The 142000-nt window shown below is 41.6% G+C and overlaps 3 protein-coding genes across 6 annotated transcripts in view; 1 reads left to right on the top strand and 2 right to left on the bottom strand.

Annotated features, from left to right (window-relative positions):
* The window catches only part of STOML3 (stomatin like 3), a 26690-nt gene extending 7482 nt beyond the window's left edge, over positions 1–19208 (bottom strand). Inside the window, exons 1-3 of the mRNA XM_027557359.1 lie at positions 19003–19208; positions 4889–4992; positions 4735–4807 (exon numbers count right to left, since the gene is read on the bottom strand). Of these exons, the coding sequence (XP_027413160.1) occupies positions 4735–4807; positions 4889–4992; positions 19003–19054 (229 nt within the window). The 5' untranslated portion in view covers positions 19055–19208. The remainder of the gene's footprint in view (positions 1–4734; positions 4808–4888; positions 4993–19002) is intronic.
* Positions 19209–26479: 7271 nt separating this feature from the next.
* On the bottom strand, positions 26480–58188 carry PROSER1 (proline and serine rich 1). 2 transcript variants are annotated; one of them, XM_027557356.1, is made up of 13 exons: positions 57304–58187; positions 54194–54259; positions 51864–51932; positions 47022–47116; positions 45922–46015; positions 44724–44834; positions 43136–43219; positions 39500–39578; positions 38777–38872; positions 34395–34439; positions 29296–30985; positions 28472–28622; positions 26480–27871 (listed from the first exon to the last, which is right to left on the bottom strand). In XM_027557356.1, exons 1-13 carry the CDS (start codon positions 57346–57348, stop codon positions 27749–27751), a joined length of 2748 nt encoding a protein of 915 aa, XP_027413157.1. In that variant the 5' UTR covers positions 57349–58187; the 3' UTR covers positions 26480–27748. The 2 variants fall into 2 exon arrangements, with proteins under 2 accessions (XP_027413157.1, XP_027413158.1); XM_027557357.1 differs by lacking the exon at positions 54194–54259 and having other exon boundaries at positions 57304–58188.
* A 277-nt stretch (positions 58189–58465) lies between these two features.
* NHLRC3 (NHL repeat containing 3) lies at positions 58466–99625 on the top strand. Of its 3 annotated transcripts, none has more exons than XM_027557353.1 (8): positions 58466–58780; positions 59136–59294; positions 59587–59734; positions 62159–62359; positions 63059–63150; positions 64277–64389; positions 65342–65569; positions 98795–99625. In XM_027557353.1, the coding sequence occupies exons 1-8, from the start codon at positions 58697–58699 to the stop codon at positions 98946–98948; spliced, it is 1179 nt and encodes a 392-aa protein (XP_027413154.1). In that variant the 5' UTR covers positions 58466–58696; the 3' UTR covers positions 98949–99625. The 3 variants fall into 3 exon arrangements, with proteins under 3 accessions (XP_027413154.1, XP_027413156.1, XP_027413155.1); XM_027557354.1 differs by lacking the exon at positions 98795–99625 and adding an exon at positions 66281–68150 and having other exon boundaries at positions 58467–58780; XM_027557355.1 differs by lacking the exon at positions 65342–65569.
* Positions 99626–142000: the final 42375 nt, after the last annotated feature.

Genomic DNA, 142000 nt, shown 5'->3' with positions numbered 1-142000 from the left:
TTCCAGAATGGACTGGTTGGATCTCCTTGCAGTCCAAGGGATTCTCAAAAGTCTTCTCCAATACCACAGTTCAAAAGCATCAATTCTTCAGTGCTCAGTTTTCTTCACAGTCCAACTCTCACATCCAAATGTGACCACTGGAAAAACCATAGCCTTGACTAGACAGACCTCTGTTGGCAAAGTAATGTCTCTGCTTTTCAATATGCTATCTAGGTTGGTCATAACTTTCCTTCCAAGGAGTAAGCGTCTTTTAATGCAGTCACCATCTGCAGTGATTTTGGAGCCCAAAAAAATAAAGTCTGACACTGAATGCTCAAACTACCACACAATTGCACTCATCTCACACGCTAGTTAAGCAATGCTCAAAATTCTCCAAGCCAGGCTTCAGCAATACGTGAACTGTGAACTTCCAGATGTTCAAGCTGGTTTTAGAAAAGGCAGAGGAACCAGAGATCAAATTGCCAACATCCGCTGGATCATGGAAAAAGCAAGAGAGATCCAGAAAAACATCTATTTCTGCTTTATTGACTATGCCAAAGCCTTTGACTGTGTGGATCACAATAAACTGTGGAAAATTCTGAAAGAGATGGGAATACCAGACCATCTGACCTGCCTCTTGAGAAACCTATATGCAGGTCAGGAAGCAACAGTTTTAGAACTGGACATGGAACAACAGACTGGTTCCAAATAGGAAAAGGAGTACGTCAAGGTTGTATATTGTCACTCTGCTTGTTTAACTTCTATGCAGAGTACACCATGACAAATGCTGGGCTGGAAGAAGCACAAGCTGGAATCAAGATTGCTGGCAGAAATATCAATAGCCTCAGATATGCAGATGACACCACCCTTATGGCAGAAAGTGAAGAGGAACTAAAAAGCCTCTTGATGAAAGTGAAAGAGGAGAGCGAAAAAGTTGGCTTAAAGCTCAACATTCAGAAAACGAAGATCATGGCATCCGGTCCCGCCACTTCATGGCAAATAGATGGGGAAAGAGTGGAAACAGTGTCAGACTTTATTTTTGGGGGCTCCAAAATCACTGCAGATGTTGACTGCAGCCGTGAAATTAAAAGACACTTACTCCTTGGAAGGAAAGTTATGACCAACCTAGATAGCATATTAAAAAACAGAGATGTTATTTTGCCAGCACAGGTTCATCTAGTCAAGGCTATAGTTTTTCCTGTGGTCATGTATGGATGTGAGAGTTGGACTGTGAAGAAAGCTGAGTGCAGAAGAATTGATGCTTTTGAACTGTGGTATTGGAGAAGACTCTTGAGAGTCCCTTGGACTGCAAGGAGATCCAACCAGTCCATCCTAAAGAAGATCAGTCCTGGGTGTTTATTGGAAGGACTGATGCTAAAGCTGAAACTCCAGTACTTTGGCCACCTCATGCGAAGAGTTGACTCATTGGAAAAGACCCTGATGCTGGGAGGGATTGGGGGCAGGAGGAGAAGGGGACGACAGAGGATGAGATGGCTGGATGGCATCACCGACTCGATGGACATGAGTTTGAGTGAACTCCGGGAGTTGGTGATGGATAGGGAGGCCTGGCGTGCTGGGATTCATGGGGTCGCAAAGAGTCAGACATGACTGAGCGACTGAATTGAACTGACCTGATGAGTTAAGGACTAAAGGAAAGTGATTCCCTAGAAATTAAAATCTTTTGTTAAGAAGCTAAAAATTCTTGGCGTATAATTTTGATTTATTTCAATATTTTTTCTATGGACCATTTTTTAAAGTCCTTCTTGAATTTGTTACAATATAGCTTCTGTTTTATGTTTTGGTTTTTCTTGGCTGAGAGGCCTGTGGGATCTTAACTCCCCAACCGGGGATCAAACCCACACCCCTGCAGTGAAAGTACAGAGTCTTAACCACTGGACCACCAGGGAAGCCCTAACATTTAATTATTAGATATTCTTCAAGAGGGACGGGACTTATGTATACCTGTGGCTGATTCACGCTGATGGCAGAAAGCAATACAATATTATAAACCAATTATCCTCCAATTGAAATTAAAAATTAAAAAACATTGGACCTACTTCTATTCAAGTATTGAGTTAGACATTTATTTATAAGAATATTTTGGAAATTGGTTTTTCCCTGGGTTAAAGGTATCTGTACAAAGATTCAAGCATAGACTTTAGGCCTTGAATATCAATGTCTGTCCACATTCTCATTTATATTCTTCAGGACTGAAGGAATGTTAGCATTAAAATCTTCCCAGGATTTCAGTGTCCCTAAAACTAATGTATTACAACATTTACAGTTTCTCTGTAACTGTGTTCTAGCTTATATACAACAACTTTCCTCAATTGTGAATACTCTTACTTCTCTCTGAGCTGTCAAGTATTAGACTGGGGAGCAGGGAGGGCTGAGGACACTGCTTTGAGGATTCCATGATGCCTTAACTTTGCTCTGGTGAAGCTTCTCTACAGCAAGAGTGACCAAGACTAGAACCACAAGCATGTCAGCACGATGGGGACGCCCATCCTTTTCCATTTACCGAAAAGATTCTGTTTTTGTTTTCAAAGAAGAAACAAGTTTTTGCATTGAGTACCTTGCAAAGGGCTAGTAGCATCAACAGAAAACACTGCTAAGGTGCTTTCTTTCTTTTGGTCTCTAAGCCTTTCTGAGGTAAGGATTACTTCCTAATTTACTCCTTTTTTGGGTGCTAGGTCACTGGTTAAAATCATGGCCCTTAGAACTAGTCAGAGGTAAGTCCCAGCCCTATTGGTTACTAGCTTGTGACCTAGAAACATTCATCTAATTTTTCTGAGCTTCAGTCACCCAATTCCTATAAGATGATAGTGAAGATTAAGCATGATCAGGGCTTCCCTGGTGGCTCAGATGGCAAAAGAATCTGCCTGCAATATGGGAGACCTGGGTTCAACCCTTGGGTCAGGAAGATCCCCCAGAGAAGGGAATGGCAACCCTTTCCAGTATTCATGCCTGAGAAATCCCATGGACCGAGGAGCCTTGCCGGCTACCGTCCATGGGATGGAAAAGAGTCAGATACAAATGAGCGACCAGTACACACACAACATGATAACGCAATAAAATGCTAAACATAGTGCCCTGGTAGCTCAGTGGTAAAGAATCCACCTGTCAATGAAGGAGACACAGATGTGATCCCTGGTCCAGGAAGATCCCACAGGCCACGGGGCAACTAAGCCCATGCACCACAACTCTTGAGCCTGTGCTCTGGAGCCCGGGAGCTGCAACTCCTGAAGCCTGCATGCCCTAGAGCCCTGCTCCACCATGAGAAGCCACTGAAATGAGAAATCCGCACACCGCAATTAGAGAGTAGCCCCCGCTCACCACAGCTAAAGAAAAGCCCACACAGCAAGGAGGATGCAGAAGAAACACAAATAAAAATAAATAAATAAAATTATTAAAAAAAATCATAGTGCCAGGCATGTATTAAGTTCTCAAGAAGTAGTAACTCCTGTTATGAATACTTTTATTATTAAAGAATAGTTTACGATTTACAGAAGTGGAGAGGTTCTCTGTTAGCAATTTGGCCTGTTTCCCTCTGGCTCTTGTGACATTCTGAGGTAACTCCTCAGCCCCAGAGACGTGTATGACGAGATTTGTTACCCTGGGACATTTAGTGGTGAACTCTTCTGGGAAAATTCATTTAGAAGAGACTTTTCTCCAGAGTCCTTCAAGCTGTGGTTATTCCACCTATTTCAAATCCAATTTTTTTTCTAAGTTATAACCTTGGCTCCACCAGGTGAAACATGACTAGAAAGGGTTTACCTTTGTTCTGTAATTCCTCAGTTGGATAATCCCATCACCACTATTTGGATGAACTCATAAAAATACCCATTAACAAGCATTTCTTGCTTTCTTTCCTTTAGGTTCCTTATTAGACAATGCACAGGGTCTTCACTGAAGCATGTAATTTAAGCATGTGAGATCTAGCTCCCTGACCAGGGATTGAACTCAGGTCCTCTGCACTGGGAGCTCGGAGACTTAGCCACTGGACCACCAGTGTGAAAGTGTTAGTCACTCAGTCATGCCTGACTCTTTGCGACCCCATAGATGCAGCCCACCAGGCTCCTCTGTCCATGGGATTTTCCGGGCAAGGTTACTGGAGTGTTTTGCCATTTCCTTCTCCAGGGGATCGTCCCGACCCAGGGATCAAACCTGAGCCTCCTGCACTGCAGGTAGATTCTTTACAGACTGAGCTACCAGGGAAGCCCTAGTATTCTGGCCTAGAGAATTCCATGGACTGTATAGTCCATGGGGGTCACAGAGTCAGACACGACTGTGTGACTTTCACTTCACTAGACCACAAGGGAAGTCTATATTAGACAAGTAGGATCATACTACTTGAAATGGCCAAGTCTCTGTAACAAGCTTCTCCTTTTGAAGTTTCTCATATGTTTAAAAATGTAACAGACACCTGAGTGCCTGCTTTAGTACATGGCCAAGTGCAGAGCACACAGAATGAATAAGGAAGTTCCCCAGAGACTCCACAATATAGTTGAACAGAGAATGGTTTTACTTAAACACATCTTATTAGGGGGCAGACAACAGACATTACTAGAGAGGTGTAGCAAATAACCATTTTCCTCCATATGCCTTTTAAGTTACTGTTTGAATAGACTCTTCTTTCAAGAATATTAGAATCTGTCCTATGAAATTGCCATTTCGGTGAGTTGAAAACAAACATTAGCAATGTCACAGAGTTCAAGTAAACCTGATGATAGTTCAACAAAACCAGTGTTATACCTGGCCCCTTGGCTTTGTCAGCTTGGATGCGTCCCAGTCGGAATACAACAGCACGTTCATACTCCTTAATGATCTAAGAGATGAAGGGAGAGCATTTAGTGTTAATGGTTCATCAACTCACACAGAGAGACCAATCTGTTTCCCAGGGTATTACCTTCAAGCACATCCATATGGAGATCGGGAAGGTAATGACCATCAGCAGGAAAGAAAGGAAAAGCAGGATCCAGCCACATACACCAAGCCCTTTATTCTTGATGCCTAGGTAACGGGAAGGAGGCAAGCCTGTAACTGACATGGTTCTTAGGAAAGCGATTCAGTGGCATGCATGAAGAAACCATCCAGGGAGCTGGCCAAGCTGGAATGGGGCTGAGGAAGCAACCTGAATCCACACACACTCTTGATGGCAGTAATACCACACACACACACACACACACACACACACACACACACACAGAAAATATTCCTTCAGGTTTTTAGATGAAGATGGACCTGTCCCTTCCAAGACACATCTCATAGCAATCAGTAATAATAATAACCATAGCATTTACATAGGGCTGCCATGGTTTATTACTCTCAACACATGAAAATCACCAGGGTGCCATCTTAAAAGACAGATTCCTGAGGACTTCCCCGGTGGTCCAGGGTACAGGTCCAGCCTGCATGTCTCATGGTGCAGTCAAAAGTAATAAAAATGGAATAAATAAATAAAAGACAGATTCCCAGGGCCTCAGAATTCCCCAGGTGAAATCAAGACAACCTCTGAGGCAGATAGGTAGGTACTATTATCCCAAAGGAGACCTTGTAGCACAAGGAAAAACATTTTCAAGAGTGCTTACATTTGAGTTTCTATGAGAGTCTTTAACTCCCTAGGGCTGTGGTCTCAGAAAAACCACTCAATCTTTCTGAGCCTCAATTTCTTCATCTGTAGGGTGGGGGCAGATATTACCTACCTTGAAGAACTTGATGAGGACTAAATGGGATTGTTTACATAAGGCATCTAACCCATACATTAGTATCTACCTTCATGTTTGTGCATAGTTGCTCAGTCATGTCCAACTCTTCATGACCTTTTGAACTATAGCCCACCAGGCTCCTCTGCCCGTGGGATTTTTCAGGCAAGAACACTGGAGTAGGTTGCCATTTTTCTCCTCCAGGGGATCTTTCCGACCCAGGGACTGAACCTGTGTCACCTGTATTTCAAGCTGATTTACCTGCTGAGCCATCAGGAAAGGCCCTATATCTATCTTAGTAAATGTCTATTACTACCATTGTCCCTACGTTACAGATTGATGAATATTACAGAGACTTGTCAGGCACTGATATTTGATAATTTTGTTTTTTCATAGAATTTTGTTACATCAGCTCACTACATTCAGTGTCTTTTTGCTAATCACATACTACCACAGCAGGGGCATTTTAGCTTAATATCACCTAGGAAGAGATAGAACTAAATTCAAATCATATTTCAGCCACTTAAAGCTTTATAGCTTTAATCACATCAATTACATAATTTCTCAAGTACTATGATTCTTGTTTGTAAAGCATCCAGGTCTGGTAGATCCCTGTACTTTAGAATTATTTATATTCACTATTTCACCTTGTTTTAAATCCTTACTGCTTCTTGTTCTCTTCTCCTTGACAAACAACCACACCCTCACCCCTAACTTCCTCTGATTAATTCCACATTCCACACAGGCACTGGAACTAATAATACTTGCTGGTATCTCCACTCAGATGATCCACATACACCTTATGCTACCTTTGTCTCAATGATTGCCTTAACCATCCATACTGTTGTCCAGGCCAACCACAGAAGACACTAAGCCTCACTGATACCATCTCAAATTCATCCTCACTTATCCATTTTACTGCTACCAGTGCTTTGACAAACACGCATTTATGAATATTTACAAGGATCCTTAAAAGCTGGCTTAAAACTCAACATTCAAAAAACGAAGATCATGGCATTCAATCCCATTACCTCACGGCAAATAGACGGCGAAACAATGGAAACAGTGAGAGACTTTATTTTCTTGGGCTCCATAATCACTGCAGATGATAACTGCAGCCATGAAATTAAAAGATGCTTGCTCCTTGGAAGAAAAGCTATGACCAACCTGGACAACACATTAAAAAACAGAGACATTACCAACAAAGGTCCGTCTAGTCAGAGCTATGGTTTTTCCCAGTAGTCATACATGCATGTGAGAGTTGAACTATAAAGAAAGCTAAGGACTGAAGAATTGATGCTTTTGAACTGTGGTGTTGGAGAAAACTCTTGAGTGTACCTTGGACTTCAAGAAGGTCAAACCAGTCCATCCTAAAGGAAATCAGTCCTAAATATTCATTGGAAGGACTGATGCTGAAGCTGAAGCTCCAATGCTTTGGCTACCTGATGGGAAGAACTGACTCACTGGAAAAAACCCTGATGCTGGGAAAGATTGAAGGCGGGAGGAGAAGGGGACAACAGAGGATGAGATGGTTGGATGGCATCATTGACTCGATGGACATGAGTTTGAGCTAGCTTCAGGAGTTGGTGGTGGACAGGGAGGCCTGGTGTGTTGTAGTCCATGGGGTCGCAAAGAGTCGGACATGACTGAGCAACTGAACTGAGACAAGATCCTAGGATTTTGCTCTTAGAGATAATGCTGTGAGGAGTCCTAATGTGTATTTTTGTGGACTTGTGTAGGAGAATTCCCAGCAGTGGAAGTGTTAGGTCAAGGGGATTAGTATTTACAATTTTGATAGATGGTAAGTGCCCTTGAAAGAGTTTGTACCCTGTGCCTATTCCCACACACCCTGTCCTCACCATTTATTTTCAGTCTTTTCAGTTGCTGCATTCTAATAAATGAAAAGCATCTAAGTTTCAGATACATATTTCATGTGAAAAACTTCTGAGTGCAAATATTCTTTAATAGGCTTTAAATGCACATAAAGATCTACTCCATAACAATAAGGGTTTACCTGCGTATATCAAAGTTTAAATTTCCAATATATCACCTTCCGAAACTTTGGACCACATCGGGTAGATCATACTATTATGTATGATCTACTATTATGTATGGTAGATCATACTATTATGTATCTGATCTACATACATACTATTATGTATGGTAGATCATACTATTATGTATCTGATCATACAATAGTAGATCAGACTATTATTATGCAGGATAAAATGCCATTTTGTGCCTTCTCATAGAATCTTTGTTGTTTTATTTATTAGCATTTTAAAGTTATTACTAATGACAGACCTTGTATATGTACATTCTCATTAATAAAAAATCCAAGAAATATGAATAAAACTGGAGTCCCCCAACCATCCTCTCCTCAGTCCACTTAGTTTGGTATATGTCCTTAGAGACCGATTGCTGTGTATTTACATACTTGTATCTACAGTTAGAAAACCCTGGTTTTGATTTGTAGATTTTGTGAGAAATGGCATCACACTGTTTCTACTTCTTTTTTTAAACTGAATATTGTTGTTCAATTTTTAAGTCATGTCTGACCCCATGGACTGTAGCATGCCAGGCTTCCCTGTCCTTCACTATATCCCGGAGTTTGCTCAAATTCATGTCCGTTGGTTGGTGAAGCTATCTAACCATCTCATCCTCTGCCCTCCTCTTCTCTGTTTGCCTTCAAAATATATTCACTGAATACATTTTGGAGATATTTCCATGGCACTACATCTGGATCTACCTTATTCTTCTTCATTGTTGCCTCATATATTAAATGTGTGACTCAAAAAAAAAAAGTTTTATTTAGCTGTTCTCCTATTGATGGATATTATGGTTACTGGCAATTTTGCTTTTACAAACAAGGCTGCAATAACCTTGCTTGGACACGACTCTCCCAGATGATTCGCACTTTGCTGGCATCTTGAGGAAAGCTTTGAGAACGCAGCACAGTCCTTGCCCCTTTGGTGTGTTTTCGCCCTGCTGACACTGTCACAGTTGGTGCTCAGAAACCTAGGGGTGTTGGGGGCTGTGACTTTACACTACCACACGCACAGGGAGCTGGGACTCCAACAAGGACCTCAGCTACACTTTATGCCGTGAGCAAGCCCTTTGCTGTGCTTAGTCGTTCAGTTGTATCCAACTCTTTGCGATCCCATGGGTTGTAGCCCGCCAGGCTTCTCTGTCCATGGGATTTCCCAGGCAAGAATACTGGAGTGGGTTGCCATGCCCTCCTCCAGGGTATTTTCCTAACCCAGGGATCTAACCCAGGTCTCCCACATTGCAGGCTAATTCTTTACCGTCTGAGCCACCAGGGAAGCCCAAGCAAGCCCTAGACACGTCCAGACTCTACAGCCTTAACACCAAGCTGCAATAGAAAGTGCTGGTCACGGAGAAAACTGCCCTGACCTCCATGAGCTCCGCCGCAGTCCCTAGCATCATTACCTGCGAGCGTGGCTCTGTTAAGTACTAAATGTGCCGAGAGAGAGGCCAGAGATGAGGACATGATTAGGACATGATTAATCTTCCAAGATTTACACCTGAGCATTAGAATTACCCAGGCCGCTGCCCCAGGAGGATCAGTGGAGCCTGGGGTGTCATTAGCTGCTGTTAAAGTGGGGCTGTCGCCGTCCCCTCAAGGCTGTGCAGCTCAGCGTTGTGAGCACAGCAACTCTGGGGGAGCACCAAGCTGCTTTTGCAGCCTCCTGCAGAACCAGCCTTCTTCCTCCCCACCTCCCCCACAGCTAAAACCAGGACGCTGTGCTGAGAAGTGGATTTGAGGATTACAATTCCAATTCAAAGGAATACTGAGATTGTATTATAAAGGCTCTTCATACATCTCCCATACCCACCCTTTACCTTATCCTACACAAGGATCCTTCCAGAGCCATTCCCTTGAGGGGGTGGTGGAAAGAAAAGGGGCCATATCCTCTCTGATCATCTCCTGCTTTAGCCATCTGTTCATCTCCTGCTTTATCCTAATATGTGGAGGGGTGTTTCCTCTGGGTAATTGTCAGTTCAGTTCAGTCACTCAGCCATGTCCTACTCTTTGCGACCCCATGAACCGCAGCATGCCAGGCCTCCCTGTCCATCACAAACTCCCAGAGTTTACCCAAACTTATGTCCATTGAGTCAGTGATGCCATCCAACTGCGTAATTGTCCCCATACCATGAAGTTGCCATCGTATTACTCCCTGGTGGAGAACTGGACTTTGCTGGGGGCAGCAAATTGACCCGGATTTCTCCTTCATCCGTCTAACAGATATTTTACCAGCTTGGGGTTTCCATGATGGCTCAGACGGTAAAGAAGTTGCCTGCAAGGCAGGAGACCTGGGTTCAATCCCTGGGTCAGAAAGATCCCCTGGAGAAGGGAATGGCAACCCACTCCAGTGTTCTTGCCTGGGAAATTCTTTGGACAGACGAGCCTGGCTACAGTCCATGGGGTTGCAAAGAATCAGACATGACTGACTAACTCTTCACTTTTTTCACTTTTTAGCAGTTATATGTCAGGTACGCGGTGCTAGAGCTGCAGATGCAAGAGAATAAAATGGGGAACTTTCCAATAAGAGTTCACATCTAACAGGAAAATCGACAACAGGACAGTGTGATAACAGGGTCCTGGCTCTGCTGCACTTCCCTCTCAGATACGCACAGCTGGTGAAGTAAGTGGGGATGAAGCACAGCACAGTGTCTGGTGAACATCTTCCCCTCGATTGGCGAAACAAAAGATGAGCCATACGGCACAGACACCAGAGTCCCAGCACTGCTGACTCTGGGGAGAAGGACTCTGGGACTTTAGTTGGAAGGGATTTAGGGATAACTGAGGCCAACTCTTCATTTTGCAGCCAGAAAGCATCCTGGTTAGCACTGTCACCATCACCTTAATCTCTGTTTAAGTAAAATGGTACCCGCAAGTTCTACAATCTTTGGCAGTGAGGCAAAACCAAGCTTCAAGTTGTAGGTGCATGCCTCTGGGGCTTTGTTCCTGGAGCTTAGATGCAGCCCATAGCACCAGAGGAGACTTAAATACTCTCCAGGACTAAGTGTAAACACTCAGGGCAAGATGTTAACTCCTATGAGGTTAGGAAGTAGGGAAGGAACATTCTAGATCACTAACCCCACTTAGATGGCATTATAAGTAGAAACAAATTTTAGGAAATCAAATAGTTTAGATGACTTGCTTGCTTATTTCCCAATTTTGTCTTGATCTGCTGCTGCTGCTACTGTTAAGTCACTTCAGTCGAGATCAGTACTATATACAATTCAAGCCCACAGATATGTGTTACTATACATAGTCAATTCCTCTCTAAGCAGAAATAGCCATTTAGGTAATGACATTGTTTAAAAACACCAAAACAATGATGTACAGTATACATCAGGGAAATGAAAACCACAATTAGATAATAATACACAGTTTCCAGAATGGCAAACAATTAAAGACTGATAATGCCACATTTTCAGAGAAGGCGATGGCACCCCACTCCAGTACTCTTGCCTGGAAAATCCCATGGATGGAGGAGCCTGGTGGGCTTTAGTCCACAGGGTCGCGAAGAGTCAGACACGACTGAGCGACTTCACTTTCGCGTTTTACTTTCCCGCATTGGAGAAGGAAATGGCAACCCACTCCAATGTTCTTGCCTGGAGAATCCCAGGGACAGGGAAGCCTGGTGGGCTGCCGTCTATGGGGTCGCACAGAGTCGGACACGACTGAAGCGACTTAGCAGCAGCAGCAGCAGCAACACCACATTTTATCAAGGTTGTGGGGCAATTGGAGGTTTCATAGATGCAAATTGATAAAATCACCTTGAAAAACTATTTGAAAGTATCTATTAAAGCCAAATACACACTTACTTTATGACTTAGTATTCAACTTTTAAGTAATATCTCAGAGAAATGAAGGCTGATTATGGAGAAAAGCATATTCATGAATGTTGATTGCAATTTTATTCATAAAATCCAAGAAACAAAGAACCATCCAGACCCATCAACAGTAGAATGAACAAAGTTGTTTTATGTTCATATAAAAGATTACTCAGGAAAAAAGACAAAAGCTATACTCCTATAGCATTCAAAATATGAATTCAAAATATTCAAAATATGAATGAATCTCATAGACAAAACATTGGGCAAAATAAGCTAGACATAAGAGTACATACTTTCTGATTCCATGTATAAGAATACATGAGCTTCCCTGGTGGTTTGGCGGTAAAGAATCTGCCTGCCAGGGCAGGATGTACAGGTTTGATCCCTGGGTCAGGAAGATCCCCTAGAGAAGGAAATGGCAACCCACTCCAGTATTCTTACCTGGGAAATCCCACGGACAGAGGAGCCTGGCGGGCTACAATCCATGGGGTCTCAAAAGAGTCAGACTCAACTTAGCAATTAAACAACAACAACATAAGAATACATACTGCATGATCTCGTATTGTATCATTTAATTCAAGAAAAGGCAAAACTAATCTATTATGTTTGAAGTCAGAGTAGACTGTCTCTGGGTAGTGGAGTTTGGGCAGTTGAGTATTATCTGGGAAGAGATGAGAGAGCTTTTCAGGGTGCTGGAAATGTTCCGTATCTTGATCTGGGTGGTGATTACATAGACTTACACATATTGAGCCTGTGAGAATGAAAACCAGCCAGCAAAGAGAAAAGCAAAGGCTATTTATTCAGAATTTGCTATCACAAGCAGAGACTAAAAGGTAGGCAGAGGAGTGGGAAAGCTTTATAGTGGGGAAAAATGGAAGGCTCCAGGTGTGCCTTGATTGGAGGCTGTCACCCTGGTGAAGTTATGCGTGGACAAACTAGAGGCAGAGCATCCTATGTGATGGTCTAGGAGAACCATCACAGAGGAGTGCCGTGTGGTTTTCTTCCGTTGATCCTAAGTTGCAATCAGAGAGCAGGAGAGCTGTCAGTTATTAATCAAGCCCTGGCCACTGGGGGTTGATTGTTACAGAAGTAATTGTTCAGCTTCCTGAACTGTTGTCAGAGATAACAATCTGACTCCCTGCAAATCTGCCATCTAGCAGGCTGGCTTCCTGGGCTGGTTATTATAGATGAAGGGTTGGTTTTCTGGGCTGGTTGCTGCAGGTTGGTGGTCAGAGTCCTATTTTTAGATACGCTCCAGCCTTTTGTCTGTTTGTGTATTCAGTCTCTCAAGCCAAGGGTTTAAGACTTATGCACTGTACCCATGGGCAGGATAGTACTGAGGATGGAAAGCTCACTGCTTGCTCTGCAAACTCAGAAAAAAAAGAGGATGGAGAAAATGGAAGAGCTTTAGCACAACCAGCCTGTGGGCAGTGCTTACAGGGATGGAAACTGTAGGTCCCAGGTCCCGTGACCCTGCGTTCTAAATGAGACACTGCACATGAAAGCTAGATGACGCCTTCCAAGTTACTCAGCCTGTTGGGGTCTTAGTTTCCTTCTCTGTTAGCACAATTATAGCTAGCCTTGAGGATTAAATAAATTACATGTAAAGGAATTAATAGTACTTCCCCAGTGGCTTAGTGGTAAACGATCTGCCTGGAGTGAAAGAGACACAGGAGATGTGGGTTCGATCCCTGGGTTGGGAAGATGCCTTGGAGGAGGACCTAGCAACCCACTCTGGTATTCTTGCCTGAAAAATCCCATGGACAGAGGAGCCTGGCAGGCTCCAGTCCATGGGGTTGCAGAGTCGGACACCACTGAAGTGACTGAGCACACAACACACACAAAGAAATCATTGATCTCATTAGGAAGCCCCCTAGTGAGCTAGGCCACTGCCTAGGAATTTCCTCAAGTTTTGAACATTTCCTTCAGCTTGATGAACCTTTAAAGAGATTCTTCTTGACTCAAGGCCCCTGATTTCCCTTTTCCATGAGCACTTCCTTTAGAACATTTATCCTTGTAAATTCTTTCTCTGCCCCTTTGAGATGTAAGCCTTTTTCAAAACCTCTTGCCGGTTTTTGCAATCTGGGACTATCTATCTCAAGGACCTGGGAGACCTTCTCTTGAAACGCAACTGCTAAGAAGACAGCACCCGTCACTCCCAGTCTCTGTGGGCGGTAGGAGACTGACTTCAGTAGACACTGCGCTGCAAGTTGTAAAATATACTGCCCGTCATAAAGATGTGGGAAATTTATTAGCAAACCAAACCCAGATGGTCTATGACCACCCTGCAAAGTCATTCATACTTTTCCACTAGTGCACTGCAGCCTTTAAAAACCCCACACCCTGGGGAATTTCCCAGTGGTCTAATGGATAAGACTGGGCAATTTCACTTCCCGGGCCTGAGTTCCATCTGTGGTTGGGGAACTAAGATCCCGCAAGCCAAACAACAACCAAAATTGTATAAAAACAAACAAGAAACACCCTACACCTCTTCGTTTCGGTGGTGCTGGTTCAGACTGAGTTTTGACCTCCTCTCTCCTCGACGGCAATAGGCTTGAGTAAGGTTTTCCTTTTTTGCCTATTTAATTTTGTCCAGGTCAGTGCGTGCTTTGACAACTGACATTTGTTTTCTTTTTCTTCCCCCAAACTTTAAACTTTTATTTTGTATTGGGGTATAGTCATCTAACAATGTTGTGGTAGTTTCAGGCAAACAGTGAAGGGACTCAGCCATCCATATACGTGTATCCATATTTTTCTTAATTTATTTATTTTTACCATACAATTCTAAATATCAGCTGTGGATATTCTGGCCCATCCAGTGGATGGCTCCTCTCCATGTGCAAAAACTATATTTTAAAAGAGGACATACAATAAAACCCTAACTCCTACAGGTTTCTACCTCCTAAAAAGTGGCTTGGTCACTGACTCTGTAAGTTCTTTCAGACCACTTTTAGAACCTTAAGAAAGAGAAGGAGAGAGAGAGACAGAGAGACACTGAGAAAGACAACCAGATCTTTGCTGTAAAACTGCCAAATCAGTGTAGGTGATGATTTAATCATCATCGCTAGTCCTTAGGGCTATAAAATTCCATAACCCCAAGAGTTTTCTAAACTGAGATTTACATCTCAACTACAGACAGGAACTTCATGACACATTTATATTAATACTAAGTTTCTTTTTAACCATTTGGTCTTTTAAAGAAAGAGTTAAGATGTATTTTGAAATGGAATATTAAAAAAGGTGTAAAAATAATGTTTTTAGTACTGTGCACACTCCCTTTCAGCCCAAGAACGTAAGTGTTGCCAACACAAAGCCCCACTCGCGTGCCCCTCTTTATATAACCTTCTCCCACCCCAGGCAGCCTGGCCCACAGCCTCCTACGGGACTCCATCCATCGCCATCGGTCAAACGCAGTAGCCACTCCCACGCCTGGCATTCAGAGACCAGGCTTGACACATGGGCTCTTAGAGCATCTTCGATCTAGTTTTTCAAGTAGCAGTGCCTTCTCTTCTCACTTCTGTTTTTTTTCTTTTGGGGGATGGAGTTGGTTGTTTATCGGTTTTTGTTTGTTTTAGTTTTGTGACCTTGCTGCGCAACACGTGGGCTTTCAGTTCCTGGATGAGGGATCGAACCCACACCCCCTGCATTAGAAGTGCAGAGTCTTAACCACTGGATCTCCAGGGAGCTCCCAGTCTCTCTTACTTCTGGATCTAGGTGACTAGATCACACGCTAACAGCACATAAACATCCCCTTTGGTAGAGAAAACACCAAAGTCCTCACTTGTTCTTGTGCTTTATGTGGGCTTCTGTGTTCCCTAGACCCCCTGCACACCCTACCTTCTCCTTTCTCTCATTTTCTTTTCTAGGAAGACTTTCCAATCGTACCTTCACCTCCAGGGGCTCCTCTTCTGAGTTTCTACAACACCGCCTACCATCACTTTTCATAGTACATTGTAATTTTTAGTTAACTTTCCTGTGAATTTTTACTGCTCTGAGAGTAGGCATTTTATTTTGACATCTCCATCTCCTGAAACACAGTGGTTTCTGGATTCATTCATTGAATGAATGAAGTTGGCGGTGCTCTCAACACTTTGGACTATCAAAAATGATGTTCAGCAACAGGATGGATAGATGTATTGATATGTTTGAAGTTTCTTGTTTGGAAATAATGATCCATCAGAGAAGATTCTGTTTGCTCTCAAGAGAGTCAATTAACCTGAGAACAACAGGTCCTCAAGTTTTCGCCTTCATAGGTGTTATCTCTCAACTCCCACCATTATAGGAAGAAAATAAAGAGAAAACATTTTCCTTAAAATCATTCTCATCTCTCCCTTTCCTTTTCTGTCTGAAATAACTACCCATAATAAATACAATTACTTTGTCCTTAAGATTTATGCCCAAACATTCTCATGATAGTGTTATTTATAAGAGCAGTAAATCAAAACACCCTGAAAAAAAAAGAAAAACACCCTGAAAGTACAATGGAGGGATAATTAAGTGAACCATGACATCTCGCCAAAAAACCATAAAAAATTTTTAAGTTACAAAAACATGAAAAAATTGCTATGTGTGTAAGTCACTCAGTCATGTCCGACTCTGCGACCCCATGGACTTAGTCTGCCAGACTCCTCTGTCCATGGAATTCTCCAGGCAAGAATACTGGAGTGGGTTGCCATTCCCTTCTCCAGGGGATCTTCACAACCCCGGGATCGAACCTGGGTCTCCGGCATTGCAGGCGGATTCTTTACCATCTGAGCCACCAGGGAAGCTGAAAATTGCTGTGGTATATTGTTAAAAGAAAAAAATCGTAAGATGTAAAATTATATGGACAGTATAATCCTTGTTAGTAAAATAGTATGATTAGAAAAAATATTGGATGAGGACTTCCTGGTGGTCCAGTGGTTAAGACTTCACCTTCCAATGCTGGGAGCAGGGAGAGCTAAAATCCCACATGCCTTGTGGGCAAAAAAACCAAAACATAAAACAGAAGCAGTATTGTAACAAAATCAATAAAAGCTTTAAAAATGGTCCACATTAAAAAAACAACAATAACTATATTGGATGAAAATTAACCAAAATATTAACAGTGGTTAATTCTGAGTGTTGGAAGTATGACTGGTTTATACTGCTCAGAATTTTCTTATTTTTTGCTACCATTATAATTTTAAAAAGCACTTTAAAAATAAAAATCTACCCATCTGCATGGTAAGTCTCTTCAGTCATGTCTGACTATGTGCAACCCTATGGACTGTAGCCTGCCAGGCTCCTCTGTCCATGGGACTCTCTATGCAAAAAAACTACTCAAGTCAAGTGAAAAAAAGTCTTGTGTATTTTTAGAACAGGAAAGACCAGATGCTTCTTGCTGGGTGGGGAATAAAATGTATGTGGAATAAAAACAATCACTTTCTCTGGGCCTGGCAAAGAGTGTTACAAATTCTTTCCCCTTTTCTGTTTGCTTCTGATCCTGAGGAGATATAGCCAGTAAAACAGAGTCTCAGCAACTTCCTGGCCCTTTCTCTAGTGAAACAAGGATTTTAAGTGCCGAACATAAAATCTAAAGTGAAACCCAACAGGTAAACACTATCTTTTCATCACCTGCAATTTGTCTGTCCTCCTCCCTTTTTCTCTCAAATATCCACACAGATTGCTGTATCAAGAACTTTTTTTCCTTAAGGAAAAATGCAGAATTGCTAAATTTAAGAAACCAAATTTAAATTAAATCACTCAAAATGTGATCTTAATCTGGCAACCTCACTAGTTTAGGAATTTACTTGGAGGCAAACTTCTAATTCCATCTCAGACTCAGAAGGTCTGAGAAGGATGAAAACTTCTAGAGGTGAGGACCAGATCTGTGTTTTAAAAACAATGCCCAGAAAGATTCTTTTGCATGTTGACGTTGAGAAGAATTTCTAAGATGGAGATGACCGAGATGCCAATTAACTTCACTTTACCTCTTAAAGAAAAACAAGAAAGAAAAAAAGGAAGGGGTAGGGTTTTCTGTCCAAGGCTAATGAGAAGTGCTAATGAGGTCCCTGGGTGGGGAGGGAAAGCCCTAGTTTATAGCATTCTGTACATTCTGATTTATCCTTGTGACGTCACGGAACTTGGAGTCAGGAAGAAATGTACCCTTGGGGCTTTCGAAATTTGGTCCAAGCCTGAGGCACATTCTGCAGAGGGCTCCTACTGGGGGTGATAACTAGGACTCAGTTATTCATTTAATTCTCCTAACACTGTGTGTGGAATTTCCTATACAGCTTGAAAGACCAAATGGTGTTGTTTTCTCAATGTGTCCAAGATGGAGGAGGGCAAGGGCAAACACATGCCACACGTCTCAGAGAAGGACCGACATCGCACCTCATAAACTGCCTAGAGCACGTGAAGTCAGAAGTTGTGTATAAGCCCTACTTCTGTTTGTTCTGTGATAGGGCAGGTTGTTCCTTGTAGTCAAAAATCAAAACCAAGTAGACCCACGAACGCTTTAAAATATTTCACTGGTGATACAGCTTCAGCCGTGCCCTTTATCCAGTTGATGTCTTAACCTGTTAAGTGGAAGCTAAAAAGTCTCATGAAACTTCTTAAAAAAATAATCCAGGTTCACTGGAAGAGTGGTCCCACATGCACCTTCCAAATGATGTCCATGGTCTTCAATCTATCTGTGTTGTTAGATCTACTTCAAGAGAAAAGTCTCTTTTCCAATTCAGGTAGGTATCTCTAAATGTATATTTTCTTTTTTACAAAATGATCATACCGAATGTGTCCCGCATTTCTAACTGGTGTCATGAAGCACAGGTTACTTGTATAGAGCACAGGTTAGGACTTACACACACACACACACACACATACACACACATACACCAACATCATCACCATCATCACCATAACCATTTTCTGAACCTCCAAGTTTTCAAACTCTCGAAGGCTCAGTTTTCTCCACCATAAAATGAAGTTATAAAAGAATCTACTTTAGAAATATCCTAAGATTTAAAATAATGCAAGCAATATGCTCTGCAATACAGAAGAACATTAGTATTCAAGCTACACTTCATATTTACAGGCTGTTCTATTTTCCTCAACTTGAGAGATCAGTATATCAGACATGGTGCAGCTCAAACCAACTTTTCTATTTAATCAAACCATCATCAAATGATATTTAAGAATGAATAAATTTTAGCCTGCTCAACATAACTTTGCTAGCTAATGCCAAAAAATGAATATAAAGATAAACACAAATTCTCTCTAACACTTAAGAAAAAGGGCAAGTCATAGACTGGTCTTCAAGAAGCAAATAAAAACCACAATATGCCATGACTTCAAAATTCTGGGCTCTAAATGAAATTGAAGCCAATTTCAATATGCATTAATCCACCTCGTGCTTACTCTCTGCAATGATACAACTCCCATTTTGTGTAATATACATAAAATAAACTTAAGGCAGGAAAAATGAACTTACCCACTAAGTTCTCTTTATCCAGCTTCTCTGGAGAGGACGCCCCGGGATCCATCTCATTCTTGAGAAGCTTTTATTCTTGGCAAATTTTCATGGGTTTGGAGCCAGACCTAGGCTCCAGGAAGCACCCAGATGTGCTTGAGAGAAGAAAGAGCAGAGAGGCAGAGTGAGAGAGTGAAAGAAGTTCCTCTTCTTTCGTGAGCACCCTAAGGATTAGTTACCCTGGTGAAGGAAGTCTGTTCACATAAACAAAACAATCTCCTTCCTGAGTTCAGACTGCCACTGTTCATAGAGAAAATTCAAAGGTATGTGTAGGACCTTCTGATTGTGCTGCTTCTTGTAGATTATCCCCATGTAGTTGTCTGTATCATTGATATAAAACCCATCTATACCACATGTAATTTGCTTATCATAATGAACTGTCCAATCCACAGGGCACGCATCTCCACCCTTAAGTTTCCGATGAGGAAATTTCATCCAATGCCTTGTACACACTGCAGTGAGTGATCTTCTGACACTCGAATCTGATATCTCCATCCTGCTTAAAATAATCCATTGATTGCCAATGGTTAATACGTAAAGATGAAAATTGTATGTGCCCTAAAAGAACTGCTGGTCTGTTTCTCCCTCCTTTTCTAGCCGCACTCACATGATCTGTCATTTAGCAATAGCCCCATTGGCCTCGATCAACCGTACTAAACTAAACCCTACTAAACCCCTACTAAACTACTAAACCCATGTGTCCTCTGTGCCACAGGGCCTTTGCACATGTTACCATACATATTATTATTTGGTTAATGTTTGTTTCTTCCTCTAGATCAGGGGTTGGCTAATTGCATTCAGCTGGGCAAATTTGCCCTACCACTGAGTTTTTGTAAATAAACTGTTACTGGAACATGGCCATGTCTTTTTGTTTCTATGTTGCTTTTGGTCACTTCTGGGCTTCCCTGGTGGCTCAGTGGTAAAGAATCCACCTATCAATGCAGGAGACATGGGTTCAAGCCCCACGTCAGGAAGATACCCTGGAGAAGGAACCATAACCTACTCTAGAATTCTAGCCTGGGAAATTCCATGGACAGAGGAGGCTGGTGGGCTACAATCCATGGGGTTGCAAAAGAGTTGGACATGACTTAGCGACTAAACAGCCATAACATAGTTGAGTGGTTGCTTTTTAGAGACTGTATAGCCTGCACAATCTAACATATTTACTGTTTATCCCTTTACAGAAAATGGTGACTCCTGACCTGTACACTGTAACTTCTATGAGGGAATAACTGAGTCTATTTTTTTTTTTTTCTGCCATGGCACCTCTAGCATTTAGAACAATGCAGACACATAGCTATCATCCAACAGACACTTGTTGTATGAATGAATAAGTACTTTATTAAAGACGGTGGTGGTGGTAGTTTAGTTGCTAAGACATGTCCGACTCTTGCAACCCTATGGACTGTAGCCTGCCACGTTCCTCTGTCTGTGGGATTTCCCAAGCAAGAATACTAGAGTTGGTTGCCATTTCCTTCTCCAGGGGATCTTCCTTAACCAGGGATTGAACCCATCTCTCCTACATTGCAGGTGGATTCTCTACCACTGAGCCATCAGGGAGCCCTTATCAAAGATAACAGCTCCCAAATTGTAAAGCTCTTTCTTGAATCCAGATTCCCAGGCTCCTACCCCAGGAGTCCTTCTTTCATCATATGACTTGGAAACAAGGGCAATTTTGCACTCATTCCAATACCCAAAACACTAATCTTCTAATTTTCTGATGTTCATCTTTCTCATACCAATATTCCAAATGATATTTTGTTTGTGGAAACAAAACAATACAAAACAACTTCTGAGATTTCCCAGCTCATCTCAACTTTCCTGGTCTTTTTTCTTCCCAAACATGTAGTTATTTTCTTCTTAGCAACTTCATCTGAAAAAACCTCCCAGATTGTGGGTTACTTTTGCCAACTGCTTGATAATCATAATTGCCTTCTCCACAAACTCAAATTACAGTAATAACCATGCAGGGCTGTCATCCACAGATTGTAATTATAAGAATTAATATGGAATATTAGAACTTAAGAAAAGGCGGCTGGGGACCAGAAACAGATTAAAACAGACACACAAGCACACGCACAGTCAGAGACATTCTGCTTTAGACTCCTGTCCTCTGCATGCTCCTCATACATCCTGGGTTATGACTTGGTGTGGAAATGATGTTACAGTCATAGTAGGTTAAGAAACAGGCTCTGCGCTCATGTTGCCTGGATTTAAAGAAATCCTGGTTCTACCATGAACTAACTGTGTGACACTGGGTAACTTAACCCCTTTGTGTTTTTCTCCCCCATCTGTAAAATGGGCATGTGGATTGTCTTTACCAGGGTCATCTGTGTGAGAAATATATGAAATAGTACATGGAGAATACTCACAATAGGGATTTCCCTGGCAGTCCACTGGTTAGGATTCCATGCTTCCACTGCAGGGACATGGGTTCGATCCCTGGTGGGGGAACTGGTTGGGGAACTAAGATCCCACATGATTCACAGACCAAAAAAAAAAAAAATTTCAGAATAATAACTGGCATTAATACATGATAACCATTATTCCCATGAGTGGGAACTAAGCTGTATTTCTCAGGACTCAGCTGTCTTCATTCTAAAATGAGAATTTTGGGTTAATTTTCACAGCATCGTCTGGATAGAAGATTGCTGAGTCATTGATTGCTATGCTGTGTGTTCACCTTTCTGCGGCCCCAGGGACTGTAGCCCTCCAGGCTCCTCTGTCCATGGGATTTCCCAGGCAAGAATTCTGGAGCGGGTTGCCATTTCCTACTTCCTTCCTCACCCAAGGACAGAACCGCTTTGCTTCTCCTGCATTGCCTGGTGGATTCTTTACCACTAGCGCCACCTGGGAAGCCTTTGACTGATAGGTGTGTCCAAACATTTATCACCTCTCTTCTTGCCTTTGTCTAATGCTTTTCCAGTTTGCTGCACATTTGAAAACTCAAAGTCCATTCCTCCTATACCATCCATCTGTAGATTCCACTGTTTCCTCTTGGCCTCTACTTGATCACTATGTCACTTCCACTTTGGGACTAACCTCTGATGTTAAGAGCAACAGGAAAACTTCTGTTTCCATCATTTCTTGGGACTAGGTCATAGACAGTCTTTGTCTCCAATAGGAAGCCACTTTCCCTCCAAATGGGATGCCCCATCACAGTCATGAAAACAATGTGTTTTGCAAGTGCCGGGTTAGCTATTTCTAAATTGATTTTCCCTTCAGTTCAGTTCAGCTCAGTCTCTCAGTCACGTCCGACTCTTTGCGGCCCCATGAATCGCAGCACGCCAGGCCTCCCTGTCCATCACCAACTCCCGGAGTTCACTCAGACTCACGTCCATCGAGTCAGTGATGCTATCCAGCCATCTCATCCTCTGTCGTCCCCTTCTCCTCCTGCCCCCAATCCCTCCCAGCATCAGAGTCAACTCAGTTCCAATGAGTCGACTCTTCTCATGAGGTGGCCAAAGTACTGGAGTTTCAGCTTTAGCATCATTCCTTCCAAAGAAATCCCAGGGCTGATCTCCTTCAGAATGGACTGGTTGGATCTCCTTAAGAGTATTCTCCCACACCACAGTTCAAAAACATCAATTCTTCGGCACTCAGCTTTCTTCACAGTCCAACTCTCACATCCATACATGACCACAGGAAAAACCATAGCCTTGACTAGACGGACCTTTGTTGGCAAAGTAATGTCTCTGCTTTTGAATATGCTATCTAGGTTGGTCATAACTTTCCTTCCAAGGAGTAAGCGTCTTTTAATTTCATGGCTACAGTCACCATCTGCAGTGATTTTAGAGCCCCCCAAAATAAAGTCTGACACTGTTTCCACTGTTTCCCATCTACTTGCCATGAAGTGATGGGACCAGATGCCATGATCTTCGTTTTCTGAATGTTGAGCTTTAAGCCAACTTTTTCAACTTTTTAGATTTTCCCTTAATATTGGCCAAATAGCACTTACGCCAGCACCGCCAGTCACTAAGGGGCAAGATTCCAAACAACTGTAACAATAATTATTCCCTGGTGGGAGCTGTAGAGAGCCTCCCGAGTATTTAGGGCAAACACATTGCCCTTGGAAGATAACTAAGCAACTGTTTTTCTTCTTCCTGCAAAATGTTTCCAATATCTCAGCCTCGAAAGCAAGAATGATTTTAACAACTAAGAAACATTTAGGACAAGCTGAGTCCCTAACCAAGAGTCTCAGGAAACGAAAGAAACAGCCCATTTGCAATGTTTCCTCTCCCTTTGCTTAAAATAGAAACCATTGTGCTCCAGTTCATGGAATTTTCTCTCCTTCAGATTGAGAATTGCAGTAACATGCTTCTGATGAAGATTTTTCTGTGGTTCTAAACTTTCATTCTGTCAATTCCTTGGCTAGGGAAAGTCCTGAAATGAGAACAGCTATTTTTTTTTTTTTAATTAAAGAAATTTTGATTGCTAATACAATTTTTTAAAGTTACTTCCTATTTATAATTATTATAAAAATTGGCACTATTTTACATGTAGCACAGCCATATACTTCACTTTTTTAATTAAAAATTTTTTATTTTTATACAATCTTTAAAGGCTACTTTCTCATTTACAGTTATTTCAAAATATTGGCAATATTCCCCACGTAGGACAGCTAAGTTTTTATAAATCTTATTTCTATTCCTACTCTTGACAGACAGGATGATGTACCCTGAAGCACTAAATTTTATTTTCCTTGAACATTCATCTTGGAGCACAAAAGGGATCTACCTGAACACCCAGCCCACAGATTAGTCTACCCCTTAGAAACTATTCTATTGGATAGACATTTTAATTATGCAAATTTTATGATGCATGTGAAATAATACATACAATATTATAACAATAATATATGCAATTATATATCATGCTGCTGCTGCTAAGTTGCTTCAGTCGTGTCCGACTCTGTGCAACCCCATAGACGGCAGCCCACGAGCCCACGAGGTTCCCCCGTCCCTGGGATTCTCCAGGCAAGAACACTGGAGTGGGTTGCCATTTCCTTCTCCAATGCATGAAAGTGAAAAGTGAAAGTGAAGTTGCTCAGTCGTGTCCGACTCTTAGCGACCCCATGGACTGCGGCCCACCAGGCTCCTCCATCCATGGGATTTTCCAGGCAAGAGTGCTGGAATGGGGTGCCATTGCCTTCTCCATATATCATGCATGTATGTGTATATTTATTGAATAAAATGAACAATGAATATACTATCCAACCTTAGAACGAGAACATTGCCAACACCACAAGCTATTTGAATATTCTTTCCTAAGTCTCACCCCACCTCCCTATAACCACAATCCATAATTGTGTTCTCTCGCTTTTACAGTTTTTAAAATAATATACATATAGGACTTCTTTGGAGATCCAGTGATTTTCTGCTGTTGCTCATATTTGAAACTGGGATTGACTTTTGAATATAACAATCTGTAAATCTCACGAAGCATATATTTCTTTCCAATAATTATACCATTTACTTCTTTTTCTGTACCTTTCTATGCAAGCTAGGATGCTAGTAAAATGAGGAAATGCATTTTACTTGATCAGTCTCTGATTGTAAAAGGATATTTCTAAATTGTATAATTAAAAACTGTGTGTTATGCTTTTATAATTCCTTTACCTGATAGTCTCCTCCTTTTCCTAGTTTGCTGTGTGTATGTGAAACATTATGGTGATTAAGTTTTATCAGATTTTTTTTTTTACAGAGACTGAGAAAATTTTTTCTCTACTTGCTGATGTGTTGAATTGCACTTTAAGATTTCTTTTTAAAAATATTTATTTGGCTGCCCCAGGTCTTAGTTGTAGCCCTTGGGGTTGTCAGTCTTCACTGAGACACGCCAGATCTTTAGTTGTGGCATCTGGGATCTAGTTCCCTGACCAGGGATCAAACCTGCTCCTGCATTGGGAGTGTGGGAGCCACGAACCACCAGGAAGTCTCACACTTTTAGCTCTATGTTACTTTATCCTTGCTCTCCTCATGTAAATGCAACTTGATCGTGGTGTATCATATTGTTTAAGAATAATGCTCTGTATATGTAGCTCATGGGGCTTCCCTGCTGGTTCAGACGGTAAAGAGTCTGCCTGCAATGTGGGAGACTTGGGTTCAATTCCTGGGTCCAGAAGATCCCCTGGAGAAGGAAATGGCAACCCACTCCAGATTCTTGCCTGGGAAATCCCACGGACGGAGGAGCCTGGCAGGCAGTCCACGGGATCACAGAGTTGTACACGACTGAGCGACTTCACTTTCTTCTTCATTATGTAGCACGTATTTCGTTTTGATGTTTTACTCTCTTCTTGAAAAAGGTTGACTTACATTTTTCTTTCACACTATTCCAGCCTCAGTTTTTGTTTCAAGGTTATAATGTCTATAAGAATGTGTTGAGGGGTGTTTTTCTATTTTCTTGCAAGAGTCTGTTCAGTTGAACCTGCCTGAAAAATCATCTGAGCCTGCTTCTTTCTTTCTGTCTTCACTGTTGTGAAACCAACAGACAGGCAATCAGAGCTAACTAACACCTTGCTGTGTGCTTATTTCTTCCACTTTGCTGTGCTTTCTTTCTGGATGATTTTTTCTTATTCTATTTTCTCCTCCTCACCAATTAGGAGTTAAAAACACAACTTTTAACCCTTATCATAAAATTTTATTGGGCCTAATGTTTAAAAGTTAAACATTTATCATAAAGTCCCTCCTGAGTACAAGGACCCTGGGGATATGTTAACTTTGATCATTTTTCTCAACTTACTTTATATTGTCTATTATTTCATATGTTAATTGAACCAAATTTGACATTGTTTACTACTATTGTGTTACCTTTAAAAACAAAAAAGGCTCATTAAACTTGATTTGATGTTAAGTCTTCTCTAAAATTCTGGGACACTACTTTATAAAGGCAGATGAGACCCATCTAGCAAGCCAAGTGTAAAGCTTAAGATTAAACTTATGAGGGTTTCCCAGTGGTGCTGTGGTAAAGAATCTGCTTGCCAATGCAGGACACACATTATGATCAAACTTCCCAACCCAAGTTTGATCCTTGGGTTGGGAAGACCCCCTGGAGGAAGAAATGGCAATCTACTCCAGTACTCTTGTCTGGAAATATCCATGGACAGAGGAGCCTGGTGGGCTACAGTCCATGGGGTTACCAAGAGTCAGACACTACTGAGTGACTGAGCGCGCGCGCACACACACACACACACACACACACACACACACAGTGTAGACTCAAAAAGAACAAATAACAACTTCTAGTCTGTGCTGGAAGATAATTACAGCCATAAATAGTCCGTGTCAAGTGTTAGTTGTGTTTCAACATTCACGTGAGGTGTTAAGTGAGCATCAGTAGTAGACGCTGACTTCCAACTAAATTCAGACAAAAATGTCCTATATGTTAGCTCCAAGACAAAAACTTAAAATACTTATCCAAGCGCTGAATAAAACACATAAAATCTGTTGTATCCATAAAGTTTATTTTAAAAAACTGTTAAAAACTGACCATACAGGAATATTTATTAATATACTTAAAAAGTTTGTTCCCCATGTTGAAGGAAAATACATTAGCAACATCTTCTAGACACCGTCTTTATAAAAGTAAAACTTCTAGATGCTGAAATGTACCACAGTAGATTCTATAGTTCATACTTTTAATCACAGGATTGGAAATCATTCTTGCTACTCCCCCGATCCCCCTGAATGTGGCAGTTATTTTACTTAAATTAATGACATTCAATCATGTTATACTACCACAGGTCCTTAAGTAGAGTACACACTGCATATTTACTAACAGAGCCAAGTCTTCTCTATCTGTTGTCACATCATTATTTTAGATAAGCATTTGATTCTAAGTACAAATAGAAATACTACATCCCATGATTGTAAACATTCACCAAGAGCTTCCAGAGTACAATGAGTAATAGAGGTGGCCCAAGGGTCAGTCCAATGTTCCTCACTCACATTTGGATACTGCTGAGATTAAGAAATATGTTTTGAAGGCAAATTATCACAGGCCTTACTTGTATTTCTGTAAGAAAGTAGTTCTGGATATATATATTTATGTTTTTAGTTGAAAACACCTGAAAGTCATTCTAAGGACTATATGAAGCACCATTTTCACTTACCTGAAATACACTGGGTTAAATTCAGCAGTACATGTATGTTTGTTAATGTCAGGGGTTAAAAATAATGGTGGGTCTCAAGTTCCCTTTTGTGGATATATCTGGAATATGGATACTGAGTTCCAGCGATGCTAATAGGAACCACTTAAGCGTATCAAGGGTGGTAACTCCCCCAGGGCCACATGCAACCTGTAAGTCTGAGGCACGACCATTACGTCTGTCAGTGGATGCTGCACAGGCAGAGTTAAGGCTGTATTCGGCTAGAAAGAGTTCAACATCCTCTCTAGTAGTCCCCTACACCGCTCACGTACACCGTTCGAAATGTCATAGGGTGCAGGTGAAAAGTCCCCAAACACTTTTTAAAATACTATTCTCTGTACAATTTGTCATCAGTATATTTACATAGGGGAGTGTTCACACTTAAAAACATTTTTAAAGAATGCAACTGTGTTTTTTTTTTTTTAACTCTTATCACAGTTTCCCCAGGATCATCCTTAGCCCCATTTCCTGACTTCTGGCCAACTTCACATTTGTCAGACGGTTCACTGCGGTCCTCGGGCAATTCTCACGTTGCTCTGCAGGAGGATATGCGTTAAAATGTATTCACTGCCACCCACTCTGGGACAGGCCTGGCTGCAGAGAAAATGGTGTTCCTGGTGCTGAAGGGTAACTAGGAAACCCATCTGGCTGAGCTGGGTAGCTTTCCAGAGCTGACGCTGAGTGGACCTGACAGAAAGAAGAACACACAGGTGAGCAGAGTGCCAAATTCCATCAGGCCTGTGCTTGCTTTGGCCAGTCCCACTTTTTTCTTTCTTTAAAAGAAAAAAAAAAAAAAAAATGCTGGGGCAAGGTAAGTCTGTTCAGTCTCCTGAAATTTTTAAGAAACATTCAGACTTCTTCAGATGGTAGAGGTGCATAGAAATGCCTTTAAAGTGTTTAACATTCTTTAAAAAAAGAACAGGTTTTCTGGAGAAAATTTGCCTCAATGGTCCACTACTTTAGCTTTAACTAAAGAAGACAAGCTAAAATTTAACTGTTACATCTAAAGATTCTGTATGTAAAAATCTCCAGACTGAGATTTAAAAGTCTCTAAGCAGAAAAAACACACAGATGAATATATTCTACCACCTCTGTTACTCTCCTGAAGGAAAACAAGGATAATTTGTAGATTTGGGAGAGGGAATTCATCATCAAATCTCCAGACATTCTGCTAAGAGCCATTCTGGGTCAGTGCTGGAATACCACTACCTGTATGGCAAGGTTATCACTACAGAAGCTATGTTATACCTATTACCATCCTTATTTGCTCCAGGCAGGGCTGCTCACCTGCTGTAACAATGCTGACTGTGCAGCTGCATTATGCTGCAATTCCTGCAGGGATGACTGTGAGGGGTTCTGGGAAAATCCCGGGATGCCTGGGAGGGACAAGAGGCCTGGAAAACCTGAACTGCCTGCAGCTTGAAGTCCAGATGATAAGCTGAAACAGAGAGAATGGGTCAACATGCAAGACAGACATAAAAGCTATTGTTTCTACATCTGTCAAATACTATCTTAAGATGTTAAAAAACATCCTAGAAATTCTCTATTGTAAGGAATTAAAAATGTTTCACATAAGTCTTACGCACTGACGTAAAACTTACTTTCCATTATCAAGTCTATTATTCTGAATTCAGTGAGTTTATGTTTTGCTGTTTTGTCAACATAAATCACCAAATGCAAATCTTAAAAGTTATCTGAAAGTGAAAGTGAAGTCACTCAGTCGTGTCCGACTCTTTGTGACCCATGTACTGTACTGGGCCAGACTCCTCTGTCCATGAGATTCTCTAGGCAAGAATACTGGAGGGGGTTGCCATTTCCTTCTCCAGGGTATCTGCCTGACCCAGGGATCGAACCTGGGTCTCCCGCATTACACTCTTTACCATCTGAGCCACCAGGGAATCCCTGCTGATTATCTGAGCAGGCATTGATAGTTTATACATTTATCTCAAAAAGAAACAGGTTAAGATAAACATTTTAAGCCCTTTTAAGTGTCGGCCCAGAAAAAGATAATTTTGGGCCAACAATTCGCTTCTGACTCATTTTAACTTCGAGATCACGCACGATCAGTCGTGCGAAGAACCATCTCCCCTCTCTCCAGACCATGCACGTACCCGGCCTGCGCAACCAGAGCCGAGTTGAAATTGGAACTAAAGGCAGAGGCGAAGCCCGGGAGGACGGGCGCTGGAGACGGAGCAGTGGCGGCACCGGTGGCGGGCGGCTGCAGCCCCGGGAAGGCAGGCAGTGCGGGGGCCCCAGGGGCGCTGGAGACGCAGAAGCCGGGGTAGGAGGGTGCCGAGGCCGGCAGTGGGCCCTGTGCCACGGAGAAGAGTGAGGGCACGGCGGCTGGCAGGCTGAGGGGGAAGGCCGCGGCCGCCGAAGCAGGTGTCGGGGCCGAGAGTCCGGGGAGCGCAGGCGCTGCGGAGCCGGGGCCAGGGTGCGGAGGCGCCGCCGAGGTGGAGGCGGGGGCGGCGGGCGCGGAGACCGGGGGGTTGAGGGCTGGGGTGGCGGCCAGGGGGAAGCTGCTGGTCAGAGACGTGAATGGAGGCAGGGCGGTGAAGACTGGGGTGATGGGTGTGGAGGAGCCGTGCGGGGCCAGGGGCAGGGCGGGCAGGGCACTCGAGCCCGTCAGGGGCGCGCTCAGCCCCGGGAGGCCCGGCAGCGCGGGGTTAAGGCAGGATGGCAGGCTGATGGGCACCGAGGCCGCGGGGTATGCCCGGCCCAGGGCCCCGGAAAGGCCCAGCGCGCCCACGGCGGCGGCGGGGGCCGGGCCCTTGAAGGCTGAGGGCGTGGGGCTGGGGCTGGTGGGCTCCGTCTTGACCACCACCGGCAGGGTGGTGACGGCGGGAGTCGCGGGGCCGTGCGGGTGGGCGGCGGAGGAGCCGCAGCCCGCCGCGGCCAGCCCCGAGGAGGCCGAGGAGGGGGCGGCGGGTGTGGGCAGGGCGGGTGGCGTGGAGGCCGCCGCGCTGGCCACGGGCGAGGGCAGCCCGGGGAACAGCGCCAGGCCCGGCGTGGGCACCTGCGGTGGCCCGTAGCCCTTGTTAGGGGCTGAGCCCGGGAGGTCGGCGCCCTGGTTGGCCAGGGAGGAGAGCGAGGCCAGCCCACTGGTCACCGCGGAAGGCAGGGCGGAGGAGCTGATGAGGCTGGTATCGCTGGACGTCAGGAGGCCTTTCAGGGCGGACAGGAGGGGGCTGTTCACAGCCAGGGGACAGGCGACACCGGGAGCCGAGCCCCCGGCGATGACGGAGGGTGTCGGGTTGGACACGCCTTGGGACGCCGGCGTCAGGGTCAAGGGGAGCCCTGCGAAAACCGACGACAGTGAAGCGGAGTTGAGGTTGTTGGTGGCGGCAGCGGTAGAGGGGGCGGGGAAGGGGAGGCTGGTGAACGTTTCACTGGAAGCCGGAGTGGCCCGAGGCGGAGTGGCCCGAGGCGCAGCCGTGGCCTGAGGGGCCGGGGCTGGGAGGGTGGGAGGACCTGGCAGGGGAACGAGGCCAGAAAACACGGAAGGAACGGGCGTGGCCGTGGTGCTGTGGACAGAGGTCACTGCGGTGGCCGGCAGCGAAGGCGTCCTGATCACCGTGGGATTCGGCGTCATGGGCTGAGGCGGGTGAATGGCGGAGACCTGCCCCGGGAACACAGGAAGGACGGTATTCGCCAAGTTCATCCCTGGGAGGCTGGCGGTGGCCGATGCTGATGGATGAGTTCCTGCCTTGATGGGGGAAGCCGTAGGAACCGGAGTTGCAGCGGGTGTCGAGGGATTGGAGCCATGCGGGGGAAAGAGTTGACTGGCTGGGGTGGAGAATGCTGCGTTGGAAGAGGAGGAGAGGCAAGAGGTTATCATCACGGCTGAGAGTTCAAATGTTAACTCAAAAGAAAATGGATAAAAGTTTATGTAATATTTAACAGATGTCAAAGAAAAACCAATGACAGGTTTAAGAGGCTACTGCAGTGTACACATTGCTGGATTCCATTTTCACCAGGCAGCCTCGGTTAGATCCTGCAGAGTTCTGGACTCTGATCAGCACAGCCTTCCCGTTCACAGTGAGGAAGCCTTGACAAGTGAGCAAATAAAACTTTCCTTTCCTAGCTTCCCAATTTTAAAAAAATTCAAAGAATTTATTTTGTGATTAGTGTTGGTGTACTTTCTCTCAGGCTACTTGTCTAGAGCAGTATTACAAGTCATTTCCTCTCTGAAGAGCTGTCAGGACATCATCCCCTCTAGAGGCACACAAGGTGATCGAGTATACTCAGGCCATCTCTGCAGTATTCTTGGTTGCCACTGTGGGAGTTGATTACCAAAATCTCTACAGATTTTCCCCCAAGCACTTTCTCATACTGACTCCTCTTAACCTCTAACTTTACTTGGTTTGTCCTAGGCTTTAGGGGCAAAAGCCATATCAAGTTCATCTTTAGTCTTCACACCTAGCCCAGGGCCTGGCATTTACGTGTTTAGTTAAGTGTTTGCTGCGCTGGATACCTCACGATTACTTCAGCTACAGTTCTCAAACCCACCCAAAGACTTATTCTCAAAACTTCTATAGTACTTCTATTCTGATAAACTCTACAAATAATACAAGCATTTTGGGAATGCCTGGGATTCCCTCCTGAATCAATAAATGAAAACCTTAGCTTCTGATCTTGTTGGTGCCAAATGGAATGCAAGACTTAGGTAGTTAATGTCATAATGACACCTACCGTCCATGCTATATTCACACTGAAGTCTGTTTCAGTTGTAAATAGAGAATGTTCCCTTTGCAGTGATAATCAACTGAAAGACCTTTTCATGGACTAAGACTTCACTTTTTAAATCTACGCATAATAAAGACTCTGGACATAAGGAAGCTGACATGGTCCATAAAGTGATGCACTGTGTTAATTACAGATGGAGAAAGGACCACAGGACAAGAATGGAGGAAGCCCACATCCACGTAATGCATTTGTACTAAGTGATGGCCAAAGGGTGCTGCACTGGGCTGAACAAATTTTACAGCTGTTTTAGACAATCAATATGGGAGGAGAATCGACAAATAGTAAAACATAAATATATAAACATTAAACTCAAAAGATCTGTGAGTAAGTGAAGTCGCTCAGTTGTGTCCGACTCTTTGGGACCCCATGGACTGTAGCCTACCAGGCTTCTCCGTCCATGGGATTTTCCAGGCAAGGGTACTGGAGTGGGGTGCCATTTCCTTCTCCACAAAAGATCTGTAGTTCATACCATATTCATATCATGAGCCGTAATCTAGTTTCAAGAAAATCACTATCATTTTAAATTGAGAGTACATATGAAAATAGGTTTGTAGCTCTGTATTCCATTTGTTTTATAAAAACTAGAAGCACAAGGAATATATGCCTAGTTTCGTGTTTGTAAATAATGTACCAAAAAATGATTTAGGTTAACATTGGGTGGGAAACATCTGGTGGGGAAAACATTTGAGAATTCCCTGTCTTATTTAACTTCATGCTGAGGACCATGTAGTTAATGACAGATGGCAAGGGAAAGCCAAGCTTCCCACAGTGTTCTTTATAGCAACCTCTGCTGGAGAGCTTTACGTATAATGACACAAAAGCCACGCACTATTAATCACAGTGCCTGCAGTCAAAGTGGAACAAAACAAAAATGAACCCCCCCACCCCTCAAAACCATACCATGGGAAATAACACTTTCCTTTTGTGGGAAATACCACAAAACACGATGTGTTAGATCCTGTGCTAAGTACTTTACACCCATCATTTTATTTGTCCTCATATAACCCTGACAGGCACTGATATCCCCATTTTAGAGATGGGCAATCCCAGGCTTAGTGTGATTAAGTCATTTGTTAAAAGATCATGCAGCTATTGAGCGGTGTTCAAAGGACATAAAGTTTCAGTTATGAAAGATGAGTGAATTCTAGAAATTAGCTGTACAACACCATGCCTCCAGTTAACAATACTATACTGTGTACTTAAAAATTGGTTACAAGGGTAGATCTCAATAAGAGATCTTACCACAGTGATATCAATAATGATGATGATAAAAAGGTCATGCAGCTATGAAGTGACAGAACCAAGGTCTGTCATACTTGTGTTCTTAAGCACTATACTTGTTTTGTAATATGGTTCAAAAAGGAAAAACAATCTTAAGTATGCTAACATAACACAGCAAAGGAAAAGCAAAGTGTGCTCTTCCAATAAAGGTGCTGATGATACTTAATCTGTTTATTCTCTTTAAAAACAGATCTATTAACAAAGCTGAGCATAAAGGCTGAAGTTTCCTTAATCTCCCTTTGCTAGAAGCTAAATCAGCTGCTCAAGGTTACAAAACCAGGTGGTACCAGAGCCAGGATCAAATACTATTATGTCCTGACGTCTCACTTAGGGTCTTTTCCTCCCTGCTATGCTACTGCCTTAGAAATTACCAGCTAAAAAGCACTGTTGCCACACATTCTCGGGGAATGGAATTCTCCCAAGATTCCTACCTGTGCACTGCGATGCTCAGATTCATGTGCTACTCTGCTACGTGAGAACTGGTCCCAGGTTTTGTCTCAAAGCAGACAGCATCTCTTTACTGAGCACACATATCCTCCACTATGGGGAGGGGAAAACATCACAGAGCCGCTGCCACGTGGAGGCCTTGCCTCACCTTCACCTGCTGGTTGCGCTTCCTGCTCTGCTGCCCCTTCGTCAACTCTTTCTTCTTTCCTTACGTTAAATTACACTACTCTGAATACTTATTGAAATAACTAAGTCTAAAAGATCTATTTGACACAGCATTTGTCAAAAAAGGGTTTTTATCAAAAAGAAATGTTGTTTATATATTTAAGAAAATGAGGCTTCGAATATCATACAATGTGAAGTGAATGCAGATATAATGCCACATAGCACTGAGACGGCTTCAAAGTTTTACAAACTGCAACAGAGACATATAATTATTTTTAAATCCAGTTAATATGGATTTCAAAGCTTTCTTAGATGATTCTGTAAGATAGACATTTTATAGATTATATTTTATATATTGCATGCAATGTCCTTAAAATGTACCACCATCAAAATTTCACTTTCTAATAAAATGTATCACTCTTAAAGTCACTTTTAGCAAGCATTGATTAATTAAATTTTTTAACCAGGAACTTTCCCTAAAGCATAAAGATTTCAAATACACTCAAACTCAAATTGATCTCAGTGGAAAACAGAGCAGGCAGCCAGGACAGACATCAAATTTGGTGCTTACCTTGATTCTGTGTAGGTTTTGACTGACTGGAGAGGTCTTCATTCTCTATGAGAAAATAAATAAATAAATAAAACTTGATTTCCAGCTTTAATCAAATTATTCACCATCATAATAATCAGAGACTGGGGTAAAAGAAAAAAAATCCAGAATATGTTATGTATACTGTGTTAGGAAAAACAATATATGCCTATTAAAAAAAAAGGAAATAAACAAAAATCATAGTAGTAACTATAGGAAGACTGCAAGGATTATGAGCAATTGTCCCCACCACTTCTCCATATCGGGCTTTAAGCAAACACTGTTGTTTTATAGATTCATTTAAGAAGGCTTTTCGGAAAGATGGTGGAAGGCCTGGTGTGCGTCTAGGAGGGAGTGCAGTAGGAGTGCAGACAGGAGCCACTGTCACCGGCTAAGCTGACAAGCACTGCTGGGCACCATGCCTACAGTGCAGGGGAGGCCTGGAAGGGGAGGTGGGCGCTGAGGGCAGGATCCACTGCCGCCCGAGGGGCCAATCTCACAAGGTGGGTGCGTCACCAAGCAAACAGCGAGAAAGTGGCTCTGTCCACTGCTGTACTCAGTTCTAGAAAAGGCCCCACGCTAGGAGATGTCAGGGGGAACTGCCCGAGCTGAAGCCATGAGACCAACAGCCTAAAGCACACCCTCTCCAGCCCCATGGGAAAGGACCCATCTTACCAAGCCATTATTCAGAGATACAGTGGCAAACAAATGACCTCTCGTGGCTTGTCAGTAACTGCCCAAGAAAGCATCAGTGTGACAGGCGTAAAGTGCAAAAAGGGAACCCACAAGCCCTGACACAGAGAGTAAAAAAGATCAAGCTTGTTTAAGGGACTTGAGTACAAATAAACTTAGACAGTGTCTATCCAGAGATTTAATGGAAGAAAAAGAACTTTAAAATCCTGTAATGCAAATGAAGAATATATACACACATAATATTGTAAGAAAACAAGCAGAGAAGCTGAAGATTTTAGATATAAAAATCTACTCCAAGTTAATAAGTGCAAAGAATGGTGAAGATCAGAAATAACACTACTGAAAGCTAAATTACATAGTTGAAATTAAAAGTTCCATTTAAGATGACAAAAAAAATTTTTTTTAAGTACTGAATGACTAGCTAAGAGACTTAGAACAAATACACTGAAAAATAAGAGTACTAGAAGGAGAAAAAAGAGATAAAATATCATTAATTAAAGGAATATAAAGACAAAATTTTCCAAAGCTTTAAAGACTTGAGTTTTCACATCTAAAGGGCTTACAGAGTTCTAGAAAGGATTAACCATAAGATCCACACCTAAATATCCTGGTGAAATATCTGAACTCCAAGACTAAAGACATTTGTGAACTCTAAAGATAAGGAATGTCTTCTTTGTAAGTTTATAGAAAGAGACTAAGGGTCTCATAAAGAAAATTAGTGAGAATTGGGTTTCTCATCTATAATCCTACAGCTCTACCCTTTTTGAAAAAGCTAATTAGAGAAATTTTCTACTAAAAGAAAATTAGAGTGAGTATATGAGGACAGGGCATCAAAGAGAAGTCACAAAGTTAAGAAGCCATGAGTTCAGAGGCACAGAAGGAAAAATGTATTCCATCAAGAGACACAAATTGATGATTAAGGAGAGGCTGTATGGAAGTCAACGGTGGGATGCAGGACAGCTGTTTTTACTTTCTGTACACTGACAACCACTAAGAATATGAAGATGGTCACTAGTGATATTTAAAGATAGAAATTCTAAGTTTGAGTAGGAGCAAGGAAAGAAAAGTTTTTAAAAAATTTTAAAGCAATGTGAATGAATTCAAGTAAACAAAAATAAGAAAAATGAAAAACTTGGATAAAAGAATAATAATGAGCATAAAAATAAAATGGAAGGACTAAGAACAAATATGCAATTTTTATGAATATCTGAAACCCCTATTAAGTCTCTTCCCCACTGGTTTACAAAAATCAGATTCTAGTATATATCATAATATTAAAAATAAAGATACAGGCAAAAGACTTCTGAAAAATGAAAACAAAAAAGAAGTGTGGACCCAATAAGGGTCAATTCCCAATAAGGCTGGGGTGGGTGGGGCGGGGAGGGCAGGCAGCTTACTTATACTCAGTAAAGTATAAGTCAGCTGACATTTTATACCCAGAAGAGACTTTCAAAGAAAAAACTAAAATAGGAAATCAGTAACAAGCAGCTACAAATAAAATATCCATTTATAATTGTAACAAAAAAATTCCTCTAAAATTCCTAGATACAAACCTAAGGCAAAAAAACCTATATGAAGAAAACTACAAAATCTTCTTGAAAGCAGCAGAAATTAACACATTGTAAATCAGCTATAACTCAAATAAACCTCCCCCACCCCAAAAAACACTTACTGCAAGCAATAACATAAGGCCTGGAAAAACACTACCACTTGCCATGATTTAAAGACACACACACATATATATATAATTAAATGGTAAAATTTAATATCATAAAAAAGTCATCTCTCCAAATTACTATATAACTACAAATACATAAATTCAACTCTTTTCTAATTGCATAAGGTGATCTTAAAAGTTCACATGGAAGAATCAATTTCCAAAAGTGGGTAAGAAAGATACGAAAATACAGTGAGAGAAAGCTAGCTTTATTAGATGTCAGAATACACTGTAAATCTGCTAATTAAATCAATATAGTATCATCGCAACATAAAGTAACTAGATTGGAACAGAATAAAGAGCCCAGAATTAGAGCCATGTGTGTAAATGAAAACTTAAGATAAATGTATTATTTCAAAGCAGCAGGGAAAACAGATTAGTTAATAAACAGTGCTGGCATGGACGGACCGACTACTGTCTGGAAAAAAAAATTAAGATAACCCTCTACTTCACCCGACATGAAAATGAATTCCAGATGGAGTAGGAATCTTAGAAGACCCAGACTACCTGGCCTACCTACTTAGGGTTAAAAATACCTGACTAAGGTAACATGGTTCCAGCTCTTCTTCCACAACCTCTGTCTGTCTGTCTGTCTACACAAAAATGTAAAACCCTAAGGTTAAAACATACTGTGAATAAGGGCAAGAAATAAAATGACAGATTTTAGAAAAAAGATTTTGCAACTTTAATCAGAGTACTCTTGGCAAACACCAAAACCATTCTGACTAGAAAAAAAGAATTTATTAAACTTTAGTAAGTAACTCTGAATCCTGGGGAAGGGCAAAAGTAAATTAAGACAGAACTTAATTTCAGTTCTAGCCCTACCCTACACACATACAGAAATAAATGGCAAGTAAATGAAAAGCTATACACTTAAAAACAATCATTACAACAGTAATTAGAGAATATAGATGTTGCTGCACTTCTGGGTTGGGGAAGGGTTTCCTAAACAAGACAAAATTCAGGAGAGTCAAATCAAATAGCTGAATGAAATAAACTTTTGTAAAAGACAGACAAAAGAAGGCATCAGCTGAATCAGTCTATCAGATTGGCAAAAGTAAAACAAAAAACCTGTTATCATTCCATTTCAAAAGGGTGTGAGAAATGGTATGCTCATATACCCTCACTGGCTGGTATAAACAGGTGCAGTCTTTTGGGGGAACAATTTGACAAGATAGAAAAAAACATTTACACTTCATATCCTGAGTTCCCAATGGGCCCAAAGGAAAGGCTGGCCTGGAAAGCGTGTGGGCAGGCTCAGCGCTTCTGAGCACCTTCTAACAAGCCTTTCCTCCCCACGGCAGACACAAGGTGCCCTAAGAGCGACGCTCGCCAGGTCAGTGATGCTCTTCCACTGCCTGTCAGCGTCCGACTCAGGAGAAATGGTTCCTGTTTCTACGGCCTGGTCATGTTCACACTTACCTCAACATAATAAAGGCCATATGCTACAAACCTACAGCTAACCTCATACTCCATGGTGAAAAGTTGAAACCATTTCCTCTAAGATCGGGAACAAGACAAGGATGTCCACTCTCTCCACTTTTATTCAATATAGTTTCGGAAGTCCTAGCCATGGCAATCAGAGAAGAAAAAGAAGTAAAGGGAATCCCAGTTGGAAAAGAAGCTGTTAAACTGTCACTGATTGCAGATGACATGATACTTACTATACACACAAGACCCTACATAGATGCTGATCCTAAAGATGCTACCAGAAGACGACCAGAACTCATCAGTGGATTTGGTAAAGCTGCAGGCTACAAAATTAACACACAGAAATCTGTTGCATGTGGACCGAGACCACTCTAATGGAGCCTGGATGTCACACACTCGGCTCCATCAGCAGGCTTGGGGGCTGTGCTCCCTGTTAGGACAATAACACACCACACATCTGTCCCCCCGAATGTAAGGTGAGAAAGTTATTGCCTTTTAACACCCCATAACAACCTGATTTTACCTGCTGCTACTGGATTAGGAGTATATGGAGGTGGCGGGGGCACTCCTGGAGCTATGACGTTGGCTAACGGTACCAGACCTGCATTGTTATAAGCACCTAAAATAAAAATATAATAGAAAAAAAAAGTACAATTTAGCATCATTCCGAGTTCAAGCTGTATTGACACAGCCACCGACTTTATTTCTAAAACTGTGTCATCTAGTACAGTTGTGTTTTACATGGAGGCTTGGGTGAAGAGTGAGCTCGAATTAGACAAGCAGAGACTTCTATTTCCAGTGCAGGCTCTCTCCAGGCCTAACTCACTGAAGGGCACGGTGGGCAGAACCTGCCAGATGTGTATGATTTGCCTTTTATGTCAAGCACACACACTTGGCCCTTTCAAGTTAAATGCACTAATGATGTCTTTGAATACCAACTATCAAAAAAGGGATTCAAGATGATTTACCCATAAGCAAAAGCTTATATAAATAAGTAACAATGAAAAAAAAATCTACAATTAATTTATCAAAAGGAAAATATCCTAAATGAGATATTAATCCTCTTAGTCCTCTGCACTGTTGTAGACCAATACCCTAGAGTAACCAACTATGGGCAAAGGAAAGCTCAGCATAGCATATTTCATGAGTGCTCCAGATTTCCAGAGTATATATACCAACCTTTACTTTCAAATTAATAAATAAAGATCAAAAAGGAAAAAAAGTGAACTCTGAAAGAGCTCCTTACTTGGTGCAATAGTTGCGTGTGGTCGGCATGGAGGTATCGGGTAAGGGACAGGTTTATGTGGATTGTATGTTGAAGGAGGCTAGAATGAGAGGGGAAAGTACAGCAGTTAGCAGAACATCAAGGAAGCCGTCTCCTGCCAAAACAAAATACAACTTGTCTTTCAAAACATTTAGGTCTAAGACGACAAAAATGCTCCAGTATATCAAATGCCACTGCACTAACAAATAGCACAAAGGAGAGAAATTTCTTTGCTTAATACATGTGGCTCCTATTAAAGTCCAAAGAGAGATCCTGCCAAAGACTGCTGCTGCTGTTGCTGTCGTTCAGTCGCTCAGTCACGTGCGTCTCATTGCGACCCCATGGACTGCGACCCGCTAGGCTTCCCTGTCCTTCACCATCTCCTGGAGTTTGCTCAAACTCAACTCCATTTGGTCTGGTGTAGAGGTGTTAATTTTTTATTTCAGTTGCAGATCATCTCCAACAAAAGGCCAACCTCAGCCTGAACAGCAAATTCTTCTCTGACCCAGTTTAGGTTAATCCAAGGATTCCTGTCTCCTCCCATGGAACACAAAAAACCCACCAAGTTTTGGAGTCTCAGCTACTCAAGGACTTCCCACATCCTCCTGGAAAGTCATCTTGATCGTAACCGCTTTTCTCTTTTTGAAAGAAACAAGCACTGTTTCCTTTGGCATTTGGCATTCTGACAACTCTAGTAGAATGCAGACTGGAATTATGAATTCAGTAGCTTAGTCTTTTTACGTTTGAATCCACAAATCTTCCATTTTAGAGTGTACAGGACTTAGGTATGAAAGAACATTCAAAGAGCTGGTCTCCAGAGGACCAGAGGTAAGCAAAGCTAGGCCACATGCTGCAACTGTAACTACAGAGATGCAGAGGATGAGAGAGCACACACACCCCCTCGAAGGGGCTGGCACCTACATCTTGGAGCAGACGGGATGCCCTGGAGTGAGGAACCTAGACTCTCTTCAGCACTCTTAATGGCAGCCCTGGATAATGTGCTGGTTCCGTGCAAGGACTATGATCTGTGACTATTTTACTGTAAACAACAGCCACCCAAGTTCTTGTCAGGTGGGCAGCCAGGACTGCAAGGCGGCTGTGTGTTGGCCTCTCATAGTACAATCCTTCAACTCACGAGGTTGTCTTCTCCTGCTCAGTTTATATTCCAATCACTCCCTTGAAAATACGCTCTACCTCCTGGCTCCATTCTCACTTCACTAACACTAATCCAGCCATCATACCTCAGCCTTCAGCTCAGTTCAGTTCAGTTCAGTTGCTCAGTCGTGTCTGACTCTTTGCGACCCCATGAATTGCAGCACACCAGGCCATCCTATCCATCACCAACTCCTGGAGTTTACTCAAATTCATGTCTATCAAGTCGGTGATGCCATCCAGCCATCTCATCCTCTGTCGTCCCCTTCTCCTCCTGCCCTCAATCCCTCCCGGCATCAAGGTCTTTTCCAATGAGTCAACTCTTCACATGAGGTGGCCAAAGTACTGGAGTTTCAGCTTTAGCATCAGCCCTTCCAATGATCACCCAGGACTGGTCTCCTTTAGGATGGACTGGTTGGACCTCCTTGCAGTCCAAGGGACTCTCAAGAGTCTTCTCTAATACCATAGTTCAAAAGCATCAATTCTTCGTTGCTCAGCTTTCTTCACAGTCCAACTCTCACATCCATACATGACGACTGGAAAAACCATAGCCTTGACTAGACGGACCTTTGTTGGCAAAGTAATGTCTCTGCTTTTGAATATGCTATCTAGGTTGGTCATAACTTTCCTTCCAAGGAGTAAGCGTCTTTTAATTTCATGGCTGCAATCACCATCTGCAGTGATTTTGGAGCCCCAAAAAATAAAGTCTGACACTGTTTCCCCATCTATTTGCCATGAAGTGGTGGGACCAGATGCCATGATCTTCGTTTTCTTTTTTTTTGATCTTCGTTTTCTGAATGTTGAACTTTAAGCCAACTTTTTCACTCTCCTCTTTCACTTTCATCAAGAGGCTTTTGAGTTCCTCTTCACTTTCTGCCATAAGGGTGGTGTCATCTGCATATCTGAGGTTACTGATATTTCTCCCAGCAATTTTAATTCTAGCTTGTGCTTCTTCCAGCCCAGCATTTCTCATGATGTACTCTGCATATAAGTTAAATAAGCAGGGTGACAATATACAGCCTTGACGTACTCCTTTTCCTATTTGGAACCAGTCTGTTGTTCCATGTCCAGTTCTGTTGCTTCCTAACCTGCATATAGGTTTCTCAAGAGGCAGGTCAGGTGGTCTGGAATTCCCATCTTTTTCACCTCCACTAGCTTTCTTCCTAGTGATGCTTTCTAAGGCCCACTTGACTTCACATTCCAGGATGTCTGGCTCTAGGTGAGTGATCACACCATAGTGATTATCTGGGTCATGAAGATCTTTTTTGTACAGTTCTTCTGTGTATTCTTGCCACCTCTTCTTAATATCTTCTGCTTCTGTTAGGTCCCTACCATTTCTGTCCTTTATCGAGCCCATCTTTGCATGAAATTTTCCCTTGGTATCTCTAATTTTCTTGAAGAGATCTCTAGTCTTTCCCATTCTGTTGTTTTCCTCTATTTCTTTGCATTGATCGCTGAGGAAGGCTTTCTTATCTCTCTTTGCTATTCTTTGGAACTCTGCATTCAGATGCTTATATCTTTCCTTTTCTCCTTTGCTTTTCGCTTCTCTTCTTTTCACAGCTATTTGTAAGGCCTCCTCAGACAGCCATTTTGCTTTTTTGCATTTCTTTTCCATGGGGATGGTCTTGATCCCTGTCTCCTGTACAATGTCACAAACCTCCGTCCATAGTTCATCAGGCACTCTGTCTATCAGATCTAGTCCCTTAAATCTATTTCTCACTTCCACTGTATAATCATAAGGGATTTGATTTAGGTCATACCTGAATGGGCTAGGGTTTTCCCTACTTACTTCAATTTAAGTCTGAATTTGGCAATAAGGAGTTCATGATCTGAGCCACAGTCAGTTCCCGGTCTTGTTTTTGCTGACTGTATAGAGCTTCTCCATCTTTGGCTGTAAAGAATATAATCAATCTGATTTTGGTGTTGACCATCTGGTGATGTCCATGTGTAGAGTCTTCTCTTGTGTTGTTGGAAGAGGGTGTTTGCTATGACCAGTGCGTTCTCTTGGCAAAACTCTATTAGCCTTTGTCTTGCTTCAATCTGTATTTCAAGGCCAAATTTGCCTGTTACTCCAGGTGTTTCTTGACTTCCTACTTTTGCATTCCAGTCCCCTATAATGAAAAGGACATCTCATTTGGGTGTTCTAAAAGGTCTTGTAGGTCAACCTTAGTTAAAGTGAACTCTCTACTCTCCACGTCTCCAAGCGAACTGCTGAATATGGCTGCAGAAAAAAAAAACACTAATAGCAGTTCAACTGGTCTACCTTTACAATATGCCATTAATCCTCAAAGGGGCCTTTAACACGGCTAACCAATTGTAGTGTATTTCCCTAGGAACCCGTTTACTTTCCTAGAGTTTCTATTGCACTTTAGACTGCCCAACAAAAAATGAAATTTATGCTTTGAATAGACAGAAAACCAGATATAAGCATCAAGACTTGTTCTGTCACTTCTTTTCTAAACATACTGGTTTGGATGGTCCAAGAATCCGTGCGGCTATTCCTTTGCCTTCATTGGAACAGTCCTCACCATCTTTCTTCAAAGGGGTTCCCTATTTCAAAAAAAAGAAAAAGAAGGAAAGATAATTGAGATTAAAAACAAAACAAACCCATACAAACCCCAAAGCAAAAATAAAACAAATCCAGACCCTTGCTGTGCTACCCTGGAGAAAGAACATAACTTGGCAGGAGCGTAAGGATGGAGCACAGCCCCAGTCTTGCTCTGGCTCATGATCCTGATGCAGCCCTCACAACACGTACAGAGGTTCAAGGAAATACACAATACACATGGGGAGACAGAGGAGGAGAAGTATGTTCTAATTTTTTCACTGCACAGTAGGAGCAGCCAGAGACAGCTCCAGTGCTACAGTGTCTGATGCTCAAAGAATCAAAAACAGTACTTATATTACAGTTGAAAATAAGTAATAAGAAATGGTGTTCTCTGTACCTATTAAGTATGATCGCTTATACTGACCTCACACGAGACTGCTCTAATTAACAGACGAAAATAAGCTGACACCCTATTACAATGTGTCCCCCAACAGTTTGTGTTCTAAGTGGTACATACTAGTTTGGAGCTAGTTTCCAAGGCGGCTCCCAGTGATCCTCAGCTCCTACGTGTCCCTGTGCAGCCCCCTACATGAACAGGACTGACCCATGTAACAAACAGGATGTTCCAGAACTGAGGGCATTTGACTCCCAAGACTGAGCCATAACAGACAACATGGCCTCTGCCGGCCGTCTCCAGGACTACCTGCTCTGATGGAAGTCAGCTGCCGTGTCTAGAGGTATTCGAGCAGCACTATGGAAATGTCCTTATGCTGAGGAACAAAGACCCCCCCCTGCCTGCTAACCTCAACACTAATTTGCTAGGTTCGTGACTCACCTTGGAAGCTCAGGCTCACGCTCCAATCAAGCGATCAGATGACTGCAGCCTCATGAGAAACCCTGAGCCAGAACCAAACAAACTAAGCTATTCCTAGATTCCTGGTCCAGAGAAACTGCATGAGACACTAAACGTTTATTGTTTCAATCCACTAAGTTTTAAGGCTATTTGTCACATTGCCATTAAAAATACACCATTCTTTGAAAAAATTATTTCATAAAGAAATCTGAGGAACACTGGGTGACATAAAAATAAGTGTCTTTCTTGTGGGACTTCTCAGAGATTATGCAATGTGATTCTCCAAAAAGGAGACACTGCATGCAGGATTTCCCAAACACACAAGTGTGAAACTGTTTGAAGAATACTGAGAATCTGAGAAATAGTCCTTTATTACATGTAAATCAGTGCTTCTAAAATACTTGCCAAAACAAGTCAAAACCAAATCACTCTCTTTTCTGTCTAGCTTGTTGTTCTGTATATTTTACAGAAATATTTTAATATAGCTTATGTATGAGCTTTCTTTCAGTGGTAAATCTATGAATTATGTTGCTGACATAGTAAAATTCCTTTACTTCGTAGAAGCATCAACAACTGGCATTTTCTTTAAATACCATAACTGTGTTCAATTTTATACAAAGAAGTTGCACATGGAGCCACACAAGTATGCTTACTGGGAAAATTCCATTGATGCGACTAGGTTTTCCTTTGGGATACGGATTTCCTGGGATTGTTCCACAAGAAGATATCATCGCATGAGGAGCTTTGCAGCCCCCTTTGAAAGCCTGTAACATAACAAAGAGGAGGATTGTTAAAAAACATAAAATAAACTCACAAAATTTAGCATTCTGGATATTGGGAAGCCCTGCTAAATAGGATGGATTAAGGAAGAGCATCACATTCAATCTGTTCATACATCAGTCAGCACTTCCACTGGTGAACATGACTAAAATTAGTAAGTAAAATCACTTCACTTAAATGGAATTATTTAAATGGTAACCGAATGTTTTTATTGTTGCAACTAGTAGACTCCTACCCAAAGACCTCTTCACGATGGATTCTATAAATTGTGTGCAAGGACTAAATACGACTGGGCTGCAGCTCCTGGGGGAACAGTCCATGCCCTCCTCGAGCAGGTTTCTAACCTCTAATCCAGTTTCCACCTGTCAAAATCCTAAGAAATAACTACCTTGAATGACGAATCAAGTTTTCTAGACTTGGATAAGTACGACTTCTCCCACTATTAGAGACTTTAAATGAACAAACTGGAATTTAGCCTTATAATTATTCATCTTTTCTAAGTTTGATGAAAATAAGCCCGATGACAAATAAGTCAAGTTCCTGGTGGTGGTTTAGTTGCTAAGTGGTGTCTGACTCTTGTGACCCCATGGACGGTAGCCCGCCAGGCTCCTCTGTCCATTGGATTTTTCCAGGCAAGAATACTGGAATGGGTTTGCCATTTCCTTCTCCAGGGGATCTTCCAGACCCAGGGATCGAACCCAGGTCTCCTGCACTGCAGGCAGATTCTTTATCATCTGAGTCAGTTCCTCCTAAACACATAAAATTAAAGACAAAAGCTTGGAGACATGGCAGAGCTACCAAGGGATTGAGAAAAACACCCCATGAGGCTCATACTGAGGCGCCACTGGCTTCTCACTCTCAAACCATCTCTTCACACCCCAGTGTTCCCCTCTCACCCCTAAAGGCTCTAGTTCCCCACCACAGACTGCAGGGCTGTCATTATTAACCCATCACAGAACAGCAGTCAGGTTATTCATCAAAAGTTAGCACAGTAATAAGATCGGTACTGTTTTTTTCATCAGCATTCAGGAAAACCACGTGCCACTTACATAGCAATCTTGAGGAAATTACCTGTTCAAGCACCCTCTTACACCGTTTCTTCTCAGACATATTTATCCTGAACAAATCTTCAATGGGACGAGAATTCTGTGCATCAACAATGTTTCTACCAAGGAAATACAATTTAGCTTTTCATTTAAGAACCTGGACACACACATTTATACACAGATATATGTGAGTAAGCTTTTTTCCATGATGTAACAAGAAGAGTATGGTTATTCAGTTTTGATTGATGAGTGTAATTAACATGTTTATATAAATATGGTACATATAGTAACTGAATGATGTTTATCTGGCTACTTGAAAGTAACAAAGCAATATTTCAAATTAAAAACAAAAAAAATCACTATTTTGAGATTCTTGCAAATCTACCCTGTCTGTGTCAGGAGAACTAATGGCAATAAAACAAACCCCTGTGGTAAATGCATAAAAATCAAGGTTGATCTAAAAATGAAGTTTTATCTTATGTTTTATTTTAAATTTGTGTTTTTGTGGTCATTTATAAATATATTAGGGACTTAAAAACTGCATGTGCTGGAAATACATAGCAATTTGTAGACTCTCATAAATACATTATAGGAGAGTAGGTTCCTTTTCTCTAACATTCATTTCTCAAATTTATTTCACAATCATTTCTCAAATGCTGTGCTGGGTGTTTTAAATTTTGTAGTATTAAAAATCTGCATCCCTACCACATAGATAAGATCCTTATTTTCACAATTGAGGAAAACAAGATCCGGAGAGAATAAGTGTATAGGAAGCAAAAAAATACATACACTGTCAGAGCGTGGAAAACCCATCCAGCCATACGTCCTCTGGATTTACCAACAAGCCTCTCAAGTTATTCCCAGTGGGAAGGCAAAGCAAGTCACCGATACGCAGCCAAATCACAATAACTAAACTCAATAAGCACCACTAATTTTACAAGTTTATAATCATGTGTAATGAGCACACTAGCTACTTAGATATAAGAATTCAGCTCTATGCTTTCATACATTTCATTAGTTCCATTTACCAATATAATTCTGACACATTAACATACACTAATGAGTTAAAAGACGTTTGAAAAGTTTTCCAAATTTTTCTGAGTAAAAAGAAGAAGAAATACTTACGAAGCTAACAGTTCAAGAGCAACTAGTTTGTCTTTACTGAAGGTGAAACAGTTGAGTATATTGACCACTTCTCCTGGGTGAACAGCCACCATTTTCTATTAATAAAAAATAATAATTCTACTTTCAACATGAGAAATTTTCATGCCAGAATCTGCCTTTTGGGGGTGGGGGGTACTGTAATTAAATGTTCTTAATATAAATATTAGATGAAATCTGCTTAATCAAAAGTAAGTCCTAACAACTATGTGGATTAAAACTAGGCTTTTTCAATGTAATTACTTTAATTGAAGAACTAAGTTCTCCTATGTGCTCTTTCTTATCCACATCTCTCAATATGTTCATCTATTAAAAAATATATATATTCTACTTTCCTCAGAAAGGCTATATAAAAAGAGGCTATTTACAAATAAGGGAGACACACTGCTTGAAAAGTTAGAAAACAATCGTAATTTCTCAGTTGGAGTGCTAGGTTATGTCACAATCAGCACTTCTAGTGAAGTCCATGGTACTGAATAGTGTTATTAAAAAAAGGTACTCCAATCACACGATTAGGGGATCAGATCAGATCAGTCGCTCAGTAGTGTCCAACTCTTCGTGACCCCATGAATCGCAGCATGCCAGGCCTCCCTGTCCATCACCAACTCCCGGAGTTCACTCAGACTCATGTCCATCGAGTCAGTGATGCCATCTAGCCATCTCATCCTCTGTCGTCCCCTTCTCCTCCTGCCCCCAATCCCTCCCAGCATCAGAGTCTTTTCCAATGAGTCAACTCTTTGCATCAGGTGGCCAAAGTACTGGAGTTTCAGCTTTAGCATCATTTCTTCCAAAGAAATCCCAGGGCTGATCTCCTTCAGAATGGACTGGTTGGATCTCCTTGCAGTCCAAGGGACTCTCAAGAGTCTTCTCCAACACCACAGTTCAAAAGCATCAATTCTTCGGCGCTCAGCCTTCTTCACAGTCCAACTCTCACATCCATACATGACCACAGGAAAAACGATAGCCTTGACTAGACAAACCTTTGTTGGCAAAGTAATGTCTCTGCTTTTGAATATGCTATCTAGGTTGGTCATAACTTTCCTTCCAAGGAGTAAGCGTCTTTTAATTTCATGGCTGCAGTCACCATCTGCAGTGATTTTGGAGCCCAGAAAAATAAAAGTCTGACACTGTTTCCACTGTTTCCCCATCTATTTCCCATGAAATGGTGGGTCCGGATGCCATGATCTTCATTTTCTGAATGTTGAGCTTTAAGCCAACTTTTTCACTCTCCACTTTCACTTTCATCAAGAGGCTTTTGAGTTCCTCTTCACTTTCTGCCATAAGGGTGGTGTCATCTGCATATCTGAGATTATTGATATTTCTCCCAGCAATCTTGATTCCAGTTTGTGTTTCTTCCAGTCCAGCGTTTCTCATGATGTACTCTGCATATAAGTTAAATAAACACAGTGACAATATACAGCCTTGACGAACTCCTTTTCCTATTTGGAACCAGCCTGTTGTTCCATGTCCAGTTCTAACTGTTGCTTCCTGACCTGCATACAGATTTCTCAAGAGGCAGATCAGGTGGTCTGGTATTCCCATCTCTTTCAGAATTTTCCACAGTTTATTTTGATCCACACAGTCAAAGGCTTTGGCATAGTCAATAAAGCAGAAATAGATGTTTTTCTGGAACTCTCTTGCTTTTTCTATGATCCAGCGGATGTTGGCATGGGTTAAATATTAACAGGTTCTTTTACTGCAGGACTTCTAAGAAAGTTAATGTGCATTGTGACACTTGAGGATTATATAGACTGTTACGTAATTTAATATTTGTCTAGGATACCTATGTTTCTGAAAAGCAGGTCAATTTATATATTGATGTTAGCAGTGGAGGAAATTCGAAATCAAAGTCAACATAAGGAGATTCAGTTCAGTTCAGTCGCTCAGTCGTGTCCAACTCTTTGCGACCCCATGAATCATAGCACGCCAGGCCTCCCTGTTCATCACCAACTCCCGGAGTTGACCCAAACTCATGTGCATCAAGTCAGTGATGCCATCCAGCCATCTCATCCTCTGTCATCCCCTTCTCCTCCTGCCCCCAATCCCTCCCAGCATTAGGGTCTTTTCCAATGAGTCAACTCTTTGCATGAGGTGGTCAAAGTACTGGAGTTTCAGCCTCAGCATCAGTCCTTGCAATGAACGCCTAGGACTGGTCTCCTTTAGGATGGACTGGTTGGACCTCTTTGCAGTCCAAGGGACTCTCAAGAGTCTTCTCCAACACCACTTACATAAGCATCAATTCTTATTGATGTTCAAAGTTCAAAAGCATCAATTCTTTGGCGCTCAGCTTTCTTCACAGTCCAACTCTCACATCCATACATGACTACTGGAAAAACCATAGCCTAGACTAGACGGACCTTTGTTAGCAAAGTAATATCTCTGCTTTTCAATATGCTATCTAGGTTGGTCATAACTTTCCTTCCAAGGAGGAAGCGTCTTTTAATTTCATGGCTGCAATCACCATCTGCAGTGATTTTGGAGCCCCAAAAAATAAAGTCTGACACTGTTTCCCCATCTATTTCCCATGAAGTAATGGGACCAGACGCCATGATCTTAGTTTTCGAGCTTTAAGCCAACTTTTTCACTCTCCTCTTTCACTTTCATCAAGAGGCTTTTGAGTTCCTCTTCACTTTCTGCCATAAGGGTGGTGTCATTGAATCAACTGAAGTTGTTTTTAAACACTATTGAAGACTCTTGAGAGTCCCTTGGACTGCAAGGAGATCCAACCAGTCCATTCTGAAGGAGATCAGCCCTGGGATTTCTTTGGAGGGAATGATGCTGAAGCTGAAACTCCAGTACTTTGGCCACCTCATTTGAAGAGTTGACTCACTGGAAAAGACTCTGATGCTGGGAGGGATTGGGGGCAAGAGGAGAAGGGGACGACAGAGGATGAGATGGCTGGATGGCATCACTGACTCGATGGACATGAGTCTGAGTGAACTCCGGGAGTTGGTGATGGACAGGGAGGCCTGGCGTGCTGCGATCCATGGGGTCTCGAAGAGTCGGACACTACTGAGCGACTGAACTGAACTGAACTGAACCTGTTATCACCAAAAGAATTAGTAAAACTGCATGCTCCCTTACGTGTTTGTAAACAGACATCTAAAAGTTTTATCGGACGGTTACGTATCTGCAAAAGATTGATTTCCTTATATGTAAGTTTATTATATATTTCTGAAGACCTTGGATCTACTGCTTTAGCTCATTTATGAAAATGTCCAGAACGTAACCTAATTGTCAAAGTCAGTCTTCAGTATGAACACAGTGAAATCAGACTGATTTTGTCTCTAAGTGCATGAAGGTGTGCCTGTGAAGCATTCCCACTTCTGAGTTTTAATTCTAAGGTGGGTGGATAGGCAAGGTGGCTTCAGAGCTTTGTCATGAGTTTGCTGTTCTGATAAAATAAGCCAAGGTCCCCAACAGTATTTTTTACAGAAGCTCTCTGCTTTGCTCTCCTTTTCTTTGGTCCTTAGAGAAAGATTTTTCAACCCTTGCTGATAGGTGAATGAGTGAGACAATCTTTTCTTTTTTTAAATAAAGCAGAAAAAAAGCAATTGTTAAAGAGAAGAAGCACTAACAGACCCAGACACTTCCTTAAGCAAATTCGTTTAGGAAGATAAGGATCTGTATGTGCCTGTGTGCTCGCTCAGTTGTACCAACTCTTTGCAACCTCATGGACTGTAGCCCTCCAGGCCCTTCTGTCCATGGGATTTTCCAGGCAAAAATACTGGAGTGGGTTGCCATGCCCTCCTCCAGGGGATTTTTCAACCCAGGAATCAAACCAGCTTCTCCTGCACCGGCACGTGGATTCTTTACCACTAAGCCACTGGGAAGCCCTCAAGATCAGCAGATTTCTTTAAAGCTAGCAGTGCCTGATACTCCCAGGGAAATCCTCTATACATCCAGACCCCATTTGACTTCAGAGCCTCTGAAAATCTAGGCTTTAGCACTGTGCCATCCATATGGTAGCCACTAGACATGTTGCTTGCTTACATGAAAATCAAAGACCTTAAAAATACCATTCCTCAGACAGATGACACATTTTAAGTGCACAAAAAACATATGTGGCCAGTTACCATATTGGATAGAGCAGATACAAAACATTTGTATTGTCACTGAAAGGTCATTTGGACAGCATTGGTCTAAAAAAATGCAGGCATAGATCAGTCTGACTATTCTTCTAAGACTAAATACAGGAAGGTGAAGACACACAAAAACGGAAGTAAATAAAAATGCTGCTGCTGCTGCTGCTGCTAAGTCGCTTCAGTCGTGTCCGACTCTGTGTGACCCCATAGACGGCAGCCCACCGGGCTCCCCCGTCCCTGGGATTCTCCAGGCAAGAACACTGGAGTGGGTTGCCATTTCCTTCTCCAATGGATGAAAGTGAAAAGTGAAAGTGAAGTCACTCAGTCATGTCCGACTCTTCGAGACCCCATGGACTGCAGCCTTCCAGGTTCCTCCATCCATGGGATTTTCCAGGCAAGAGCACTGGAGTGGGGTGCCATTGCCTTCTCCAAAATAAAAATACTTATGAATTTGAATCTTATGTTTTGCTTGCCTAGAAATATTTTCTACTCCAATCTGCCAATTAGAACTCTACAATTTAACAGTATAGTACATGTGATTGAATTTTACAATTTGGGAAGCTTTAATGTTTTTAACATAGTTATTTTTGAATAAAGTATAATGGAATTTAGTGCCTGCAACTAAAGCAAACAAACTGCAACTTGAGATGAATTACAGAATACGAGGAGAGAATTCAAAATACTTAAAATCCTACATTCTAAGGAAAAATAAATTACTTACATGCTGTAATGCTTTCATTGCCTTCAACTGAGGCTCCGCCCAGGAGAAATATCTCAGTAAATCAACCACCTGAAAAGCAAAGAACTAATTTAGCTCTACCGACAACGTGTTTGCAAACATTTCTACAAGATTTATTTCTGTACTCTGAATCGTTATTCAAAGTGTGCTGCTGGGCCCAGATGACGAGGCATAAGCACGACACCAGAGTTTAGACTGTGAGACGGAGTAGCCACGTGCAGCTACTTACATTTAAATCAAGTGAAACCAAATCAAAGAGAAAACTCAGTTCCTTACTGGCATAAGCCACATGGTGAGGGAGGGCTCAACAGCCGTGTGAAGCTGGTAGCTACCATCGTGGTTAGTGCAGAGAGAGAGCATTCCCACTGCCGCACACAGTCTTGGACTAGAAATAAAGGAATGTATAAGGCAGGGAAAGAAGAAAGTACCTGGAGAAAAAGAAAGTTGGAAAAGTACTAGATGGACATAAAATGTTCGCTTAGGAATATAAAGATACAGTATGAATGGAAAGCTTTAAAACATTTAGTGGAGAAGGACAGTTTTAACCATAGAAAAAGGTCTTCAGTAGTGTGGGTTAGTGGTGGTCCACTAACTTCTACTCTCTAACTCAGATGTGGAGAGCATACTATTCTGATTTAGACCACAGATGTATTCTCTAAAAGGGTGAGAATTACCCTGAATCACGCCAGCAGCTTCTAAATAGTAAGTCACTTTGAGAGCACAGCCAGCCAGGCTCTCTCATACTACCACCAGCCAAGTTCAAGTGAATGAGGGAGACACTGTGCCATGGCCAGGGAGAGGTGTGCAGAAACCACAGCACTGCAGTCTCCGAGTTCACCGCCTCCAAGGACACCCCAAAAGGAACAACAACAAAGACTCAGGATGAGAGGATAATGAAATCTGGGTTAATGAATTCTTTTACTCTGAGTTCCTCAAAATGTTACGGGTTCAATTATTCCACAAAGCAAAGTTAACACTAGAAAATGGGGTGGTATGTAAAGAAGAGTAAAAACACTTCTCACTCCTCACTGAGAGATACGTAAGTAGCAAACAAGTTACTGTGTGTACTTTCTATACAACTTGCTAAGAGAGCATGTCCTTCCTTTTATGGGAATAATGTTTTTACTACACACAGTGAATGCTACCCGGGACTACACCAACCATAGAACTTTATAAACTATCATGTCTGATACAGGATGGGAGATATGCTTTATAGTAAGTAGGCTTATAAGACCACACTTGGGAAATAGCTTGATAAAATTTTTAAATGACTGTAGCAAAGTCATTAAATTTCTACTATGGGAAGTTTTCTACAAAATTTCACACGTATACACAGAAACACATACAAGAGAAGGAAAGAAAAGCTATCAGCTATGTAAAATTACAAATCTTCCTGAAACATTTACGTTTCAAAAAAAAGCACTGTGAAAAGTTATGGGACATCTGGAAACCACTCATTAAACAGGTAGCAACATGTGCAAATCACAGAGTAGCTCTCAGGAATTTAAGAGGCAGAACTAGTCTTAATGTTATTCCAGTTTTGAAAGTCTTGAGAAAGAGATGAAAAGTTGGGGCATTTACTTACTAACTCAATCTACAGTTTCATCCACTGTCTACCTTACTCATGTTCCCACCATTTCCCAGAACTGTTCTCCAGATGTACATTTCTATTTCTGCTTCGTATCTCTATCAAGTATTTTCCAAGTATTCCTTGGAAATCCAGCTGTCTCCGCATGTGTGTACATACACGCAAACTTATTTTTCAAAATCAGCAAACTCCTAAAGTTGGGTGAAAGTTTCCACTAAACAATCCCACTTGATAATATTAGTCTTCTGGAAGATACAGAAACTACTTATTAGACACTATTTCTTTTTCTTATTCGTGGCTTCACATAAGAACATATATTACCATTTGTTCCAAGTTGTATAAATTGCAGTGAATTCTGCAATTACTGACTCATAAACACTGTACAAATTTGGGTATGTTAACTGTTAGAAGTTTACAGACATGATACTGTGCTCAGAATATAAACAATTTGAACTGTGTTTTTCAGACACTGCATTTTAAAATCATTTTAGCATATGATATCGTGATGAAAGTGGGTATGCTTATAAAATATGCCAACTATAAATTATGTAAAGTTTTCTGTTAAAACCAAAAGCTTCTAAAGTTCCTGAATAAACAGAGCAACAAAGTAAAAGCAATTCTGAACTTGATCAGTAGGTAAATAAGTAAAGGCACTAATCAGAACATCACTGTTAAAAAAATACATTAAAAAAAAAAGCTTTTGCTTAAATAAACAAAAGAATACCTGTTCACTAGAGAAATATCCGTGTACATATTCAATCGCTTTTAATTTGTACTCTGTCAAAACAGCCTAAAAACACAGAAAAACAGAATAAATATATGTAAGCAGAACAGCAATATGCATACATGAAAGTTGCCTATGCAACTCAAACAGCGGCAGACCTTCTGTAGCCCTGAGACAAGGAGGCTGATAAAGTCACCATGGTGATGTGACATTCTACCTTTGGGGTTCCATGCTGTTAGGGATACAATTAGACACCAGGAAAACCCCTGGCCTCCCTACTCACTCCTACAAAGGAAAGGAGTAGAATTTTAACAGATAAGCTTCTACATTAATAGAAATTAAGTATTCCTGTAAAAGTGATTGCAGTTTTAAATCACCCCAAACTCAACCAAACCATCATTTTTAAAGTTAAATGTACTAGCCATTACTCATTCAGCAGATAATTATTTACTGCACACCTATATGCACTAACTGATAGAGAAACATGCGTAAAACAAGGTCTAGTCCAGGCTCTCAGTGTTTCTACTGAGATAGGAACCTAGACGCCAACCCGTGTGCCTGCCACCAACTGGCAGTGTGGTCTCTGGGAGGTATTTTAATTGCCCTGAGAGCCTCTTCACCCACAGAAGGGAACACCAATCACTACCCACCTCAGGATTAAAAGAGTCAAGAGTAAATGTGACACAAGTTCAGAGAGAAGTTTGTGGCCTTGACGCAGCACCATCTAGAGCCACAGGAAATCATGTATGATTCTCCTGGCAACTACATGCTAAGCTTAGAGATGGAAATAGCAGACTGTCGCAATCTGGTAACAACCACTCATTAAAAACCCACTAAATCCCCTTTGTATGGTGCCAGATCATAACTAGATTTACTGTAGGGGTCACTTTCTAGTATATAGAAATATGGACAGTACTAGTATATAGTACTTTCTAGCATATAAAAATATGGTCAATCATACCCCACCGCCCAAATGAACTAATCCCTTTGCATTCATTCCAGAGCAATCATAATTGTACTTTCTACATGCATCATGCTGCTAGAACACCATGACCAGTCAACAAAGAAACATGCAGGGAGCTCAGTAGTTGAATTTTCATGAAAAAGGGAAAGGAATGGGATTCTGGATAATGTACTCTTGGGAGTTTATTATTGCCATTACTGGACACAATGAAGAGCAAGTTTCTGGCCCAAATCCTGGACCGTGTTGATGCCAAGTCATGTCTTAATTCTTTTATCAGCACTGGAGAGGCCCAGCTGTATCCCCAAGCACAACACCATAGCTGGAGTCAGAACCCCTGACCTTGAACACTGAACCCCCTCCCTTATCAGTTGGGTAACTTTGAGCTGGCTAGTTAACCTCCAGAGACTAGAAGTGCCATCTGTAAAAATGAGGGGTATAGAACTCACATCTCCAGAGCTATTCGGCAGATTAAATCAAATAACGCATGGAGGAAGTACTTGGAACAAGCACCCTCTAAGTGCTCAATAATGAATATTATTATTAGCCTCTTCTTAGAAAGCAGATTACATATTGCTTTCCCCCCTCCTTTCTTCTTCCTATTTCTTTTTCTAGTGTCTTCTTACATGCCTTTGTTTTTAAATGACAATAGTGACAGCTAGTATTACCTACAGACATAATGCTAACACTCAGGAAGAGATTACCTGGTTTAAACTGACTTACAAAGTCTGAGAGCAATTTTGAAAAGCCAACAGTAAATCTCATACTTAGATACACTATATTTTTATCCTATTTTAATAACCTAGTACTATGTTGATGTATCTAATTATTTGGCACAGGCAGAAAAAGATACATCTTGATTTCAGACCAGAAATAAGGGACTTATGTTATGAATTTGACTTTAATCTCTAGAAAAGTTCCTATTCCTTTCATTAGTATTTACCATGTCATCTTTCCACAATTTAGCAGGGAGAGAATATACAAACCGACACCCTAGAGCTTCCAAAAGAAATCGACTCCTCTCCCTGAACAAATTGTTTTCTCATAGACAGTAGTTTAACATCAGCTCATTAACAAATTGTGGCAAATTCTAAGTATGTACTCAGCAGGCTGACCTTTTATTGCAGATTTTTATTGGGCAAATTGGATTTGCAAAAGCAGAAATTTTATTTTGATTCAAAAAAAGAATACTCAATAGCATTACAAATGTAGCCTAACATGCAAATTTGAAAAAAAAAAACATTAACAAAGGATGAAGGAAAACAGCATTTTGCCTTATACAGAATGAAGAAAAACAGGCAATTTTATTAATAATTTCATATGCCGAAATAAATAATAATCACCAGTGCACAAGGTAACAAGTCTTTCCGCCTCAATCAAGGGTCTTGAAAATATGAAAATGGCGAGGAAACAGCCCTGACATTCTAAGCAAAGGACCCTGTATTAACATACGAATGGTCTGTCAGTATTTTCAGGTTTAATTTTGTAAAGGCTTAACTTTTTGCGCTTAAAATACTGTTAAAGCCTCAAGGCTACATTCCAATTTTTTTTAATTTTTTGCTGTCTGGTGGGATGTAGGCTACAATAGTCTCAAAACGAAGCAAAAACCTGGCAAGCAGAAGGAAAAAAGTTTTGAAATGCGAGTTATTTAAGTCCATTCCTAAGAATCTGCCTTTAAGCTTAATGCCACACTTTTTATTAGGATACTAATTTTGTCCTGCCGAGGCAACAGTCTGCTTACACTCAAACTTAAAAATCCTGTCATCATAACCACCGTTAAATAAACTTTCTACGTATTTTTAGTTTTCAGTCAATCTTACTGAAAGATGAGGAAATCGGTTCAGAAATACGAAATCACTTATCCAAAAATACAGTGATTCAAGATTTGTAGGGCGGGCTTGGGAACCGAGGGCTCTAAATATAAGCTCCGCAATACCGGTCTGATTCTCGAGCAGTTTGGAGTTAGCAAAAATCTCCGTTTCGTATCGTGAAACGTATCAAGATATAAACTCCTACCACTAGACGTTAAAATTCCAACCAGTTTTGCAACCCTTATATCCGTATTTTACACAATCTGCTCGCAGTTCCCCAAAAAGGACAAATCATGAGAATTCGTGACTCAGAGATTGAAGGAATTAAGTGTAATTACCTTTCTAATTTCATCCAGCACCATTTCAAAGGACTTTTTGTCCATCTTGACTACTATCTCGACGAGGTTTTAACAGTTACAGTTTCAATTACAAAACGATCATCCCCGGTCCGCTCCGAGAGTAAAAAATGTTTCCAGCTAAGGAAAAAGACTCGAGGAGCAGGAGGAAGGATGCGCAAGAGGTAGAGGACTTCAAAGTCTGCAAAAATTTCTAAAAATGGGGACTTATAAAAACTTTTTATTAAAAACAAAACAAAACAAAACCCGTCAGGCTTCCCCGGCTTCTTTACACAAAGCTTCAGGACCGCTCGGGGAGGAGCCGGGTGCTCTGAGTCCCGCAGAGAAAACCCGGCGTTCGGCGGCCCGAGGCAGAGCGTCTGTCCCCGCAGCGCAAGGCCAGGCGCCGCCGGAAGAAGATCGGGGAAGCAGCCTTCCCGGGGGTAGCGGCCCGAGAAGCAGAGGCACCCGCGCCCCGAATCCTGCGGCCGGCGAGGAGGGAGGCACCAGCTTCTCGGCCCGCACCAGCGCCTCGGCTGCCCCTCACCGCGGCGAAGCTGGCCTCATGGCCCAGCTCTCGCTCACTCCCCGTAGCTACCGCCGGACTCCTGGGTCCCGCAGCCAGGGCAGTGGCGGCCTGGCCGGCTCTTTGTTACCAGCTGCCACCGCTTCCGGGAGCGGGCCGGCGGCCGGCGAGCACCGGGAGCCGAGCGATGGGGGTCACGGTCTCGGGTAGGGGGGCTCCCGAACACCGCAGCGCCAACAGCGCCGGGAGCGCTTCCTGGTTACCCCCACGGCTTCCCCCGGCTCGTAGGGGACCTTCGATGGAGCCCGTCGCGCCCGAGTCAACTCAACTCTGCGCCGCCAGATTAGGCCCCTCTATCCTGAGAGCCCAAGAAGGGGTCCTGGTGTGGGAATGCAGGTGTCCCTGTCAGATGCCTGTACATCTCGGAATTGGATGCCGTAGAAGTCCTTCCCAAAGCCTGAAACTTATTTTTGGAGGGTCACGCCCTTAATTCTAGAGTTTGATTGTGCTCGGTTTTGATTGGTAAGTCCGAATGTAAAAGAATGTACGTCTAGTGGTTAAGGCATATCCACCAGCACCCTGACTTGGTGGCTTGGAAAGGTCCACAGCTAGGATGGGCGGAAGGGCGGTCACGTGGTAAGCCCGGGGCTTGTGACGCGTAAGCGGGGAGGGAACGCGCCGGGAATGCGGAGTCCCAGTGGGGACTGTGTTTCGCTCTGGTGTCCGGTGCTTTTTGGTTCTGAAACCTCGGGCATCCAGGGTAGGCGCTTTGGAGCTAAGAGCTCACTGCGGCGACGAACTGCCTGAGGCTGTCCTTCGGCCCCCAGCCGCTTGCCAGTCCTTCTCCCTCGCCAGTCTTCCCGTCCGGTCATGACGAGATTCTGGGTCTGCATAGCCGGCGCTGGCTTCTTCCTAGCGCTTCTGGTTTTGCATTCGCGGTTCTGTGCCTCTCGGGTGAGCTGGATGGTTAGGGAATGGCTTCTCGGGTAGCAGCATTCTTGGGAGGTGGTCTTGGGATGGAGATGGAGCTGGTTCTCTCACTGGCTCGTCTCAAAACTGCATCTGCGGCCGAACCGCCGACGTGTTGCCCCTTAGCGTTAAAAAGTTTGTAATGTGGTGTGTGTGTTCGGTCGTGTCTGACTCTTTGCGACCTCGTGGACTGTAGCCAGCTGGGCTCCTCCGTCCATGGGATTCTCCAGGCCCCATCCAGGGAGAGAACCTTGGTCTCCTGCATTGCAGACAGATTCTTTACCGTCTGAGCCACCAGGTAAGTACACTCTCAGTTTCCTTATTTTCTTTTCCTCCCCAGCTCCCACCACATCTGCACTTGGCTTTTAAAATTTCCTGGAGAGCTGAGGAGATTCTTTACCGGCTGGATGTGGATTGGCCGAAGTATTCAGAATACTTCACTGGAGCAACATTTTGTGTTGCAGTTGACTCCCTCAACGGATTGGTTTATGTAGGCCAGGTAAGTAAAACTGGGATTTTTGTTTTTGAAGTTATGAACGCAAAGAAAACAGCTTTCCTATGTTACTGTACTAAGTATCTATGTACGTTTATGTTACTCCAATTGTGGAGTTTGTTTTTTTAAGTTAAAGTTAGTGTTTTGGTTTTGAGCTTGATAGAGGTTAATATTGTTTGGTTTTGTAAACATTACGTCATTTCTTGGTTAATCTTTGACTTCTGTTTCTCGTTGTGAAAATAATGATTGCTTCCTTAAAACTGATCCTATCTAAGCAGTTATTTTTGTATACCTTCAGAGAGGGGATAACATCCCAAAGGTATTAGTGTTCACAGAGGATGGATATTTCCTACGATCCTGGAATTATACAGTTGACACACCTCATGGTATATTTGCGGCCAGTACACCACAGGAAAAATCCGTCTGGATCACGGATGTAGGAAGTGGTATGTGTAGTAATATCTCTTAAATTATCTTGCTAGAAACCTCCTCTTTGCCCATCTTCTTACTTGTCCATTTTAAAATCAGAGTGGCCGAATCTATTTGTAATTTATTCAGTGATTTGTGAAATCGCCTTTTGAAATTTTTATATCGTTGTTATGTATAATTGAGACATTTAACAAGGAGGCTATCATTATTGTGATCTTTCCTTTAATTTGTCATGGGACTTTTGCATGTTAAAATATCAGTTGCTCTTCTTAGACTACTTCTGTGAAGCCAAATAAAATGGTAGTCTCTAAAAGCTAATAAATGGGGTCTTTGCCTGTTTTTTTCCTTTACCACTTGTCTGAGAGATTCTGCTGAGAAACCAGAACTGCTTTCTTGCCCAGAGTGCAAGATTTGCAGAAACTGCTGGTGGTGTGAATGCTTCTGAAGTCCTGCTGACTTCAGCATGTCTGAAACCTTTCCATTAAATAATTTTAGTAGAGTGTGCAGGCGGTGCTAGTGGTAAAGAACCCACCTGTCGATGCAGGAAACATAAGAGACTCAGGTTTGATCCGTAAGGTAGGAAGATCCCCTGGGGGAGGGCATGGCAACCCACTCCAGTATTCTTGTCTGGAGAATCCCATGGACCAGGGAGCCTGGCGAGCTATAGTCCATAAAGTTGCAGAGAGTCAGACATGACTGAAGTGACCTAGGACACACACATGCTGCCAAAGTAAGCACAGTTGAAGTTACAGCTGTGAGATAAGTGTTCAGAGATAGCTGTTGCCTGTGCTTGTGATTTAAGATAAGATGATTCAAGAGATAAGCTGGTATTATCATTTCAGGAAAGAAAGAGATCTTAAAGAAAATATTTCTAGTCTTGTGCCAGATAAGTTCATGGCTTGAAGGTCATTCTGTTTCCCCACTTTGGGTTAATTCAGATACCATTCTGGAATTAAAGAGGTCTCAGGTTTTGACAACAGTGCACTAACCATATCTGTTCTCAGTACCCAGATTTCTGAGCCTTAGTCCGTGAGTCCTTTATTTCAAGCTATATTTTGGATGGTAAGATTTTGATTAAATCAGAAAATCTTGGTTACTTCTGAGCTCATTGTTAGACCTTACTGAAGTTTGACTATTTTTGCTTCTTTTTTTTTCCCCTTTTTGGGATTCACAGTTAAAAGGAGGCCTTTACTTTTTACTTCCTTCCATTCATGTGATCCTTTTTTTATAAAATACTTCACTGGTTCCCAGAAATAAAAAGAACACACAGTTTGCTTTCATTCTTTCCATTATAGCTTGTTTTTCATGCACAGATCTGAAGACAGTTTTTCTATTTCTTCCTATATTTCAAAGAATAAATGCTCTTTAGTTAAAACATGGCTGCATGTTAGCCATTTAAAAAAAAAAACACTATTTACGGGTATCCTTTTTCCAATTCCTTAGAGACTTTGAAGTTTGTTTTCTTTACTGTTTTGCTCTCAATTACTGCTACAAAGTTTAGCTCAAGTCTCCAAAAGAAGTATAATAATAAGTCAAGATAGGATGTAATGCAAGCTGATTCACATTGTTTCCAGTTTATCATTTGAATGCGTACCAATTTAGTTGGTCTTGATATGCCTTCAAGTTGGTTTCTGTTAACCGCTTTATGGTTTTTTCTTGTTTATTAATATTCCAGCTTATGCTTTGCTTGTAAGATAATTTTAACTCTATGGAAAGATTTATTCCTTATTTAGGAAAGAAAAGCTAATGGATTAAATGTTGTATTTGTTTCCACTTGGAGAAAATGTGGCTTAAAAAAAGTCAGTATTGTTATAAGCCAATGTTACTTCAATTTAAAAAGAAGCTTTAAAAATTAGCATGAAAATAGATATATGTGTCTGTATTATAAAGAACTTTTTCATTGAGCTACTGAAACTGGAGATGTGCCCATGAGTAACTGAAATAACAGTTTTCAGATATAAGTTGTTCAAGTTCTTCTTGATTTTCTTTTCTTATGATTCCTTTTTCTTTTTAAATTTTACACCTGAGTATAGTTGATGAACAATGTTCTGTTCGTATCAGGTGTGCAGCAAAGTGATTCAGTTATATGTATAGATGTAGCTTGATTGTGTTGTCCAAATCATGTTTATTGAAAGTCATAAGATTAAAAAAGTCATGTACCAGTACTTTTACATCATGAGCCTTCTGTTTTAGGAGTCAGTTCACTTTCGTTGTATTTATTTTATTTAGAATCTACTTAATTTTGGAGTACATGAGATTCTAATCTGTGAATAGAACCAATGAAGCTTTGTTGCTTGTCAAATATAATATATTTAATTATTAGCATTTAAACTTTTTATTGCTGTTTAATTTTGTCAATTTTTTTGCCCTCAGCTTACTTGAAAAATGTAAATGTTTGTGCAGTGGTTATATTTGTGAAATATGCATATTTGTCTTTATAGGATTCTATGGTCATACTATTAAAAAATACAATTCCTTTGGTGATCTTGTTCAAGTTTTGGGAACCCCAGGCAAAAAAGGCACTGGTTTGAACCCCCTGCAGTTTGATAACCCTGCGGAATTACATGTAGACGACACAGGAGATATTTACATTGTGGATGGAGATGGAGGATTGAATAACAGGTTGATCAAATTGTCCCAAGGTACGTGGCTTAGTTTTGTGTGCTGCTCTAAGAGTATGGCTCAGTTAGTTGGGTCTCATTGGTCTGACACTGCTCAGAGCTTCGGTTAGCGCCTCTGTCTTACATTGCCTTCTCTGTGTGCCCTGCGTCTTCACGCCTCCCTTTCCTCTTAGAAGGGCACTGGTCACTGGGTCCACTCTAAACCCATCATCTCCACCTCAGGATCCTTAACTGTATCTGCAAAGGCCCGGTTTCCAATAAGGTCACATTCACACCTTTGGAGATTTGAGACTTGGGCGTGTCTCTTTTTTGGAGGGGTGGGGGGCGAGAGGGACATCTTCAATATGATATAGGGCATTAAAAATGGCCACCTGTGAAATTGTAATTTGTAAGCTCAGAGACAAGGTAATACCAAATAACATTGATTATGAGGGGGAACCAATTTGAAGGAGAGGTTGGCATGAACCCTAAACAATGATATTTGGGTTATGAAAAATTTAAGTGGAGAAAGCCGTTGAAGAAGCAGATTGCTTGAAACAGAGAAGGAATTTTTTTTTTAAAGCATATACATTAGACAGATTTACATAAACAGAAAGCCAAGAAGGCATAATCAGCTCAGGGTGTACTTGAATAGTTTGTAACTCATGACATACAATATAACATGCTAATGCATAAGGCATTCTACATATTGTACCGACCAGATGTGTTTACCATTTGTAGATTTTATGATCCTTTGGCTGCGTGGAGAAAATGGAACAGGACCTGCTAAGTTCAACATACCCCACAGTGTTACAGTGGATTCCACTGGTCGGGTAAATATATGGTCTGATCTCTGTGTTTGGACTGTCTGATTATATGGGGGTGGGGCATGTATCAATATATATGGATCTTGGTGTACATATGCCTGTCTGCACACCTGGATGTGTGTGTATGTTAGTGAATGTGTGTATCTCAGGGCATGTGGGCTGTTCCTCCAGGACTGGGTATACCCACGTACTCTCCTACATAGCTCTGCAGCTCTGGGCACATGTCACTAGAAACCATTTCACTGAGACTTCCCTGGCCATCCAGTCGTTAGCCCTCCATGCCGCAAATACAGGGGGTGCAGGTTTGATCCCTCGTTGGGGAACTGGGAACCCACATGCTATTTGGGGCAGCCAAAAGATGAAGAAGAAAACAAAACCAAAAAACAAAATCCATTTCACTGTATGTATGCCATGGGTTGTATACATCAAACCCAGTACACTCAACGCCACTTAGAGCCAGTCTACCTTCCTGTATTACAGTAACAGTTCCCTGAAGAACTCAAGACAGCCTGTCGCAAACCTAAGTGAAACCTACTGTTATCATGCTTTATATGTCACTAAAATCTCTCAAGCTTCCTCTTTAAGTGCTTTGGCACTTTGAACAAACCCTCGTAAATCGGGTGGAAGTTTAAGGATGCGGTACGAGTGAACAGCTGGCTTCCCACTGGCCTCAGCCCCTAAGGATGCAGCCTGGTTTTCCACATCTTGGTCTCGTTGGCTGACCCAGGAACTAGGAGGCTGGTGAGACTCGGTGATAGCAGACACTTGTTAGAGGAGTGAGTGAATGACTGCTTCTCAGTGTCTCCTGATCCTCTGCGTGACAGTGGAGTGTTCCAGCTGTTTAGCTAGCCAGATGCTTAGCATAACAGCCAGAACATGCTAGGCTTTGGGTCAAGGCCACGTGTGGCTTTCCCATCTGTTGTAAGCTGACTCCAAAGTATTTAACCTTCTGCAGTTGAATTTAGTATCTGAAAATGGGGCTTTAACATGCTCTTCTTTGGGGTCCTCTAAGTCCTCGATGGGAGTGCTTATGAAACTGCTGAAAATAAAGTCATTTTCTCCCCCTCTTCTTTTTCCTTCCTTTTCATTATGATGTGGACATTCTCCGGTCACTGTCTTTCTGCGTTTGCAGGTGTGGGTGGCTGACCGAGGCAATAAAAGACTTCAAGTGTTTGATAAAGACACAGGGGATTGGTTGGGAGAGTGGAAGAACTGTTTCTCAGAAGAGGGGCCTTCTGCAGTCAGGTAATCATTTCTTTTTGTCTTTAAATGCTTGTTTGATTTGGTTTTTGTTAGTTTCTCTGAAGAGCTAGCTGAAAGTTTAAAATATTTGTTGTGAATTTTAAGCAGGGAAAAGGGGGAAGGAAAGAAGTACTCAGAGAACATGTAATCACGTTTCAGATTCAGGCAGAGTGCTCAGTCACTTCAGTCGTGTCAGACTCTTTGTGACCCTATGGATTGTAGCCACCAGGCTCCTCTGTCCATGCAGGCAAGAATATAGGAGCGGGTTGCCATGCCCTCCTGCAGGGGATCTTCCTGACCCAGGGATAGAACCCTTGTCTCTGGCAGTTGTGCATTGGCAGGCAGGTTCTTTACCACTAGCACCATCTAGGAACCGCACCCTGCCCCCTCGCCTCCCCCAGGCAGAGTGCAAGTGGTTAAACTCCCATGTGTTTGAGATAATAAAGGCTGGCCCTTGCAGCCGCTGTCATTGAGGAGCAGTGTATTTTTAAACATAGAATAAAAAGTAAAACCTGGAGTCTATATAGTTTCAGACCCAGCTTGACACCAATTCTCCATTAGTTTGTTTGTGTGTTATTTTTAATACTCTGCTCAATGTTATGTGGCAACCTGGATGGAAGGGGAGTTTGGGGGAGAATGGAGACATGGATATGAATGGCTGAATCCTTTCTCTGCCCACTTGAAACTACCACAACATTGTTAATCGGCTATACTTTAGTGAAAAATAAAAAGTTAAAAAAAAGTAGTAAGCTAGTCATTTTTGGCTAAGTCTATCATCACAAATCTCTTGTTCCCTCAGGGGCAGAGTCAGATCAATTTTTAAATGTCCTTTAAAAGAACCCTTCAGCAGGTGGGTCTTTTTAAGATATAATATCGTAGGGATATGTACGTGTATTGGAAAAATGAAAATTTATGTTAGTTTTGCATGGTTGATGGTGTGACATCTCCTCCTCAGGTTTACTCCTGATGGTAAATACGTGGTCGTGGCCCAGCTGAATCTGAGCCGGCTCTTAATCCTGGCGGCGCCCCCAGTAGGAAACATCGGCGACTGCTTTGTGGTCAGCACGATCCAGCTGGCCGATCAAGTCTCCCCGCATCTCTTAGAAGTCAGCAGGGAGACCGGAGCAGTCTACGTAGCTGAAATTGGAGCAAAGCAAGTGCAAAAATACATCCCCGTGAATAGGTATTTCTCTTTATTCAGTTCATAACTGTTGGTTTGTTTTTTTTTTCCTGGAGGTTTTTTTAGTTGGAAGTTCAGATCCTCAGATTCTCGAATTTGCTGTTAGATACTCTCAACTGATGTTGAGGCACAAGGATTTGTTTCCTTATTTTTGCCTGACCCCGTTGTCAGAGAGACACATGTTTTTATATCATCATGAACCAGGTTGTGGGGCATTCTTGTGATTTAGTTCCACTTGAACACGCATATGGAGAAGGCATTGGCACCCCACTCCAGTACTCTTGCCTGGAAAATCCCACGGATGGAGGAGCCTGGTAGGCTGCAGACCATGGGGTTGTGAAGAGTCGGACGCAACTGAGCGACTTCACTTTCACTTTTCCCTTTCATGCATTGGAGAAGGAAATGGCCACCCACTCCAGTATTCTTGCCTGGAGAATCCCAGGGACGGGGGAGCCTGGTGGGCCGCCATCTATGGGGTCGCACAGAGTCAGACACGACTGAAGCGACTTCGCAGAACATGCATAAGTATGTTTTAAAGAAATAACTAATGAAGAATAGGATGGGAAAGAGGGACTAGGGTAATAACCCAGTAATTTGCCCTCTAGACTCGTTTGCCCTGGAGGGGAAGCAGAGAAATTAACATGGGTTTGCAGCATAATTTATTGAATTTCATATAAGCAGCACAAACTTTCTCTTTATTTGCTTCATAAACAGTAAACTGCTTGAGAGATGGGATCTTGATTAACGAGAACCCACAGGGCGCCAGGCCCTGAAGATGCAGAGGTGAAGAGTCAGGGATGTCTGCGTGCCTTTGAGTAGCTTACAGTCCACACAACGTGACAGTGATTGGACTTCTGGAAGGAGGAGCGACAGGTCTGAGTTGAAGAGTCTTTGCAGGGGAATCAGTTTCAGCTCCAACTTGAAAAACTGAGGACAGGAAAACCATGAGTTTTGGGTAGAGAAGTTATGAAAAATTGTGCCCTTGCTATGAACCTCGGCAGGCTTTCTTTTAAAGGCCCAACTTGGCTTTGGTTGTTTAGCTCAGGGGTCCCCAGCCTTTGGGCTGGGGACAGGTTGGTACCGCCTGTCTGGTCAGCAGCAGCATTAGGTTAGAAATAAAGTGCACAAATGAATGTGATGCACTTGAATCACCCTGAAACCATCCTCCCCACCGCCCGGTCTGTGAAAAAATTGTCTTCCACGAAACTGGTCCCTGGTGCCAAAAAGGTTGGGGACCGCTGCTTTAGCTGTAAGATGCTTAATCTCAATCCTTAAACAGGAATAAAGTGGCTGGTGTCTAAGCCCTTTACCAAAAGGGATCTTAAAAATAACTAGAATGTTTTTAAAGGTAGCAAGAAAAATAGGTCCTCTTCTCGGTGCCTCTTTTCTTTTTTTCCTTTTTTTACATGACCTCTGTCCATTCCTAACTTTTGTCTACCTCAAAGAAGTTTTAGATTTATTTATATAAGAGTGTGTGCCAAACACTTGGAGCTATTAAGATGAATAATTTCCTGCTTTTTTCTTTCTGCATCTTTTTTTTAACCTGTTTGTTCTGAATATTAGCCTCCCAATTAAGACCATTTTTTCAGTTTGTTCTAGTTTATTCTTGGGTTGGCAGGAAACTTGCCATATTATAGTCTCTTTCACATCATTCTTTGCCTTTGCTCATATCAGCCTCCCTCTTTATCCTAATCATGTGTCATGTGTGTTAGTCACTCAGTCGTGTCCGACTCTTTGTGACCCCACGGACTATAGCCCACCAGGTTCCTCTGTCCATGGGATTCTCCAGGCAAGTTGCCATTCCCTTCTCCAGGGGATCTTCCCGACCCAGGGGTTGAACCCAGGTCTCCTGCATTGCAGGCAGATTCTTCACTGTCTGAGCTGCCAGGAAAGCCTCTTTATCCCAGTGTTTACAGTAATCTACCAACGGGACTCTGTCCTGTGCTCCAAGGCCGTTAATAAGTGTGCTTGTGCCATCGATTAAGCTGTGTGACCTGAACCAGTCACCTTCATTTTCTCGTCAGTAAAATTGGACTGTCATTGTGTTTCCTCCTTCAGGAAGGCTGTGAGGTTCAGATGTGCAATAGTGAGGTTCACGTGTGCAATAGGTACAGATGTGCCCTTTGAATTCTGTAGTTCCAAGTACATTGAAGGCGTCTTGTTAGAAAAGGTCCTTCTAAATGTGCTGTTTACCTGATACCAGCTATCAGTTTTGCCTTAATTTTGCATTTATTAAAATGCCATAAATTTATGCAGTTAGCCAAATAATAAATCTACTTGGAGGAAAATAAATAATTTGAGGTTTTGTTTGTTTTGCTTTCAAGTCAGCTCAAGAAGTGCAAATGTCTCTTTGAAGGAATATGGGTTTGATTTTTGTCATTTCAAAAATGTTGTATTTAACTTTGTTTTACGCCAGATTCTTACACAACTTGCCGAAAGTAATATTTGCGTGGACCCTGCTAAACGTGTTTATTAGCATGCTTGTAATCCTGGTATTTCACCTTTTTTCTCTGGATTAATGGTTAAATTAATTGAGAAATGCGTTGTATTTTCTGTTAAATAAAAATTTTGCAAAGAAAATGCAGTATTGTCTGGTTTTCCAATTAACGTTTGATTCTGTTGTTATAAAAGCAGTCTATAATTATGCCATTGAATAATTTCAGCGATCATGAAATCACTGGTTGATACTGAGAGTATATCCTCCTCTTCATTCACACGTGAAGTGAGGGCTGAAGTGGGTAAATATTGGGAGAGGTTGTGGCTTTAAGATGGTGGGTGGGTACAGATGATAGTGGTAACTACGTCTATTTTTGCTTTAGAAATGGAATCTCTTTATGCCTCTACCATCTAGATCTGTTCTGGGAGAGAGGGGTAGGGTGTTCTAAGTTAGAAAACCAAGGGTAATCCTGCTATTGTGTTAAAGTCCTATAAATCTTAATTATGTTGAGTTGGTTCATAGTGCTTTTCAGGTCTACTGTATCCTTCTACTTTTCTGTCTATTCATTCTATTAATTTTTGAGAGTTTGATATTGAAATTAAGATAAAACTCTTAATTTATCTACTAAAAAATGATTGTAATATATAGTGGCACTGTATGTAACTTTGTTCTATATTTTCCAAGTCTCCTGTAAATGTATTACCATATTTTCATAATTTAAAAAATAAAAAAGAATGAAAAATTAAAAAAAAAAAAACAAGGCTAAAAAAAAAGAAAACCAAGGCTACAGGTAATCTTTCTTAACCTCCACTAAAGCATTGAGCCTTTAGATTGGAATGTTTGTCCAGCAAAGCATACATGCAGTCTGATGAGAAGCTAAGGAGACCTATATACTTTGTAAAGCTCAGGCCATATTAAAGAACAACTTCAAGCAATGAGGCTGCTAGGTCAAAAGTAGTCAAGGCTCTACTTCCATTTTGCCTTTGTTGATTTTAAACATTACTGGATTTTAAAATAGGATCGATTGGAAAGCCAACATTAAAACAGGAAACTCAGCTTTTTGCTCCTCAGCCTCAGGAGAGTAAATCCAAATCAGTCTTTTGTAGAGAGTCAGAATAAATCAAGTTTATTTATTCAACAGAAATGTTTGAAACAATGTATAAATGAAGACACTTGGGTGAGTATCATCTGCCCCAGCTCTTCGAACTACCTAGTTTGTAAAACAAAGCATGCTTGCTTTTCAGCTTTTCTGGAAGGGGCCATTTGACGCTTGTGTTACCTTCTTGATACGCAAGAGGGCAGCAGAGTCCTGCTTATGATAAGCATTTCTTGCAATCAAAGTGGGCATCTTTATACTTGACCTATATGTGACCTTCTTTATATTTCTGATTTTTTAAAATCTGAGGCTGTAGTGTTAACCATACTTTTAATTTTCCTTCAGCTTTTTTGCATCTTGAGGAAATTGGTTTATAGGTGACATCTTCCAAGGGTTGTTGGAAATATTTACTGCTTTATTGAACGTTTCCATGCTTAAGAAAAAAAGGGTTAAATCTTTTCAGTAACTCAAACTAATATCCAGAAGTGAATAACTCATTTTAAATATTTAAAATTGTAACCTGAAGGCGTACTTAGTACAATAGAAAATGTATCTGTTACCAGAAAGTTATTCTTTTTCTTCCTACTAGCTTTGTTGTTGTGTTTAACAGTTTTGCCATGTGGTTGCTGACTCTTAGCGATAAGAAAGATGGATTATTTTATAGAGAGGCCCAGGGATTTATCCACTGTGCACTTACCCATAGAATTCCTGAGTGTATTAAGTAAATCAATCCTCTGAACGTTTAATGACATTTAATGTAGATACTCTCTTAGTATGTAAGAACTGAATGGAATTTGAACAATGGAAAATAGCGCTCTTCGGAACTTTTGTTTCTTCCATTGTAAGCAAGAAATGATACTGTTATGATTTCACTTCTGCTTCTGTGATATTTGTGAAGAAAAGACATGGTGTAACACGTGAAACAAGCATGTTTTGAAATGAGCATCTTGTTAAGTGGAATCTTTTGGATTAAATCTTTTAAAAGGTAGATTAAATTGCCTTTGTAACGTCTTACAACACTGTCATATCCTAAACTTGCTCCTCAGTTTTCGGCCACTTCATTCTCAAGAAAGAGAATGGTAGTAGCATGGTCCAGATCTCAGATTTATTCTTTACCAGAGTCAATGATAAAATCGATGTGTTAAAGTACTATAATGTGTTAAATTTTTTCCCCATAAGACTTTTACATACAAATGGCCACAATCACCGAAGTTTATGTAACATTTTACTTTAAATGTACAAGAGTATTTTAATGATTTGATGTTTACTGTATTTAAATACTAATTTTTAATTAACTAAAGGGATATAGGAACTATGTATACATTTGGTTTTGATCACTAATTTTAAAATTTTATCCAGTTTTTTTCTTTGTGTTTTCTGTGTGTGTGTATGTGTGTTTAAATAAATTTGTAAAGAGCATTATGCCCAAATAGGTCAAAACAACTGTATCAAAAAAATTAACTGTAAATTACCATGGCTGAATGCAAGTTATATACATTTAAAGACTCATGGAGGAAAGCCTTATTTGGCAACACATTGTCTAAAAAAGATTTGAAAGCTTTGTTGGCCAAAAGTATTACAAGCCTTGTTAGGAAACAAGATTGCAACAATCTTGTTGCAATCTCAGATAACAGTAGGTATAAATACAATGGCAAGTTTATAAGACAGGATAGTCTGTGATCCTGGTAAACAGATCTGAGGTCTTGAAGTTTCCTTTGGAATGCCACATTTTAAGGGAAAACCTCAACAAATAGACTCCAGTCCCAAAGCAGGTGACCAAGGTAACACAGTTAGGAAATACTTCTGAGACCTTGTAAGGTGATCCTGTAGTAGTAAACGACTCAGTGAGCTTTCCTCTAGAACTAAGCCAATGAACAGAAATAGCACAGTAGCCTTTGGCCCAGCCCAATGAAAGAAAGTGAAGTGAAAGTCCCTCTGTTGTGTCAGACTTTGCGACTCCATAGACTATATACAGTCCATGGAATTCTCCAGGCCAGAATGCTGGAGTCGGTAGTCTTTCCCTTCTCCAGGGGATCTTCCCAACCCAGGGATCAAACCCAGGTCTACCCACATTGCAGGCAGATTCTTTACCAGCTGAGCCACAAGGTTAGCCCAAGAATACTGAACTGGGTAGCCTATTCCCTTTCCAGTAGATCTTCCCAACCCAGGAATCAAACGGGTTTCCTGCATTGCAGGCAGATTCTTTACCAACTGAGCTATGAGGGAAGCCCTTAGCATTGCAATGGACTGTGTTAATACTGCAAGTGGTAAAGCTTATTGGTACAGAACTTGAAACCTGGAGTTGGTTTGACCTGAGTTCTGATCCAGGCCCTGCCACTTACTGTATCATTTTGAGGCTCTGCTTCATTTTTCTGATTTGTGAAATGGAAATAATAGTATTTTCCTCATAGGATTCTCGTGAATACAAATAAGATCATGCTTGGAGAGCATTATACTCAGTCCCCAACACACAGGAAGTACTTACCAAGCCTGGAGAGAGTCTCCTGCAGTATTTAAGCCAGAGATGGGCAGCCATGCCACCTTGAACCCTTACACTGGGAAGAGGACCCTCCCTATTTATAACTCCTGTGTTTAGTCACAGTATTGAAAACTAAACGTATAGTTGTGATAGACTAAGGTACCTATCACATAGAAATTGCTATTTTTTTTAAAAAAACAGACTGTTCAGTTTGCATTAAAGCTATTTATCAAACCATCAGCCAGTTACCAGGAATCCAGTGATCAGATCAGATCAGTCGCTCAGTCTTGTCCGACTCTTTGCGACCCCATGAATCGCAGCACGCCAGGCCTCCCTGTCCATCACCAACTCCCGGAGTTCACTCAGACTCATGTCCATCGAGTCAGTGATGCCATCCAGCCATCTCATCCTCTGTCGTCCCCTTCTCCTCCTGCCCCCAATCCCTCCCAGCATCAGAGTCTTTTCCAGTGAGTCAACTCTTCGCATGAGGTGGCCAAAGTACTGGAGTCTCAGCTTTAGCATCATTCCTTCCAAAGAAATCCCAGGGCTGATCTCTTTCAGAATGGACTGGTTGGATCTCCTTGCAGTCCAAGGGACTCTCAAGAGTCTTCTCCAACACCACAGTTCAAAAGCATCAATTCTTCGGCGCTCAGCTTTCTTCACAGTCCAACTCTGACATCCATACATGACCACAGGAAAAACCATAGCCTTGACTAGACGGACCTTTGTTGGCAAAGTAATGTCTCTGCTTTTGAATATGCTATCTAGGTTGGTCATAACTTTCCTTCCAAGGAGTAAGCGTCTTTTAATTTCATGGCTGCAGTCACCATCTGCAGTGATTTTGGAGCCCCAAAAAATAAAGTCTGACACTGTTTCCACTGTTTCCCCATCTATTTCTCATGAAGTGATGGGACCGGATGCCATGATCTTCGTTTTCTGAATGTTGAGCTTTAAGCCAACTTTTTCACTCTCCACTTTCACTTTCATCAAGAGGCTTTTGAGTTCCTCTTCACTTTCTGCCATAAGGGTGGTGTCATCTGCATATCTGAGGTTACTGATATTTCTCCTGGCAATCTTGATTCCAGCTTGTGTTTCTTCCAGTCCAGCGCTTTTCATGATGTACTCTGCATATAAGTTAAACAAGCAGGGTGACAATATACAGCCTTGACGAACTCCTTTTCCTATTTGGAACCAGCCTGTTGTTCCATGTCCAGTTCTAACTGTTGCTTCCTGACCTGCATACAAATTTCTCAAGAGGCAGATCAGGTGGTCTGGTATTCCCCATCTCTTTCAGAATTTTCCACAGTTATTGTGATCCACACAGTCAAAGGCTTTGGCATAGTCAATAAAGCAGAAATAGATGTTTTTCTGGAACTCTGTTGCTTTTTCCATGATCCAGTGATAGGCAGGGTCAATTTTCTGGAATTTACATTCTGCTTGGGGGGAACAGAACAGTTTGAGTGGAACAATAAGACATTAGAATTTGTGGTGCATGTTAACGCTTGATTGGCTAAATAAACACCCATCCCCAGTCTGCTTTACCTTTTACCACCTTAGATACTGGAAGAGCTAGGTGCTTGCTTCCTCAGCTTTGCGGCATCTAGAGGTGATGGGTTATGGTCTGGCCAATGTGGCCCTGGGACTTGGGGAAGATCATCTGGTTTCTTTGACTTAGAAAAATGTATCTTTAGTACCATCTTCTCTCTTGAACTTAAATGGGATGCCTGGAGTGACAGCAGCCCTTTTGGAACTATAAAGCAACAGACTAATACTCTTAAGGAAGGCAGAACGCTGGAAGGAGCCTGGATTTTTATGATTGGGAAATTACCAAACTGGTCTTCTAGTTCCTTTCTCCAGACTTATGATGTGAGATAATTAAATATTTTAGTTACTTAAGCCTCTGTTAGTTGAATATTTTCTTGCAGATTAAATTATTCCTAAGAAATGCAGTGTTGAATTAACCTGTATTAATTTGGGAAGGATGGATGTTTTTTATGGTTTTAAGGGTCTGTATCTAAGAAAATAAGTCACTCTGCTTTTGTGTCTTATGTCCTTTCATAAGATTGTATTGGTGTTTTTTTTAAAAAAAAAAAAATACACATCCCAGACCTTTCTTTTGAGACACATTTTGATTCTTGTGTCGAATTTATCCTGTATGTTTATTTATAGTAGTTACTATAGTAGGATTTTTTTCCCCCATTTCCAATTAGTTTTTGGTGATACAGAGAAAAAGTATCAATTATTTTTACATATATCTACTCACCTTTATAAGTCTTACTCATCTTAATTAGTTATTGGAGATATTCAGATATTCTAGGTATACCACTCTGAAAGTAAGGGTGAGTATACATCTTTCAATATTTTTATTGCTTGTTTGATTTTTAAACTTTTATTGCATTAGGTACACTATTCAAAACAATGTTGAATGATAGTCATGGTATGGAACATCCTTATTTCTGATTTTAATGGAAATGGTACTTCACCAGTTTATACAGTATTTGCTATTAAATTTTGATAATTTTAATAAGGTTTTTCAATGTCTTGGATTTTTCTTTTGAGGGGGAGGGCATAGGATCTTAGTTTCCCCACCAAGGGTTGAACCTAGGCTGCTGCAGTGAAAGCACTGAGTCTTAACCACCGGACCACCAGGGAATTCCCGTCTTCGAATTTTATTAAAAATACTTGGTTTTATAAAATGGTTTTGGGGATTGATGTTTGCAATATGTTAATTAAAGTTATAGTATTTTCCACATTTATTGTTGGAAAAAAATTTACTTGCTCATAATTTCTTGCTTGGGATTTTATTCTTGAAAGAAAGAGGGCAGTAGAGTTCCATTTATATACACTTCATTATATACACTTCCACCTATTTTCAAAAGGAATTTGAGTTTCTTCACAATAAAATGTTTTAAGTATGTTAATATAATGTCAAAACTTGTGTGAGATGAGGAAAGTACATTTATTCAAAACCTAGGTTAATAATAGGTACAGCAATTAAGCAGTAAGTTAATTCTAAACTCTCTTGTAGCCATAGTAAAGAAGGAAACATGAATATGAAATTTTCATCTGATACAAGGAAGTAGATCTGTTTTTAAGAAACAAAAACTTTTCCCCCAACTTTTCTCCTCATGAGAAGACTGAAAAGGGACACAGAGGTGTGATAAAGACGCGAGCTACCCAGGTCACCTGTGTTCCCTCCTCCCCCATCAGTAGACTTCCAGAACCCGGAAGACTTGCCAGGGGATGAGTGAGCTCCTGGGCTTGGGTGTGAAATTTAAGGCTCGCCAAAACACTCATCAAGATAAATGATATTTTAAGGCAGTATTTTTTTTTTTTTAATGCAGAAAACCTCTGATGAAGAAAGTATCAGACTTTTAAATAAATACAGGATTCGGCAAGATATGTATGAGGTTGAGGCAATGGAGGCCACATTATACAAGTGGAGGGTTAGATCCTACTTTCTTTTTTTTTTAAGTTTTTGGCCATGCCATGAAGCCTGTGGGTCCCAGTTCCCCTACCAAGGATGGAGTCTGTTCCCTCAGCAGTGAAAGCATAGTCTTAACCACTGGACCACCAGGGAAGTCCCTAGTTTACTTTTCTGTTGTACCTAGTTTATTTACTTTGTGTTGAACCTGATACCCCAGCAGTGAAAGCCCAGACCTCCAAGGACGTCCCTGGATCCTACTTTAATTCAAAATGTTGATATTGTCTTCATTTTTTGTAGCTTTGAATTTTAGAATGTTGTATTAAAATATTACTTACCTTGATTACCATATTTTGGGCACCCCGTTAAATTTTGTGCCCAAGCAGAGGGCCTCACTTGCCTCACCCTCATCTGAATTTTTGGAAGAAAAGAGACTGGAAAACCGATCGGAGCCTGAGGAATAGTCCTGGGGACTGACAAAAGAAAGACAAAGGAAGCCTCACTAAGAACGTCCCAGATCAGACTCCTTTTCATGCATTATTTCATCTACAATTACTCCCCAAGGCAGCTATTAGCATAATGGTTTATCTAAGGAACCGAGTGTCAATGTGGAAGAGTAGAAAGCAACCGAACGTGGTTTCACCCAAGATCTACGGGCCCCAAGAGCCTCGCTGTTCCCACTGTTCATAACAGGTGCCTTCTCGTGCTCAGCAGAATTCTTGACATTTGCTCCACCTTTCAGGTCAGAAGCTCTACCGTGTGAAGACAAAAATCACAATGAGAAATTTCACTTGAAGCTGCCTGAGATTTTAAACCCTAGCTTTTCTCCTCCTGACGCTCTCTAAAAAATAACTCTTCTTCCTGAGTTGCTTGTATGTTCAAGTAAGAAGCTTCTGACAGAGTGGTGGTGGGATGCGCCCTTCTCTGTATTGGTCTGCCACGTGCTGGGCCACAGCATTGCTGAGACAGAAAGGGCTGTCAGTTAAGTGAGTCCAGTGGCCGTGTACACTTGTGTTATAAATCTAGCCAGTTACGGTAATTCATATTGGGTGTGGTGAGAAGAGAACTGTGTTTGGAGTCTGAAGTGAAGTTGACTGCCAATACGTGATTTTGAATCATTCATTTCTCTAGGGTTTCAGATTCCTTTTGTATGGGATTTTTTCCATGAAAATATGATTGTGTAAAATCCTGCCTTCTTTTAAGCCCACCTGATCCATTGATTTCAGTGTTGACCATCTGGTGATGTCCATGTATAGAGTCTTCTCTTGTGTTGTTGGAAGAGGGTGTTTGCTATGACCAGTGCGTTCTCCTGGCAAAACTCTATTAGTCTTTGCCCTGCTTCATTCCATATTCCAAGGCCAAATTTGCCTGTTACTGCAGGTGTTTCTTGACTTCCTACTTTTGCATTCCAGTCCCCTATAATGAAAAGGACATCTTCTTTGGGTGTTAGTTCTAAAAGGTCTTGTAGGTCTTCATAGAACCGTTCAACTTCAGCTTCTTCAGCGTTACTCGTTGGGGCATAGACTTGGATTACTGTAATATTGAATGGTTTGCCTTGGAAACAAACAGAGATCATTCTGTCATTTTTGAGATTGCATCCAAGTACTGCATTTCGGACTCTTTTGTTGACCATGATGGCCACTCCATTTCTTCTGAGGGATTCCTGCCCGCAGTAGTAGATATAATGGTCATCTGAGTTAAATTTACCCATTCTAGTCCATTTCAGTTCGCTGATTCCTAGAATGTCTACATTCACTCTTGCCATCAACTTCCTGATGTTCAAGCTGGTTTTAGAAAAGGCAGAGGAACCAGAGATCAAATTGCCAACATCTGCTGGATCATGGAAAAAGCAAGAGAGTTCCAGAAAAGCATCTATTTCTGCTTTATTGACTATGCCAAAGCCTTTGACTGTGTGGATCACAATAAACGGTGGAAAATTCTGAAAGAGATGGGAATACCAGAACACCTGATCTGCCTCTTGAGAAATTTGTATGCAGGTCAGGAAGCAACAGTTAGAACTGGACATGGAACAACAGGCTGGTTCCAAATAGGAAAAGGAGTTTGTCAAGGCTGTATATTGTCACTGTGTTTATTTAACTTATATGCAGAGTACATCATGAGAAACGCTGGACTGGAAGAAACACAAGCTGGAATCAAGATTTCCGGGAGAAATATCAATAACCTCAGATATGCAGATGACACCACCCTTATGGCAGAAAGTGAAGAGGAACTCAAAAGCCTCTTGATGAAAGTGAAAGTGGAGAGTGAAAAAGTTGGCTTAAAGCTCAACATTCAGAAAACGAAGATCATGGCATCCGGTCCCACCACTTCATGAGAAATAGATGGGGAAACAGTGGAAACAGTGTCAGACTTTATTTTTCTGGGCTCCAAAATCACTACAGGTGGTGACTGCAGCCATGAAATTAAAAGACGCTTACTCCTTGGAAGGAAAGTTATGACCAACCTAGATAGCATATTCAAAAGCAGAGACATTACTTTGCCAACAAAGGTCCGTCTAGTCAAGGCTATGGTTTTTCCTGTGGTCATGTATGGATGTGAGAGTTGGACTGTGAAGAAGGCTGAGCGCCGAAGAATTGATGCTTTTGAACTGTGGTGTTGGAGAAGACTCTTGAGAGTCCCTTGGACTGCAAGGAGATCCAACCAGTCCATTCTGAAGGAGATCAGCCCTGGGATTTCTTTGGAAGGAATGATGCTAAAGCTGAAACTCCAGTACTTTGGCCACCTCATGCGAAGAGTTGACTCACTGGAAAAGACTCTGATGCTGGGAGGGATTGGGGGCAGGAGGAGAAGGGGATGACAGAGGATGAGATGGCTGGATGGCATCACCGACTCGATGGACATGAGTCTGAGTGAACTCCGGGAGTTGGTGATGGACAGGGAGGCCTGGCGTGCTGCGATTCACGGGGTCGAAAAGAGTCAGACATGACTGAGCGACTGATCTGATCTGATCCATTGATGAAGAAAGTACATTGTGATTTCAACATTCACATGGGGAACCTGGGCTCAGTCAATACTTCTACCAATTGCTAAGTGTAAATAAGGCATGCAGCCTATCTTGATCAAAACTATCAATAAATGACTGCATAGGGCTAGCTCCACTAATGACTTCCTTACCGCTTTTTGTGGTGATCACTGGGACATCTATCAGGATTGTCCTGTCATAAATAGAGGATTGCTATGAATAAATGCATTGTTGTTCGTCTTGTTTGTACAAGTTCTTTTGTGAACCGTAACCATTGCCTAAGAAATCATTTGACTTCCAAAAACTAACGTTTTAAGAATCAGACTGGACATAGTCTTTCAAGCAGAACTAATCAAATAGCTCTTTGCACCTTAAGAGCTGAGGCACAATTTGGTTGTATTTCTTTCACTTTTGTATACCCAAAGCCAGGAACAGTGCCTGGCTGATAGTGGGTTCCTCCGAAGACAAAACATAGTTGTTTTTGCTTGTTTATTCTATGCTTAAGAAAAATAAACAGTCCAAACATTAGGCTCACAAGCCTCTCACCCAGATAAATATCTATATGCCCTTTGGCAAATAGGGCATGAAACAGAGCGTTCACCTTGAAGAGGAAAGAGTTGGACCCAGAAAAACTGGTGATTGATGTTAATCAAGTTTTGCCTTATTGGAGCTTATTTAGATCAAAGGCTAATCCTTGCCATTTAGCTCCATTTTCTAACATTTAAGTATTTAATCTTTTAGGAGGATTTTCTTTGGAGGAATTCCTTCCTTCAACAAATATATTATTTCGGATATACAGGGTCTTAAAAATGTTGAAGACATTCTCTTTAAGGATATCACAGGCTAATGGATAATAGAAACATGTAAGTAAAGAGTTAAATGCAGTTAAATGCAATTATAGGAATATATTCAAGCAGAATATGGGCACACATTGGCAATGTTTAACTCTGATTTCCTGAGTCTAGGAGAATTTAGTAAAGAAGCTTGAAATTGGTCTAAAGGATGAGTAGGAGTTCTCCAGGTAGAAAAAGAAGAGAAAGACATTCCAGAACCAGGGAAAGAATCTGCAAAAATATATAGGGACAAAATCGCATAACGAACCTGCATGGGTGCTTAGTCGTGTCCGACTCTTTGTGACCCCATGGATTGTAGCCCACCAGCTCCTCTGTCCATGGGATTTTCAAGGCAAGAATACTGGAGTGGATTGCCATTTCCTTCTCAAGGGACTCTTCCCGACCCAGGGATGGAACCTGGGTCTCTTGTTCATTGGCAGGCAGATTCTTTACTACTGCAACACCTGGGGGCTGTAACAAATTTAGGGGGTTATACATAGCTTAGTATGGCTGGAACAAAAGATTTTTTGAGATGGTGGGAGATTGCACAGAGAATTAAGTCAGGGACCAGGTAATAGTCCCTGACACCAGGGAACTCTGTGTCTGCTTGCTGAGTGTTGACTGGATTCTCCTAATCAGAAGCTCTCCACAGTCCTGAAAGATACAAGGTATGGTGGGGGTCATGTTCCCATCAGTATGAGTGGATCCTGCAGAGTGCTTCATTTCCTTTCATCCATGGAATTTGGTTTGGCTTCTTCCTCTAAGAATTTCAAACCTGGCTGTGCATTAGAATCTTCTAGTCGTAACTTTAAAAAAATACACATTTCTCTTTCTCTTCCACATCTTCCATCAAATCAACGTACTGAACAGTCCCAACCAGCCATCCCTGAACTCATGTTTAGAGGCTTCTTAAGTGGAGAGACATTGACAAATGTGAAACACAGGTTTAATGTCAAGGTAAGATGTACTACTTGGGGAAGGTCACATTGTCACTGTGGGCTTTTCCAGTGGCTCAGTGGTAAAGAATCTGTTCAATGCAGGAGACCTGGGTTCGGTCCCTGGATTGGGAAGATTCCCTGGAGGAGGAAATGGCTACCCACTCCAGTATTTTTGCCTGGAGAATCCCATGGACAGAGGAGCCTGATGGGCTATAGTCCATGGGGTTGCAGAGGAATCAGACACGACTTAGTGACTAAACAGCAACATTGTCACTGCAAGTAGGATATTTGAGAAGGAAGATAAAAGGCACAAATGACCAATGGCAGGGATTCTCCAAATCATTGTCATAGTTTAGGCCAACTATAAAGAGGGTCTGAACTAAAGCAATCGGATATAAGGAAGGAAGTAAAAATGAGTGATCTTAATGACTTTAGAATCTATGGCACTTGGATTCCATAGAACTGTATGGAGAGAGAGATAGTAAGGGATTAAGAGTGACTCCAGATGTCCAACTTGAGTTTTATGGAAAAGGAAATGGAAGATTCTTAACAACTTTGGAGAAAATGGCAATGACCTTAATTTGGGACATTGTTTCAATTTGAGATGTTTGTGGTATATTTATCATCACATTTCTTACAGACAGTTGTATATCCCAGCCTAGAGTTCTGGAAAGAGGTCTGGGCTGAGGATAGGAATTTGGGGGACATCTTTGCTTACGTATAAGTGGAAGTGAAACCAGTAGGTGATGTCACTCAGAGTGGAAAGAGTAACAGAAGACTGAGAACCAAAGTCTAAGAGTCAAATTTTAAGAGGAGCTTAAGAGAGAAGAGTTAGCAAAGGACACGGAAAAGGATCAGCCAGAATGATGGGAAGAAATCCAAGAGAGAGCAACATGACCAAAGTCACAGGAGCCAAAAGAATAACTTCAAGAAGAGGATGTGGTCAGCACTTAAAAACATGCTTAAGACACATCAGATGAAATGACCATTTGGTGAGCAAAGAGAAGGTTGTTAGCAACTTTAGTGACAGCAATTTCAGTTTAACAATTAGGAAAAATGAGCCAATTTGCTGTGGGTTGAGAAATCAACTGGAAGTAAAGAAGAGATAAGGAAGGAGCAGTTACTTTTTTAAGAAGTTTGCCTAAAAAGAGACATAGAGTGGTAGCTAGCTAGAAAAGATACAGAATTGAATGCACATATGTGTCTGGTTTTCACATGAGAGAATAGTAAAGATTTGCTGAGAGGAAGACAGAGTTTGAAATTTTCAGTGAAAGGATAATTGATAGAGGAAGAGAAGGGAGTCTGGAATGCGGAGTGGGGTTTACCCTAGTTTTCCTTATGGTTTCATCTCCTTCCAGTTATTTGGGGAAAACAAGAGACTGTACCATAGAAGAAGGGAAATTTTCTTTTTTCTTATCTCCCCACCTGTATCTTCCCACTTTCTTCTCTAAAGTGACTCCATCCCACTTGCGCTCCCTTTACACTTTGAAGACATACCTTTCATAGGCACAGAGATTTTGTGGCGTTTTATGTGGTAGCATGATAAAAGTATTATCAATAAAAGTGTGGTAGTGATTAGTATAAATTCCTCATTCAAAACACACAAAACCATTGACTTAACCTCAAAAACAAGGTAGAATTGAAGTTACTATTCATTCAATGACCTTACGAAGATCATGGCATCTGGTCCCATCACTTCATGGGAAATAGATGGGGAAACAGTGGAAACAGTGTCAGACTTTATTTTTTGGGCTCCAAAATCACTGCAGATGGTGACTGCAGCCATGAAATTAAAAGACGCTTACTCCTTGGAAGGAAAGTTATGACCAACCTAGATAGCATATTCAAAAGCAGAGACATTACTTTGCCAACAAAGGTCCATCTAGTCAAGGCTATGGTTTTTCCAGTAGTCATGTATGGATGTGAGAGTTGGACTGTGAAGAAAGCTGAGTGCCAAAGAACTGATGCTTTTGAAGTGTGGTGTTGGAGAAGACTCTTGAGAGTCCCTTGGACTGCAAGGAGAGCCAACCAGTCCATTCTAAAGGAGATCAGTCCTGGGATTTCTTTGGAAGGAATGATGCTAAAGCTGAAACTCCAGTACTTTGGCTACCTCATGCAAAGAGTTGACTCATTGGAAAAGACTCTGATGCTGGGAGGGATTGGGGGCAGGAGGAGAAGGGGACGGCAGAGGATGAGATGGCTGGATGGCATCACTGACTCGATGGATGTGAGTCTGAGTGAACTCCGGGAGTTGGTGATGGACAGGGAGGCCTGGCGTGCTGCAATTCATGGGGTCGCAAAGAGTCGGACACGACTGAGAGACTGAACTGAACTGAACTGAAAGTGCACTTTTTATTTTTTGCTGCATCACAGAAATTGGCAGTCATCCTTCCCAAACATACTTTTTCCTGTTACCCTTGAGAGTATTTTTTAAAAATTATGTATTTATTGGCTGCACGGGGTCTTCGTTGTGGTGTAAGGGCTTCTCATTCCAGTGGTCTCTGTGGCAAAGCATGAGCTCTGGGGCATGGGGGCTTCGGTAGCTTTGGTGTAGGGGCTCAGTAGTTGCAGCTCCTGGGCTCTAGAGCATGGGCTCAGTGGTCATGGTGCACAGGCTTTAGTTGCCCTGTGGCTTATGGAATCTTCCCCGAGCAGGGATTAAACATGTGTCCCTGCATTGGCCGGCAGATTCTTACCCATTGTGCCACCAGGGAAATCCTCCTTGAGAGTATTAATTGAGGTACTTCTGAAGGGAATTAAAGTCTGTCTCTGTGCTATGCTGCCCTATAGTCAAGTGAGCCGAGTTAATATTTCATCCAATTCACCATCTTTTTCTCATTTTTCAAAGTGAAGAGACAGATCACTATGGAGAAAATGTGTTCTCATTGTGGAAGTTTTAGGTGTCTGCAGAGCCTAATGAGGGCATTGTGCATTATGGATTTTATATATTAAAGAATCACACCCTTCCTAAGTGTAAAATTATTCAGACACACCTCTGTTGGTATCATTTTGGAAGTTGTCACACAAAGCGTGGGAAATAGAAACAGCACATAAAGATAGACACAATGTACCTCAGGAAATCAAGATTTTAACCTCAAAGCACGTAACAGAAGAGGTAGTATTTGAACCCAACACACCTACGTTGAGAATGCATCTGTGGTATCTACTGTGTCCCTTATCTTCTAAACCCTCCTGGCAAAGGTGGGATGCCTCTTCAGTGGGACAGGAATTTCTGCAGACACTGTTTCAAGTCATTTTTAGAGTTTTATAGCTATAGCTCCTGGGCACTTATGAGAACCTCACAGTGAAAATAAAAAAATTTTCCCCAGATTTTCCCAAACTGCCCAAATTAAGATCTGTTATTTGTACCCTGGAGATGAGTACAGAGATTGACTTGGGGAAAAGTAACCTCTTTCTGGCTATGAGTCTGAGGAGGCTTGGGAGCAGATAACCTGTCTGGTTATGCATGAGCACCATGGTTGGGTGAGTTTTCTTCCCTCTGAGCTTCTGTGGTTGAATACTTCAGTCTTCCTTTGTCCGCATTTCTGTTGTCTGATGAGGTGTACAGATTGCACAAACACGAGCCTCTGTAGATTGCAAGGTGAGCTTATACCTGAAGAATGGAATATTCATATTCAGCATCGAAGAGCGAAATATCAAATGAAGTAAAACAAAAAGAAGCAGCTGGTAAAGAAAAAACCGAAGCCCAAAGAGGCTAAAATAGGAGCTTCCTAATACTCTTGCAAGGGCTTCCCAGGTGGCTTAGTGGTAAAGAATCTGCCTGCAATGCAGGAGACACAGGTTCAATCCTGAGGTCAGGAAGATCCCCTGGAGAAGGAAATGGCAACCCACACCAGTATTCTTGCCTGGGAAATCCCATGGACAGAGGAGCCAGGCGGCTACAGTTCATGGGGTCGCAAAGAGTCAGACACGACTCAGTGATTAAACAACGGCAACAATACTCTGGCCACCCCCAACAAGTGTTCTTTGATTCTTTCTGTAATGTTCTCTTTTCATTCCTTATCTTGCTTATTTGCAATTTCCTTCTCAAAAAAAATCAATACGTCCAGAGCTATATTTCTCTTTCCGAAGAACCAGTGTTTGCCTTAGTTCATTGTTTTTGTAATACCTTGGTTTTTCTATTTTGGCTCTTATTCTTTCTTCCCATTCTCTTTGGATTTATTTTCTTCTTTTTATAACTTCTTAAGTGTATGCTTAGCTCATTCTTTTAATATTCTGCTTGTACTGCATAATGGTATGAATCTCCATCCAAATTTTCATAGGTAGTATCTTAATTATAATTTGGTTCCAAATACTTTATTTCCATAATGACTCTTCTTTGAAGTCTGTTCTTAAATTTATAATTATGAAGGACTTTATCTTTGCATTTCTGATTTCTAACTTAATTGTGTAATGGACGGAGAAAGTATTATGTTTGATACAGACTATCTGGTATATTTAGACAGGGTTTTTAACCATGTATATGATCAATGTTGTTAAGCTCCATTTATGCTTCTGAAGAGTGAGAATTCTCTGTTGTCATTAGATAAAGCTTGCTAATTGCATTATTTGAATTTTATTTAATTTTTTTCATCTCCTTGAGCTATTATTTAGTGGGAGAAATATGAATTTGTTTATTTTCTGTAGATTTCAATCAGATTTTGCTTTATATTTTCTTATATTCTCTCTAAACTATAAAAGAGCCTCAGGAGTATTAAAGAACATAAACCCTGGAGTAATTGATTTCCATTGATTGAATGTATCATTAGTTGGATTAGATTAATTTGAATATTTCCTCCCGCTTTCACTTTTCCAGGCTTTTTAGCCTGAGGCTCGTTTAATGCCTTGTTACTTTTATGGTTCCATTAAAGTCACCATGCCCAGGGCAGAGTGTGAAAGGAGGCAGGAGCTGTTTCCAGGAGATCTCCAGCCACCCGGATCTGGACGGTACCTGCTTTCTGACAGCTTTCTGTGGAGGTCTGCCTTTTCATTAGCAGGATTTGTCACTTAACGGGGGACCCCAGCAAGTGGAAGGGGTGAATGGGCTCTGTGTCCACACACCTTCTTACACAATCTGACATAGTCAAAGAGGTAGCAAAAAAGGCCCTGCCAGCCCATCAGATGAGTTGAATTTAATAAATTCTTCTAGTCATAATTTAATGGCCTTTTATTCCCCATCTCATCTTCCTTGTTTCAGTTTTTTCTCCTGATCCCCTTTATAAACTCAAGGAGATACACTGGGTCGTTGATACCTGTGGGTGTTTTTTTTCCCTTTTGTAACAGTTAATTTTTTGGAGATAATTTTAGCTCTCAAGAATTACAAAAACTGTACAGTGTTCTTACACTCTCTTTGTCTTCAGATGACCGTCTTTCCTAACCATATACACCTTTGCCTTACCTGAGCATCTTTCATGAGCACAGTACATTTATCAAAAGAATAGAAATTAACCCTGCTATAATATTATTAACTGAAGTTAATAAAATAAATAAGATACAACCAGATTCACCAGGGTTTCCATTAATGTCATTTTTTCTGCTCTAGGCTGTGACCCAGGATCTCACATTAGATGTAGTGGTCGCATCTGCCCCGTCACCTCCAATCTGACGGTGCCTCCTTCTTCTCTTGTCTTTTATGACTTTGATACTTTTCATGCACAGTTATTTGTGGAATGTTCCTCACTTTGGATTTGTTCGATGTTTTCTCATGCTGAAGTCCTGCCTTGTTGGGAAGGACTGGACAGAAGCGACGTTCCTTCCCCAGTGCACTGTTATCAGGGGTACCTGACGTCAGTATGGAGTGATCATCGTATCAACCATGATCACTTGGCTAAGGTGACACCTGCCAGGAAGCTCTTCTGTAAACTTACTACTTTTCCCTTTGTAAATTGCTACATATTTGCAGGGAGACACTTTGAAACTATGCAGATACCCTGTTCGGACTTAAACATTTCTCCAGGCTACCCAGGGTCTAGTCTTTTGGGAACATAAAATAGAAGCTGAGAGGCTCTGAAAGTTCCTCCTTCCTCCAAAAAAGGAATCTCCCACTGGTTTAGCTTACAAGCTTCCCTCGAAGGTTTTCAGTTTCCTTTTCATTTTGGTCACAGAGGAATTGCTTCTTACTGTCTTACAAGCTCGGTGAACACACTGGAAAGAGTATTTGTGTCTTGTCCATTATTTCTCTGTGTTTTGTAATGGAAGATTTTTTTTTGGATAATTCAAATATCCTGCTGAAAGCGATCCTTGCTCTGCCCACACGCATAGACTGACACTGATATCCATCTCCATATTCTCAAGGCCATCATTATGACGGCTGTACTTTCTGAATCTAAAACCAAGATTCCTCTTCTGAAAAAAAAAAAAAAGGACTCCTTTTGATTTGTGAAAAATTTTTATGGGAAAAGACTTAACAATTGTGTAACACTTTTCATATAAAACGTTCCATGCATCATGGGAACTCTACTCAATGCTCTGTGGTGACCTAACTGGGAAGGAAATCCAAAAAAGAGGGGGGATATATATGTACATGTAGCTGATTCACTCTGCTGTACAACAGAGACTAACACAACATTATAAAGCAATTGTAGTCTAATAAAAATTAATAAAAACAAAAAGAATTACCATTGTATATACATTAAACTGTGTGATTAAATATTGTCACTTTCAGTCCTTTTTTAAAAATAAGATTACCTAAAATTGAGACAATCACAGAAAATACTGGACATATGTTCTCTGCACCTCCGGCTCATTAATCACATTGCTCACCTTCTGTGTTTCTGTTTTGGGCACGTGATCTCTTACAACACAGTTGCATCTGTGGAACATCGAGCTCTACTGTTTTTCTGTAGTTGATGATGATGATATGAGCGAATAACTACTGTTTCTAAACAATGGATAGATATACAGTATACTCAACAAAATTGTTCTTAACAATTCTTAAAAATTGTTTTGACAATCTCCTACTACAATTTTATTACGTCTCCCATGTCTGACTTTCATACTCATACTACCGATACCCTTCCTGCATGTTTCTTTCTCTAGAGCTGATTTTTTTTTTTTGACTAGTGCCATCTGTCATTATAACTCATCTTCCATGCTGAGTGGCTTTGCATGAGGCGATTGCTGGTTCCCTAGCCACTTGGACCTCACAGTTCCCCATGAAAAACCAGAGGACCCCACTCTGGCAGTATTCAGATACCTGACTCATCTGAATTTCCTGCTGAGATGGAAACCTGCAATGGAAAGTCAGTCAAGTGTTTTCTGTTTAGGCTGGAGTAGAGGTTGGGTTCTGTGTGTGTATGTGCGTGTATGTGTGTACAGGCAAGTGTGCTCATTTGGAGAGTGAGGCGAAGTCTCAGTGCGCAATAAAGCAAGGAACAGATGGTGCTGTCAGTTCCAGGCACCGCACAATCGCACACCATATGAGCATTCCCCAACAGTGCTGCATATGCAAACCCAAGCTGCCAGCAATCCCTCTGATACTTAAATTCCCAGAGCTCCGAGAGAGCATATTGCACTGAATTCCTCTGAACAATAAAAATTACTTGACTTTCTGCCTTTCCTCTACATTCCTTCCCACACCCTGCTCCCTGAGGCTAGTTGGAGAGGAGCTTCAAACTAAAATGTTATGAAATCGAGTCTTTAGTCATTTGTTCTCTAAGGTAAAGCAACACTGACACACAGCGATGTTAGAAATAAACGAGTGGGACTCATCATCATAAACGTGAACATTATTTATTCACTGAACAAGTAAGTGAAAATCTCCCTTTATGAGCAAAAGCCCATATGGAGCAGACAATTTTTTTTTTAAGTACAATTCCTGCCCTCAAACCAGTAATCAATCAGAGATGATAAGATACACAATATAACCAAAATATGAGTTGGAATATAAACAGTATAAAGTGAAAAAGAGTTTACATGAATGACATTGTTGTTGATTTCAGGATAAACCTTATGGAAACAGTAACTTTGAGTTAGGCTTTGAGAAAGTCAGAGTTTAGGTATAAGACAAGGGGTTATAGTTTACTAATAAATTAATACAAATTATACACATAGTCCCAGATCTATTGCCATCACTAGTTGTTTAGCCAATGGAAAATTAAAACGAAAAAACATTGTATTATCTAGTTTGGAGATTTGGACATTTTATTCTCAGTGAAGACAGTCAACTGCAACATGTTCTCTGTTTGAAAGCTTTCAGTTTAACTGGAACTCATACATTGCTGCTTGAATGTAAACTGGTACTACCACTTGGAAAAAGTAAAGCTGAATGTAGGCATGTCTTAGGATCCAGTAAGTCCATTCCTATAGTCATCAAAAGGCATAATCTAGAATATTAATAGCATTATGTAGCCCCAAACTGGAAGCTACCCAAATGCCCATTGACTTTAAAAAGTGAAGACTGTATCATGGAATATTCACTCAATGGAATATCATATGGAGATAAATGGATGATATATATATTTATGTGCGTGTGTGTGTGTGTACACAGAGATGAATCTCTCAGGCATAAAGTTGAACATACAAGAGAATAGATAATGTATGATTCCTTTTATAAGTCTTTTGTGCTAACTGCTATGGACTGAATTGTGTTGCCCTACATAAACTGTCTAAAGTAATCTGAGCTGTTAGAAGTCAGAGTAATTGTCACCTTGAGGAATAGTAAGTGGATGGAAGCACAGGAGGGGCTTCTGAAGTGTCAATAAATTTGCAATTTCTTTTTCTAGGTTCTGGTTAAATGAGTGTGTTCAGTTTATGAAAAAATATCAAACTTTATTTTTATGAGACATCATACACTTTTCTATAATATATTTAATTAAAAGCCTTAAAATATTTTCTTAAATCAAGATAACCTAGATTTCTCAATTATAAAGCATAGTAGGCTTTAGTAGAACTTCCTCTTGATCTTTGAAATCTAATTCTTTGTCTTATTATTATAAAAATCTGACTCAATTTCTAAGTCTCTGATGACTCTTCTAAACAGACAGTATGTAGTTTTCTTTGGTTGGGACTAAGAATTGATGCTCTTTAGGTTCTTCTTCTCTTTAAATGTTGTTGTATACAGTTCTGTCCTTATATTGCCTCTTTTTGCTTTCTTTTCCATCTCTACGTGATCTATCATCCACCTCATTGCTTCAGTTTCCACCACTGATACGAAAGACCCACATTTCTGGCGCTCTTTCTCCTTTGGTCCAGAGGCCTTACGGGCATCTTCACCCGGATGTCTCACAGGCCCTTTAAATGTCACCCGTACCAGGTGGAGTTTGGTGTCTCTCACAACAAGCTCCCTGCCCTGTACTCTCTGTCCTGGGGGAAGACCACACTGTCCACTTCAGTCAGACTGTCATCCTAGACTCCACTCTCTCCCTTCTTCCTCATCTAATTAGTCCACAGCTTCTGGCACTTCTGCTCCCTCAAGAGTGCCTCAATCTTGATTCTTTTTCAGTCCCAAGTCCACTCAAGAAAGCCTAAATGACCCTCCTCCAGATTTTCAGCCAGCCCCTTCCTACACACCTTTTCCTTCTACAAGCCTCTATTTATGTAGATAATAAGTCTATTCTTCTAGTTTCTCAGAACAAAAATCTTTGGTTTGTCTTTGACATATCTCTTACATATCCAAGTGGATAAGTCTATCTCAAAATAGATCCAGAATCTGACCATTTCTTACCACCTCGCTTCCCTCCTGGTATGATCCACACCAGCCGTTCTCATGCCTGTATCTTGAGACCCACCCACCTTGTCCAGTGAGCTGCGCCCCAGTGCCACACCATTGCATGTGCGCACTCTCTTCTCATGCCGGGAATGCCCATCACTCACTTTGCAAGTTGAATAATTCTTTCTCATCGTGTAAGGTGCACAGGCACCACAGTCTCTCCAAGAAATCTTCCCTGGACCTTTCAGGCTAAGCTAATAGTCTATTTATCTTTATTAATATATTCTGAGTGCTGAGGACATTGCCTGCCATGTAGCTGGTTCTCAGTTCAATTCAGAGGGGCTAATGATGAGCCAATCTACTGCACTGGAATAGAGCCTGCATATTCCCTCTTACATTTCTTATAATAATTGTCACATCCTATTGTGATTTTTCATTTTCATGTCTAACTTCCTCACCAGGTTATGTGCTATTCAAGGTTAGGAAACGTGTGCTTTAATCATTTATACATTCTCTGTATGCTCATAATAGTGTTCAAGAATGATTACTGAAAGGTAAGAACACAAATGAGTTGAGAGTGCATTGATAAATCTCTCATTCTTACTGCTATGGGCTGAACTGTGTTGCCCTAATATCCATATGTTGAAGCTCTAACCTTCAGTGTGATGCTATTAGGAGATGAGGTCTTTGGGAGTTAATCAGGTTTAGATGAGGTCGAGCACCCCTTTATAAGCACTTGTGTCCTTATAAAAAAGACACAAGATTCTCTCTCTCCTGTGTTAGAACACAGAATCAGCTGTCTGAATACTAGCAAAAGAGCTCTCACCACACGTCGATCATCCTGGGATCCTTATCTTGGATTCCCAGCCTCCAGAGCTGTGAGAAAACAAATTTCTGTTGTTGAAATCAAGCAGTCTGTGGTATTTTGTTATGGCAGCGTCACCAAATTAATACACATCCCATCTAATCTAGCTACTTCTAGTTAATTAGTAGCTAATTAATTAACGTGTATGCTAAATCACTTGAGGCGTGTCTGACTCTTTGGGACCCTATGGACTGTAGCCCACCGGGCTCCTCTGTCCCTGGGACTCTCCTGGCAGGAATACTGGAGTGGGTTGCCACACCCTTCTCTGGGGGATCTTCCCAACCCAGAGATCTAACCCGTGTCTTATACAACTCCTGCTAGCTAGTAGCTAATTAATTAATACTTCTGGATATAGTTGAGAACAGGGACTGGGAGCCTCCCTGAAAACACACATAACAGTTTGTCTACAAACTGACTTTTCTGGACGCTACGTTTCAACTTCTTAGTGTTTGGCACAATAAGGCCAAGCTCAATCAGTCTGTCATAGTACAAAGTCACAAATTTCATTCTTAGCCACAACCAGTCATCTGACAAAAGTGAAAACGAATAACCCCACTGCTGTGAAATCAATCAAAGGCCATTTCCTCCTAAGTAGACATCTATAAGTGCCATGTTTATAAATTAAGAGCAAAATATTGTTACGATGTACTTGCAATTACTTTCCTGTAATTGACTGTTAACATTGGTAACTAATGTTTTTCCTCTTTGGTTGACTCACAGGATAGTAAATAGCTCTTTATTTATGTCACCACAAATAACTTAATTTTTGTAATGAATTAGGTTTTCACGAATCTGAAAAACCAGTTTACTTAGTGTGTTTTTAGAAGGAATATTTCCTTTCTCCACTTTTCAGTTTCTCTCCAGAGAGAATTTACCTGGCTCAGTTGATCCCCATGGAAGAACAGGTGGCAAACCTATCTGTGTTTAGAGCCTTGGATTTAATATCGTTAAGTCCAGCATATGTCCATGGCAGATACCCCAGGCAGCTGCGTTCACAGCACCATTTTCTTGGACTGTTGCCAACGGGAAGGTTGCCGTAAACTGTAAATTTGAAACCAGAAAGGCCCAAGTCAAGCTGTAACCTCCTAACTGGTTGTCTGATTCTTTTAATTTGGAGAATCAATTGAATATTCAGAAGGGAGGACACTTTGAAGACTAATATAAAACGGACCAAGTAGGCAATGATTCTGTAACATTTCCCCATCAACTTGCTTAAAGGAAACCCCACATTAATTCTGTGTGTCTTGCCTTCTCAGTTTGGGCACTAGTTTATTCCTTTTTTTTCTTTTTGCAGTACAAAGTTACATTTATTTATTTATTCTAAAATTTGTATTGGGGCATAGTTGGTTTACAGCATTGTGTTAGTTTCTGCTGTTCAGCAAAGTGAGTCAGCCATATGTAAACATATATCCCCCTTTTGGGATTTCCTTCCCATTTAGGTCACCACAGAGCACTGAGTAGAGCTCCCTGTGTCATACAGTATGTTTCTCATCAGTTACCTATTTTATCCATTGTATCAGTGATGTATATACATCAATCCCAATCTCCCAAATTCATCCCACCATTCTTTCCCCACTTGGTGTTCATATGTTTGTGCTGTGCATCTATGTCTCTATTTCTGCTTTGCTAATAGGTTCGTCTGTACCATTTTTCTACATTCCACATATATGTGTTAATACACAATTGCACTCGTTTATTCCTAAATAAAGAATAAGGAGGAGAACAATAGGTTAATGGGTCGTGGTCCATGCTGTCAGTACGTAGCCAGCCTGGTTATAGGATGGTGAATATTCCTCTTAAAAATAAATGCAAGCAACAGCAACAACAGACTCAAAATAGAAAAGGCGAGTTCCACTAATGTCAGACTCATGCAGTTCGACACTATTACAGTGAAACAAAACCCGTGCCAGGGTGCTGCAGGCTCACAAGTCAGTGCTCTGCCTTTAGGTTCTTACTCCACTGTCTCATGCTGCCCCTTTGTGTCTCCTGTACTGGATCCTCAGCTCTTACCCTTAGGAGCTCCTTTTTATTTGGGGGATCCCTGGGTTGGGAAGAGCCCCTGGAGGAAGGCATGGCAACCCACTCCAGTATTCTTGCCTGGCGAATCCCATGGACAGAGGAGCCTGGCGGGCTTATGGTCCATTGGGTCGCAAACAGCTGGACACCGCTGAGTGACTAAACAACAAGTATCAGTCCAGGGCAGTTGGTGAGGCACCGGGCATCTCATTACTTGAGTGATAAAATATTTACTTCATCAAACTTCTGATGTCACACATTTTCTCTAAACAAACTCCCTCAGACTCCTTCAGATCAGATCAGATCAGTCGCTCAGTCGTGTCCGACTCTTTGCGACCCCATGAATCACAGCATGCCAGGCCTCCCTGTCCATCACCAACTCCCGGAGTACACTGAGACTCACGTCCATCGAGTCAGTGATGCCATCCAGCCATCTCATCCTCTGTCGTCCCCTTCTCCTCCTGCCCCCAATCCCTCCCAGCATCAGAGTCTTTTCCAATGAGTCAACTCTTCGCATCAGGTGGCCAAAGTACTGGAGTCTCAGCTTTAGCATCATTCCTTCCAAAGAAATCCCAGGGCTGATCTCTTTCAGAATGGACTGGTTGGATCTCCTTGCAGTCCAAGGGACTCTCAAGAGTCTTCTCCAACACCACACTTCAAAAGCATCAATTCTTCGGCGCTCAGCCTTCTTCACAGTCCAACTCTCACATCCATACATGACCACAGGAAAAACCATAGCCTTGACTAGACGGACCTTTGTTGGCAAAGTAATGTCTCTGCTTTTGAATATGCTATCTAGGTTGGTCATAACTTTCCTTCCAAGGAGTAAGCGTCTTTTAATTTCATGGCTGCAATCACCATCTGTAGTGATTTTGGAGCCCCCCAAAATAAAGTCTGACACTGTTTCCACTGTTTCCCCATCTATTTCCCATGAAGTGGTGGGACCGGATGCCATGATCTTTGTTTTCTGAATGTTGAGCTTTAAGCCAACTTTTTCACTCTCCACTTTCACTTTCATCAAGAGGCTTTTGAGTTCCTCTTCACTTTCTGCCATAAGGGTGATGTCATCTGCATATCTGAGGTTATTGATATTTCTCCCGGCAATCTTGATTCCAGCTTGTGTTTCTTCCAGCCCAGCGTTTCTCATGATGTACTCTGCATAGAAGTTAAACAAGCAGGGTGACAATATACAGCCTTGACGAACTCCTTTTCCTATTTGGAACCAGTCTGTTGTTCCATGTCCAGTTCTAACTGTTGCTTCCTGACCTGCATACAAATTTCTCAAGAGGCAGATCAGGTGTTCTGGTATTCCCATCTCTTTCAGAATTTTCCACAGTTTTAGCAAGAAAGAGAACCACAAAGTTCAATGTGCCACCCCATCAATGGAACATCCAGAATCTGACCCATCGAAATGGTACCTGGATGTTTCTCCCCAGCTCCTCCAGGAGGGAAATGGCCTCTGTTGGAAAGTCTGAAGGAAACTGATGGTTCAGTTGTGCTTGGCTAGGCCTTTGTAGGAGACCAAGCATACTGGCAAGAGAGAGCCAATAGAATCCAAAACTCGTTGGCTTAGATTTGCAGCACGAATCCAGGCGGATGAAGGTCCTCTTTGGCTGTTGTATTCTGCCCCTGCTTCTTTTGGGCAAACCAGCTCACCAGCTTTGCTGTTCTGGCACTGTAGGACCGGCCAAGCAAGGAGGCAAAGCAGGCTGCAGCTGAAGCTTGACTCTCAGCAGACCTCTAACCCCTTTCTTCCTCACTTTGCACTGTGTGTGATCCTTAAAAACCGATCAATGAAAGAGCCTACATCCAGGGACTTCCCAGTGGTCCAGTGGTCAAGAACCTGCCTTGCAATGCAGCGTACGTGGGTTCAATCCCTGCTCAGGGAACTAAGATCCCACAGGCTTCAGAGCAACTAAGCCCTTGCACCACAGCTAGAGTCCGCGCTCCACAGTGGGAGATCTGGGATGCTGCAACTGAGACTATAAAGAAGGCTGAGCACTGAAGAATTGATGCTTCTGAACTGCAGTGTTGGAAAAGACTCTCGAGAGTCCCTTGGACTGCAAGGAGATCCAACCAGTCCAACCTAAAGGAGATCAGTCCTCAATATTCCTTGGGAGGACTGATGCTGAAGCTGAAACTCCAATACTTTGGCCACCTGATGCAAAGAATTGACTCATTGGAAAAGACCCTGATGATGGGAAAGATTGAAGGCAGGAGGAGAAGGGGACGACAGAGGATGAGATGGTTGGATGGCATCACCGACGTGATGGACATAAGTTTGAGTGAGCTCTGGGGGTTGGTGATGGACAGGGAGGCCTGGCGTGCTGCAGTCCGCCTGGTGTGCTACAGTTCATGGGGTTGCAAAGAGTCCTACACGACTGAACGACTGAACTAAGACTTGACACAGCCAACTAAATAAATTAATTTGAAAAAAAGAGAGAGAGACGATATCCAGTCTACAAGGCTCTCAGTTCAGACATGATCTTCTTCTTGACCTGAAGTCAGGATCCATTATGAATTAAGATTTGGTTTTGAATTTTGTCATATGCAGCATGATTTCCAGCTAAAATCCACTGATGATCACAATATGGTACTCAATGAAAAAGAAGAATGTGCATAAATTGAAAATGCAAACAAAACTTTATTTTGTTGGTCAAAGAAAATAACTGCAAATTTTCTTAAAGAGAGTGGTCAGGACAGGCCCACAGTGCTGGCTAATGACTCTGTTAGTCATAAGCAGGAATTCTAGAGCAAGAAAATTCTGGCTCTGTGTTTCGTTGCCATCTCCTCTTGGATTTCTCTAACTTTCTTTCCAAAGAGGCCTTTTAAATGCATTAAAACTCATATGCCCAAGTAAAATGTAATAGAGACAGGCTGAGCATCCACGCCTGTACTTAGACTTCCTGTAATTCTATTCCTCCAAAGAAGGGTACCATTGAGGAGACATCTGATTAGCTATCAGAAGACACAACAGGAACCCCAGGGAAAGTCAGGTTCAAGTTGCCCTGATGTAATTACTGATGCGTTTAATTAAATCATGTACAAAGGCATTAAATATTTCAGCAAAGTCTGTTTTAAGTTGTTTTACCTCTTGGAAGACACTAATATGAAATGATTTTCTCAGGTAAATGAGGTTTAGCTGTGTTGGTGGGTTGAGCAGACACACAGCAGCTGCAGGTTTAATTAAACGTTTGCCTAACCGTATAAAAAGACAGTGATATATCTTCATAGCATCTGGCAGCTCCAGCATCCTCCAGCCATTCTTTAATTAGCATGCTGGTGAATTTAATAGAAAATGACTTTAACTCAGGAGCAGATGGCTCTTCTGAGTGACAAGGGGAATGGCAATCTCTGTCATGTTTACTTGGTCTGTGGCTTTCTAGTGGAAGGATCCCTTTGGAGCACAGTCCTGATGAAATCAGGGGTCAGGTTTAATATCTTCTGAAAGCAACCACTTTCGAATCTTCTTCAGTTGAAAACGTCCTACTTTCCAGCTTCCAGAGATGGTTTTCCTTTGTCTCTCTGTCTTCATTTTCATATTTTATGACACTACTAGCCTTTCAGTTGTTGAGCTTCATATAAATTTTCAGCTTCTCCAAGGTAGATAAAACAGTCTATTGGACCCAATACAATCTCTGAAATAATCATTATCAGAGTTTTAAAGCTTAAGAAGCATGAACCACATTCACTCCTAGATGGCAATTGGCTTGAGAGAAGAAGGGAAGAAAGTGTCTTTGCTTTTGTGTATTTCTTTTCTTTCTTTTTTTCTTGCTCTTTCTTCCTTCCTCCCTTTCTTTCTTTTTCCTGCCATGCCATAAGGCATAAGTGATGTTAGTTACCCGACCAGGGATCGAACCTGCACATCCTCTGCATTGGAAGCGTGAACTCTTAACCACTGGATCCCCAGGGAAGTCCCCATAGATTTTGCTTTTGAAATGAAAGAAAAAGGTAAGAAAATCCTAAGGAATAAGAAAAATGAGAATGTTCATAAGTGTTGGTGTGCTTTGGTTCCTGTGGGTCAATTTTTAGGAACTTTTTTCGTATGTAAATGCTCATCGTATGGGTCTCTGGTTACTATGTGCACACTCGTGAGACAGCTGTGCTGCTGTCCCTAGGAAATTTTAAACAACGAGTTTAGTTCACTATGTGGTTAAGATTGACTGGGTCAAAAATGGACAATATATCTATCTGGATTTAAGAATATTATTTTTCCATTTATTCTCAGGTTTTCAGGTATGAATTGCAGACAAACTAGTCCTAATCAGTCATATGCAATGTGCATGCCAATTACTGCCAGGTGTAATGTTAAAGTATTGATACTTAAGTTATTATAATAAAGCCGTAAGCCTGTAACCCATTATTACAAATGAATAGGTGGACTAAAGAGGTTATAAGAGTGGCTGGGCTGGTTTTGGATGTAGGACCATCAGACAGCAGAAACACTCTCTTCCAGGTGCTATACTGCTTGTGTGCATGCTCAGTTGCTAAGTTGTGTCCGACTCTTTGCAACCCCATGGATTGTAGCCCGCCAGGCTCCTCTGTCCATGGGATTTCCCAGGCAAGAATACCGGAGCAGGTTGCCATTTCCTTCTCCAGGGGATCTTCCCAACCCAGGGATTAAACCTGCATCTCCTTCACTTGCAGGCGGCTTCTTTACCACTGAGCTACCAGGAATGCCTGTTATACTGCTTAGAGACCATCCATTGCTCATGCCTGGAGACACATGTATCACGTCTAACCATGTGCCAAACAGGTGCTGGGGATCAGTAGTCTCTTGCCCTTGCCCTTGCTGAAATCTTCTCTCAAAGGGGTAGAGAGATGTAGAGGCATAAGCATAGTAAAGTGGTGAGAAATACAGTTAAGACACAGGCAACTACTTTGTGAGCCTAGAGGCAGAAACAGAAGATTTTTCCAGGTATCATGTGCAAATTGACTTTAAATTTGGTCTCTCTCTCTCTTTTTTTTCACCCCAGCTTGATTGAGGTATAATTGACAAATAAAAATTGTGTATATTTATGGTGTAAACGTGATGTTTTGATACAAGTATAATTTGTGAAATGATTACCACAATCAAGTTAATTAACATTTCAATCACCTCACTGAGTTAACATTTGTGTGTGTGATGGGGGCGTGTGGGTGAATGGTAGAATACTTAAGATCTACTCTCTTAGCAAATTACAAGTACACAATACAGTATTATTATTAGTATTCGTGTATCTGGCCGCACCAGGTCTTAGTTGCAGCACGTGGGATCTTTGTTGTCTCATGCGGGATCTTTTGTTGTGGTGCACAGGCTCTCTGGTTGTGGCACGTAGGTTTAGTTGCTCCACGGCACGTGAGATCTTAGTTCCCTGACCAGGAATTGAACCTGCATCCCGTGCATTGCAAGGTAAATTCTTAACCAGTGGACCTCTGGGTGAGTCCCACAATGCAGTGTTATTAACTGGAGTCACCATGGTGTACATTCGATTGACAGAGCTTACTCATCCTCCATGATTAACTCTGCCCCCTTTGCCCATCATCTCCCCGTTTACCCCATCCCCAGTCCCTGGCAACCACCCTTCTACTCTCTGCATCTATGAACCCAATTTTTGGAGATTCCGTGTACGCCACATTATGCAGTATTTGTTGTTCTCTGAGTGATTTATTTCACTTAATGTCCCCCAGCTTCATCCATGTTGTCACAAATAACAGGATTTCCTTCTTTTTTTAAAAAAAAAATGTTCCACTGTATATATTTAAACCACATATTCTTAATCATTCATCCATCAATAGACACTTGGGTTGTTCCTATATCTGAGCTATTATGAATAATGCTGAACTGGACATAGGAGTGCGGGTATTTCTTCAAGGTTCTGGTTTTATTTCTTTTGGATATACCCAGAAATGGGGTTACTGGGCCATGTGATAGTTTTTGTGGTTTTTTTTGAGGAACTGCTATACCATTTTCCATGTCTGTACTAATTTACATTCCCTTTTCTCCACATCTTCACCAATGCTTGTCTTTTGTCTTTTTGATGATAGCCATCTCACAGGTATAAGATGATGACTCATTGAGGTTTTGATTAGTGACGTTGAACACATTTTCATGCATCTTTTTAAAAAATTCTGGTATTATACTGTTTTGATTACTGTAGCTTTGTAATTTATTTTGAAATCAGGAAGTGTGATGCCTCTAATTGTTCTTCCTGCTCAAAATGGTTTTTATTATTCAAGATCCTTTGTGATTTCATATGAATTTGGGGATTTTTAAAAATATTTCTGTGAAAAATTCCATTGGAATTTTTATAGAGATTGCACTGACCTTGTAGCTCACTTTGGGTAGTATGGGCATTTTAACAATATTGATTCTTCTAGCACATGAGTGTGGAATATCTTTTCATTTATTTGCATCCTTTTCAATACTTTCATCAGTGTTTTGTCATTCTTATTGTACAGACCTTTCACCTCCTTCATTAAATGTATTCCTAAGCATTTGATTGTTTTTTATGTTCTTGTCTTCCAGTTGGCACATGGCAGAACTACCTGACCTGCTAGATTTTTATCACTTCACTTCTGGAAACGACTGTACTGCACTCCTAATCGGCCTCACCCGATTTGAGCATCACACGTTTCACCAGCAACAAATTATTACTGATGTATTTTATGCTACTCAGTAGATCCTCTAGTGCACTTTCACACAAGCACAGGGGAAGCGGGTAACCACTTCTGCGAGTGGCATGTAGAGGCTTGATTAGAGAGTCTCAAAATGCTAATTAATTGTGCTAAAGATTAGGGTTAATTTGTACCCAGTCATCTCTTGGTTTTTGTATTGAAATATTTTAAATTCTCACATGGACAACATTAGAGCAACCAATAGATGTCCACTATATCAAGCTCAGGCTTTCTGACTCCAAGTTTATTGCTATTTTTAATACACTACATAGGAAGAAGGAACCGTGTCAGTCAGTCTCAGAGTTGGCCTATGTTGGGCAGGTGAGGCCCATGGTTCTGATGAACTTCTTGATTCAAAACATCCATGTGTATCACAGACACACTACTCAGCTACAAGAGCCCCGAGGTCTCCTTCAGCATGGAACAGGCAGACGTGTAGCAAAAGATGGAGAGTTTGTGTCAGCATGGGAATGAAAAGGTTAACTTTAAACCAACAGTATCTAGCAGCATTGCACCAAATTGCCCTGTGTTTCCCTCCACCTGGAGTGTCGGCTTTCCTTTCCTCACATTTGGTTCATTGTGTGCTGTTCTTTTGAGCTCTGAGTGGGGTTTTGCCATATTCACCTGTATGACCAAGTCACCAAGGCAATAAACCAAAAATTAATGTTAGTTAAAAACAAAATATTTGTATCATTTTGAAAATTATTTAGTAGATGAATTCTGCTCTAGATAAAAATATCATTCAGTATCATGTAATAAAATAGTTTCTTTCTTGAAATACCTCTGAAGAAATGTCTAAAAATATTTTAGGACAAATGTTCATGGTATTAGAGTCAAAATGAAGCAACTGAACTCTAGACAATAGAAGAGCTAGAAGTGATACTTCTAGTTCAGTTCAGTTCAGTCACTCATTCATGTCCAACTCTTCACGACCCCATGGACTGGAGCATGCCAGCCTTCCCCGTCCATCACCAACTCCCAGAGTTGACTCAAACTCATGTCCATCGACTAGGTGATGCCATCCAACCATCTCATTCTCTGTTGTTCCCTTCTCCTCCTGCCTTCAATCTTCCCAGCATCAGGGTCTTTTCCAATGAGTTGGTTCTTCACATCAGGTGGCCAAAGTACTGGAATTTCAGCTTCACCATCAGTCCTTTCAATGAATATTCAGGACTGATTTCCTTTAGGATGGTCTGGTTGGATCTCCTTGCAGTCCAAGGGACTCTCAAGAGTCTTCTCCAACACCACAGTTCAAAAGCATCAATTCTTCCACACTCAGCTTTCTTTATAGTCCAACTCTCACATCCATACATGACTACAGGAAAAACCAGACAGACCTTTGTCGGCAGAGTAATGTCTCTGCTTTTTAATATGCTGTCTATGTTGGTCATAGCTTTTCTTCCAAGGAGCAAGCGTCTTTTAGTTTCACGGCTGCAGTCACCATCTACAGTGATTTTGGAGCCCCCCAAAATAAAGTTTCTCACTGTTTCTATTGTTTCCCCATCTATTTGCCATGAAGTGATGGGACCGGATGCCATGATCTTAGTTTTCTGAATGTTGAGTTTTAAGCCAACTTTTTCACTCTCCTCTTTCACTTTCATCAAGAGGCTCTTTAGTTCTTCGCTTTCTGTCATAAGGGCAGTGTCATCTGCATATCTGAGGTTATTGATATTTCTCCCAGAAATCTTGATTCCAGCTGGTGCTTCATCCAGCCTGGCATTTTGCATGATGTACTCTGCTTACTCAAACTCATTGTGTTGGTGATACCATCCAACCATCTCATCCTCTGTCATCCCCTTCTCCTCCTGCCTTCAGTCTCTCCCAGCATCAGGGTCTTTTCCAGTGAGTCAGTTCTTCACGTCAGGTGGCCAAAGTATTGGAGTTTCAGCTTCAGCATCAGTCCTTCTAATGAATGAATACTTCTAGTAATGGTGAGGAAAAGTGAAACAATTGAGTTACACTGACTCAGTGATAAGAAAGATAATCAAACTGAAAGCTATTGAAATGTAAGTGGAAAGTTAAATTACCACCATCCATTCTTTCATGCAACTAATGCCTTTTCATGATTACCGTACTTGAAATAAGATGAGTTGGGTTTTAATCTTAGATCTACAATTTTCTGAATCACTGAACTTCTTGAAGACATAATTTTTTCTCCTATAAGATGATTCTAAATACTATCTGCCTGATGCCACTTACAAGAATGTTGTAAATTCACAGGAGAAAATAAACCTCAGTCATCTTACTGTTTTGCTACTCAGCATCTAACTGGTATGGGTTTTCAGAATCTAACTCAAAAGTATCAAATAAACATTAATATGTATTTATTTCAAGCCCACGTTCTCTATGTAGAGAAAACAATCCAGTTAATTGTAAGCAAATACCATCATTTCAAGTTTCAATCAATACAAAATCCCTTCTCCCTTCATTTATTCCTCATGATAGCATGAAAATGCTAAGAGCCTTTTTATTTCATTTAAGTATTTTATTTTGGTTTATCTATAGTGTCTTTGAATATACTTTGAGTGTGCATGTGTGTGTGTGTGTGTCTTATCACTGGTTAAGTGATCACTGGTATTGTCATTTAACTGTTTGAGTGTAGTGTAGGACCTCCTTTATTTCCCTTTATGTCCCTTTGTGTGTGTGCGTGCATATACTCAGTCTCTCAGTCGTGTCTGACTCTTTGTGACCCCATGCACTGTAGCCCACCAGGCTCCCCTCCCTGTCCATGGGATTTCCCAGGCGAGAATGCCATTTCCTTTTCCAATGGATCTTCCTGACCCAGTGATCGAACCCATGTCTTCTTAATTGGCAGGTGGGTTTTTTACCACTGCATCACCTGGGAAGCCCCATATCCCTTTGTTTTTGCTTAGTTGCTAAGTCATGTCCTATTCTTTGCAACCCCATGAACTGCAGCACACCAGGTTTCCCTGTCCTTCACTATCTCCTGGAGTTGCTCAGACTTGTGTCCATTGAGTCAGTGATGCCATCCAACCATCTCAGACTGTGTTTCCCCCTTCTCTTCCTGCCCTCAGTCTTTCCCAGCATCACATCTTTTCCAGTGAATTGATTCTTTGTATCAGGTGGCCTAAGTATTGGAGCTTCAGCTTCAGCATCAGTCCTTCCAATGAATAGTTAGGGTTGATTTCCTTTAGGATTGACTGATGTGATCTCCTTGCTGTCCAAGGGACTCTCAAGAGTCCTCTCCAGCACCACAGTTTGTTGCTCTCCCGCATTTATAATACAGTTGCTTAAACATTTCCTCTACATAAATTTATAACTACATGAGATAGTGTAGTAATAAATAAATTTTGGCAGTGGCAGATAAGATAGTTATACTGTGTTCTGTAGAGCTGTGTCCTCAAGCAAACCCTAAGAAATCCTACATAGTCTATGGATAAGCCATCCCTGCTGAAGAAATTGGCAGGATGGAGCAAAACTGCTTGGTGTTGAAGTTCATGGAGATGTCCACAGTGAGGCTCAGTCAGGGTTGACCTAACCATGAACAGTTTGTCTTCCTGTGATTTGAGTAGCACAGGAAGTTTCATCTGCTTGCAAATATTCACCCAAGCAAGTGCCTGAAATTCTTTCACTAGAGATTAGTGTATCCAGGGTTAAGTATGAGGCAATAATGTGTGGTTTAGTATCTGGCAGGTGGACTTCCCAGGTAGCTCAGTGATAAAGAATCCACTTGCCAGTGCAGGAAATGCAGATTTGATTCCTGGGTGGGGAAGATTCCCTGGAGAAGGAAATAGCAACCCACTCCAGTATTCTTGCCTAGAGAATCCCATGGACAGAGGAGCCTGGAAGACTACAGTCCATGGGGTCAAAAAAGAGTCGGACATGACTTAGCAACCAAACAACACCTGACAGGCGTTCACTGCATCCACCGCCATTGTTCTACCATAAGCGTGCTCCTCGTACATGGTGAATCTTAACTGAGAGTATTTGAAGATGTATAGGAGCACTTTTTGGTTATCACAGTGCCAGAAGATAGGGCTAGGAAAGGCAGAATTGACTCAGGCAGGGTGACTATATTTCCTGCAGAGGTGAGGCTGTCTTATATAAGGACAAATTGTTCTGCTCCAATCACCAGGCTTTTCTTTCATCATGTATTATATGTAGGGGGAAAAAAATCTGATTTTTTCCTCTCCCCTTAATGTGCCTTTATTGATCTGACTTATATTCTTTTTAATCTAAGAAAACTACATATCATGCAAAACCTGTGTGCCTGAGGAGATGGGGAAACCCCAAAACAGACCTGGTCTAATTTATAAGCACAACCATGATCAGGGCAGGCAGGGGTGTAGGAGGGAACGGAATTAAATCAGTAAGTCTCTTGGAAATCAGCCTGCTCTGTTTTGCACTCCCAGCCCCTCACACATGTTTGTGTGCAGATCTAACTTCAGAATATCAGAGAACATATAAGAAATGGAGAAGCTGGGCGATCCTTAAGACAGGACAGCGCAACCCTCGGAGATTTTTAGGTTGAAGCTGACTTAGACATGGGAAGGAGAAAGGCAGCCGGCAGCCCACTCAATGACACGGGCACTTCAGGATGTAGGAACAGGTGGAGTTTATCCTGCAGTCATCCCTCAAGTCGTTCCAGCCGCCACAATAGCCTGCATTGAGCCCACTGTGGACACTGGCTAGCATTGATCTCGTTCTGCCCAGTGGGCCGTGATGAAGCCCACGTGCCTCCCAGACAAAGCCTGACTTCCTGTGGGTGACATTTTCGGAGGAGTGCAGAGAAGGCTCCCTTTGTTCTCCAGGTTTTTTTTTTATTAGCACCTGCCAGCGTCTATGGTTCTCCCCGCACCTGCTGAGTTAGCAATCTTGCAGCGTAGTTTTGTCTGCCCGGAGAAGATTGCCCTGACAGCGGAGTTCTCAAGTACTGCAGCCTGCCCCTGGGGCTCTAGCAGTGATAGATTTAGAGAACTGACTTGCCTACTCTCTTCTTAAAGACCACTTGGGGATCATGCAAACATAAACACGTGGACTTTTTTTAGTATGTGGAAAAATAAAATCCTCAAATGATTTGGTGTGTCTGATATCTGGGTTTAGCAGCCTCTGTACAAAGAACGTGCTAAAATTAGCCTTGAGCAAATGCCAGTGTGTGTTATCAGGAATTTGAAGATATTTAAAATAGGACCAGGAGTCAAGATGGAGGGAATCAATAAGTGTTTTCCAAACAGTTAAAAGTGAAGTCCTATTTCAATGGGATGTTGTCTGAACTTAGATCCAGAATGGGCTATCAGTAGAATAGGGTGATAATTGCTTAATAATTCCTGGAAAACAAGCTTACCCTCTGATTGTAATTGCCAAAATGTGAGGGCTGAACTTTGTACTGATAATACCCTGGAAACAAACTATAAACTAAGCCTCATTTAAAAGGTAAAAGAATTCTGACTGCGGAGATAAGAAACAAAATTTTCCTGTGATCCCGGTCTATCAGTTTCTTCCCTTTCCTGTACGAGCCCCATCTTTGCCTCCATCTCTGTCTCACTGTCTCACCCATACATATAGGGGTCATCCTGATACAAGGAAAAGGTGGAACACTGACTTCTCCAGGGACTGTTCCAAGTGAAGACCCTGGGACAAGGGAGAAAAGAGATTGCAAGGCACATATTTAAACTGGATGGGGTCGCGCTTCTGAGCGCAAGGTCTCCTAGAGATGAGCTCTTTACAACAGAAAGTTTGGGGCCCCTGCATGACAAAAACTCACTTCTGGCCACTGTTCTAATCCTGTGGTCACACACTGCAGGCCAGCCAAAGGGCAAGCTCATTGTTCAGAAGCCAAGTTATCATGATGTTTATTTTTATAGCCAAAGAAGACACTTTCATCCATCCTTCTCGCCTTTCTTTTCTTTTTTTTTTTTTTTGAATAAACATTTAAAATGCCAAGTGTTGTACTAGATTCTGGAAATGGAAGACTGATAAAGACACATTTCCAGCAAACAGATACTTTGTCTGTCAGAAACCATGAACATGTAAAGAAGTAACTGTATTATGGAGAGATTTAAGCTAATAGACAGCCAGGGGGTCTTTTTTCTGCATAATCAGGGGTATCAGGAAAAGATCACCTGAAGAAGACTTAAAAGGCACCAACATTTCAGGTTAAATCATGGAAAAAAGCTTGAACTAAGACTTTATCCTGAAAAATGATCCACAAAAAATGGAAAATATATTTGTATCTCCAAGAACCAAAGTTTAGTAAGAATTGCTTCTGTATACTAGTCCACATAATGAACAGTGATAATACAAGGGTTCATGGAGAGAGGGGTGGGAAAATTCTCCTCTGAATTATATGATGAGCCTACCTGTCCTTTACTTTGTGTTTGACCATCTCCACTCAGACAGTTGGTGGGTCAGCTTGCAAAAACACTCGAGGGCTTACCCATTTTTTCAAGAACTTTCTTAATCTTCTGGGATAGAAAGGATTCTCTTTTGGAACCTCAGCAATCTGTCTATATAGGAAATAAACTTCAACATACCTGGATGCCCAGCCAGTGCATAAGCAAGCTTTTAATTAATTCTTGATTTTTCAGCCAAGGACTTCACTGCCTCTTCTGTCTCAGCTTATGTATGCAAGTCCTGAGAATTTCTGAGGTCCCATGAGGGACCCATCAGATTCTTCTAGACCTTGAACTTTCCTGTCTCCAAGTCATGGTCACTTCTTTCTTGTCTTTCTTTCTTCCAAAGATGCACTGGCATTTTTCATCACTGACAGCTCTAATTATTTTACATTCTTTCCTTCACCCTTATTTAAGTGAACTCCTGTGAAGGCTTCCAGAACATGACGTGAGGCGCGTCTACCATGTTGAATCAATAGCCTGTGCAGATTTAGATGTTGACAGGATCCCCCTTGTATCCAGGAAAGTGGAAATAGACAGAGCCAAGGCAGGAAGAGTGGCTGGGAGGCTGTCCCTCTCTAACTCACAGTGAGCTGCTAGAGAGCAGTCTGCATTTACTGCCTCTACATTTTTCCCTGTGGACGTTCTTTAATCCACTTGGTCTGGCTTCTGTCACCATCACTCCAAGTGAATCTGCTTTTGCCAAGTGTACCAAGAATTGGTTACCAAATTTAGTAGACACCCAGTAGTCTTTCTCTCAGTTGATTCATTGCAAGCTTTTCTTTAAAGTCTCTCCTCTTCTGACATAGAGATGGCCAAGAGGCACATGCAAAGATGCTCAATATTGCTAATTACTAGAGAAATGCAAATCAAAACTACAATAAAGTATCACCTCACACCAGTTAGAATGGTCATCAGTAAAAAGTCTATAAATAAGTGCTGGACACAGTGTGGAGAGAAGGGAACCCTCCTGCACTGTTGGTAGGAATGTAAATTGGTGTAACTGCTACGGAAAACAGTATGGAGGTCCTTAAAAAATTAAAAGGAGTTACCGTATGATCTAGCAATGCCACTCCTGGGCATATATCTAGAGAAAACTGTCATTTGAAAAGATACAGGTACCAGTGTTCACAGCATCGTTATTTACAATAATCAAGACATGGAAGCAACCTAAGCATCCCTTGACAGAGGAATGAGTAAAGAAGAAGTGGTACATATATACAATGGAATATTACTCAGCCATAAATAGGAATGAAATAGTGCTATTTACAGCAACGTGGGGGCTTTCCCGATGGCCCAGCCATAAAGAATCTACCTGCAATGCAAGAGCCGCAGGAGCTGTGGATTTGATCTGTGGGTCAGAACGATCCCCTGAAGGAGGGCATGGAAACCCACTCCAGTATTTTTGCCTGGAGAATCCCAGGGGAGCCTGGCGAGCTACAGTCCACAGGATCGCAAAGAGTCAGACATGACTGAAGTGACTTAGCATAGCACAGCAACGTGGATGGACTTAGAGACAGTCACACTAAGTGAAGTAAGTTAGACAGAGAAAGAGAAATGTCATATAATATCACTTGTATGCGGAATCTAAAAAAAAGAATGATCTAAATGAATTTATTTACAAAACAAGAATAGACTCACAAACATAGAAAACAAACTATGGTCACCAGGGGGGATGAAGGGGCAGCAGAGGGTGATAAATTAGGAATTTGGGATGAACATACGCACACTACCGTGTATAAAATAAACAACAAAAATCCACTGTATAGCCCAGGGAACTATATTCAATGCCTTGTAACAACTTATAAGGGAAAAGCATCTGAAAAAGAATATATATGTATATATTTTTTATCACTTGGTTGTACACCTGAAGCTAACTCAATATTGGAAATTAACTATACTTCTTTTTAGAAAAAAAATTTTTTTTTAATTTTCTCTTTGGGCTTCTCTGATGGCTCAGTGGTAAAGACTCTTTCTGCCAATGCAAGAGACATGGGTTCAATCCTTGGTCCGGAAATATCCCACATACTGCAGAGCAGCTAAGCCCGTGCACCTCAACTATTGAGCCTGTGATCTAGAGTCTGGGAGCCTCAAGTACTGAAGCCTGTGCGCCTAGAGCCCATGCTGTGCGACAAGAGAAGCCACTTCAGAGCAGCCCCTGCTTGCTGCAACTAGAGAAAAAAAGGCAGCAACAAAGACCCAGCACAGCCAAAAATAAATTAATTGCATTAAAAAACATCTCTCCTCTTTTGGTTGCTCTGCTTTCTCTCCAGGTTCTTCTGGCTGCTGTTGTTTCTTCTTTCACATCCCTGCCCCATCTCCTTTGTGTCTGTCATTAAATGTTGACACGATCCAATGTTCTATCATCGACCATCTTCTGTTACATTCTTCACTATCCTTTGATTTCAAATTTAATGTCAGTCTCTTTCCCTTTCCTGAAGTCCAGACTCTTGTGTCCATATAACTAACATATCACCTTCGTTTGGATTTTCCATGGGCACTTCAAACTCAGCATGTTCAGAATGAAAGCCTGCTTCCTCAACTAATTGGTGTCCCCTCCTTCTTCCCCCATTTTCATGAATGATGCCATCACCTCCTTGGCTGCTGACCAAAGGACCTGAATTAAACCCTTAATGCTTTTCTTTCCTTCATGCCCCATTGCTAATCAGCCGCTAAATTTTGTTGCTGTTTCCTCCCTAAATCTCTCAACGTTTTTTCCTCCTCTTAAACCCTAAAGCCCAAACCTTAATACAGGTCTTTATCACATCTCTACTTAATTACTGCAACAGCCACCTAATTTATTTGACTGTCTGCTTCTGTCTCCTCGCCAATCATTTCTCCATAATTCATAATGCCATTACATTTTTTGTTAGTCTGATCGCATCTCTCCTCCTTTTTTATTAGTTATCTCTTGCTGCCTAACAAATCATCTTAAAACATATTGGCTTAAAACAATGAGAATTTATTAATCTCACTGTGTCTGTGGGTTAGGAAATCACACATGGCTTAGCTGGGTATTTCTGTTTCAAGATCTTTCAAGAGATGACTATCAAAATGTAGGCTTGACTGAGGCTGGCAGATCCGTCTCCACGGTGGCTGTCTCCTGTGGCTGGCCAGATGATGCTGGCTGTTGGCAGGAGGCTCCAGTTCCTCCACACATGGTCCTCTCCACAGGTTGCTTGAGCTTCTCACAGCATGGCTCTTGCCTCCCCCTACAACAAGTGATCCAGGAGAGAAACAGCCACACAGGAGACCCATTTTGTGACCTAAACTCAGGAGTTATTAACATCACTTTGTGCCACATTCTGTTTGTTAGAAGGGAAAGGAGGATAATTGTGCCATTGTTTGGGGAGAGGACTGGCCTTCCTAGGTGGTTCAGCAGTAAAAAAAAAAAAAAAAAATTGCCTGCCAATGCAGGAGATCCTGGTTTGATCTCTGAGTCAGGAAGATCCCCTGGAGAAGGAAATGGCAACCCACTCCAGTGTTCTTGTCTGGAAAATCCCATGGACAGAGAAGCCCGGTGGGTTATAGTCCATGGGGTTGCAAAGAGTTGGACACAACCAAGCATGCAACATTCGTTCACTCGCTCACTTGGGGGAAGGCTATGAAGAAACTCAAAGACACGTTGTAAAACCATCATACCTTTTAAAATCCTTCCATGCCCTTTACAATACTCATACCATTTTCTTCATATCCTTATCCTTCAAGTCTGAACTACTCATAGCCATACAGACTCACTGTAATTTGGGTTTGGCTGCACCTTTGTCCATGCCACTCCCTGTGCTTGTAATACCCTTCTTCTTTACACCACTGGTAGCTATTTATCCCTCAAAACCTTACTCAGACACCAACATCACCAAAGTCTCCTCCCTGGTTCTGCATCCCCTCCAGTTGCCTTCTATGAATTAGACTCAATACTGTGCATTGTTTTGCCTTACCCTGCTTTGGTTTAACTATTTCTCTACATCTGTAAGGCAAGCCTGGCATCTATAATCTCTGAATCATCATTACTTAGCACAGCTCCTGCCATACTTGTGGCAATACCTGGCAATGAAGGGTTTTAATGAAGGTGCAAATCTATTAATAGTAGTGCCTGACCCTCACAAAATTTCAACAAATAAACAGACAAGCAAAATAAAGGACCAAGGACTTTACCAAGTCAGCAGCACAATGTATGAGACAGAGTAAAGGGTTTGAGGAAAGAAAGAAACAGGATGCTTTGGGAGTGTCTAACTGACCTATTGTTGTTTAGTCGCTAAGTAGCTTTCAACTCTTTTGCGACCCCATGGACTGTAGCCTACCAAGCTCCTCTGTCCATGGGATTTCCCAGGCAAGAATACTGGAGTGGGTTGCCATTTCTTTCGCCAGTGGATCTGCCCAACCCAGGGATTGAACCCTCATCTCCTGCATTGCCAGGTGGATTCTTTACCACTGGAAGCCCAATTGAGCTATTAGGTTAAGACAAAAGGAGAGTGAATTATAAGGGGAGAGAAGAGAATTTGGTTTAGTTCTGAAGATGCAGGTTTGGGAATGCCTGTGGTTCTTTTATAGACTTGCCTCATAGGCTCTAGAAAAAAAAAAAGTGTGTAAGGCAGGGGAAAGTTTACACCAGATATAACTGTTGGAGATATTGTCTACCCCTCAGGTTACTTACTTCATTGTTCTGGCTATAGAGGGAATCACAAAAAGTGGGAAAAAATATTATCAGTGAGGGAGAGAGGCAGAACAGTTCAGTTCCCTTCTCTACGGTCACAAGGGCAGAGAAAAACCTGGCGTGGCTGACTCCCGTCATTCTCTGGGAATCGTTCACACCAGGTGTTCTGGCCTGCTCCCGGCACTGCCCTCTCTAGCGTCATTCAGGAACCACTGTGAGTAAAGCACTTGCCACTCCCTACTCCAGCATATGGTGGTTTAGTGATTTTTACAATTTTCAACCGCGGTGCTGAATGTGGTGGTGGTGGTGGCTTAGTCATGTCTGACTCTTGTGACCCCATGGACTGCAGCCTACCAGGCTCCTCTGTCCATGGGATTTCCCAGGCAGGAATACTGGAGTGGGTTGCCATTTCCTTCTCCAGAGGATCTCCCTGACCCAAGGATTGAACCCACGGACCCACCTGCCTCTTCTGTCTTGTAAGCCGATTTTACCACTGAGCCACCAGGAAAGCCTGAAGCACTGAATGTATGCAAGGTCAGTTCAATTTAATTCTTAATTTTAAAGCAGCACTTAGAATTGTTGATAAGCCAATCCGCATGTAAGCTTGCTTTGTATTCTAAACGCATCTTATTTATTATTTAGAAATAAAAATGTTCTTTCTGTTTTTGCATATGAGAGATAAAACTATTCCCCCGGAAGTGAAGCTAGTTCATCTGTGACACACTTTTTATTTATTTGTATTTATAATTTATTTTAAAAATGTGTATTTATTTACTTTTGGCGGTGCTAAGTCTTCGTCGGCGCACCTGGGCTTCCTCTAGTCGCGGCAGCAGGGGCTGCTCTCTAGTTACGGCGCTCGCGCTTCTCATTGCAGTGGCTTCTCTTGTTGAGGAGCACAAGGTCTGAGGCACGCAGGCTTCAGTCGTTGTGGCGCTCGGGCTCAGCAGTTGCAGCTCCCAGGCTCCAGAGCACAGGCCCAACATTTGTGGCGCACAGGCTTAGTTTCTTCGAGGCATGTGGGATCTTCCCGGATCAGGGATTGAACCCCCGTCTCTTGCATTGGCAGGCGCATTTTTACCTTTATCACTGAGCCATCACGGAAGCCTGATACCATTTTTAACCAGCATAAGCAGGAGTGAGAAATAGGCTTCAGTGTATGCATTTTTTGAAAATTAGTCTAATTCTGTCATCATCCCATGAAAAATTTGAGCCATGTGCAAATGAATTTGGGGAGAAAAATCAGTATTCAGGGTAATTTTTTTTTTTTTTTCCCCAGTCAATGTTTTTTCTCAATGTGTTTTCTAAACCTTGTTTGTTTCTGAAACTTGGAATACATTTGAGAGAGTTCTCAGATTCGATTTCCCTCTAGAGAGCCTCTCTCCATAGAATCTAAGAGTTATCAGGCTTCCAACCATCTCGGCAACTGTAAAAGGAGTCAGCCGTGGAAGCCAGAATGGCATGAATCAAAGCACCTTTGATCATTTTATTAGCAATTTCACCCTTTCAAAAGCTGGAACAAGAGGTTGCCATAGACTGTGTAACTCCCAGTGTGTGTTTTCTCATCCCGCTCTTCCTTCGCTAACAGCAGTTGGCAGCCGGGAAGATTAAGTTTGTCTTTTCCCTCTTCAGTTGGAGTGTCTTAGTGACACAAGGGCTTTAGGCAAACAAAAGCAAGTGTGTGTCCATCTCAGCCTGACCTCCGTAGCCTGTGCCTCGTTGGAGAAGCAGCGCATCTTCCGACGAGTTATGTGTGCTCATAAAACACAGTGCGATTCACAGAGCTATCAGCTCAGTCATGAAACAAAAACACCCGTCAAAAGAGTCTTATTCTGACTAGTTAATGACACCACCAGTAGACAGACAGAGGACAATGCCATCATTTCAGGGGACAGTTTTACACAGCAGGCCTCTTCTGGGGCATTCAGAGTACAGCAAGCTACCTCTGGTCACTAATTAGAGACGCTCCTACACGGATGCGGTAAATCAGTTGTCATTCGGGAACCATGCTCCTCTGTACAGAGGGAGGCTTGGCATCTGTAAGCAGAGACCAAACCCCACAGCAATTACCACTGCCCAATAGTTCCTGGACAGGGCTCCTGACTCAGCAGATATCTATTTTTTGGTCATAGTTCTGAGAAGATAAAGTAGTTTATTAGGTACCCTTTTGCTAATTACATTCATCAGTGCTCTAGCGACTGGGATAAGTTTGGAGAACAACTCACAAAAGAACAGGATCCCTTATAGCACCAAATCCCTGAGTTCATCCTAAGAATACAGAGCTAGATTCGGGGTAGCCAGGCTTCAGCCAACCTAATATGGGGTGCATTGTGGGATGTGGGGGTCTTCTGTGCTGAGCAGAGACAATCAGCCCAGTTAATAGCATCTACTTTTAGGAGTCATCTCTCAAAAGAAATGTCAGCAGCGGACATGGCATTATGCTCTACTATGGGCCCAATACTCCTCCACCTCACCCTTCCCTAGATCCCGTATGTTGAAGCTTTTAATCCCCTCAAATGAAAAAAAAAATGCACAACCTAAAATCTGAGAATTATATTTTATTTGGTAGAACTTGTTGAGGGTTCCAAGCCTGGGATACACCCTCTCAGATAATTCTAGTGGACTGCTTTGAAGTGGTAAGGGAGGAACCAGGATATATAGGAGTTTTGCAACAAAAACCAGGTAGTCTAACATCAAAGGATTACTGTTAACTAATGAAAACCAAGGGCTTCCCAGGTGGTGCAATGGTAAAGAATCCTCCTGCCAATGCAGGAGATGCATGTTTGATCCCTGGGTCAGGAAGATCCCCTGGAGGAGGAAATGGCAACCCACTCCAGTATTTTACCCTGGAAAATCCCACAGACAGAGGAGTCTGGCAGGCTATAGTCCATGGGGTCACAAAGAGTTGGACACAACTGAGCACACACACACACACACACACACAAAGAAAACCACACATCTCAAATCACTGGATTTAGCGCCTCTCCCTGAAGGGGAAGATGCAAGAGTCTGGGCTCACTGAAATCATTCCTTTGCTCCACATCTCAGCTATCTGGGGCCAGTATCTGGGGCTCTCCCGTCCTGAGTCCCCTCAGGGTACACCACTGGAGGTGGCTGCAGTGGTTGAGGGCTTCGAAATGGGCAACTGGTTTGTCTCCACCCCCATAAGGAGTGGGTAGTGGTAGCGACTGGTGGCTTGGTAGTAGCAATCTTTGTTTGCTAACATGGCAGGCAGTATTTTTAGTTCACAGCCTCTTACTCAGAAGGTGATGTGTTTGGAGATAGGGTTTTTTTAAGAGGTGATTAATTTCAAATAAGGTCAGTAGGGTGAGCCCTAGACCAATATGACTGGTGTCCTTATCAGAAGAAATTAGGACACAGACTTAATTAAGACTCATAGGGAAAACTGTATTGAGGCTAGGAGAAGACAGTCACCTACAAGCCAAGGGAGAGGCCTCGGAAAAAAACAACCCTGCTCTCACCCAGGGCTTGGAATCTAGAACTTGATCTTGGACTTCAAGCCTCCAGAAATATGAAAAAATAAATTTCTGTTGTTTAAGCCTCCTAGTCCATGGTATTTTGTTGTGAAAGCCCTAGCAAATGAATATAAGCATTTTCTAAAATCTCATATAAAGATGTTATTTAAACAGATTATGGCTACCTGATCACCAGCATGCTTCTTTAGAAGAGAAAGAAACAAGAACAGCCTTTTCTTGCCACGTTCAATGGTTTTAATTGAATTGGCTGCACAGAACAATAGTAACAATTTAATCCAATAGATGCATAGATTGACTTACATTTACATGAAACGGCAAAAATAACTTTTAAAAAATAAGGAGAAATACTATTTGTAAGAGTTTGGGAAAAATGCTTTCTAACAAAGATTTTTTAAAAATTAAAATGGTCAAATCTATTTCTTGGATTTACTGTGGGCAGATATTTTGTAATAAAGAATGAGTTGTCTTTTTTTTTTTTTTTTTTTTTTTTGAGGTGGACCGTTTTAAAAGTTTTTGCTAAATTTGTTAAAATATTGCTTCTTCTTTATTTTTTTAATGTTTTGGTTTTTTGGTCGTTAGTCATGTGGGATCTTGGCTCCCAGACCAGGGATCAAACCTGCAGCCCCTGCATTTGAAGGCAAAGTCTTAATCACTTGCCTGCCATTAGAGTACAGTTAACTTTTTCAAGTAAGTTATCACATTACTAGTTGACTTTGTTGGCCTTTATTTCCTACCCTAGATATTGCTACCTATTTACTCTTAGCTCAGCCCTGAAGGATGAGTGAAATCCTTTCTGCTCAGGGTCTTACAAAAAAGGAATGTAATTTACCACTTGCAGCAGTGTGATCACTGCTCAAGGTGTTTGGGGGAATAGAGAAGAGAGATCAAGAAATCTGCCTGAGAGAAAAAGAATATCACTATCAGCAACATGGATGGACCTAAAGATGACCGTGTTTAGTGAAATAAATCAGGCAAAGGCAAATATCATATGGTATCACGTATATGGAATCTAAAAGAAAATTGATACAAATGAACTTACTGACCAAACAGAAATAGACTCACAGGCATAGAAAACGAACTTATGTTTATCAAAGGAGAAGGGATCGGGGAGGGATAAATTTGGAGTTTGGGATTAATAAATACATCCTACTATATATAAAATAGGTAAACAGCAAGGACCTACTGTATAGCACAGGCAATTATAGTCAATATCTTGTAATAATCTATAGTGGAACAAAATCTGAAAAGAATATACGTGTGTGTCTGCATATAACTGGATCACTTTGCTATACACTTGAAACTAACACAATATTGCAAATTAACTGTACTTAAAGATCCCCAGGTGGCTCAGTGGTAAAGAATCCACCTGAAAATGCAGGAAACGCAGCAGATGTGGGTTCAGTCCCTGGGTCAGGAAGATCCCCTGGAGAAGGAAATGGCAACTCACTCCAATATTCTTGCCTGGAAAATCCCATGGATAGAGGAGCCTGGTGGGCTACAGTTCATGGGGTCACAAGAGTCAGACACGACTTAGCAACTAAACCACCACCAGTTCCAATATCTACCTTTGTGCAAAGAAAATGTTTTGCACCCATAACTCATTGGCATGAGAACATCCAACTTCTGTGGACCTCAGTCTCCTTATCTTTAAAATGAGTGTTGGAACAGATGCTCTTCCAGTGTCAAGACTTTCTATTTTATATCTGTCAGTTGCATCCGGGTAAGCCTCCGTTTTGTTGACATGGCAAGCAATCAGTCTTCTAGGAAACAATGGTGAAAATCCATTCATACTCTCTATGGTCACATTCCTCGAGTCAATTCAAATAGATGAGTCATTGGCCATCTGTAACTCTCCATGCGTTGATTACCAACACCATTGTCAAGGTTCTTACCTGTTTTGTCTGTGCTTCGAGAAATATTTTTTGTGGTTTCGCTCTCAATTTGGTCATTGTTGTTCAGTCACTCAGTCATGTCCAACTCTTGTGTGATCCAAGGGACTCCAGCCCACCAGGCTCCTCTGTCCATGGGATTTCCTAGGCAAAAATACTGCAGTGAGTTGCCATTTCCTTCTCTAGGGGGTCTTCCCAGGCCAGGGATCAAACCTGTTTCCTGCAGGCAGATTCTTTACCACTGAGCCACAAGGGAAGCCCTAATTTGGCCGTAGCTGATATTAATTCATACTAACGTAAAACACTAACTCATCAGTGTTTCACAACTGTCATCTCTCACAAGCAAGCTGATTATGCCACCCACAAAAACAGCAGCAAGCACCCAGCTTGTAAGGTAGCAGATGAACAACGCTCAGTGGATGAGTTTTATGTACTAAATGGTGCATGAGGTTCATCATGCTCCTATCACAGTCAAGAGGATTTGCAACAGAGAGAAGAAATCAGTCATTTAAATCAACTGGAAGAGATAAAAAGAAGAGTTCAAAATCACTCAGCCCGTTAAAACCAATTTAATACCTTCATTGAGTTTAGGACCTTTCTGCCTAAAGTCCTTCAGTAGATTAAATATCCAAGGGCTTGGCAAAGAGAAAGGAGCTAACGTTTATGGGCATCTAATATTTGCCTGACATTGTGCAGCATCTTTAAAATACTCATAAAATAATAATAAGAAACACTTGTGTATACACAATGCAAACTGCTTTACAAGTCCCATCAACCCCAAAGAGTAAGTACGCACCAGTTTTATCCCTATTTTATTGCACTCAACCTTATAACAAACGTAAGGGAGAGTCAACATTATCCTTGTATTGCAAACAAGACACTGTATTTCAGAGAAGTTTCTAATTTGGCCATGGTCCCACAGGTAATAAATGTCTAAGGCAGAATTCAAACTGATATCTATCTGGCCCCAAAGTTGTGGTTCTGTATTTCCCTGCCTCACCATGAATCCCGATGTTATTGAAAAACTCTGCTTTCTATCTTGCATCTGAGAATTTCTAAGTTGGAGAGGACCTTGATGATCCCAAGTTCATTGCTTTTATATTATAAAAACTCTTGCACTAGTGGGAAGCTTCTGTACAGCACAGAGAACTCAACTCAGTGTTCTGTGATGACCTAGAAGGGTGGGATGGCGGGTGGGAGGGAGGCTCAAGAGAGAGGGGCTATATGTATCCTTACAGCTGATTCACTTCATGGTACAGCAGAAACTAACACAACCTTGTAAAGCAATTATGCTTCAATTTAAAAATAAATAAAATATTCTTTTAAAAAGCCATTGTTTTCTTCAAATGGTTAGCTGATCTGAAACCTGGGTCCCCAATTTCTTTCCCTAAACCACCTTTATTTCTGTAATTGCTAATCCATAGAACTCACACCCAAAACAATGACGTGTAAGCTGGGGTGTGCATCAGAAAGCTGATCTACAGTATTTTATTTTTAAATTTTTATTGATTTCTAGTTTTGGCTGTTCTGGGTCTTGGTTGCTGCGTGTGGGCTTTCTCTAATTACAGCAAGTGGGGGCTGTTCTCTAGCTGCTGTGGGTGAGCTTCTTTCCCTGTTGTGGAGCACAGGCTCCAGGGTGTGTGAGCTCAGAAGTCATGGCACACAGGCTTAGTGACTCTCTGGCATGTGTGATTTTCCCAGACCAGGGATCCAACCTGTGTCCCCTGCATCGGCAGGCAGATTCTTAACTACTAAACCACCAGGGAAGTCCCTACAGCACTTAAAAAATTACAGATTCCACAGGGCCACTGTAGATCTAGCTATTGAATCCGATTACCTAGTCAGGAAATGTGTGATTCTGATCACTCTAATTCCACACAGTAATAATATAATTACTTGCTCTAAACTCCTAGAAATTAAAATTTAAGGCACCATATTGCTGCAGAGTGACCGTGGGCTGGACCTCAAGATACACTGGGACTTCAGTAGAATCAGCAAGTAGACTTGATCAGAGACTCTGGATTTTGACTCAGCGGGACAGTCTCCTGTAGATCTGACCCTAACGATGTCTAAACACTAACCCTAACCCAGGAGGTAAATGACACTCATCACAAAATGCCATTTAAGTTCTTTTTCTTTTTTAAATTGGAATATAGTTGCTTTATGTTGTTATGTTAGTTTCTGCTGTACACCACGAATCAGCTATACGTATACATATATCCCCACCCTCTTGAGCTTCCCTTCCACCCCTAACCCCCATCCCACCCCTCTAGGTCTTCACAGAGCACCCAGTTGAGCTCCCTGTGCTATACAGCACCTTCCTACTAGCTGTCTAGTTTACACATGGTTGTGTATATATGTCAAGGCTACTCTCTCGGTTTGTCCCAGACTCTCCTTCCCCAACTGTGTCCACAAGTTCGTTCTCTATGTCTGCATCTCTATCCCTGCCCTGCAAATAGATTCATCAGTACCATTTTTCTAGATCCCATATATGTGCATTAATGTACTATATTTAAGTATCTTGTCATCTGGATGTTTCCCCTTAAATCCACTTTACTCTCCAGCTATACTGACCAGCCCAAAGGCTGGTCTCCTTTCAGCGCTTTTTCCTCTACATGAGAAAACTCTCCCCATGCCCTCAACCTTCCTTACCTTCTTACCTGTCTTTACTTACACTTCTGGGAAGACTTCAAGCCCTTCCATGCGCTGTCTTGCATCCTATACCTAGCCCCTCTCAGTACTTATCACAGTGTCTGTTCAATGGAGAGTTGATTGCATTAAGCAATATTCTGAATAGTAAAATTGATTAACTCAAGCTTGCTGACAACTGCTTTAAATCATGACCTAAAGTGATTCGATTTATCTCAAGATCGTCTCGTTTTCGAATGTATTTGTTGTATCCATTAAACTGATTGTAAAAGGCTCTCCGTGAAAATCTTTTCATTCCACATGTGCCAGGTCTCTCTAAGGCTTGAACTGAAATAAAGCTGTGCTGAAGGGCTTTAAAAATATCATTTCACAAGTAATCTGTCTGAGAGAGAATTTCTGAATCTGTTTGCAGAGCTGCCATCAATCTGTCACCTTAAAATATTTTCACTAGCCGTTCCCACATTTACCAGTGTTATTGCCATGGAACTCACACAGTGATTTTGTTGAGTGAATGAATGTTGATAAGCATATGATGATGATGCTTGTCAGATGATCCATTGAGGAGAAGTAAACTGAAAACATCACCATGAAAATGAGTGGGTCTCATTATGACCCTCCAAACTGGGACCTGTTGAGAACACAAGACAGACAGGGGATGTGGCAGAAGAAGGAGACAAGCAAGAGAAGGAAAATATTAGAGTCAAAGAAGGAAACCAAGCTTCTGCATAAAATGGCTGGCCTAGATAGCAAGAATGAGAATGACATTTTTTTATTGATCACTTTCCCAGTTATTTTATCTCCTCCACTGAACTTATACTTAAACCTTTGCAGAGAACAGAGCAAGGAAATACCAAACAGAAAGATGGGCTTATAATGCAAAACAGTCTCGTATTGACCATGTTAGCCCCAGTTCTTTTTCGCACGCAAAAGAGAGCTGCTCTGATTGATTCAAGCACAAATGAAATGTATTAAAAAGACACTGGGCAGTTCACAGAATAGCAACAAGGCCACAGACTGTGGCTTTACACAAAGCCACAATACACAATACCCAAAAAAGTGTAAGCAATGCACAAAAAGTCCCCAAAGCACACATCTAAGCTTGTTACTAACTTACACAGCTTGTGCTGCTGCTGTTTTTGGCCCTGGAGCTTGGCCAGCGTCCAGAGGACACCGTCACGAGTATTTGTGCTCCCTTGCAAACTTCATTTACTTCAATTCTCATCACTGTGTGAGAAAACCCTTTGCCTTTCTGAGTCTCTGCTTCCCAGTTAAACTCAAGGGCAGGTAAGTTAGATGGTCTACAGTGAAAAAAAAATGCCAAACATCTTCCATAACCAAACACACAAATCGATAGACTATATTGCATACGTTCAACTACATTAAAAGTAGGGGTTCTGTTCATCAAAAAACTTCATCAAGAGATTTCTGAACCAAAAGAAGATACTTGCTTCAAGTGTACCCAACAGAGACTTGTTATTTGGAATATATAATAAATTCCTCTGAATCCATAAGAAAAAATAAATGAGCAACCATAGCAAAAATTTCACAGAAACCTAAAAAGCCTATAAACATGACATCTTTAATGCTATATATAACCAGCAAAATGGAAATTTACAAAAAACAATTAAGATACAATTTTGTATTCATCCAATTAGTGAAAATGAAAGTGTGACAGGAAAGAATATTTATAAGGACTATTTCTCATATACTGCTGGTATCAGCCTCACTGAAAGTAAGTCTTTTGGAAAACAGTTTAGTTTGGGTTGGTAAAGTTCAACAAGTATGTAGGTTTTGGGTTAAACATTTATTGCTAGGACTATAACACAATGAAAGTGTTGCTTATGGGTAAGTATATAGCAACATGTTTGTGATATAAATTGGAAATATCCAAGTAGAGTGAAATAAAAGCAACTGAATCAAGATTTTTTTCTTTTTTAGTGAAAAAAATCAGTGACCTGCAACTACGCAGATCATCATTTATGGCCCTTAAAGATATTACTGCATAAAAGAAGCAATTCTAGAAGAAAACTTATAATGCATTCTGTTTATACAAAGATTAAAAACTCAACAATATATTGTTAGGGATAATCCGAGTGATTAAACAACAAAAAAAGTAACATAGTGATTATTTAAAATTCAGAATGTGCTTGAATGAGGAAAGGGAGGGAAGGAATTCATGGCAGCCACAAACACAGCATCCAAAGTACTAGTTGTCTTTTATTTTTTAAGACTTGTCTGGTGGGATGAATTGTGAGAGTAGCATGGAAGCATATACATTACCATATGTATAGTAGATAGCCATATAGCAAATGGAAATTTACCATATGACACAGGGAGCTCAAATCTGGGGCGCTGTGACAACCTAGAGAGATGCGATGGGTTGGGAGGAGGGAAGGAGGTTCAAAAGGGAAGGGACATCTGTATACCTCAGGCTGATTCATGTTGATGTATGACAGAGACCAGTACAATATTATAAAGTAATATTCTTTGATTAAAAATTAAAAAAAGAGTTGTCTGGAGATTTTATGGCTATTCAACTTACTGCTACCCTTTAATCAATTCAGTTCAGTTCAGTCACTCAGTCGTGTCCAACTCTTTGCAACCCCGTGGACTGCAGCACGCCAGGCTTCCCTGTCCATCACCAATTCCCGGAGCTTGCTCAAACCCATGTCCATCAAGTTGGTGATGCCATCCAACCATCTCATCCTCTGTCATCCCCTTGTCCTCCCGCCTTCAATCTTTCCCAGCATCAGGGTCTTTTCCAAGGAGTCAGTTCTTCACATCAGGTGGCCAAAATATTGGAGTTTCAGCTTCAACATCAGTCCTTCCAATGAATATTCAGGACTGATTTCCTTTAAGATTGACTGGTTTGATCTCCTTGCAGTCCAAGGGATTCTCAAGAATCTTCTCCAACACCACAGTTCAAAAGCATCAATTCTTCGGTGTTCAGCTTTCTTTATAGTCCGACTCTCACATCCATATACATGACTACTGGAAAAACCATAGCTTTGACTAGATGGACCTTTGCTGGCAAAGTAATGTCTCTGATTTTTAATATGCTTTCTACGTTGGTCATAGCTTTTCTTCCAAGGAGCGAGCATCTTTTAATTTCATGGCTGCAGTCAATATCTGCTGTGAATTTAACCCTTTAATATATATGTATCAGCTTATTCACTCTTTGAAATGTGTCCTAAATTTCACGATTGAAAAGGCTGAAGTTTTAGGCTGTAGGAATGGTGATGGTGGTGGTATTGGAAAAAATGACCATATTTTTGAGCCCTGTGTGGCACCTACATTTTGGTCCACGGGGTGTATTTTTAGAAGCCTTCCTGGAGTTTAGTGTTGGGGACAGCTTCTTCACAAACCTGTTCTTACGCAAGTACCTGTGCACCTCATGAGGGTTTAGCAGCTGTTGGTTGTTTTTAGGATTTTCTTTTTTTAAATTAATTTTATTGGAGTATAGTCGCTTCACAATGTTGTGTTCATTTCTGCTACACAGCAAAATGAATCAGCTATACGGTGCTGGTGGTATAGTTGCTAAATCATATGTGACTCTTTGTGACCCCATGGACTGTAGCCCGCCAGGCTCCTCTGTCCACGGGATTCTCCAGGCAAGAATACTGGAGTGTGCTGCCACGCCCTCCTCCAGGGGATCTTCCTGACCCAGGGATAGAACCCTTGTCTCCTGCGTCTCCTGCATTGCAAGAAGTTTCTTTACCACTGACCCACCAGGGAAGCAACTTACACATGTATCCCCTCTGTTTTTGGACTTCCTTCCCATTTAGGTCACCACAGAGCGTTGAGTAGAGTTCCCTGTGCTGTGCAGTAGGTTCTCATTATTCACCTATTTCATCCATGGTATCAATAGTGTATCGATAGCTGTTTATTGAAAGCATTGGGGGAGGGGGAAATGAGTGCGAGGTCCCAGGAGAGAGGATGTGGGTTTAGTGCCCTTGGTGTAGCTTTCTTGTAGCACAACTGCAGTGTTTGCTGTCTAGGCTTTTTACCAAGAGTCCCACGTGGAGACCTCCCTGATCCCTGTCTCTCTCATTCTTTTCTTGCATCTTGCAAAGCCCTCTCCTTCAACCCCTTCTCCCTCCTGTGTTCCTATTTTGTCCGCCTCTGCATCCCCACTCTGTTTTACTTGGGTCCCCCTGACTCAACCATCTCTTCCTATTTAATACACTCTGCCACCTAGGATGTTGAATTCCGGCCATGTTTCTGCTCCAGCCAGTTACTGCCGTGTCACAAAGACGTGTGAGTGGTTTCTGGTTGATGTGACTTTATAGCCCTGGGGATAAATAGTAAAGTAAGTTTCAGCCCTGAGGAGGGTGGGAGGCATATGGGAGGGTGGGAGGCATATGGGGTTGCATGGGGAAGGCTTCCACTCTGGGCTGCAGTCACGCCTCTCCTATGGTACCCAGTCAAATCACACCACAGTGCACACTGATTTCCTGCCAAAAACATCTAGTGTGCAGAAAAATCCATATTCTGCCTATCATGTAATTTTTTTTGGCTGTGTGACATGTGGGATCTCAGTTCTCTGACCAGGATTTGAACCTGCACCCTTTGCAATGGAAGCCTAGCATCTGAACCACTGGACCACTAGACAAGTCCCCCATTATATAATTTTGACCTTTCTTTTTCTTTTGACAACCAATACTAAATACTTAGGACTCATTATACTAAAATAGCTAAAAAATATTTACACTAATAAGGACCTACTCAATATTCTGGAACTCGTCTCAATATTCTGTAATGACCTATGTGAGTATAGACTCTAAAAAAGAGTGGATATATATACATATATATGCAACTGATTCACTTTGCTCTTCAGCAGAAACTAACACAACATTGTAAATCAATTCTATTAACAAAAGTTTTAAGCAAAATAAATAAATATGTTTACCCCATTTTTGAGTTGCATTAAAAAACTCTCTGTTAACTGACCCTGGCTGCTAAGAAGCAGGACAGCTAAGGGAATGTTTGTGCTGCTTTTAGAAATGGGTCGTTTGAATTTGAATGTTGGCTTCACCCCTTCACAGCTGGCTAACCTCAGACGAGTGACTCAACCACCCTGGATCAACTGCCTCCATCACATGGAAATAGCCATGGTCCTACCCCATCAATTAAGTGAAAGAGTCTATGTAAAGTTCCTGGCACATGGCCAAGGTTCAATGTTAGTTATTATTATGTCATGCACAAGCCACATCTGTCTAATTATAGGGTTTTCCCTTGTGAATGATGGGGTGTGTGTGTGTGCGCATTGGGAGGTGCAGTGCAAGGCAAGGGAGAGATGAACACGTTCACACTGGATGTTTTTATCCCGAGTGGTATGTACTTTGGGAACGTGACATTCATTTCTCTGGTGGGATAAGCTGGTAGATGTAAAAACAGCCCAGGAGGATGATCAATTTAAAAGTAAGAATATTTCTTAACCCTAAATAGATCACTTTTACAAAGTAATCAAATCTTTTACTTGATTTCCTTAAAAAAGAATTATGCCAGAAAGACATTTGGGCATGTTTGCTTTTAGAAAGAGGTTTACGAACCTGTCTCCATTCTAAATTTTCCTCTGAGGAGGATAGATACGGCAAATGAATGTTAACAGTTAAGGGTTGCTTGTTCTGTTTTTTTTTTTTTTCCTGCCAAAAGACAAGCCTGACTTGCTAAATTTCAAATTGGATTTGGAACATAGATTTTGGAAGAAAAGTCAGCTCTCAAAAGTTTAAGAGAACACCGGGAGGCAAATATGAATTAGATGGATGGGGGAGGGGCATGCCAGGGCTGCCAACAGTTGCAGATTTAATTTCCCTCTGTCCTGCCAACATTTTGGGGAAAGGAGCTGGCTGCTCTTTTAAACAGAAATAAACAATAGAAGCTGACAGGAAGCTTAAGGAAGGCAAAACCTGTGTGTGTAATGGGGTCACCAGGGACTATAAGGCTCCATCCTGGAATTAGCAGGCTTTCCACGTTGGATTCTTCTAGAACTCCAAATCTTCAAAATGTATTTTAATACATTGTTAGAAAAACACGTCTCAAGCCGGTGCTTGTATCTGAGATCTCCTTAGTGATTTTACCTGTAGCTAGTAGTTTTGAAAATTGCGGGGGTGATTTTAAGTCTATTTTATTTAGCTTTCTAACTTCTTTCCTGGGCTTTCCAGGTGGCTTAGTGGTAAAGAATCTGCCTGCCAGTGAAGGAGTCACAGGTTCGATCCCTGGGTCAGGAAGATGTCCTGGAGAAGGAAATGGCAAACTACACCAGTATTCTTGCCTGGGAAATCCCATGGAGAGAGGAGCTTGGTGGGCCCAGTCCCTGGGCTTGCAAGAGTCAGGCACTACTGAGCAACTAACACTTTCACTTTTCACTTAGGTTGGGAGGCAGGAAGTATGGATTCTAGTTGTGTGGGTCTCAGTAATAAATTGGAAGACTTAAACTGTGATTCAGTTTCTCCATTTCAGGATGAGCAGGATTGCAGTAACCAAATATAATACTTTTTCTCTTCCAAGAGGGTGTAGATAAAGAGGGGTAGAGATGGAAGCAGGGCTTCCCTGTTGGCTCAGAGGGTAAAGAATCCTCCTGCCAATACAGGAGACCCAGGTTCAATCCCTGGGTCGAGAAGATCCCCTGGAGAAGGGAATGGCTACCCACTCCAATATTCTTGCCAAGAGAATGCTATGGACAGGGGAGCTTGGTGGGCCACAAGTCCATAGGGGTTGTAAAAGAGTTGGACACAACTGAGCAACTAACACTTTGAGAGAGGAAAGCTAGTGAACTAATAAGCATTTAAGGCATTGCCAAGCAATAGAGAGAAAATGGAAATATATACTACTCCTGAGAAACTTACACAAAAATACTCATAGAGTAACTTTAAGTCAAACTATACAATATGGGGGTCCCACTATTTATTGGATCTTTTCAAGTCACAGGATTACAATGCTACAAAGCCCGTATTTGTCTTTCCATCCATCTGATACCTGGGCCACTTCCATAGCTTCCCAAGATCACCCATCCATAGCTGGTGGCTCTAATCATTATAAAATTCCTCCTCTAGTTGAGATAAAGTCTGCCCTTTCTAGATTCTTTTCATTATTATTTAAATCCATTCCCTTTCAGCCAGAATATGGAACAATCAGGAACAATAGTGTATGACAAAAATGGGCAAAGATAACTCCCTGAAAGGACTATGCATCACTGCAATCTATGGAAAGTCAACCTTTGACAATAAATACATTTTTTTAAGAAGAGGGATGATGCAAATGCCATTAAGCATAGGAAAAGAAGCACACCCTCTTTAGCCATCAGAGGAATGCAAATGCAAACCAGAGTGAATTATGTCTGCACAAATATCAGAATGGCAAAAATTTTTAAAGTCTAACAAGTCCAAGCATGAGCAGGGAAGTGAAGCAAAAGGAACTCTCTTAGATTGGTGGGTAGAATGTCAAATAACACAAGCAGCATGGAAAGCTGCTTGACAGTTCCTACTAAAGCTAACACAGGTCCATCTTATGATCCAGCGATTCACACTGAGAGAAAGAAATATGTTTGTCCACCAAAATACGTGCAAGAGAATGTTCAGAGAAGTTTTATACATAAACTCAAATTAGAAATAACTCAAGTGCCCAGCAAATGAATTAATAGTAGCATGTTCATACAGTGGAAAACTACATAGTGATGAAGAGGACAAAATACTGAAATATACTTCAGTATGAATGTATCTCACAGAAATTAGGTTTACTGAAAAAAGCCAGACACCAAAAGTCACCTCCTATGAGGCTTTCATTCATTCGAAGTCCAAGAAGTGTCAAAACTAACCAATGATGATAAAATTCAGAATTGTGGTTCTCTTTGGGGGTGGGAGACAGATCTAGAGTTGGGAGGAACACGAGAGGAACTGGTGGGGTGTTGGAGATGTTCTATATCTTCATCTGCATGCTGATTACAGCAATATATGCATGCGTGAAAATCGTCAAACTGTGTTATTATTATTAGTTCACCTTATGCACTGCTTATCTCTCAATAAAAAATAAAGAACAGTGAGTAAAGCCATCAAACAAAAAAGACATGAAGTGTGGAGCAGGAGGAGCAGGTTAGAAATAGAAATGAAGAGGGGACGTTGTGTGCTTTGGATCTAGAACACACAAGGAACTGGGGACTGGAAATATGACATTGAACTCGACTAGAACCACTCTAGAGTCTGCAGACAGTACAGTGGCTTAGTTTATTTCTCTCACACGAGTGGATCAAAATTCTGTAAGCTTTCAGGGACTGGTGCTCACTGGAGCTCCCAGAAAAGGAAAGGCAGACTCATACCTCGAGTATGTTACTATTTCCAGTCCAAATGAATCAACCACTGTCCCCTGATGAAAGAGGTTCAATGTAGCCAATTTGCCAAATGGCTGATTTGTTTCTTCTAGGGATGGTGCTACCTAGGGGTAGTTTCCTCCAGGCATAGGATATCAAGGACTGAGCACTGATCTACTAATATGTTGCTGGCACTTTGGACATTCAGAGAGCACACATCAACCTTACGGTGGGAGCTCATGCTACTGGAACCATGTATAGCCTTCTTCTCTGACTTCATGGCTGTACTGTGCCAGCACTGGGGAGGAAGCCATCAACCGACTGAGCATTCTGTCTACCTGGTTGTCTAGTGCCTCTTCTATGGTGAAACTTCAATACTTTGGCCACTTGATGGGAAGAACTGACTCATTGGAAAATACCCTGATGCTGGGAAAAACTGAAGACAGGAGAAGGGGACGACAGAGGATAAGATGGTTGGATGGCATCAAGGACTCAATGGACATGAGTTTGAGCTAGCTTTGTGAGTTGATGACGGATGGGAAGCCTGGTGTGCTGCAGTCCATGGGGTCGCAAAGAGTCAGACACAACTGAACGACTTAACTGACTATGATGAACACTCTCAGGTGGGTGCCAACCTGTGATGCCTATATAGGTCTTCATATTTTGTGCCCACATCTAGGTGGCATCCACATGCCTCTTCCCAGACCTCTTTCTGTCTTTCCACTCCTAGATCCCTAGCTTATAAACTGAGCCATTCACCACTGAATATATTTATTAATACTTGTATGTATTTATGGCAGAACCTTTCTCTTCATAAAGCAGGTGATCTGGGATCCTTCCCACATATCTCTGGTAATTGGGAGGGTTTTCCATCACCTGTGTCTTTTAGCACCACTTGGGGATGGAGTTATATAAAAACAAAGGTTTATGTTTCGCTTTCACCTATGTAATGAGACTGGAGGTGGTGGTTTAGTCGCTAAATCCTATCTGACTCTTGCAACCCCATGTACTGTAGCCTGCCAGACTCCTCTGTCTGTGGGATTCTCCAGGCAAAAATACTGGAGTGGGTTGCCATTTCCTTCTCTAGGGGATCTTCCTGACACAGGAATTGAACCCAGGTCTCCTGCACTGCAGGCAGATTCTTTACCAACTGAGCCACCTGGGAAGCCTATGTAATGAGATTACCCATTCTTAAACGAAATCTGGCCCTTTCTCTTCCTCTGTCAGCTGGGGACCCCCATATGCAGCAGTAGATGTGAGCTGAAACACTGGCAGTGATATAATAGTAAGGAATGACATGGGGGTCAGGACCCCCTGACTTATACACTCTGGCTCTGGCTCAAGTCCAGACACTGGGCAAGGGATCATAACTTTTAAGGGGGCAGCTGCCTCAGGCTCTTGATCTCTCTCCTCAATTTCTTTTGGTTTTATAGCTTGAGCAGTAAACTTGTTGGTTGCCCATCCATCTTGTCCTTAGGGATTCCATTTCCTATTAACCATCTCCAGAGCTTTCTCTGGGTCACACCTCCGTAGTTGCCACATGACCTGAGCACTTATTATGATAAATTTATTCACTTGCTTTTGGATGTTAAGCACTATCAACTGGCCTCCATTATTTCAGTATCTTAACCTCCTCGTTGCTGTCTGGGACAGAATTCTGTAACAGCATCTCCTACCATCAGCCAAGTCTAAACATAAAAGACACCACTGAGCTTCTCAGTGAGGCTGGTTTCCTCCTGGTTCTCCCCTTGCCCATAGGCAGTTGTGGGTTTCCACTTTTATATGGTATATTCTCTCTAGTAAACCCACTTCTCTGAGTCTTTTGATTCCTTCTACCACTGTTTGCCAAAACCATTCTGGCATTTCTACTTCATTTAGTGTAAGCCATCATTTCTCCAAAGCTTTCGAGAGCTATCTTACTAGCATAATTTCATTGTCTCATGAGCTCTTTGCTAGAGTGACACTTTCTGTGTCTCTGGAGAGTATACCCACACTGATAAATTCTCTTATATGACTGATACTCTGCCTCTCCTGGATCTGGTCCCCAGTGCTCTCACAGATCCTGTGTTCTTGTTCCTAGAGCTTCTTCAGGGCTGGTCTGTTTTCTGTCCTATGAGGATCAGTGCTTTCCCAGCTGGGTCAGTGCTGCAGGGCAGATGCCTCTGCATCATCTTTGCAGGGTGAGGAGGGGTGCAACCCTCTGAAAGGAAGGAATGGACCACTTCTGCAGGCCCAGGGAGTTCAAGATGACCAGAGGTTTCAAGGTTCTCGAGTGTATTGACCCAGGTGTCTCTACCCCAAATCTCAGCCTCCTCTTTCTAATCAAGACATAGCAGACTTATTGGAGTTGAGAATCTAATAATCTCTGTAGCCCCAAGATTGTTCCTTTTTTTTTTTTTCTATACTCTAGCAGTAGAGGAGATGAGAGTCTTTTTTGTGTGCCATAAATGAGGCCATCTGACTTTTACAATTCACCTTATATCAGTGATTAATCACTCTGGTGGTTTTAAACATATCAGCAAATTTTGACTTATCAGCCAGCCTTCGTGATTCCCTTCTAACAAATCAAATGTGGTCAGATTGACGCTGCCTGACCTGTGAAGCCCAGCCATAAAAAGCAATACAGGGACTTCCCTGGTGGTTCAGTGGTTAAGAATACTTTGCCCTGCAATGCGGGGGACACAGGTTCGGTCTCTGGTCGGGAAACTAAGATCCCACACGCTGGGGGGCGACTAAGCCTGTGCTGCAACTATTGAGCCTTCGTGCCACAATTTGAGAGTCTTTGCATCATAGTGAAAGATCCTGCATGATGCAACGAAGGTCCTGTGTGCCACATGCTCAGTTGCTCAGTCGTGTCCGACTCTCTGTGATCACATGAGCTGTAGCCTGCCAGGCTCCTCTGCCCCTGGAATTATCCTGGCAAAAATACTGGAGCAGGTTGCCATTCACAGCCAAGGCTCAAATGCAACCAAATAAATCGGTAAGTGTGTGTGCGTGTCCATGTTACGACCCCATGAATCCCATCCCACTGGGCTCCTCTGTCCATGGGATTCTCCAGGCAAGAATACTGGAGTGGGTTGCCAGTTCCTTCTCCAAGGGATCTTCCCAACCCAGAGATCGACCTGGGTCTCCCACACTGCAGGCAGATTTGTTACCATCTGAGCCACCAGGGAAGCAAGTAAGTAAATAAATAAATACAATTTAAAAAAAAATCAACACAGCTTCCTTCAGCTATTTCCCCTCTTGGAATCTTTGTCCTGGGAGCTCAGCTACCACGCTGTGAGAAAGCCAAGCAGCTACATGGCAGGAGGACCACACATAGCTGCTCCACTGACAGCTGGCATCAACTACCAGACCTACGACTCGACAAGCCCTTGGATGACTCCAGTCTCTAACGTTTCAGCCACTTCATTTGCTGCTGAGAGGAAGAGAGATGTGCTCCCTTTTCTGGGTCCTGCCCAACTGCAGATTTGTGAACAAAATAAATATAGTCATTGTTGTCACTAAGTTTTACGTTGACTGGTTACAGAGCAATAGATACCGTGACACTCACTCGCAACCTTCCATCGCCTTTCTGCAATACGTGGGCAGCGCTTGGTAAGAGCCACCCTGGTTCATAGTCTATACGATGACTATTTCCCTTATATCTTTCAAGCACATGAAGTATTATACCAGCTGGCATCTTCTTTTTCTACCAGTATCTCTTCTGGTTTTCCTCTGATGAAAGTCTTAACAAATTATACAACTATAGCATATGGCTATATGGCAACTGTAGCTAATAGCATATAGCAAAAGCTATGAGGACATCACACACCAAGGATGAACGGGTTCACACTGTCATAAAAAAAAATCTTATTTTAAGTTCTGCTTTCTAGGGCCTCTCCACACAGATCTTGTCACAGATCTCTGAAGATGGGCATTGTCTGAGAAGAAAATTTGTGTATAGGGTATATATGGGGGATTATATTCAGAAATAACATACATAAGAAAATAATGGAGCCAAAATTGGGTAAAAGCAGAAATGGGACTGTGATACAGACTCAGATTAGACCTTGGCAAAGAACATGAGGTAGTCTGCAGCTGGGCTGGCCATTTCTAATTGTCCCAAATTCAAATAGTATGCTAGGTGTTTGACTCACATTAACACAAGTGCAGGGCATAACCTTGAGTGAAGCATCTCCCAGAGGGCAACCCCAGAAAAGATGGTAAAAGCTAACACTGTCAAAAGTTTTGGCAAATGAATCCCAGAATGACTTCTGGTGCAAAGATCTGGGTGATGCACTGCGATTTCTATCAGAGTCCAGATGGCTCTGGGTTGGGAAAGCTGGTGGGGGCTGAAAGCATGAAAACAAGAAGTAAGGGATTTTCAGGACAGGGGGAGAAAAAGCATATGAGGTCATGCATTCTTTGCATCAGGTTATTGCCGGGGACCAGCCCCGGCTGATCCAGGGTATTCGAAGCAGGGACGGCGTCGGCGACCTATTTATTTAAATATTTTATCAAAGATATAAAGAGTAATAGGATGAGGATAGCTCAGTAGGAAAATTCAGTGGAGAAAAGAGGCTGAGTAGCTTGGTTTATGCGGGAGACCAATAAAACTTCAAGAAATTTGCACCGCTTACGTAGGCCGCAGGCGTCCTTCCGTTCTCCCGAAGGAGAGGAGACACTGAGGCCTCCCCGGTCGAATCTTAGAAGCCCAGGCATAATTAGTAAGCATGGTGGGTTCCGCGCTCCAGATGGAGACTCAGCCAGAATTTGAGAGAGAGAGAGCGACATGGGGAGACCAAGTTTCGGTGAACAAGGCCCGCACTTTATTTTCCAAAGTAGTTTTCATACCTTAAGTTAGCATAGAGGATAATGGGGGAAGGGGTGGAGCAGTTCCTGGTCCTAATCGAAGCCAGGCTTTCAAACTTATCATATGCAAAAGTTCAGGTGAATTACATCATCTTCTGGCCAGGAGGCCTGTTAACATTTTAAGAAACTTATCTTTCTCTAAAGGTGATTATTCCAAAGTCAGGCACCAGCCTCCAAAAAAGCATTGGACAAAGCTGCATTCCTATAGGACAAAGGTGAGGTGGGCTCAATCAAGAAAAGAATTAACTCAAGGGTCCAAGGTTACAAACATTGAGGCTCTACTTACATTTCTATACACCCATTATATCAATCAATACACTGCCAAGGACACAGTAGGTAAGGGGTATGGAGACTTAGCAGCAAACATTGGCCCAACAAGTGAAAAACCCTTCACCAATACAATTTCTAATCAATCTTTTAACTACTCAAAGGAATCTGTGTTTAGACAGTTTAGAACATCTCCTGCCTCTCACAGTTGGGAGGCTCTGAACAATCACATGTGGCCGGAAAAACCTATTCAGGCAGGCTAGAAGATTTCCAAAGGAGTTTGTAGGTTGAAACACTGTCACACCCAGGAATTATTAACTGGAGCTGTAAGCTAACTCTTTTTTCAGAGAGACGTAGTGGGGGACAGCCCCCTGTAAAGTCAGAGGTGTAGGTGAGAGCACAAAGCAGAAAGTAGGCAGACTCTGGTTTGGGGGTAGATGCTCGAGAATTTCCAGGGGGACTCCTGAGGCTCGATCTCGCCTTTGCGTATGCCGAGCCTCCTTCCTCATGACCTTTGTCATGGGTGGAGCTCCTCATGCTGGCTCCCGGCAGTGATAGAATTCTAGTTGAGCTATTCCAGATCCTGAAAGATGATGCTGTGGAAAGTGCTGCACTCAATATGCAATATGCACTCAATATGCAATATGCCGGCTCCCGGCAGGTTATCCCAGATCGTGGCACCCCATGTAACCAAATTAAACAGAGACCAGAAACATGCTTTATTTTCTGCCAGCCAATGAGTCAGTCAGTTCAATTGCTCAGTCGTGTCTGACTCTTTGTGATTCTATGGACTGCAGCACACCAGGCTTCTCTGTCCATTGCCAATTCCCAATGAGTACTCATACGTATATACATATGAGCCAGTGAGTACTCGTACACAAATACATAATCATTGCTCCAAACTACTCCATGTTGTACCTTGGTATTGCATCACTGCTCTCCGATCATGCTCAAGAATCATTTATCACATCCCTTTTAGAATCAACTCCTTGAGGACATTTTCTTTAATATCTTTACTGACTTGCCCTTAGTTCAGCAGCAAGTCATTAATTCCTTTTCATCCTACCCCAAATGTCCCAAATATTCTCATATCATGTTAAAATATTTATCCTGGACCAGTTTCCAGTCTTACTTGATTCATCTCATCTTGCTTCAAGGCAAAATTCCCTTTGATGTTAATAGTAAACTGCTTTCTTGAAATGCTACATATGGTTATTGAAAACGATGAGAAGGGATCTTGATCAGATCACTCTGTCAGCCTGTCAAGTCTTTCATTCTTTTAAACTTATCTCCACTGAGTTCCTGTAGACCCTCTGACCTGTGTGGGTATGTTTTCCATTTTAGAGGGAATGGAATTTTTTATTTTTCTGCTTCTTTTAAAAAAAATTGTTCTCATCGTGGAATGGCAGCATGGACCTAAACATCTGCTTTTAAAATATTTATCTTAAATAAAATTTATTTATGTATTTATTTTCGGCTGTGCTGGGTCTTCATTGCTGCTTGGGCTTTTCTTTAGTTGCGGTGAGTGGGGGCTACTCTGTCGTTGTGGCGCTGGGTTTCTCATTGCGGTGGCTTCTCTTGTTACGGAGCATGACTCCAGGGCGCCTGGGCTTCGGTAGTTGCAGCTCCTGGGCTCTAAGGGCACAGGCTCAGTAACTGTGGCGCATGGATCCAGTTGCTCCGCAGCATGTGGAATCTTCTTGGATCAGGGATTGAACCTGTGTCTCCTGCATTGGCAGGTGGATCCTTCACCACTGAACCATCTGGGAAACCCAGAAACACTTGCCTTAATAAAGTTTACTTCCACATTCCTTCCAATTTAGCAGAAAAGTAACTAGTAGATTCTGACTTCTGGCTATATTTTAAATACCTTTTCTTTATCTTTTTAGCAATTCTCAACTCATGCTTCAATATTTTTGAATTGCAAATATCACCTTCTCTTATAAAACTCTTCTTTATCTTTCTAGGCAGAGTTAGTCATATTTTCTTCTGGACACTCACTCACACTAGTTCATCTCTTCATTCTGCAGGTGCTTATCGAAGTCTTCTATGTGCCAGGAATTGTACTGAATTCAGAAAATAGATATAGGAAAAGCCCAGCTTTTTTGACCAGTGGAAGAGAGAGAGAAATAAACGGTGACTATACCATAGTGCCAGAACTTTTAACAGAGGCAGCAAAGGATGCTATACAAAAAGAATGGAGACATTCCACTTGGACTGAATCTTAAATGATGAAAGGGAGTTTCCCAGTTGGGAGGTGAGTGGGACATTTTTTGGTAGGGATGAATCAGTCAGAAGAGAGGCAGACCTTTTTTTTTTTTAAAGAGAATTACACATAACTAAGAAAAACTTATTGACTACAGCCATGAAATTAAAAGATGCTTGCTCCTTGGAGGAAAAGCTATGACAAACCCAGATACCATGTTAAAAAACAGACACATTACTTTGCTGGCAAAGGTCTATATGGTTAAAACTATGGTTTTCCAGTAGTCATGAACAGATATAAGAGTTGGGCCATAAAAATGCTAAGCACTAAAGAATTGATGCTTTCAAACTGTGGTTCTGGAGAAAACTCTTGAGAGTCCCTTGGACTGCAAGAAGATCAAACCAGTCAATCTTAAATGAAATCAGCCCTGAATATTCATTGGAAGGACTGATGCTGAAGCTGAAGCTCCAATACTTTGGCCACCTGATGGGAAGCACCGACTCACTGGAAAAGACCCTGATGCTGGCAGAAATTCCCAGCATCCCTCCTGGGAAGACAGAAGGAGAAGGGGATGACAGAAGATGAGATGGTTGGATGGCATCACCGACTCAATGGACATAAATTTGAACAATCTCCTGCAGATAACGAAGGACAGAGAAGCCTGGTGTGCTGCCATCCATTGGGCTGCAAAGAGTCAGACATGCCTTAGTGACTGAAAAACAGGAATGAGAAAAGTTAATGGGCTTCCCAGGTGGCTTAGTAGTAAAGAATTTGTTTGCCAATGCAAGAGATGTGAATTCAATCCCTGGGTTTGTTTGTTGTTTAAACAACGAAAGAAAAGTTGATGAGCCACAGAGATAGAGGGAGGGCTGTCAAGAGGGTTTGGAAAGAAAGACAGATCCTTACTCAGTCACTGGGGAAGCCAGTGAAGATTTATCCCTAAGGGAGGGACATGATCACATTTGCATATTATTTTACTATGAAAGAGTTAAATATAAAATACAATAATAATCATTTACCTAATGTGTTTAGTTGCTCAGTCATGTCTGACTCTTTGCGAACCCATGGACTGTAGCTTGCCAGGCTCCTCTCTCCATGGCATTCTCCAGGCAAGAACACTGGAGTGGGTAGCCATGCCCTTCTCCAGGGGATCTTCCCAACCCAGGGATCAAACCCAGGTCTCCCATATTGCAGTTGAATTCTTTACCAACTGAGCCACCAGGAAAGTCCTTTTATTTAACTAAAGGAAGAGATAAAAATATTGGATAAGCAAGTAAAAACTCAGAGTAATATTTATAACAAATAAAACACATGGTTTTAGTAGTCTTAGTATATAAGTAGCTCTTGAAATCATTTAAGAACAACACTAACATTCCAAAGGTGGGCTGCTGCTGCTGCTGCTAAGTCACTTCAGTTGTGTCTGACTCTGTGCGACCCCATAGATGGCAGCCCACCAGGCTCCCCCGTCCCTGGGATTCTCCAGGCAAGAACACGGGAGTGGGTTGCCATTTCCTTCTCCAATGCATGAAAGTGAAAAGTGAAAGTGAAGTCGCTCAGTCGTGTCCGACTCCTAGCGACCCCCTGGACTGCAGCCCACCAGGCTCCTCCATCCATGGGATATTCCAGGTGAGAGTACTGGAGTGGGGTGCCATCACCTTCTCCACCAAAGGTGGGTAACAATTCATAAAAGAAAACACCAACCATGGTTTTCTTCATGTTGTTTTTGTTGTTTAGTTGCTAAGCTGTGACCAACTCTTGCAGCCCCGTGGACTGTAGCCTGCTAGGCTCCTCTCTCCATAGGATTTCCCAGGCAAGAACACTGGAGTGGGTGGCCATTTCCTTCTCCAGGGCTTCTTCAACTCTGGAGGGTTGAAAATTGAGTTTCTGGATATATGTAAACTGAGGGTTAAACCACAAAGCATAGCCAATATTCCAAGATAACTCAACATGCTGCCCTCTGCTAGCCCTCTCTACTTCCCCACTGACTTTCCTTTAAACTTCAATATCTTCTTGGGGGGAAAACTTTTTCATTTTGACATCACCACTTTGTAGATAAGTAACAGGCACATAATTGGTATCAGAATAACATTGCACTCATTTTTCATGGAAAGCTGCAAGAATAATTGTAGTCTTTGCTTTCTGAGTCCTCTGATAAAGAGATAGAGAGATCTCAAGTGTTAGATCAAATGGTGATGTATACAATTCAATGATTATTTTCAGCAAAGGTGCTTCTTGGCTAGTTCCATGAAGTTCCTGGGTCATACCTGAATCATGATGTAGGTTCTAAATAACTAATGAGGCTGTTCTTTAATGTTGAATTTTTTTTTTTTTTTTAACTTCTCCTCGCCCCGGGGTGCCCGGCCCGCCGCCCCGCAGCGCGGAGCCGACGGCAGCTTGCGGACTGGTGGAACTCTTTAATGTTGAATTTATCTTTGGTTTACCTTCTAATATTTTCTACCTTTTCTACAGGTATATGCAGCCAACCTCAGGAAAAAGGAAGTCACATCTACAGTGTCCCCAAGCTCTCGGTTTAACCATTATCCCCAGAATAGATGCTGAACATGTCATTTTATGTGCTTGCCATAATCTTTCAAAGAAGAGCTGATTCATGTTTTATGGCTTCATCCTCTGTCATGAGGAGAGGTGGTGATTTGTTCTTTTCAAAATAGAACACGGCGGGCTGTACACTTTTAGGAGGCTTATACACAGTGTATTCTCAGGTGGTTCAGTGGTAAAGAATCCTCTTGCCAGTGCAAGAGACTCAAGTTCAATCCTTGGATCTGGAAGATTCCCTGGAGAAGGAAATGGCAACCCCCTCCAGTATTCTTGCCTGGAAAATCCTAAGGACAGAGGAGCCTGGTGGGGCTACAATCCACCAGGTCTCAAAGAGTCAGACACGACTGAGCACACACACATTTCAGTTGGTAAATGCTTTCTGCTTTGAGTGACATATGGTCCGTGCCACCTCATCCCCATTTAAATAGTATCAGGAAAGGAGGGAGCTAGATGAGTTGGGAATGGACAATGCATCAAAGAGTAAGAAGCTGAGGTCAAAGCGTTACAGTTTATTACCATCATGTTTCACGGAATATATGAGCCATTAAAATTCCAACACTGTGCCATATTATCGAGATAAAGGTTGTAATGGGAACAAGGAACGACAGAACATGAATCCGCCCTAATAGCTCTGGTGAGCAAGGAAAGGCACAAACAATGCCCATTGGTCTTACGACATTGAAATGGGCATCTGATACTCCTGCTCTGAAACCCAAGACTCCAGCCACATATCAAAGCAAGTAAAAATAACACCAGGATGATTAATAATGTCATATTTTAGTGGACAACTTGTAGGGGGTGATTAATCATTCTTAATCCTACAACGTGAGAACCATTCCTAACTGCTCTGGCTCAGTTTTGAATGTGTCTCTTACATTGCTTGTCTTCACAATGAAGCCGTAGTGAGAACTATGCTGGGTATCCTGGAGCTGTTAATAGCTCATCAGGCACTGGTGTCACAAGTCCAATTCTGCATTCATAAGCAGTACAAAATCCTTGTATGACTTACCCTTTCTGCAGCTCAGTTTCTTCATCAATCACGTGAAAGAAAATATATCTGCATCAAAGGGTGGCTCTGAGATGAAATAGCAAGCCTGGAGCATAGCCTGTGAAAAATCAGCAGTTACTGTAGTAAAAGCAATCAGGGTGTAATAGGGGAAATATTTTTCCTAGCTTAGTAGGAAAAATTGAGATAGTGTTATACAGTTACAGCTCACTCAAAAGTAAGGTTTACCCTCACACCAACAGAATCCATTGAGGTGTCCTGATCACCCATCCTCATTAGGGAAGGTGCGGTTTACAAGCATCCTGGTGTGTCTGACAGGGATGGTCCACATGGGAGTGAGTCAAATGGGATGCTGGGCAAGTTTTTAGAGCTCAGTTAAAGACAATTGTAAGAAGTTGATGGCTAGGTGAGATCTTTTCCTTGAAGCTTGGTGGTCTCAAGTGGTGGGAGGGGACACATGCTGTACCTTAGGTCTTTCTTGGTTATCTTTTTAATTGTTATTTATTTATTTTCAATAACCTCAGATTCTCAGAGGACACCACCCTCATGGCAGAAAGTGAAGAAGAACTACAGCCTCTTGATGAAAGTGAAAGAGTAGAGTGAAAAAATTGGCTTAAAGCTCAACATTCAGAAAATGAAGATCATGGCATCTGGTCCCATCACTTCATGGCAAATAGATGGGGAAACAGTGGAAACAGTGGCAGACTTTATTTTTTGGGACTCCCAAATCACTGCAGATGGTAACTGCAGACATGAAATTAAAAGATGCTTAATCCTTGGAAGAAAAGTTATGACCAACCTAGACAGCATATTAAAAAGCAGAGACATTACTTTGCCAACAAAGGTCCATCTAGACAAAGCTATGTTTTTTCCAATAGTCATGTATGGATGTGAGAGTAGGACATTAGAGAAAGCTGAGCACTGAAGAATTGATGCTTTTGAACTGTGGTGTTGAAGAAGACTCTTGTGAGTCCCTTGGACTGCAAGGAGATCCAACCAGTCCATCCTAAAGGAAATCAGTCCTGGGTGTTCACTGGAGGGACTGATGGTGAAGCAGGAACTCCAGTACTTTGGCCACCTGATGCGAAGAACTGATTCATTGGAAAAGACCCTGATGCTGGGAAAGATTGAAGGCAGGAGGAGAAGGGGATGACAGAGGATGAGATGGTTGGATGGCATCACTGACTCGATGGACATGAGTCTGAGCAAGCTCTGGCAGTTGGTGATGAACAGGGAAGCCTGGTGTGCTGCAGTCCATGGGGCTGCAAAGAGTCAGACTCGACTGAGCAACTGAACTGAACTGAACTGTGATGGCCTCTGCCATGCATGAGCATGAATTGACCACAGGCATACATGTGACCCTTCCCTCCTGAACCCTCCTCCCATCTTCCTCCCCTCCCCACCCCTCCAGGCGGTCACAGAGCACTGACCTTGGGGTGCCTTGCTTCCTACGTCGAACTCCTCCTGGCTCTCTATTTTACGTATGGGAATGTACATGTTTCAGTGCTATTCTCTCCAACCATCCTACCCTCTCCTTCTACAACTGAGTCCAAAAGTCTGTTCTTCATTCTGTAATAACCCAAAGGGGAAAAGAATTAGAAAAAAGAATAGATACTTGTAAATGTGTAACTGAATTACTTTGCTGTACACCTGAAACTAATATAGCATTATTAATCAAGGATACTCCAACGTAACATAAAGTTTTTTTAATTAAAAAAAAGGAATATACATTGCTAACCAGCAATCCAAGGATCAGCTATTAGTGGAAGTGCAGAATGATACAGATGACACAGGAGGAATCTGGCACCTTTAACAGCAAGTAAGTATGCATTTCATTGACTCAGCAATCTTGCTTCCAGGAACGCATTCTACAAATGCACAAGTATGGAAAGACATATGTACCAAATTTTGCACTGTGATATTTTTTTGAAATAACTGAATGTCCGGCAAGGAGACTTATTGGTTTAATAAAAAGTCCATAGAGTGAAATATTAGGTACCAGTTTAAAAAAAAAACAAACCACAAGGATGTTCTCAATACATTCACTGATTTGAGAAATTGCCAAGATATATTTTAAAAGAAAAAAGCATGATATTTAGGCAAAGTTAAAGTGAGTCTGGAACATAGAGTTTTACCTTAAAGCAGGACAGTACTTGAAGATGATCAGAACAGGTGAAAGGATATAGGACCAGGCCAAACTGGAAACATCAAAGTTTTGAGTATCAAAAAGGATAAGGACTATACTAGAGAGGGCTAAAGGTAAATTTCATCCAGGATACAAAAATAATACTACATTAAAAAGTGTGTATGCAAGAGGAAGTTCTTCTTACTGAGAATTTCAGCTAATAAATGTAGAAGGAATGGTGGAATTGCAAATGTATTAATACCATTTTGTGACTCCAATGCAATAATTGATTCAGACAAGGATCATCCATCAATAGTAAGAATTGTTGGATGAAAGCTTGTGAAAAACAGGATAGTCACAAGAACCTTAAGATAATGTCACAAGAACCTTAAGATAAATGTTACACAGGGAAAAGTTTCCTACAACAGTGGGGAGATTTGGTGGACAAATCTCAACCAAGTAATCAAATGTAGTGCCATCAATAAAGGAAAAGGCTGAAAAACTCAGTGCTTCCTGATGCAATACAATAGAAAGAGCATATCACCACCCATGCAGAAGTCTTGCCAGAAGAGTGTCTTCAATGTAAATACAAGTAGAACACGATCAGACAAACCCAGAGTGTGAGACCGTCTGCCAAACCACCGCATGGAGGCTGCAAAAATGTTAATATTGTGACCTGTAAGAAAAGTTGTGGGAAGCTTTTCTAGACAAAAGTACATTTAAGAGACATGAAAATTAAACTCAATTTGTAATTTTCTGAATTAGAAAAAAAGTACACAGTTACAGAGGACATTGTTGGCAGAACTGGGGAGATTTGTCTATGAATCGTATATTAGATGTGATTGAAACAGTGTTAACTTTGCAAAGTGTAAACATGACATTTTGGTTACGTCGAAGTTACACACTGAAGTATTTAAGGATTATATTTGCACCTCACTCTGAAAGTGTTCAGTAGAACAAATAAAGGTGAATAGAGAGAAAAATGTAAAGGTGGCAAAATGTTAAAAATCAGAAACTTTAAGTGAAGTACATGTTAGTGTTCCTTGTACTAATACACTTTTTGGGGTTTTTTCACCATTGTTTTGAAATTCTTCAGAGTAAAGACTGAACAATACATGTTTAAAATCATGACTTTTTTTTTAAGTAAGTAGAACAGCGTATTTGCGATGTTACCTCCATGGCAGAGACTAAGAGGAATGAAAATATTCATATTTACATAAAGAAACTTTGAAAGGGTAAATTTTAAAATCTAATAAGGTGTTTTAATAGGGAGGAGAGAAGAGGGTAAGAACCATATTCTCAGTAGATAACTTTTACTGAGAGTAAATTTTGTTTTGCTTCTTTATGTAAATATAATATCTATTTAAAAAGCATCGAATTAAATAAAAATGCAATAAAACATGGAAGAAAGAACATAGGCTCCTGAGTCAGACTTCTTGGGCTCAATCCCAGTCCTATTACTTCCGAGCTTACTATCGCTTTAGGTGAATTTCTGAACCATCAACCTCTCAGTTTTTTCATCTATAAATGGACATAATAATAATACCTTCCCACTAGAGTTGTGAGCATCAGAGTACTCAGAATATGCCTGCTGTTCATCAAAGGAAGTTTCCCAAAGGAAGAGAACCCTCAAACCAGTAGACAAAATAGAAATTGTCTCCATTTTGTTTCGATTCTCTTTTGTAGAAAAGCTAAATTTGGTTCTTTAAAAGAAAAAAAAATCTGATATATTCAGAGCTGCCACATGGTATGAATTTCCTGGGATCATTGTGTAATGGAGCTGCTTGCTATAGTTTAGTTGCTAAGCTGTGTCCGACTCTTTTGCAACCCCACGGACTGTAACCTGCCAGGCTCCTCTGTCCATGGGATTCTCCAGGCAAGAGTACTGGAGTGGGTTGCCATTTCCTTCTCCAGGGGATCTTTCTGACTCAGGAATCAAACTTGCATCTTCTGCATTGCAGGCAGATTCTTTACCACTGAGCCACCAGGGAAGCTGGAAAAGTCCTTAAATATCATAAAATCAACCTTGTCACTTAATAAATGCATAGGTTTGATTTTTAAAAATCAAATGATAAGTGATAAAATGCAGGGCAAGTTCCTTACAACTGTAGGAAAACCAGTGCAAATAGACTAGTATGAGCAGATTAACAGCATGGTCATCATATTCCAATTATATCTTCCCTCTTGAGGCTCCTTTCCTTTCTTACTTTTCCCAGATTTAGTTCAGGGGTTGGCAAACTTTTCCTGTAAATGGCAAAGTAGTAAATATTTTAGGCTTTGCTGGGCAAGAGGCAAAATCAAAGGTTTTTATGAAGGTAATTATGTAACCATTCTAAATGAAACCATTAGAAGACATTTTTAATCTGTGTCCCATTAAAAAGAGAGAGAGAGAAAGAAAGAGGGAGGGAGGAAGGAAGATGGAAAGCAGAAAGCTGAAATTCGCCCACTGGCAATAGGTTGAACAATCCCTGATTTCGTTGCGAGTGATTTAGCTTCAGGAAATTGACACTCATTTAATCTAGTTTTAAGGAGTTCTTTTTCTAACTTAATTAAAACATGACGACTTTTGTTGTTGCTGTTGTCGTATCCTGGTGACTTACTTTAGGACATGAGGGGGTTAAACCTCACACAGGTCTTACTGGACTTACTCCAGTGGAATCACTGGGAATTTGGACTGCCTCCACTGTTTCTCTTTGAAA

Source organism: Bos indicus x Bos taurus, chromosome 12 (assembly GCF_003369695.1).
Source record: "Bos indicus x Bos taurus breed Angus x Brahman F1 hybrid chromosome 12, Bos_hybrid_MaternalHap_v2.0, whole genome shotgun sequence".
NCBI lineage: Eukaryota > Metazoa > Chordata > Mammalia > Artiodactyla > Bovidae > Bos > Bos indicus x Bos taurus.
This window is presented reverse-complemented; position numbering and strand designations above follow the sequence as displayed.

Coding starts and splice junctions, on each gene's coding strand:
- PROSER1 (XM_027557356.1), bottom strand. CDS start 57,348: ATGGACAAAAAGTCCTTTGAAATGGTGCTGGATGAAATTAGAAAG. Junction 34,440..38,776: donor TCCTAATCCAGTAGCAGCAG/GTAAAATCAGGT, acceptor ATTTTCTCATAG/AGAATGAAGACCTCTCCAGT. Junction 28,623..29,295: donor GCTCTGGTTGCGCAGGCCGG/GTACGTGCATGG, acceptor TCTCTGTTTCAG/CTTATCATCTGGACTTCAAG.
- NHLRC3 (XM_027557353.1), top strand. CDS start 58,697: ATGACGAGATTCTGGGTCTGCATAGCCGGCGCTGGCTTCTTCCTAGCG. Junction 59,735..62,158: donor GATCACGGATGTAGGAAGTG/GTATGTGTAGTA, acceptor TTGTCTTTATAG/GATTCTATGGTCATACTATT. Junction 62,360..63,058: donor GTTGATCAAATTGTCCCAAG/GTACGTGGCTTA, acceptor TACCATTTGTAG/ATTTTATGATCCTTTGGCTG.